The sequence below is a fragment of the Lissotriton helveticus genome, chromosome 11 (genome assembly GCF_964261635.1).
Source record: "Lissotriton helveticus chromosome 11, aLisHel1.1, whole genome shotgun sequence".
In the NCBI taxonomy this organism is placed as follows: Eukaryota; Metazoa; Chordata; class Amphibia; order Caudata; family Salamandridae; genus Lissotriton; species Lissotriton helveticus.
This window is the reverse complement of record NC_136072.1, coordinates 20,235,713-20,379,891: the sequence shown is the minus strand read 5'-3', so window position 1 is coordinate 20,379,891 and position 144,179 is coordinate 20,235,713.

Genomic DNA, 144,179 nt, shown 5'->3' with positions numbered 1-144,179 from the left:
CAATGTGGTCCTCGCCAGCCTTACGGACTCCGTCGTCACCACCATGAAGGCCATCTTCTGAGAGTGTGCATCTACTCTGCTGGTGTAGCCGCATCTCCTCCACTTTCAAGGAGATTTAGTGAATCCTCTTTCCGCCTCACCTCAACCTTCACCCCCGGCTGCACTGTTTTTGGGGCAGTGGAAATGAGCAAGTTGAGTCTGTCAACTACCACCATCACCCTGCAAAAAAGTGATAAGATGGCCGCCCAGCCCCTCCCCCCAGCATCCCTCCCCCCCCGGAATAAATCATCCGCGACCACCACCCCCGCTTTACCTGCTCCAGGCGGCAAACTTAGGGTCCGCCCCGGGTGGCAGCACGTCTAGCTACGCCACTGAGGTCGGGCCTATCAATCAATCAATCAATCATTTGTAAAGCGCAGCAAATCCCCCGTGAGGGTCTCAAGGCGCTGGAGTTGCTTGCTGCTTCGCGGTGCTCTGTTCATTCGAACAGCCAGGCCTTGAGTCTTTGTAAGGGCCCATGCTTGCAAGCTGCCTGGGTGGCGAACGCATGCAGGCCTTGACAACAGGAGTCACACGCCCCACACCCTAGCATCTCCTGCCCCACTGCCAGCGCCAATAGGGCCAGGGCAGTGATGCAGTGGTAGGCGAGTGCCTTAATTCTCGTGGCCCTGCCTGTGTTGCATCTTGTCTGGAAAAGCATCACCAGGGAAGCAGAGGGGAACAGCTCTTTAGTCAGCTTGAACCTCCCACGCTGCCTTCCGCAAGTGTGGCCGACTGCCACTTTATTTATAGCAGAGGAAGGAACTAAGCTAAGAGGAGTGCATTTTGGAGGGTTTCACTTTAGCACATTAGATTACATAACTGCACTGAGAGGCCTTTATTAGAATGAGTGATCTATGGGACAGATGAAGGAAGCTATTTAGGATTTCTTAACGGGCCAAATCGCTATTTCGGACTGATAAGAAATGCTAAATGGGCTTTTGGCATGTACAAAGGCCATTTGGGAATAGCAAAATACAATTTCTACCCAGCAGAAATCGCATTTTGTGACACCCAAATAGGAAATCGCAAATATAGATTTCCTATTTGCGATTTCCTATGCACATGTGCAAAGCATTTTCTAAATGTGAATTTGGCATTTAGGAAAGGCTATTAGCATCGACTCAAAGCCAATGGTAACCATGTGCAATTTAAAACATGCATTCGCAATGCAATAGATCTCGCATTACTTATAGTTTGAGGTATTGGTGTTCCAAATAATAATGCAACGCCAATAGCTCAAAATTTCAGTAAATCGAGACCTAGTGCATTGAAAATGATTGCGCAGTGAGCCAGGAACCAGCATTGTATATCTCAGTGCAGTACTGCAAGCTGCTCCTAGAGGTCCCTAGTGAGCAAGGCACCAGCACTGCATGTCTAGGTGCAGTACCGCAAGCTGCTCCTAGAGGTCCCTAGTGAGCAAGGCACCAGCACTGCATGTCTGGGTGCAGTACCGCAAGCTGCTCCTAGAGGTCCCTAGTGAGCAAGGCACCAGCACTGCATGTCTAGGTGCAGTACCGCAAGCTGCTCCTAGAGGTCCCTAGGGAGCAAGGCGCCAGCACTGCATGTCTAGGTGCAGTACCACAAGCTGCTCCTAGAGGTCCCTAAGGAGCAAGGCGCCAGCACTGCATGTCTTGGTGCAGTACCACAAGCTGCTCCTAGAGGTCCCTAAGGAGCAAGGCGCCAGCACTGCATGTCTAGGTGCAGTACCGCAAGCTCCTCCTAGAGGTCCCTAGTGAGCAAGGCACCGGCACTGCATGTCTAGGTGCAGTACCACAAGCTGCTCCTAGAGGTCCCTAGGGAGCAAGGCGCCAGCACTGCATGTCTAGGTGCAGTACCACAAGCTGCTCCTAGAGGTCCCTAGTGAGCAAGGCACCAGCACTGCATGTCTAGGTGCAGTACCACAAGCTGCTCCTAGAGGTCCCTAGGGAGCAAGGCGCCAGCACTGCATGTCTAGGTGCAGTACCACAAGCTGCTCCTAGAGGTCCCTAGGGAGCAAGGCGCCAGCACTGCATGTCTTGGTGTAGTACCGCAAGCTGCTCCTAGAGGTCCCTAGGGAGCAAGGCACCAGCACTGCATGTCTAGGTGCAGTATCGTAAGCTGGTCCTACAGGTCCCGAGTGAGCAAGGCGCCAGCACTGCATGTCTCGGTGCAGTACAGCACGCTGCTCCTAGAGGTCCCTAGGGAGCAAGGCGCCAGCACTGCATGTCTTGGTGTAGTACCACAAGCTGCTCCTAGAGGTCCCTAGTGAGCAAGGCACCAGCACTGCATGTCTAGGTGCAGTACCGCACGCTGCTCCTAGAGGTCCCTAGTGAGCAAGGCGCCAGCACTGCATGTCTCGGTGCAGTACAGCACGCTGCTCCTAGAGGTCCCTAGGGAGCAAGGCGCCAGCACTGCATGTCTTGGTGTAGTACCACAAGCTGCTCCTAGAGGTCCCTAGTGAGCAAGGCACCAGCACTGCATGTCTAGGTGCAGTACCGCACGCTGCTCCTAGAGGTCCCTAGTGAGCAAGGCGCCAGCACTGCATGTCTAGGTGCAGTATCGTAAGCTGGTCCTACAGGTCCCTAGTGAGCAAGGCACCAGCACTGCATGTCTAGGTGCAGTACCGCATGCTGCTCCTAGAGGTCCCTAGGGAGCAAGGCGCCAGCACTGCATGTCTAGGTGCAGTATCGTAAGCTGGTCCTACAGGTCCCTAGTGAGCAAGGCACCAGCACTGCATGTCTAGGTGCAGTATCGTAAGCTGGTCCTACAGGTCCCTAGTGAGCAAGGCACCAGCACTGCATGTCTAGGTGCAGTACCGCATGCTGCTCCTAGAGGTCCCTATTGAGCAAGGCGCCAGCACTGCATGTCTAGGTGCAGTACCACAAGCTGCTCATAGAGGTCCCTAGTGAGCAAGGCACCAGCACTGCATGTCTAGGTGCAGTATCGTAAGCTGGTCCTACAGGTCCCTAGTGAGCAAGGCACCAGCACTGCATGTCTAGGTGCAGTACCGCATGCTGCTCCTAGAGGTCCCTAGGGAGCAAGGCGCCAGCACTGCATGTCTTGGTGTAGTACCACAAGCTGCTCCTAGAGGTCCCTAGTGAGCAAGGCACCAGCACTGCATGTCTAGGTGCAGTACCACAAGCTGCTCATAGAGGTCCCTAGTGAGCAAGGCACCAGCACTGCATGTCTAGGTGCAGTACCGCAAGCTGCTCCTAGGGGTCCCTAGTGAGCAAGGCACCAGCACTGCATGTCTAGGTGCAGTACCACAAGCTGCTCCTAGAGGTCCCTAGTGAGCAAGGCACCAGCACTGCATGTCTTGGTGTAGTACCACAAGCTGCTCCTAGAGGTCCCTAGTGAGCAAGGCACCAGCACTGCATGTCTAGGTGCAGTACCGCATGCTGCTCCTAGAGGTCCCTAGGGAGCAAGGCGCCAGCACTGCATGTCTTGGTGTAGTACCACAAGCTGCTCCTAGAGGTCCCTAGTGAGCAAGGCACCAGCACTGCATGTCTAGGTGCAGTACCACAAGCTGCTCCTAGAGGTCTCTAGTGAGCAAAGCATCAGCACTGCATGTCCAGTGCAGTATAACAAACAGCTGCTAGAGGTCTCTAGTGAGCAAGGCATCAGCACTGCATGTCCAGTGCAGTATAACAAACAGCTGCTAGAGGTCCCTAGTGAGCAAGGCACCAGCACTGCATGTCCAGTGCAGTACCGCAAGCTGCTCCTAGAGGTCCCTAGGGAGCAAGGCACCAGCACTGCTTGTCTAGGTGCAGTACCGCAAGCTGCTCCTAGAGGTCCCTAGCGAGCAAGGCACCAGCACTGCATGTCTCAGTGCAGTACCACAAGCTGCTCCTAGAGGTCCCTCGTGAGCAAAGCACCAGCACTGCTTGTCTAGGTGCAGTACCGCAAGCTGCTCCTAGAGGTCCCAGTGAGCAAGGCACCAGCACTGCATGTCTAGGTGCAGTACCGCAAGCTGCTCCTAGAGGTCCCTAGTGAGCAAGGCACCAGCACTGCATGTCTAGGTGCAGTACCGCAAGCTGCTCCTAGAGGTCCCTCGTGAGCAAGGCACCAGCACTGCATGTCTCATTGCAGTACGGCAAGCTGCTCCTAGAGGTCCCTAGTGAGCAAGGCACCAGCACTGCATGTCTCTGTGCAGTACCGCAAGCTGCTCCTAGAGGTCCCTCGTGAGCAAGGCACCAGCACTGCATGTCTCATTGCAGTACGGCAAGCTGCTCCTAGAGGTCCCTAGTGAGCAAGGCACCAGCACTGCATGTCTAGGTGCAGTACCACAAGCTGCTCCTAGAGGTTCCAGTGAGCAAGGCACCAGCACTGCATGTCCAGGTGCAGTACCACAAGCTGCTCCTAGAGGTCCCTAGTGAGCAAGGCACCAGCACTGCATGTCTTGGTGCAGTACCGCAAGATGCTCCTAGAGGTCCCTAGTGAGCGAGGCACCAGCACTGGATGTCTCTGTGCAGTACCGCAAGCTGCTCCTAGAGGTCCCTAGTGAGCAAGGCACCAGCACTGCATGTCTCATTGCAGTACCGCAAGATGCTCCTAGAGGTCCCTAGTGAGCAAGGCACCAGCACTGCATGTCTAGGTGCAGTACCGCAAGCTGCTCCTAGAGGTCTCTAGTGAGCAAGGCACCAGCACTGCATGTCTCAGTGCAGTACCGCAAGCTGCTCCTAGAGGTCCCTCGTGAGCAAGGCACCAGCGCTGCTTGTCTGGGTGCAGTACCGCAAGCTGCACCTAGAGGTCCCTAGTGAGCAAGGCACCAGCACTGAATGTCTCGGTGCAGTACCGCAAGATGCTCCTAGAGGTCCCTAGTGAGCAAGGCACCAGCACTGCATGTCTCGGTGCAGTACCGCAAGATGCTCCTAGAGGTCCCTAGTGAGCAAGGCACCAGCACTGCATGTCTCGGTGCAGTACCACAAGCTGCTCCTAGAGGTCCCTCGTGAGCAAGGCACCAGCGCTGCTTGTCTGGGTGCAGTACCGCAAGCTGCACCTAGAGGTCCCTAGTGAGCAAGGCACCAGCACTGCATGTCTAGGTGCAGTACCGCAAGCTGCTCCTAGAGGTCCCTAGTGAGCAAGGCACCAGCGCTGCTTGTCTGGGTGCAGTACCGCAAGCTGCACCTAGAGGTCCCTAGTGAGCAAGGCACCAGCACTGCATGTCTAGGTGCAGTACCACAAGCTGCTCCTAGAGGTCCCTAGTGAGCAAGGCACCAGCACTGCATGTCTAGGTGCAGTACCACAAGCTGCTCCTAGAGGTCCCTAGTGAGCAAGGCACCAGCACTGCATGTCTAGGTGCAGTACCACAAGCTGCTCCTAGAGGTCCCTAGTGAGCAAGGCACCAGCGCTGCTTGTCTGGGTGCAGTACCGCAAGCTGCACCTAGAGGTCCCTAGTGAGCAAGGCACCAGCACTGCATGTCTCGGTGCAGTACCGCAAGATGCTCCTAGAGGTCCCTAGTGAGCAAGGCACCAGCACTGCATGTCTAGGTGCAGTACCGCAAGCTGCTCCTAGAGGTCTCTAGTGAGCAAGGCACCAGCACTGCATGGCTCGGTGCAGTACCGCAAGCTGCTCCTAGAGGTCCCTAGTGAGCAAGGCACCAGCACTGCATGGCTCGGTGCAGTAAAAAAAACTGCTCCTAGAGGTCCCTAGTGAGCAAGGCACCAGCACTGCATGTCTTGGGGCAGTCCCACAAGCTGCTCCTAGAGGTCCCCAGTGAGCAAGGCACCAGCGCTGCATGTCTGGGTGCAGTACCACAAGCTGCTCCTAGAGGTCCCTAGTGAGCAAGGCACCAGCACTGCATGTCTAGGTGCAGTACCGCAAGCTGCTCCTAGAGGTCCCTAGTGAGCAAGGCACCAGCACTGCTTGTCTCGGTGCAGTACCTCAAGCTGCTCCTAGAGGACCCTAGGGAGCAAGGCACCAGCACTGCATGTCTGGGTGCAGTACCGCAAGCTGCTCCTAGAGGTCCCTAGTGAGCAAGGCACCAGCACTGCTTGTCTCGGTGCAGTACCTCAAGCTGCTCCTAGAGGTCCCTAGTGAGCAAGGCACCAGCACTGCATGTCTAGGTGCAGTGCCGCAAGATGCTCCTAGAGGTCCCTAGTAAGCAAGGCACCAGCACTGCATGTCTCATTGCAGTACGGCAAGATGCTCCTAGAGGTCCCTAGTGAGCAAGGCACCAGCACTGCTTGTCTCGGTGCAGTACCACAAGCTGCTCCTAGAGGTCCCCAGTGAGCAAGGCACAGCACTGCATGTCTAGGTGCAGTCCCACAAGCTGCTCCTAGAGGTCCCTAGTGAGCAAGGCACCAGCACTGCATGTCTAGGTGCAGTACCGCAAGCTGCTCTTAGAGATCCCGAGTGAGCAAGGCACCAGCGCTGCATGTCTAGGTGCAGTACCGCAAGCTGCTCCTAGAGGTCCCTAGTGAGCAAGGCACCAGCACTGCATGGCTAGGTGCAGTACCGCAAGCTGCTCCTAGAGGTCCCTAGTGAGCAAGGCACCAGCACTGCATGGCTAGGTGCAGTACCGCAAGCTGCTCTTAGAGATCCCGAGTGAGCAAGGCACCAGCACTGCATGTCTAGGTGCAGTACCAGAAGCTGCTCCTAGAGGTCCCTCGTGAGCAAGGCACCGGCACTGCATGTCTAGGTGCAGTACCGCAAGCTGCTCCTAGAGGTCCCTAGTGAGCAAGGCACCAGCACTGCATGTCTAGGTGCAGTACCGCAAGCTGCTCCTAGAGGTCCCTAGTGAGCAAGGCACCAGCACTGCATGTCTAGGTGCAGTACCGCAATCTGCTCCTAGAGGTCCCTAGTGAGCAAGGCACCAGCACTGCATGTCTAGGTGCAGTACCGCAAGCTGCTCCTAGAGGTCCCTCGTGAGCAAGGCACCAACACTGCATGTCTAGGTGCAGTACCGCAAGCTGCTCCTTGAGGTCTCTAGTGAGCAAGGCACCAGCACTGCATGTCTAGGTGCAGTACCGCAAGCTGCTCCTAGAGGTCCCTAGTGAGCAAGGCACCAGCACTGCAGGTCTCGGTGCAGTACCGCAAGCTGCTCCTAAAGGTCCCTAGGGAGCAAGGCACCAGCACTGCATGTCTAGGTGCAGTACCACAAGCTGCTCCTAGAGGTCCCTAGTGAGCGAGGCACCAGCACTGCATGTCTAGGTGCAGTACCACAAGCTGCTCCTAGAGGTCCCTAGTGAGCAAGGCGCCAGCACTGCATGTCTAGGTGCAGCACCACAAGCTGCTCCTAGAGGTCCCTAGTGAGCAAGGCGCCAGCACTGCATGTCTAGGTGCAGTACCACAAGCTGCTCCTAGAGGTCCCTAGTGAGCGAGGCACCAGCACTGCATGTCCAGGTGCAGTACCGCAAGCTGCTCCTACAGGTCCCTAGTGAGCAAGGCACCAGCACCACTTGTCTAGGTGCAGTACCGCATGCTGCTCCTAGAGGTCCCTAGGGAGCAAGGCGCCAGCACTGCATGTCTCGGTGCAGTACCGCAAGCTGCTCCTAGAGGTCCCTATTGAGCAAGGCGCCAGCATTGCATGTCTCGGTGCAGTACCGCAAGCTGCTCCTAGAGGTCCCTAGTGAGCAAGGCACCAGCACTGCATGTCTAGGTGCAGTACCGCAAGCTGCTCCTAGAGGTCCCTCGTGAGCAAGGCACCAGCACTGCATGTCTAGGTGCAGTACCACAAGCTGCTCCTAGAGGTCCCTCGTGAGCAAGGCACCAGCACTGCATGTCTAGGTGCAGTACCGCAAGCTGCACCTAGAGGTCCCTCGTGAGCAAGGCACCAGCACTGCATGTCTCGGTGCAGTACCGCAAGCTGCTCCTTGAGGTCTCTAGTGAGCAAGGCACCAGCACTGCATGTCTAGGTGCAGTACAGCAAACTACTCCTAGAGGACCCTAGTGAGCAAGGAAACAACACTGCATGTCTAGGTGCAGTACCGCAAGCTGCTCCTAGAGGTCCCTAGTGAGCAAGACACCAGCACTGCATGTCTCAGTGCAGTACCGCAAGCTGCTCCTAGAGGTCACTATTGAGCAAGGCGCCAGCACTGCATGTCTAGGTGCAGTACCGTAAGCTGCTCCTAGAGGTCCCTAGTGAGCAAGGCACCAGCACTGCATGTCTAGGTGCAGTACCGCAAGCTGCTCCTAGAGGCCCCTGGTGAGCAAGGCACCAGCACTGCATGTCTCGGTGCAGTACCGCAAGCTGCTCCTAGAGGTCCCTAGTGAGCAAGGCACCAGCACTGCATGTCTCAGTGCAGTACCGCAAGCTGCTCCTAGAGGTCCCTATTGAGCAAGGCGCCAGCACTGCATGTCTCAGTGCAGTACCGCAAGCTGCTCCTAGAGGTCCCCAGTGAGCAAGGCACCAGCACTGCATGTCTCATTGCAGTACAACAAACTGCTCCTAGAGGTCCCTATTGAGCAAGGCACCAGCACTGCATGTCAAAGTGCAGTAACGCAAGCTGCACCTAGAGGTCCCTAGTGAGCAAGGCACCAGCACTGCATGTCTCAGTGCAGTACCGCAAGCTGCTCCTAGAGGTTACTAGTGAGCAAGGCACCAGCACTGCACGTCTCGGTGCAGTACCGCAAGCTGCTCCTAGAGGTCCCTCGTGAGCAAGGCGCCAGCACTGCATGTCTAGGTGCAGTACCACAAGCTGCTCCTAGAGGTCCCTCGTGAGCAAGGCACCAGCACTGCATGTCTAGGTGCAGTACCGCAAGCTGCTCCTTGAGGACCCTAGTGAGCAAGGAAACAACACTGCATGTCTAAGTGCAGTACCGCAAGCTGCTCCTAGAGGTCCCTAGTGAGCAAGGCACCAGCACTGCATGTCTAGGTGCAGTACCGCAAGCTGCTCCTAGAGGTCCCTAGTGAGCAAGGCACCAGCACTGCATGTCTAGGTGCAGTACCACAAGCTGCTCCTAGAGGTCCCTAGTGAGCAAGGCACCAGCACTGCATGTCTCAGTGCAGTACCGCAAGCTGCTCCTAGAGGTCTCTAGTGAGTAAGGCACCAGCACTGCATGTCTAGGTGCAGTACAGCAAACTACTCCTAGAGGACCCTAGTGAGCAAGGAAACAACACTGCATGTCTAAGTGCAGTACCGCAAGCTGCTCCTAGAGGTCCCTAGTGAGCAAGGCACCAGCACTGCATGTCTAGGTGCAGTACCGCACGCTGCTCCTAGAGGTCCCTATTGAGCAAGGCGCCAGCACTGCATGTCTCGGTGCAGTACCGCAAGCTGCTCCTAGAGGTCCCTAGTGAGCAAGGCACCAGCACTGCATGTCTAGGTGCAGTACCGCAAGCTGTTCCTAGAGGTCTCTAGTGAGCAAGACACCAGCACTGCATGTCTCGGTGAAGTACCGCAAACTGCTCCTAGAGCTCCCTAGTGAACAAGGCACCAGCATTGCATGTCTAGGTGCAGTACAGCAAGCTGCTCCTAGAGGTCCCTAGTGAGCAAGGCACCAGCACTACATGTCTAGGTGCAGTACCGCAAGCTGCTCCTAGAGGTCCCTAGTGAGCAAGGCACCAGCACTGCTTGTCTAGGTGCAGTACCACAAGCTGCTCCTAGAGGTCCCTATTGAGCAAGGCGCCAGCACTGCATGTCTCGGTGCAGTACCGCAAGCTGCTCCTAGAGGTCCCTAGTGAGCAAGGCACCAGCACTGCATGTCTAGGTGCAGTCCCACAAGCTGCTCCTAGAGGTCCCTAGTGAGCAAGGCACAGCACTGCATGTCTTGGTGTAGTACCGCAAGCTGCTCCTAGAGGTCCCTAGTGAGCAAGGCACCAGCACTGCATGTCTAGGTGCAGTACCGCAAGCTGCTCCTAGAGGTCCCTTGTGAGCAAGGCACCAGCACTGCAGGTCTAGGTGCAGTACCGCAAGCTGCTCCTAGAGGTCCCTAGTGAGCAAGGCGCCAGCACTGCATGTCTAGGTGCAGTCCCACAAGCTGCTCCTAGAGGTCCCTAGTGAGCAAGGCACAGCACTGCATGTCTTGGTGTAGTACCGCAAGCTGCTCCTAGAGGTCCCTAGGGAGCAAGGCGCCAGCACTGCATGTTTTGGTGTAGTCCCACAAGCTGCTCCTAGAGGTCCCTAGTGAGCAAGGCACCAGCACTGCATGTCTAGGTGCAGTACCGCAAGCTGTTCGTAGAGGTCCCTAGTGAGCAAGGCGCCAGCACTGCATGTCTCAGTGCAGTACCACAAGCTGCTCCTAGAGGTCTCTGGGGAGCAAGGCACCGGCACTGCATGTCTAGGTGCAGTATCGTAAGCTGGTCCTACAGGTCCCTAGTGAGCAAGGCACCAGCACTGCATGTCTCAGTGCAGTACCGCAAGCTGCTCCTAGAGGTCACTATTGAGCAAGGCGCCAGCACTGCATGTCTAGGTGCAGTACCGTAAGCTGCTCCTAGAGGTCCCTAGTGAGCAAGGCACCAGCACTGCATGTCTAGGTGCAGTACCGCAAGCTGCTCCTAGAGGCCCCTGGTGAGCAAGGCACCAGCACTGCATGTCTCGGTGCAGTACCGCAAGCTGCTCCTAGAGGTCCCTAGTGAGCAAGGCACCAGCACTGCATGTCTCAGTGCAGTACCGCAAGCTGCTCCTAGAGGTCCCTATTGAGCAAGGCGCCAGCACTGCATGTCTCAGTGCAGTACCGCAAGCTGCTCCTAGAGGACCCTAGTGAGCAAGGAAACAACACTGCATGTCTAGGTGCAGTACCGCAAGCTGCTCCTAGAGGTCCCTAGTGAGCAAGACACCAGCACTGCATGTCTCAGTGCAGTACCGCAAGCTGCTCCTAGAGGTCACTATTGAGCAAGGCGCCAGCACTGCATGTCTAGGTGCAGTACCGTAAGCTGCTCCTAGAGGTCCCTAGTGAGCAAGGCACCAGCACTGCATGTCTAGGTGCAGTACCGCAAGCTGCTCCTAGAGGCCCCTGGTGAGCAAGGCACCAGCACTGCATGTCTCGGTGCAGTACCGCAAGCTGCTCCTAGAGGTCCCTAGTGAGCAAGGCACCAGCACTGCATGTCTCAGTGCAGTACCGCAAGCTGCTCCTAGAGGTCCCTATTGAGCAAGGCGCCAGCACTGCATGTCTCAGTGCAGTACCGCAAGCTGCTCCTAGAGGTCCCCAGTGAGCAAGGCACCAGCACTGCTTGTCTCATTGCAGTACAACAAACTGCTCCTAGAGGTCCCTATTGAGCAAGGCACCAGCACTGCATGTCAAAGTGCAGTAACGCAAGCTGCACCTAGAGGTCCCTAGTGAGCAAGGCACCAGCACTGCATGTCTCAGTGCAGTACCGCAAGCTGCTCCTAGAGGTTACTAGTGAGCAAGGCACCAGCACTGCACGTCTCGGTGCAGTACCGCAAGCTGCTCCTAGAGGTCCCTCGTGAGCAAGGCGCCAGCACTGCATGTCTAGGTGCAGTACCACAAGCTGCTCCTAGAGGTCCCTCGTGAGCAAGGCACCAGCACTGCATGTCTAGGTGCAGTACCGCAAGCTGCTCCTTGAGGACCCTAGTGAGCAAGGAAACAACACTGCATGTCTAAGTGCAGTACCGCAAGCTGCTCCTAGAGGTCCCTAGTGAGCAAGGCACCAGCACTGCATGTCTAGGTGCAGTACCGCAAGCTGCTCCTAGAGGTCCCTAGTGAGCAAGGCACCAGCACTGCATGTCTAGGTGCAGTACCACAAGCTGCTCCTAGAGGTCCCTAGTGAGCAAGGCACCAGCACTGCATGTCTCAGTGCAGTACCGCAAGCTGCTCCTAGAGGTCTCTAGTGAGTAAGGCACCAGCACTGCATGTCTAGGTGCAGTACAGCAAACTACTCCTAGAGGACCCTAGTGAGCAAGGAAACAACACTGCATGTCTAAGTGCAGTACCGCAAGCTGCTCCTAGAGGTCCCTAGTGAGCAAGGCACCAGCACTGCATGTCTAGGTGCAGTACCGCACGCTGCTCCTAGAGGTCCCTATTGAGCAAGGCGCCAGCACTGCATGTCTCGGTGCAGTACCGCAAGCTGCTCCTAGAGGTCCCTAGTGAGCAAGGCACCAGCACTGCATGTCTAGGTGCAGTACCGCAAGCTGTTCCTAGAGGTCTCTAGTGAGCAAGACACCAGCACTGCATGTCTCGGTGAAGTACCGCAAACTGCTCCTAGAGCTCCCTAGTGAACAAGGCACCAGCATTGCATGTCTAGGTGCAGTACAGCAAGCTGCTCCTAGAGGTCCCTAGTGAGCAAGGCACCAGCACTACATGTCTAGGTGCAGTACCGCAAGCTGCTCCTAGAGGTCCCTAGTGAGCAAGGCACCAGCACTGCTTGTCTAGGTGCAGTACCACAAGCTGCTCCTAGAGGTCCCTATTGAGCAAGGCGCCAGCACTGCATGTCTCGGTGCAGTACCGCAAGCTGCTCCTAGAGGTCCCTAGTGAGCAAGGCACCAGCACTGCATGTCTAGGTGCAGTCCCACAAGCTGCTCCTAGAGGTCCCTAGTGAGCAAGGCACAGCACTGCATGTCTTGGTGTAGTACCGCAAGCTGCTCCTAGAGGTCCCTAGTGAGCAAGGCACCAGCACTGCATGTCTAGGTGCAGTACCGCAAGCTGCTCCTAGAGGTCCCTTGTGAGCAAGGCACCAGCACTGCAGGTCTAGGTGCAGTACCGCAAGCTGCTCCTAGAGGTCCCTAGTGAGCAAGGCGCCAGCACTGCATGTCTAGGTGCAGTACCACAAGCTGCTCCTAGAGGTCCCTAGTGAGCAAGGCACCAGCACTGCATGTCTAGGTGCAGTACCGCAAGCTGCTCCTAGAGGTCCCTTGTGAGCAAGGCACCAGCACTGCAGGTCTAGGTGCAGTACCGCAAGCTGCTCCTAGAGGTCCCTAGTGAGCAAGGCGCCAGCACTGCATGTCTAGGTGCAGTACCACAAGCTGCTCCTAGAGGTCCCTAGTGAGCAAGGCACCAGCACTGCATGTCTAGGTGCAGTACCACAAGCTGCTCCTAGAGGTCCCTAGTGAGCAAGGCACAGCACTGCATGTCTTGGTGTAGTACCGCAAGCTGCTCCTAGAGGTCCCTAGGGAGCAAGGCGCCAGCACTGCATGTTTTGGTGTAGTCCCACAAGCTGCTCCTAGAGGTCCCTAGTGAGCAAGGCACCAGCACTGCATGTCTAGGTGCAGTACCGCAAGCTGTTCCTAGAGGTCCCTAGTGAGCAAGGCGCCAGCACTGCATGTCTCAGTGCAGTACCACAAGCTGCTCCTAGAGGTCTCTGGGGAGCAAGGCACCGGCACTGCATGTCTAGGTGCAGTATCGTAAGCTGGTCCTACAGGTCCCTAGTGAGCAAGGCACCAGCACTGCATGTCTAGGTGCAGTACCGCAAGCTGTTCCTAGAGGTCCCTAGTGAGCAAGGCGCCAGCACTGCATGTCTCAGTGCAGTACCGCAAGCTGCTCCTAGAGGTCCCTAGTGAGCAAGGCACCAGCACTGCATGTCTAGGTGCAGTACCGCAAGCTGTTCCTAGAGGTCTCTAGTGAGCAAGACACCAGCACTGCATGTCTCGGTGAAGTACCGCAAACTGCTCCTAGAGCTCCCTAGTGAACAAGGCACCAGCATTGCATGTCTAGGTGCAGTACCACAAGCTACTCCTAGAGGTCACTAGTGAGCAAGGCGCCAGCACTGCATGTCTAGGTGCAGTACAGCAAGCTGCTCCTAGAGGTCCCTAGTGAGCAAGGCACCAGCACTACATGTCTAGGTGCAGTACCGCAAGCTGCTCCTAGAGGTCCCTAGTGAGCAAGGCACCAGCACTGCATGTCTCAGTGCAGTACCGCAAGCTGCTCCTAGAGGTCCCTAGTGAGCAAGGCGCCAGCACTGCATGTCTAGGTGCAGTACCGTAAGCTGCTCCCAGAGGTCCCTAGTGAGCAAGGCACCAGCACTGCATGTCTAGGTGCAGTACCACAAGCTGCTCCTAGAGGTCCCTAGTGAGCAAGGCACCAGCACTGCATGTCTAGGTGCAGTACCGCAAGCTGCTCCTAGAGGTCCCTAGTGAGCAAGGCACCAGCACTGCATGTCTAGGTGCAGTACCGCAAGCTGCTCCTAGAGGTCCCTAGTGAGCAAGGCACAAACACTGCATGTCTAGGTGCAGTGCCGCAAGCTGCTCCTAGGGGTCCCTAGGGAGCAAGGCACCAGCAGTGCATGTCTAGGTGCAGTACCGCAAGCTGCTCCTAGAGGTCCCTAGGGAGCAAGGCACCAGCAGTGCATGTCTAGGTGCAGTACCACAAGCTGCTCCTAGAGGTCCCTAGTGAGCAAGGCACCAGCACTGCATGTCTAGGTGCAGTACTACAAGCTGCTCCTAGAGGTCGCTAGTGAGCAAGGAACCAGCACTGCATGTCTAGGTGCAGTACCGCAAGCTGCTCCTAGAGGTCCCTAGTGAGCAAGGCACCAGCACTGCGTGTCTCAGTGCAGTACCGCAAGCTGCTCCTAGAGGTCCCTAGGGAGCAAGGCGCCAGCACTGCATGTCTAGGTGTAGTACCGCAAGCTGCTCCTAGAGCTCCCTAGTGAACAAGGCACCAGCATTGCATGTCTAGGTGCAGTACCACAAGCTACTCCTAGAGGTCACTAGTGAGCAAGGCGCCAGCACTGCATGTCTAGGTGCAGTACAGCAAGCTGCTCCTAGAGGTCCCTAGTGAGCAAGGCACCAGCACTACATGTCTAGGTGCAGTACCGCAAGCTGCTCCTAGAGGTCCCTAGTGAGCAAGGCACCAGCACTGCATGTCTCAGTGCAGTACCGCAAGCTGCTCCTAGAGGTCCCTAGTGAGCAAGGCGCCAGCACTGCATGTCTAGGTGCAGTACCGTAAGCTGCTCCCAGAGGTCCCTAGTGAGCAAGGCACCAGCACTGCATGTCTAGGTGCAGTACCACAAGCTGCTCCTAGAGGTCCCTAGTGAGCAAGGCACCAGCACTGCATGTCTAGGTGCAGTACCGCAAGCTGCTCCTAGAGGTCCCTAGTGAGCAAGGCACCAGCACTGCATGTCTAGGTGCAGTACCGCAAGCTGCTCCTAGAGGTCCCTAGTGAGCAAGGCACAAACACTGCATGTCTAGGTGCAGTGCCGCAAGCTGCTCCTAGGGGTCCCTAGGGAGCAAGGCACCAGCAGTGCATGTCTAGGTGCAGTACCGCAAGCTGCTCCTAGAGGTCCCTAGGGAGCAAGGCACCAGCAGTGCATGTCTAGGTGCAGTACCACAAGCTGCTCCTAGAGGTCCCTAGTGAGCAAGGCACCAGCACTGCATGTCTAGGTGCAGTACTACAAGCTGCTCCTAGAGGTCGCTAGTGAGCAAGGAACCAGCACTGCATGTCTAGGTGCAGTACCGCAAGCTGCTCCTAGAGGTCCCTAGTGCGCAAGGCACCAGCACTGCGTGTCTCAGTGCAGTACCGCAAGCTGCTCCTAGAGGTCCCTAGCGAGCAAGGCACCAGCACTGCATGTCTAGGTGCAGTACCACAAGCTGCTCCTAGAGGTCCCTAGTGAGCAAGGCGCCAGCATCGCATGTCTAGGTGCAGTACCGCAAGCTGCACCTAGAGGTCACTAGTAAGCAAGGCACCAGCACTGCATGTCTCGGTGCAGTACCGTAAGCTGCTCCTAGAGGTCCCTAGTGAGCAAGGCACCAGAACTGCGGACCTCTTTTGCCCATATCCTGAATACTGCATGTAAATGTAAATGTAAATGTAGGTGTACTTATATAGCGCAAACTTGTCACCCAAAGGGCATCCTGGCGCTTGCTTAGGGAACCCGTCCTGGTATTCCCCTGTGAGAAACCCCGACAGGGTGTCCACAGGGTGAAAGCCAGGCATCCCGCCACGAGGGGCCGTAGTGGAGATTAAGCAAGCTATTGCCCAGAGTCGCAGAGTGTGACCCCGTGAATCGAGTAGGCACCGGAGCGAGAATTGTCGAGACCGTGGAATTTATGAGCCCGAGACCCGCTGAGGCGGGGAACCGAACCCTGGTCCACGGTCGATCTCAGCTTCCGGGTCTGCCGCCTCTAACCACTGAGCCACGCTTCTCGGGGAGACAGTGCACGCGCTGCCTTGACGAGACCTAAATAGTATCCTAAAATGATTTTTTTTAAAGTGCAATAAAGCGCACACGTGCCCCTAGTGCATTTGTGTGCTTCACATGCGCACTACTTTTTTCAGAGTACAGCAAGGGGGGCCTTAGGCTGTATTTCACCCTTGCTTTAGCATTTCCTAATTTGTGATTTCCTATTAGGAAATCGCAAATTATGAAATGCAAAATATCTAACAGCGATTCCTATCTGTAGTAATCGCTATTAGATTCTGACTCTGTAGGAATCGCTATCAGGTGAATCTGTTTTTTTGTACATTCCATTTTGCATTTCTTAAATATCGATTTCTAAGGAGTTGCTCTTTAGGAAATGCAAAATAAGTATTTGTACATCTGGCCTTACGTTCCTTCTACTCTGATGGTTTTATTAATGACTCTAGAGGGACAAGCTTTCATTTCTGAAGATGGGAGAATAATATGGTCCATTAACCCATACGCAATATATATCATGTACAATGTACATCTTCAATGGAATTAATTCAAGGTGCTGTCACATGTCATGATCACAGAAAAGACGGAGCAGTGAAGGTCACGCAGTGCTGCCTGGCACCGGCTGGAGGGTGCCCCTGCAGTGGCGCTGTGCCCAGGGTGCCCGGGGTGCAGTGTGGCATCATCAGACCCCCGCCAGTGACGCGCCGCCCTGCAGTGACTCGTGCCGGGGTGACACATGCGTGCGTCAGGGCTGCGCCTTGGAATCACTAAGCATTGCTTCGGACCGGACCCTCTCGTCTCCGTTTTACTGTTTCCCGCATCTGCAAAATAAATGTTTACTGCAACCTCCCGATCGGAGCATCCATCCATCCATCACCCCCCGGCCGCCCCCGCCCGCGCCTCGGCTGTCGGATCGGTCACTCCTTCAATGTCTCGGCGTCCTCGAGTGACAATAAATCACCCAGGACAGTCACCGACTACAAGACATGTGGAGAGCCGCGAGGCGCGCCCTGAGGCGCTACAACCTCATTAGAACTTATTAACTTCAGATGGAAGTGTCTCCTGACACACAGAGGTGGGGCCAGGCCACGCCCACACAGACAGAGCCGGACCTCTGGAACCGGACCAGCTCAGCTGAGGACAGGGGAGGGGCCGCAGGGGCTGGGGGGCGATCCGTCACACAGTCCCATCTTGTCCACCTGTTCCTCCTGGCAGATTCGGCTCTCAGACGCTGGTATGTTGGGTCAGCACGAGAGCCCCTCAGCACTGGGCCATATTAGTGATTAAATGCCCTCTCCTTCCTTTCACACACGGGCTAGCAGCTAATGATGATCCTGGAGAGAGCTTTTAACAACTGGGGCATCCCCCGGCAGCGGCCATGATGCCATATTATACATGCGGTACAAAAGGGGGTGGTGATGGACGGAGCATCTGAATCAATCAAACACTCACACCCAGTCAACAGATCTGGGTTTGATCCATCACCGTTCTTTAGCCCACTCTGCCACCCCAGTTCAGACATGGCTATATGCAAATCAGTCTGACCCTGTGCCTCATGGGAACAGTCCAGCCCGAACTGCCAAGCCATGTAGACCGGAAACAAACTTCCTAGGACCGGTTTCTGGTGGTGACGGTGATGGATTAAACCCAGATCTGTTTACTGGGTGTAAGTGTTTGATTGGTTCAGATGCTCCGTCCATCACCACCCCCTTTTGTACCGCTTTGTTTGCCATAAATTGGCAGGGTATGCTCAGACGTCAGTCCCTTGCTCAATTTGCCACTGGATTCAAGCAAGCCTGGCTGATGACGGCTGAAATGCCATAAACCGGTCCTAGGAAGCTTGTTTCCGGTCCAGGGAAGGCATGGCTTGGCAGTTCGGGCAGGACTGCTCCCATGAGGCACATGGTCAGACTGATTTGCATATGGCCATGTCTGAACTGGGGTGGCAGAGTGGGCTAAAGAACGGTGATGGATTAAACCCAGATCTGTTGACTCAGTGTGAGTGTTTGATTGGTTCAGATGCTCCGTCCATCACCACCCCTTTTTGTACCGCTTTGTTTGCCATAAGTTGGCAGGATATGCTCAGACGTGAGTCCCTTGCTCAATTTGCCACTGGATTCAAGCAAGCCTGGCTGATGACGGCTGAAATGCCATAAACCGGTCCTAGGAAGCTTGTTTCCGGTCCAGGGAAGGCATGGCTTGGCAGTTCGGGCTGGACTGCTCCCATGAGGCACAGGTTCAGACTGATTTGCATATGGCCATGTCTGAACTGGGGTGGCAGAGTGGGCTAAAGAACGGTGATGGATTAAATCCAGTTCTGTTGACTGGGTGTGAGTGTTTGATTGGTTCAGATGCTCCGTCCATCACCACCCCCTTTTGTACCGCTTTGTTCGCCATAAATTGGCAGGGTATGCTCAGACGTGAGTCCCTTGCTCACTTTGCCACTGGATTCAAGCAAGCCTGGCTGATGATGGCTAAAATGCCAGAAACCCGTCCTGGGAAGCTTGTTTCCGGTCCAGGGAAGGCATAGCTTGGCAGTTCGGGCTGGACTGTTCCCATGAGGCACAGGTTCAGACTGATTTGCATATGGCCATGCCTGAACTGGGGTGGCAGAGTGGGCTAAAGAACGGTTATGGATCAAACCCAGATCTATTGACTGGGTGTGAGTGTTTGATTGGTTCAGATGCTCTGTCTATCACCACCCCCTTTTGTACCGCCATATTATACATGGGCCGTTGAAAAGAGTCAGGGGTGTAGCTTTCATTGGTGCAGCAGGTGCAGTGGAACCATGACCCAGAGGCCCACAAACCCCCACTAGCAGGGTTTTAAGTGGGTCGGGTGTCACCGGCAGTTTTTTAAAGGGGGCCTCGAAACGGGTCTCTATCGGGCTCTGTTTTGTGCCCTGGCACAGGCGGAGTGCAGTGACAGCAGGCACATTGATGTGCACTGCTCACACTGCTCACTTCTCACTAGTGGAGAAGTTACGCCATGACGTCATACCAGGTGAGCTTTGGGGAAAGGGAAATCTTTTAAAGAGTAATTTTCTCTGTGGATGTCCCTTCTCTTTTTGAAACTCAGGAGCAGCAACATTGTCCTGGTGTCTCCAGGACTTTAAGCCGCAGCTTTTTCAATGTTATATATAAGCCATAGTTGCTGCTTATTTATCTTATGCAACTAACAACCATTGACAAAGCCAATAGTCCTGACTTGTTGTAGGTATGATGTACTTGTTTTATCATATATCTGGATGCAATGACAGAGACAGCAAAATACAAGTCGGGCCCACACTATGCTAAGCACAGATTTTTAGCTTATGTGTTTTAAACCATGCCCTAAAATTCATTGGCCACACCACTTTGAGAGACCCCAACCAGTTTTTTCATCCCGCTTAAAGCCCTGCCCAGTAGAGCTGTCATTTGACATTTACACAGTGGCCGGGGGCATTTCCATCATTGCAGTAGGGTCAATGATATACTGGCTGCCTCACAGCCTACAGAGCGATAGGTCTGTCCCCCCTGCTCCTCATTTCAACGGTAAGGGTGGAGACCTTCATGGGCGTGCCGCCAACAAGAGAGGGAGGTGTTTCTGCACAAAAAAATGAGCACCGTCACTTCTTCCTCAGAAAACATATCATGGGACATATCATGGGACTTGACGAGACAGCACCAGAGCCAGCATTACCTTCACCGGTCCCGGCATCATTCATGCTGGACCGGTGATGCAAGAGGAAGGGGCAACATTAAAAGACGTGTCCTTCTCACTGAGTCCCTGAGCCCTAAAATGGCTGCAGCAACATCTTTGTTGATGTTGTGGCAGGCAATCAGATCTTAGACTCTGTTCTGTCTGATCCATCGATCCTCCGTGCCGTGAAAAATACATACATTTTAAACCTTAATTTTTCAAAAATGACTGAAGTGATTTTCACCAAATCACAAAAGGCACGCTTTCTAGGTAAAGATCTAGCTTTCTGCCAAATTTGGTATAATTTCTCTCAGCTGTTTTATCTGTCTCACTGTTCAATTTTCCTATTGAAAATTTCTTGGCGAAAACGCATTTTTGGGACCCCCCCTCTTTTCTCTGCCACCACTTGTCACTCCAAAACTTTGCAGGAAGGAGCTGAGGTGGATAAGACTTTTATTTGAAAAGTAAAAAAAATTATTAGTCAAATGGCAATAGAGTTATAAGCAAACCAAAAAATTCAATTTCCTATAGAAATGAGGTCCCAAACCACTGAGTGACGATTGCCACTGTACAGAATGTATAATATATGTGGGAGTGTGTGTGTGTTTTTTTTGTGTGTCTGTAATAATATTAAAATGCATGCTTGTGGGACTTGTGTTACAAAAAATTCTAAGTCTATTTTCTCGTAAAAAATGTACAATTTATTTTGCAAAATGTGTTCACATAAATATTAAAATGCTATGTATTATTAGCAAGAAGTAAATACAGCAGTAACATATTTATATTGTTTCACTTGTCATAATATATAAATGTTTTTTACTAAATAATATTTATTATAATTATTTTCCTACAAATAACCATCAAACAACACTGTCAGTGAAGAAACTTACGAGGAAATGGAAATAAGCTCCCAAGCTCAAGTACATGAGTCCAGTCCCCCCAACAATTTGGATAACCTACTCAGTCATGAATATGGACAGTTTGGAATCAGATGACATCACACCACCATCATCCCTTGCCGAACCAATCAAGATTTCAGCTACTGCCACTTCTTCTGCTACTGTTTCTGTGACACAAGAACATTCTATATTTGAACCTCAACCAACCAGGGCTGGGGATTGTGGGAGTAAAGAAGGACCTGAGAAGGAGGCTGAGTCCTAAGCTCAACTTTAAAAAAACTAGAGAGTGCTATGCTAAATGTCCAAATGAAGCAACATAAAGCAACATGTGATTTATCACATATGTATAGCAAAGTACAGAAAACCAATCAGGTAGGTTGGGCTCTCAGAATCTGGCAAACAGTATTCCTGACATCACAAATGCTGCCCAAGCCCTGTGCCAAACTATGACAGAAAATTGGAAAGTACACTCACATAGGCAATGCAATTGTGGCATTCGCTTTAAGTCATTTGCTTTGTCTTTTGAGAAATTAGCGACAAGTACTACATCTATGTGTTTTAAATCTTTACATATTGAAGCACAATAAAGTAAGCAAAAGTGTAACATAAATAGGGCATCGCAAATGATTAGTAATGTTTGAAAGGAAATATGAAGCCATACTTGATCTCTTGTGTCTGAAGTCAGACTACTCAAGAGTGAGGGAAGCTAGAGCATCAGTACAATTTCGATCTGGAGTGTACTTAAAACTCATGGAGAATGAGCAGAAGTTGGGAAGTGAACCCTACAGGAGGGGTGGGTGGTAGACTCCGCTCCGTTGGTGGAGTTTGCAGAGTTCTGCCTAGAGTGGGGAGTTCCGGAAATACTCCGCCAACCACTGCGTTGCAGAGTTTTTCTCACGCGTGACTTTCCGACTTTAAGTAGCAAGAGTCCTGGCATGATTTCTCAATGCGGGCGGTTGCAGCAGGTCACTACCGCTCGCATTGAGAAAGCTGCTGCTAGCGTTGAGAAAGCTGCTGCTCGCATTGAGAAAGTTGCAGCTCGTGTTGAGAAAGATGCTGCTCGCATTGAGAAAGTTGCAGCTTGTGTTGAGAAAGCTGCTGCTCGTGTTGAGAAAGATGCTGCTCACATTGAGAAAGCTACTGCTTGCATTGTGAAAGCTGCCGCTCACGTTGAGAAAGTTGCAGCTCGCGTTGAGAAAGCTACAGTTCGCATTGAGAAAGCTGCCGCTCATGTTCAGGAAGCTGCCGCTCGCGTTGAGAAAGCTTCAGGTCATGTTGAGAAAGATGCTGCTGGGATTGAGAAAGCTACTGCTTGCGTTGTGATAGCTGCCGCTCACGTTGAGAAAGTTGCAGCTCGCGTTGAGAAAGCTGCAGTTCGCATTGAGAAAGCTGCCGCTCATGTTCAGAAAGCTGCCGCTCGCGTTAAGAAAGCTTCAAGTCACGTTGAGAAAGATGCTGCTCGGATTGAGAAAGCTACTGCTTGCGTTGTGATAACTGCCGCTCACGTTGAGAAAGCTGCCACTCGCGTTGAGAAAGATACCGCTCACATTGAGAAAGCTCCTGCTTAAATCAGTGCAACGTACCAACAATGGTTAAAAACTACAGCGACTTGAAAGTGCGAACTAACTGCATTTACCAGGATGCAACGGGGTCAAACAGTGCTGAGATGACAAGCAGGGTGCTCCCGCCCCCATTTCCTGTTTCTTCAGCCTCGAGCTGACGAGCTGACGAGCTCTCCGGTGTAGCACCTGTGTGCCTTGGAAGGGTACTGTAACCTGCGACGACCTGGGCTCCTTCTCAGCAACCCCAAATACTTTTTTCATGTTCTAAAATAACTATATGCTCTCTACTGATGATGGGCTAAACCCTGAAACACTAGTGTCTAGAGATATTTGCACTGCCAGAACCAACAAATGGTTAAAAACTACAGCGACTTGAAAGTGCGAACTAACTGCATTTACCAGGATGCAACGGGGTCTAACCGCGCTGAGATGACAAGCAGGGTGCTCCCGCCCCCATTTCACCGTACCAACATTCCGCCACTCCCGTAACTCTGTGGAATCTCACAGAGATTTTAGGTAATGCCGTGGAATTATGCAGAGTGAAACTCCATGAGTTCCGCCCGCCCCTACCCTACAGGTGGGCTCCTGACCAGACAAACAAGGAGGGAAGGTAATAAAAAGGACCATTTGAAAATTATTTTGACATTAACGTGTTAAGAAATACTCCAATGTTAAATTTACATTTACTCGTTATTCATTTAATTTATTTAAAACATCTGTGATGTAACGGGAAATAAATATGGTTTCTGAAACCTATGCACAACTAGGCACTATGACTTGACGCCCTTGGGCTAAGTTAGCGCTTTATAAATGTAATATTCCTTCATTCATTCAACTCTGTTAATGTATGTATTGCAAACAATCCATTATATTAATGAAGCTATGTGTTATATTTCTTCCATGGTCTCGTCCCTCTGCCGAATGTAAATTATCTCAGGGAAATGTGTGGTGATGGAGAGAGGGACCCTCATTCCAACCAGGTCCCTGTTCAATAACGTCCTCTGGTAATAACTCGGTATTGCTATATGCTACAGAATTGCATACACAGCTATAGTTTTACAAGCAGTCTCTGGTGTGTACTCTAAAGCACCCCTGCTTTTATGAAGGAATTAAAATCTGCCCTTCACAATCCCAAATGTTCTTCCAGTTACAGTTCTGGTTGGTTTGTGGCCGGCATTACAGCCTCTCTCCCTTAGAGACCGCGGCTGTAAATACGGAGACGTGATCCAAAAATGAATGACATGAGCACTGCCCCCTGGAGGATAAAAGCAGGAGTGCAGGGTAAGTAATAAGTACTGTGCAGTGTGTGAAATAGGATGTCATGTTTGTTACTGCCCCTCATCAAGCAAACACCCCCCTCCCATGTCTCCGAAATATGAATGGGTCCGAGTACTCCCTGGATAACAGTGTCCTCCAGAATAACAATGTCTGTTACAATATATTATGAATTCCACACCACTTGAATGTCACGGGAATGATAATGATTTCTGTTTGAGTATAGATATTCAGTAGCAGAAGGCGGACATATAAGTATTTTTGTATCTTTCACTCATCCTATTATGTGAGGAAAATGATCTATTTAATACAGTTTTAATTTAGTTGACTGAAAATGGGCCGGTGTGTTTGTGTTGCTTCCAAAAATTGCTGTGGTCATATCAGCATAATCAACCCCAATGTAAAGTCTAGGTAAGTCAGGATTTTAGCAGACGTTAGTTTTTGCCGAAAACCGCTTTTAAAGCCAAAAAAGCGGAGATAAGGCCCTTGTTGATATGCCCCCTGAACACAGCATTCTCCAAAATGCCACCATCAAAAATCACAGAGGTTTGTTAACTTCCTGAGCAAGCAGACGTACAGAGCGTAAAACTTGAACGTACAGGGCTCCAAGTCATTAATTAAATCAAAAATGGCAGCCATGCTCCGTCTGTCTGCCCCATAACCTCCTCCTCTGTTTGGTTCAATAAAGTAACACTCTGTTTGAAAATGAACTATTGTCCTTAGTATAGAGCTCAGCACAAGCCTCCTGGCCCCCATCTCACAGAGTGCCGCAATTGTGGGTGTTTGGGCTGGACTTCAGATGGCTTTGACACCTTACGCCTGGTTAGCACCGGCTTCCACCTTGTAGTAACCCGCACATGCTGTTTGGCATTCCCGGACGCATTTGCAGTTGGTGAATGGTTTGTACAGAGAAATACCAATACGTAAATTACAAACCCTAAATCTCAAAAAGCGTTTTGTAATTTCCTACATATTCGGTTTCATCTGCAAAATTAAGCAATACGGAATTCCTATCTTCTGGTTTGCAAACTGGTTTCCTAAAGCTGTGTACATGAAACATGAGATCCTGTATCATGTTTCGGGAATAAACTTGAATTGTCTTAAGACAGTATCAGAGAGACCTCGAAGGAGAGTAAGCTATATGTCCATTGGATGTATGTCATCACAACGCATGCTTTTACTCTGCATGCCATTACAACGCAGTTTTTACAACGCAAGTCGTTACAACGCCTTGCGTTGGGGGGCGCTGGATAGTGAATAGTTTAATTTTCTATTCCAACTCCAGTCCCCGTGGATAGTAGGGAAGGTGTTGGACAGAAAATTAAACTATTCCCTATCCTACAGTGCCCTCCAGCGCAAGTCGTTGTAAAGACTTGCGTTGTAATAGCTGTGTTGTAATGGTAGTGCGGAGTAAAAGTTGCATTGTAATGGATGTTTCCGATGTCCATTGCGCCACCGGTGTGTCACTTTTTGACGCACCAATGGCACAGTCTGCCTGCCCATATTTACAAGGCCACATACAGTCTCCCTGCATGGCTTTTCATGGCCTTATAACTATGCACCCTTTCACTCATTACCCTGCCTGCAAGGGGCGTCCCATGATTGTTGCTGTGGGTTTCCCCGTGCAACATCCATGAAACCTGACGCATTCACAGATCTACAAAGTGTCATAAACCTGGGAATGCCTCAGAATCCCACGACTCCCCAGGGGAGGAGTAAGGAGGTTCCACAGGAAGAAATACTTTTATTTCTCCTTGTTTTTTGTCCTTTCGGTGCGTGCTGCATTCTGCAACATACTTTGAAAGAGAAAATCTCCTTTAATGATTATTTAGGTGCAGGAAGGGGCACCTTCCTGCACAGAAACAACCATCCCTGCAACGCATGCACCCTTTCACCATGTTGCAATGGTGTCTACGCTGGTGCAAAACTGCTGTTTGTGCACCGGCACAGGGGAGAAGGACAGGAATGTGCGTATCTTGTAGATACGGCACGTTCCTGAACTTTTATTTTGATGCACAGCAGAGCAGCAGGAAGGCCTGCGGCGCCGTCACGCATCAATATATAGTAAACGAGGCCTTAGATTCTAGGCTATGTGGGAACAGAAAGGGTCCTTATCACCTTTACAGACTGCTGATAGTGTCACTATGGGATTATTTTATTCAAGAGTAGTATACTACACTTAGGAAATTGAATCTTTGGAATGATTGGGTCCTCTACTATCCTGATGAATATTTGTTTATGTTAAAGCTGAAGAAACAACCTCAAATGCACTTCACATACAGAGAGGGTAGGCTCACAATAATAGAAGGTAGTTGTTTTTATCAGAGGAGGGAGCGAGGATATCCTAATTTATCAATGCATGGTGGGGGGCCACCAGCTGTGACTACACCTGGTGGCTCCTGCCCTCGGAAGCCCACCCACCGCAATGGACCATACGCACAACCTCGGCATTATACTGGACTCATTACTCACCATGAATCGACAGATTAATGCTGTGTCCTCCGCATGCTTCAACACCCTCCACATGCTATGCAAGACGTTCAAGTGGATCCCCCGACTCCAGGAAAACCGTCACTCACACACTTGCCACCAGCAGACTGGACTACGGCAACGCCCTCTATGCTGGAATCAACAAAAAACTCCTCCGCAGACTCCAGACCGTCCAGAACGCCGCAGCCAGACTAATCCTTAATATCCTACAGCACAACCACATCACCCAACACCTCCACAGCATCCACTGGCTCTCCGTCAAAAGAAGAATAACTTTCACGCTGCTCATGAACGCCTACCAGGTCCACCACAACACTGGACCTCAATACCTCAATGGCCGCATCTCCTTCCACGTCTTCAAGAGAAACCTCCGCTCAGCCAATCTCTCCCTAGCCACCGTCTCATACTTCTACAGGAACAGAGCGGGTGGAAGGTCCTTCTCCTACTTCGCAGCCAAGACCTGGAACGAACTCTGACAAAGCCGAACTTCACCAATTCAGGAAGGAGCTCAAGACCTGGCTCTTCGAATAACCCCAACGGAGTTGCTCACACCTATCCCTCAGCACATAGAGACCCTCACGGGTGAGTAGCGCACTCTACAAAACCACGATTGATTGATTGATTGAAAGCATAAGGGACTGTTGTATCCCCCTATTTTCTATGCCCAGTGTTGACTTTTTTAGATCCTAGTAGGTGTCTCCACAGTCTTATGCCAACTGCTGGTGCCCTAGAGTGAGATGACGAGCATCTGACATTCCTAAGTCCTTCAGCCTAATGCGCTACACGCCAACTACATGGACTGCCTCTACTTGTCGACTGTCCCCAGAAAGGCTGAGGAGGCGACCAAGAGGGTTCCAGCAAGGGAGATTGTAGGGGAGAGGGTCTCGGCATCTTCTCTCAGCTATAGAGGGTCACAATTCCAGCTAGGCAACAATGCACACCTAATGGTCTGGAGAGACAGCCTCGAGCAGTGCACGTAGGAGGGGTCGCCACCAGAAGGGCTGTGACCTCAGGAAGTGATGGGTGGATCGCCGCTACTGGTCCATGGTCAAGGACATGGGGAGGGTCAGCAACACCAAGCAAAGACCATCTCCGGGCTCACTCCTCTGCAGAGGGAATCCCTGGAAAAGACCCAGCAGGAGCAGAAACGTCATGGAGAGCACCTTTGCTTAGCAATGCCATGTGTACCACTGCACATGGCATCAGCTGGGACCTCTTCTCTAATTCTGTGCCATTTAAACGCTGTAAGGTCATTTAATGCATACTCTAGCATGGACATGAGGCACTCTTGTCTACAGACATTACTTGTTCTTTTCTCAGCCAATCATGTGGCTTTGACACATGACTTGTGTAGGTCAAGTCCTCACATTTTTTACTTTTGAGGTCCAGTGTCCCAGTGATGATGTTGGCAGCTGTCAGAACAGACCTCAGTGAGGTTTTCAGGGAAGGACAGGCTGTCCCTTAGACTTTATGGCCAGTGGGACAAGGGGGCATGCGTGGTACCCCCCTTTTTAGATGTGATCTGAAATGCACGTTTGAGTGTTTAGTCCTTCATTGAAGTGCTCATAATGCATACTCTTTCATTGGTATCATCACTCAGTGACATAAACAACTGAACATTTCCCCCCCCCCAATCTCCACTTGTACAGGTAAAAGCCAACAGGACTCCTGGCAGCGGCTTAGGACCCGGTACGCAGGGCGGGCACCGATCACCGGAGCATCAGTGGGGGGTGAGGAGTCCTCATGGACAGCACAGGGGATGCCCGGATCCCTGCTAAGATGTACAAGAGCAAGCGTAAAATATCTTGGGCGGTGGGCATCCAGGGATAGGTGGTGAACCTGGACGCCCCACGTGCAGGGCCGATACTGACGAAGGTGGTCCCCCCTGGTGAGGGAAAGAAAATGGTGTCCGAGGAAAAGGGTGCAATGACATCGCAGCCTAAGCCGACAAGATCATCGCCAAAATGTTGTAGTATGAAGTCCACAGGAAACAGTTAGTGATTCCAGAAGGTATCTTTTTGAGGATAAGGTTACAGACCATACAACACCCACCACTCCTATCACTCTGCCAGCCGCAGACCAGCCGTCGAGGACATGTTTTGCTCGGGCACTGATCAGCCCTTTGTATTCCTCCCACCCCAGACCAATCTAGCATCTCCCAGGAGCTGGTCAGAGAAGTGTTGAGGCAGCTGTGGCTGGGCAGGAAGGAATCCTGAGGACAGCTGAGAGGAGGGCTGCTGCCCTGAAGGATGGTCAGCCTACCCAGCACAAGGAGCTCCCATGCCTCCTCTCCTCTTGGATAACATCCATGTCTGCTCCCAGAATCCTCCTTTCTCTCCCCTTGTTATGTTTGTCAACATCACACATTCCACCACCCTTGTCCCTGCCCTGCTGGACTTGACCTTGACTGTGTGATTGGCCTAGTCACATTTGCAAAGGCTGATATATTTCGCTAGTGTGATGTGGTCTCACGCCCTGGCGGGCTCTGCTGCTGTCGTGGTTGCATGGTCTGAAGGAGACACTGCCCAATGGGGTCAGATGAAAACCTGATTGAGCCTCTGATGGGAACTCAGCTACCACTTGTGTGCCAACAAACATGTCCTTCGTTTGTTTCCTGTCACCTTTCCATTTTCCTAATCTCCTTCACGGTACTACCCCAAGTATATGGTGACCCGCCAAGTGGCCTTCTTCTCTGCTCCACTGAGGGACTATGGAATGATATCCCTCCACGTGGTCTTCTTCTCAGCTCCACAGAGGGAGGATGGTATGACGTCCCACCACGTGGTCTTCTTCTCAGCTCCACAGAGGGAGGATGGTATGACGTCCCACCACGTGGCCTTCTCCTCAGCTCCACTGAGGGAGGATGGTATGACGTCCCACCACGTGGTCTTCTTCTCAGCTCCACAGAGGGAGGATGGTATGACGCCCCACCACGTGGCCTTCTTCTCAGCTCCACTGAGGGAGGATGGTATGACGTCCCACCACGTGGCCTTCCTCTCAGCTCCACTGAGGGAGGATGGTATGACGTCCCACCACGTGGCCTTCTTCGGAGCTCCACTGAAGGAGGATGGTATTACGTCCCACCACGTGGCCTTCTTATGAGCTCCACTGAAGGAGGATGGTATGACGTCCCACCACGTGGCCTTCTTCTCAGCTCCACTGAGGGAGGATGGTATGACGTCCCACCACGTGGCCTTCTTCTGAGCTCCACTGAAGGAGGATGGTATGACGTCCCACCACGTGGCCTTCTTCTGAGCTCCACTGAAGGAGGATGGTATGACGTCCCACCATATGGTCTTCTTCTGAGCTCCACTGAGGGAGGACGGTATGACGTCCCACCACGTGGCCTTCTTCTGAGCTCCACTGAAGGAGGATGGTATGACGTCCCACCACGTGGCCTTCTTCTCAGCTCCACTGAGGGAGGATGGTATGACGTCCCACCACGTGGCCTTCTTCTGAGCTCCACTGAAGGAGGATGGTATGACGTCCCACCACGTGGCCTTCTTCTGAGCTCCACTGAAGGAGGATAGTATGACGTCCCACCACGTGGCCTTCTTCTCAGCTCCACTAAGGAAGGATGGTATGACGTCCCACCACGTGGCCTTCTTCTCAGGTCCACTGAGGTAGGATGGTATGACGTCCCGCCACGTGGTCTTCTTAGCTCCACTGAGGGATGGAGGATGGTATGACATCCCACCACGTGGTCTCCTCAGCTCCACTGAGGGAGGATGATATGAAGTCCCACCGCGTGGTCTTCTCAGCTCCACTGCGGGAGGATGGTATGACGTCCCACCACGTGGCCTTCTTCTCAGCTCCACTGAAGGAGGATGGTATGACGTCCCACCACATGACCTTCTTCTGAGCTCCACTGAAGGAGGATGGTATGACGTCCCACCACGTGGCCTTCTTCTTAGCTCCACTGAGGGAGGATGGTATGACGTCCCACCACGTGGTCTTCTTCTGAGCTCCACTGAAGGAGGATGGTATGACGTCCCACCACGTGGCCTTCTTCTCAGCTCCACTAAGGAAGGATGGTATGACGTCCCACCACGTGGCCTTCTTCTCAGGTCCACTGAGGGAGGATGGTATGACGTCCCGCCACGTGGTCTCCTCAGCTCCACTGAGGTAGGATGATATGAAGTCCCACCGCGTGGTCTTCTCAGCTCCACTGCGGGAGGATGGTATGACGTCCCACCACGTGGCCTTCTTCTCAGCTCCACTGAGGGAGGATGGTATGACGTCCCACCACGTGGCCTTCTTCTGAGCTCCACTGAAGGAGGATGGTATGACGTCCCACCACATGACCTTCTTCTGAGCTCCACTGAAGGAGAATGGTATGACGTCCCACCACGTGGCCTTCTTCTCAGCTCCACTGAGGGAGGATGGTATGACGTCCCACCACGTGGCCTTCTTCTTAGCTCCACTGAGGGAGGATGGTATGACGTCCCACCACGTGGTCTTCTTCTGAGCTCCACTGAAGGAGGATGGTATGACGTCCCACCACGTGGCCTTCTTCTCAGCTCCACTAAGGAAGGATGGTATGACGTCCCACCACGTGGCCTTCTTCTCAGGTCCACTGAGGGAGGATGGTATGACGTCCCGCCACGTGGTCTCCTCAGCTCCACTGAGGGAGGATGATATGAAGTCCCACCGCGTGGTCTTCTCAGCTCCACTGCGGGAGGATGGTATGACGTCCCACCACGTGGCCTTCTTCTCAGCTCCACTGAAGGAGGATGGTATGACGTCCCACCACGTGGCCTTCTTCTCAGCTCCACTGAGGGAGGATGGTATGACGTCCCACCACGTGGCCTTTTTCTGAGCTCCACTGAAGGAGGATGGTATGACGTCCCACCACGTGGCCTTCTTCTCAGCTCCACTGAGGGAGGATGGTATGACGTCCCACCACGGGGCCTTCTTCTCAGCTCCACTGAGGGAGGATGGTATGACATCCCACCACGTGGTCTTCTTCTCAGCTCCACTGAGAGAGGATGGTATGACACCCTGCCACGTGGTCTTCTCAGCTCCATTGAGCGAGATGGTATGATGTGCAACCACCTCGTCTTCTTCTCAGCTCCACTGAGGGAGGATGGTATGACGTCCCACCACATGGCCTTCTTCTTGTTGGATTCCACTTAGCCCAAGCACTGCAGGAACGAAGCATGCACCAGTCCCCTTCCCCTGCCCACTGGCCACTCACAAGATAACCACTATGAGTAAGCCAATGAACCTGAAAAGAGGGTGGTATTAGAGGACACACCAGGTCTTCCACCCTTAGATAACGATAGGACACAGCTCCCTCCTCCATGCTTCTGCACCTATATAAAACAGAAAAACAACACACCCCTCATAAGTAAAAGCTACACACTGCACTGTCCCAATACCAGTGACCATGTCCTGCCACAACATTCACAAGTTCTCTTACCAGTGGGCAGCGCAGGCTTTGCTTCATGAAGGCACTGGGCACAGAAGAACAGTAGGCAATTCAAGACAGCAACTCTTGAATCGACAGGCCAATCAGGAGCTCATTCATAATATGTCCTTCGTTTTTTCAAAATCGTTATACGTGTAAAAAGGGGAAAAAAGGACTGAGACAAACTATGTCTTATACCAAAAAAAAAAACTTCGGTTTTTGAAAAAGGGGAACAGGGACTGATGGCAGGGACTCGGGAACACCGAGAATCCCAGCGTTCAAGAAATGAGCCCTTCGCGGAATGACCCGAAACGTCACTTCCGCCAAAACGATGTGGAACGGTGTCTAAGCGAAGACGCGCTGGAGAAAACCCACACGCTAGGAAAACTCCTAGCGTTCCACACTAACACAAGGGCACATAACTAACAACAATACCTGGCGAACGGGAGCCCCCGAACACCAATAATGAACGCTGGGAAAAGGACAAGGGAGGGAAAGGAAACACGAAAAACGGGACGGGGAACTGACTAACTACGGAAGCAAACGGAGACACAAACAGGGGAGGCAATGGCAAGGACAAAAACTCTTCTCACGAGCCTGTGAGAAAGGAGGGGGAAAAAATATCCAGAACAACAGGAAAGCTTCCAGCCAGCAAACAGCAATCAGGAGAGCAGGATACCAGAATCCATACAATGGCAATATCAAGCAAGGAGACAAAGGTAGGACCAACCTTTATCCCACTGCCCACAGGTCATGTGATGTCAGTACATGGTCACAAAGAGAGGACTAGCCCCAGACCCTAACACTTCTCAGCTCCACTGAGGGAGGATGGTATGACATCCCACCACGTGGCCTTCTTCTCAGCTCCCCTGAGGGAGGATGGTATGACGTCCCACCACGTGGCCTTCTTCTCAGCTCCACTGAGGGAGGATGGTATGACGTCCCACCACGTGGCCTTCTTCTCAGCTCCACTGAGGGAGGATGGTATGACGTCCCACCACGTGGCCCTCTTCTCAGCTCCACTGAGGGAGGATGGTATGATGTCCCACCACGTGGCCTTCTTCTCAGCTCCACTGAAGGAGGATGGTATGACATCCCACCACGTGGCCTTCTTCTCAGCTCCACTGAGGGAGGATGGTATGACGTCCCACCACGTGGCATTCTTCTCAGCTCCACGGAGGGAGGATGGTATGACGTCCCACCACGTGGCCTTCTTCTCAGCTCCACTGAGGGAGGATGGTATGAAGTCCCACCAAGTGGCCTTTTCCCAGCTCCACTGAGGGAGGACGGTATGACATCCCACCACGTGCCTTCTTCTCAGCTCCACTGAGGGAGGATGGTATGAAGTCCCGCCACGTGGCCTTTTCTCAGCTCCACTGAGGGAGGACGGTATGACATCCCACCACGTGGCCTTCTTCTCAGCACCACTGAGGGAGCATGGTATGACATCCCACCACGTGGTCTTCTTCTCAGCTCCACTGAGGGAGGATGGTATGACGTCCCGCCACGTGGTCTTCTTAGCTCCACTGAGGGATGGAGGATGGTATGACGTCCCGCCACGTGGTCTTCTTCTCAGCTCCACTGAGGGAGGATGGTATGACGTCCCACCACGTGGCCTTCTTGTCAGCTCCACTGAGGGAGGATGGTATGACGTCCCACCACGTGGCCTTCTTGTCAGCTCCAATGAGGAAGGATGGTATGACGTCCCGCCACGTGGTCTTCTTAGCTCCACTGAGGGATGGAGGATGGTATGACGTACAGCCACGTGGTCTTCTCAGCTCCACTGAGAGAGGATGATATGACGTCCCACCACGTGGCCTTCTTCTCAGCTCCACTGAGGGAGGATGGTATGACGTCCCACCACGTGGCCTTCTTCTCAGCTCCACTGAGGGAGGATGGTATGATGTCCCACCACGTGGCCTTCTTCTCAGCTCCACTGAAGGAGGATGGTATGACATCCCAACACGTGGCCTTCTTCTCAGCTCCACTGAGGGAGGATGGTATGACGTCCCACCACGTGGCCTTCTTCTCAGCTCCACTGAGGGAGGATGGTATGACGTCCCACCACGTGGCCTTCTTCTCAGCTCCACTGAGGGAGGATGGTATGAAGTCCCACCAAGTGGCCTTTTCCCAGCTCCACTGAGGGAGGACGGTATGACATCCCACCACGTGCCTTCTTCTCAGCTCCACTGAGGGAGGATGGTATGAAGTCCCACAACGTGGCCTTTTCTCAGCTCCACTGAGGGAGGACGGTATGACATCCCACCACGTGGCCTTCTTCTCAGCACCACTGAGGGAGGATGGTATGACATCCCACCACGTGGTCTTCTTCTCAGCTCCACTGAGGGAGGATGGTATGACGTCCCGCCACGTGGTCTTCTTAGCTCCACTGAGGGATGGAGGATGGTATGACGTCCCGCCACGTGGTCTTCTTCTCAGCTCCACTGAGGGAGGATGGTATGACGTCCCACCACGTGGCCTTCTTGTCAGCTCCAATGAGGAAGGATGGTATGACGTCCCGCCACGTGGTCTTCTTAGCTCCACTGAGGGATGGAGGATGGTATGACGTACAGCCACGTGGTCTTCTCAGCTCCACTGAGGGAGGATGATATGACGTCCCACCGCGTGGTCTTCTCAGCTCCATTGCGGGAGGATGGTATGACGTCCCACCACGTGGCCTTCTTTTTCAGCTCCATTGAAGGAGGATGGTATGACGTCCCACCACATGGCCTTCTTCTGAGCTCCACTGAAGGAGGATGGTATGACGTCCCACCACGTGGCCTTCTTCTCAGCTCCACTGAGGGAGGATGGTATGACGTCCCACCACGTTGCCTTATTCAGAGCTCCACTGAAGGAGGATGGTATGACGTCCCACCACGTGGCCTTCTTTTCAGCTCCACTGAGGGAGGATGGTATGACGTCCCACCACATGGCCTTCCTCTCAGCTCCACTGAGGGAGGATGGTATGACATCCCACCACGTGGTCTTCTTCTCAGCTCCACTGAGAGAGGATGGTATGACATCCCGCCACGTGGTCTTCTCAGCTCCATTGAGCGAGGATGATATGATGTGCAACCACCTCGTCTTCTTCTCAGCTCCACTGAGGGAGGATGGTATGAAGTCCCACCAAGTGGCCTTTTCCCAGCTCCACTGAGGGAGGACGGTATGACATCCCACCACGTGCCTTCTTCTCAGCTCCACTGAGGGAGGATGGTATGAAGTCCCGCCACGTGGCCTTTTCTCAGCTCCACTGAGGGAGGACGGTATGACATCCCACCACGTGGCCTTCTTCTCAGCACCACTGAGGGAGCATGGTATGACATCCCACCACGTGGTCTTCTTCTCAGCTCCACTGAGGGAGGATGGTATGACGTCCCGCCACGTGGTCTTCTTAGCTCCACTGAGGGATGGAGGATGGTATGACGTCCCGCCACGTGGTCTTCTTCTCAGCTCCACTGAGGGAGGATGGTATGACGTCCCACCACGTGGCCTTCTTGTCAGCTCCACTGAGGGAGGATGGTATGACGTCCCACCACGTGGCCTTCTTGTCAGCTCCAATGAGGAAGGATGGTATGACGTCCCGCCACGTGGTCTTCTTAGCTCCACTGAGGGATGGAGGATGGTATGACGTACAGCCACGTGGTCTTCTCAGCTCCACTGAGAGAGGATGATATGACGTCCCACCACGTGGCCTTCTTCTCAGCTCCACTGAGGGAGGATGGTATGACGTCCCACCACGTGGCCTTCTTCTCAGCTCCACTGAGGGAGGATGGTATGATGTCCCACCACGTGGCCTTCTTCTCAGCTCCACTGAAGGAGGATGGTATGACATCCCAACACGTGGCCTTCTTCTCAGCTCCACTGAGGGAGGATGGTATGACGTCCCACCACGTGGCCTTCTTCTCAGCTCCACTGAGGGAGGATGGTATGACGTCCCACCACGTGGCCTTCTTCTCAGCTCCACTGAGGGAGGATGGTATGAAGTCCCACCAAGTGGCCTTTTCCCAGCTCCACTGAGGGAGGACGGTATGACATCCCACCACGTGCCTTCTTCTCAGCTCCACTGAGGGAGGATGGTATGAAGTCCCACAACGTGGCCTTTTCTCAGCTCCACTGAGGGAGGACGGTATGACATCCCACCACGTGGCCTTCTTCTCAGCACCACTGAGGGAGGATGGTATGACATCCCACCACGTGGTCTTCTTCTCAGCTCCACTGAGGGAGGATGATATGACGTCCCGCCACGTGGTCTTCTTAGCTCCACTGAGGGATGGAGGATGGTATGACGTCCCGCCACGTGGTCTTCTTCTCAGCTCCACTGAGGGAGGATGGTATGACGTCCCACCACGTGGCCTTCTTGTCAGCTCCAATGAGGAAGGATGGTATGACGTCCCGCCACGTGGTCTTCTTAGCTCCACTGAGGGATGGAGGATGGTATGACGTACAGCCACGTGGTCTTCTCAGCTCCACTGAGGGAGGATGATATGACGTCCCACCGCGTGGTCTTCTCAGCTCCATTGCGGGAGGATGGTATGACGTCCCACCACGTGGCCTTCTTTTTCAGCTCCATTGAAGGAGGATGGTATGACGTCCCACCACATGGCCTTCTTCTGAGCTCCACTGAAGGAGGATGGTATGACGTCCCACCACGTGGCCTTCTTCTCAGCTCCACTGAGGGAGGATGGTATGACGTCCCACCACGTTGCCTTATTCAGAGCTCCACTGAAGGAGGATGGTATGACGTCCCACCACGTGGCCTTCTTCTCAGCTCCACTGAGGGAGGACGGTATGACGTCCCACCACGTGGCCTTCCTCTCAGCTCCACTGAGGGAGGATGGTATGATGTGCAACCACCTCGTCTTCTTCTCAGCTCCACTGAGGGAGGATGGTATGACGTCCCACCACATGGCCTTCTTCTCAGCTCCTCTGAGGGAGGATGGTATGATGTCCCACCACGCGGCCTTCTTCTCAGCTCCTCTGAGGGAGGATGGTATGACGTCCCACCACATGGCCTTCATCTCAGCTCCACTGAGGGAGGATGGTATGATGTCCCACCACGTGGCCATCTTCTCAGCTCCACTGAAGGAGGATGGTATGACGTCCCACCACATGGCCTTCTTCTCAGCTCCACTGAGGGAGGATGGTATGACGTCCCACCACGCGGCCTTCTTCTCAGCTCCACTGAAGGAGGATGGTATGACGTCCCACCACGTGGCCTTCTTCTCAGCTCCACTGAGGGAGGATGGTATGACGTCCCACCACATGGCCTTCTTCTCAGCTCCACTGAGGGAGGATGGTATGACGTCCCACCACATGGCCTTCTTCTCAGCTCCTCTGAGGGAGGATGGTATGACATCCCACCATGTGGCCTTCTTCTCAGCTCCACTGAAGGAGGATGGTATGACGTCCCACCGCGTGGTCTTCTCAGCTCCATTGCGGGAGGATGGTATGACGTCCCACCACGTGGCCTTCTTTTTCAGCTCCATTGAAGGAGGATGGTATGACGTCCCACCACGTGGCCTTCTTCTGAGCTCCACTGAAGGAGGATGGTATGACGTCCCACCACGTGGCCTTCTTCTCAGCTCCACTGAGGGAGGATGGTATGACGTCCCACCACGTTGCCTTATTCAGAGCTCCACTGAAGGAGGATGGTATGACGTCCCACCACGTGGCCTTCTTTTCAGCTCCACTGAGGGAGGATGGTATGACGTCCCACCACATGGCCTTCCTCTCAGCTCCACTGAGGGAGGATGGTATGACGTCCCACCACGTGGCCTTCTTCTCAGCTCCTCTGAGGGAGGATGGTATGACATCCCACCACGTGGTCTTCTTCTCAGCTCCACTGAGAGAGGATGGTATGACATCCCGCCACGTGGTCTTCTCAGCTCCATTGAGCGAGGATGATATGATGTGCAACCACCTCGTCTTCTTCTCAGCTCCACTGAGGGAGGATGGTATGACGTCCCACCACATGGCCTTCTTCTCAGCTCCTCTGAGGGAGGATGGTATGATGTCCCACCACGTGGCCTTCTTCTCAGCTCCACTGAGGTAGGATGGTATGATGTCCCACCACGTGGCCTTCTTCTCAGCTCCACTGAGGGAGGATGGTATGACGTCCCACCACATGGCCTTCTTCTCAGCTCCTCTGAGGGAGGATGGTATGATGTCCCACCACGCGGCCTTCTTCTCAGCTCCTCTGAGGGAGGATGGTATGACGTCCCACCACATGGCCTTCTTCTCAGCTCCACTGAGGGAGGATGGTATGACGTCCCACCACATGGCCTTCTTCTCAGCTCCTCTGAGGGAGGATGGTATGACATCCCACCATGTGGCCTTCTTCTCAGCTCCACTGAAGGAGGATGGTATGACGTCCCACCGCGTGGTCTTCTCAGCTCCATTGCGGGAGGATGGTATGACGTCCCACCACGTGGCCTTCTTTTTCAGCTCCATTGAAGGAGGATGGTATGACGTCCCACCACATGGCCTTCTTCTGAGCTCCACTGAAGGAGGATGGTATGACGTCCCACCACGTGGCCTTCTTCTCAGCTCCACTGAGGGAGGATGGTATGACGTCCCACCACGTTGCCTTATTCAGAGCTCCACTGAAGGAGGATGGTATGACGTCCCACCACGTGGCCTTCTTTTCAGCTCCACTGAGGGAGGATGGTATGACGTCCCACCACATGGCCTTCTTCTCAGCTCCTCTGAGGGAGGATGGTATGACATCCCACCACGTGGTCTTCTTCTCAGCTCCACTGAGGGAGTATGGTATGACATCCCACCACGTGGCCTTCTTCTCAGCTCCACTGAGGGAGGATGGTATGATGTCCCACCACGTGGCCTTCTTCTCAGCTCCACTGAGGTAGGATGGTATGATGTCCCACCACGTGGCCTTCTTCTCAGCTCCACTGAGGGAGGATGGTATCACGTCCCACCACGTGGCCTTCTTCTCAGCTCCACTGAGGGAGGATGGTATGACGTCCCACCACGTTGCCTTATTCAGAGCTCCACTGAAGGAGGATGGTATGACGTCCCACCACGTGGCCTTCTTTTCAGCTCCACTGAGGGAGGATGGTATGACGTCCCACCACATGGCCTTCCTCTCAGCTCCACTGAGGGAGGATGGTATAAAGTCCCACCACGTGGCCTTCTTCTCAGCTCCTCTGAGGGAGGACGGTATGACATCCCACCACGTGGCCTTCTTCTCAGCTCCACTGAGGGAGGACGGTATGACATCCCACCACGTGGTCTTCTTCTCAGCTCCACTGAGAGAGGATGGTATGACATCCCGCCACGTGGTCTTCTCAGCTCCATTGAGCGAGGATGATATGATGTGCAACCACCTCGTCTTCTTCTCAGCTCCACTGAGGGAGGATGGTATGACGTCCCACCACATGGCCTTCCTCTCAGCTCCACTGAGGGAGGATGGTATGACGTCCCACCACATGGCCTTCTTCTCAGCTCCACTGAGGGAGGATGGTATGACGTCCCACCACGTGGCCTTCTTCTCAGCTCCACTGAAGGAGGATGGTATGATGTCCCACCACGTGGCCTTCTTCTCAGCTCCACTGAGGGAGGATGGTATGACGTCCCACCACATGGCCTTCTTCTCAGCTCCTCTGAGGGAGGATGGTATGACATCCCACCACGTGGTCTTCTTCTCAGCTCCACTGAGGGAGGATGGTATGACATCCCACCACGTGGCCTTCTTCTCAGCTCCACTGAGGGAGGATGGTATGATGTCCCACCACGTGGCCTTCTTCTCAGCTCCACTGAGGTAGGATGGTATGATGTCCCACCACGTGGCCTTCTTCTCAGCTCCACTGAGGGAGGATGGTATCACGTCCCACCACGTGGCCTTCTTCTCAGCTCCACTGAGGGAGGATGGTATGAAGTCCCACCACGTGGCCTTTTCCCAGCTCCACTGAGGGAGGACGGTATGACTTCCCACCACGTGGCCTTCTTCTCAGCTCCACTGAGGGAGGATGGTATGACGTCCCACCACGTGGTCTTCTTCTCAGCTCCACTGAGGGAGTATGGTATGACGTCCCACCACGTGGCCTTCTACTCAGCTCCACTGAGGGAGGATGGTATAAAGTCCCGCCATGTGGCCTTCTTCTCAGCTCCACTGAGGGAGGATGGTATGATGTCCCACCACGTGGTCTTCTTCTCAGCTCCACTGAGGGAGTGTGGTATGACATCCCACCACATGGCCTTTTCTCAGCTCCACTGAGGAAGGATGGTATGACGTCCCACCACGTGGCCTTTTCTCAGCTCCACTGAGGGAGGATGGTATGACGCCCCACCATGTGGTCTTCTTCTCAGCTCCACTGAGGGAGTATGGTATGACATCCCACCACGTGGCCTTTTCTCAGCTACAATGAGGGAGGATAGTATGAAGTCCCGCCACATGGCCTTTTCTCAGCTCCACTGAGGGAGGACGGTATGACATCCCACCATGTGGCCTTCTTCTCAGCTCCACTGAGGGAGGATTGTATGACGTCCCACCACGTGGCCTTCTTCTCAGCTCCACTGAGGGAGGATGGTATGAAGTCCCGCCACTTGGCCTTTTCTCAGCTCCACTGAGGGAGGACGGTATGGCATCCCACCACGTGGCCTTCTTCTCAGCTCCACTGAGGGAGTGTGGTATGACATCCCACCACGTGGCCTTTTCTCAGCTCCACTGAGGGAGGATGGTATGACGTCCCACCATGTGGTCTTCTTCTCAGCTCCACTGAGGGAGTATGGTATGACATCCCACCACGTGGCCTTTTCTCAGCTCTACTGAGGGAGGATGGTATGAAGTCCCGCCATGTGGCCTTCTTCTCAGCTCCACTGAGGGAGGATGGTATTACATCCCACCACGTGGCCTTCTTCTCAGCTCCACTGAGGGAGGACGCTATGACGTCTCACCACGTGGCCTTCTTCTCAGCTCCACTGAGGGAGGATGGTATGACGTCCCACCACGTGGCCTTCTTCTCAGCTCCACTGAGGGAGGATGGTATGAAGTCCCACCACGTGGCCTTCTTCTCAGCTCCACTGAGGGAGGATGGCATGACGTCCCACCATGTGGCCTTCTTCTCAGCGCCACTGAGGGAGGTTGGTATGAAGTCCCGCCACAAGGCCTTTTTTCAGCTCCACTGAGGGAGGACGGTATGACATCCCACCACGTGGCCTTCTTCTTTCAGCTCCACTGAGGGAGGATGGTATGACGTCCCACCACGTGGCCTTCTTCTCAGCTCCACTGAGGGAGTGTGGTATGACATCCCAGCACGTGGCCTTTTCTCAGTTCCACTGAGGGAGGATGGTATGACGTCCCACCATGTGGTCTTCTTCTCAGCTCCACTGAGGGAGGATGGTATGACATCCCACCACGTGGCCTTTTCTCAGCTCCACTGAGGGAGGATGGTATGAAGTCCCGCCATGTGGCCTTCTTCTCAGCTCCACTGAGGGAGGATGGTATGACATCCCACCACGTGGCCTTCTTCTCAGCTCCACTGAGGGAGGATGGTATGACATCCCACCACGTGGCCCTCTTCTCAGCTCCACTGAGGGAGGATGGTATGACGTCCCACTATGTGGCCTTCTTCTCAGCTCCACTGAGGGAGGATGGTATGAAGTCCCGCCACGTGGCCTTTTCTCAGCTCCACTGAGGGCGGACGGTATGACATCTCACCACGTGGCCTTCTTCTCAGCTCCACTGAGGGAGGATGGTATGACGTCCCACCATGTGGCCTTCTTCTCAGCTCCACTGAGGGAGGATGGTATGAAGTCCCTCCACGTGGCCTTTTCTCAGCTCCACTGAGGGAGGACGGTATGACATCTCACCACGTGGCCTTCTTCTCAGCTCCACTGAGGGAGGATGGTATGACGTCCCACCATGTGGCCTTCTTCTCAGCTCCACTGAGGGAGGATGGTATGAAGTCCTGCCACGTGGCCTTTTCTCAGCTCCACTGAGGGAGGACGGTATTACATCCCACCACGTGGCCTTCTTCTCAGCTCCACTGAGGGAGGATGGTATGACGTCCCACCACGTGGCCTTTTTCTCAGCTCCACTGAGGGAGTGTGGTATGACATCCCACCACGTGGCCTTTTCTCAGTTCCACTGAGTGAGGATGGTATGACGTCCCACCATGTGGTCTTCTTCTCAGCTCCACTGAGGGAGGATGGTATGACGTCCCACCATGTGGCCTTTTCTCAGCTCCACTGAGGGAGGATGGTAGGACGTCCCACCATGTGGCCTTTTCTCAGCTCCACTGAGGGAGGATGGTATGACATCCCACCACGTGGCCTTCTTCTCAGCTCCTCTGAGGGAGGATGGTATGACATCCCACCACGTGGTCTTCTTCTCAGCTCCACTGAGAGAGGATGGTATGACATCCCGCCACGTGGTCTTCTCAGCTCCATTGAGCGAGGATGATATGATGTGCAACCACCTCGTCTTCTTCTCAGCTCCACTGAGGGAGGATGGTATGACGTCCCACCACATGGCCTTCCTCTCAGCTCCACTGAGGGAGGATGGTATGACGTCCCACCACATGGCCTTCCTCTCAGCTCCACTGAGGGAGGATGGTATGACATCCCACCACGTGGCCATCTTCTCAGCTCCACTGAAGGAGGATGGTATGACGTCCCACCACGTGGCCATCTTCTCAGCTCCACTGAAGGAGGATGGTATGACGTCCCACCACATGGCCTTCTTCTCAGCTCCACTGAAGGAGGATGGTATGACGTCCCACCACGTGGCCTTCTTCTCAGCTCCACTGAGGGAGGATGGTATGACGTCCCACCACATGGCCTTCTTCTCAGCTCCTCTGAGGGAGGATGGTATGACATCCCACCACGTGGTCTTCTTCTCAGCTCCACTGAGGGAGGATGGTATGACATCCCACCACGTGGCCTTCTTCTCAGCTCCACTGAGGGAGGATGGTATGATGTCCCACCACGTGGCCTTCTTCTCAGCTCCACTGAGGTAGGATGGTATGACGTCCCACCACGTGGCCTTCTTCTCAGCTCCACTTAGGGAGGATGGTATCACGTCCCACCACGTGGCCTTCTTCTCAGCTCCACTGAGGGAGGATGGTATGAAGTCCCACCACGTGGCCTTTTCCCAGCTCCACTGAGGGAGGACGGTATGACATCCCACCACGTGGCCTTCTTCTCAGCTCCACTGAGGGAGGATGGTATGAAGTCCCACCACATGGCCTTTTCCCAGCTCCACTGAGGGAGGACGGTATGACATCCCACCATGTGGCCTTCTTCTCAGCTCCACTGAGGGAGGATGGTATGACGTCCCACCACGTGGTCTTCTTCTCAGCTCCACTGAGGGAGTATGGTATGACGTCCTACCACGTGGCCTTCTACTCAGCTCCACTGAGGGAGGATGGTATAAAGTCCCGCCATGTGGCCTTCTTCTCAGCTCCACTGAGGGAGGATGGTATGATGTCCCACCACGTGGTCTTCTTCTCAGCTCCACTGAGGGAGTGTGGTATGACATCCCACCACATGGCCTTTTCTCAGCTCCACTGAGGAAGGATGGTATGACGTCCCACCACGTGGCCTTTTCTCAGCTCCACTGAGGGAGGATGGTATGACGCCCCACCATGTGGTCTTCTTCTCAGCTCCACTGAGGGAGTATGGTATGACATCCCACCACGTGGCCTTTTCTCAGCTACAATGAGGGAGGATAGTATGAAGTCCCGCCACATGGCCTTTTCTCAGCTCCACTGAGGGAGGACGGTATGACATCCCACCACGTGGCCTTCTTCTCAGCTCCACTGAGGGAGGATGGTATGACGTCCCACCACGTGGCCTTCTTCTCAGCTCCACTGAGGGAGGATGGTATGAAGTCCCTCTACTTGGCCTTTTCTCAGCTCCACTGAGGGAGGACGGTATGGCATCCCACCACGTGGCCTTCTTCTCAGCTCCACTGAGGGAGTGTGGTATGACATCCCACCACGTGGCCTTTTCTCAGCTCCACTGAGGGAGGATGGTATGACGTCCCACCATGTGGTCTTCTTCTCAGCTCCACTGAGGGAGTATGGTATGACATCCCGCCACGTGGCCTTTTCTCAGCTCTACTGAGGGAGGATGGTATGAAGTCCCACCATGTGGCCTTCTTCTCAGCTCCACTGAGGGAGGATGGTATTACATCCCACCACGTGGCCTTCTTCTCAGCTCCACTGAGGGAGGACGCTATGACGTCTCACCACGTGGCCTTCTTCTCAGCTCCACTGAGGGAGGATGGTATGACGTCCCACCACGTGGCCTTCTTCTCAGCTCCACTGAGGGAGGATGGTATGAAGTCCCGCCACGTGGCCTTCTTCTCAGCTCCACTGAGGGAGGATGGCATGACGTCCCACCATGTGGCCTTCTTCTCAGCGCCACTGAGGGAGGTTGGTATGAAGTCCCGCCACAAGGCCTTTTTTCAGCTCCACTGAGGGAGGACGGTATGACATCCCACCACGTGGCCTTCTTCTTTCAGCTCCACTGAGGGAGGATGGTATGACGTCCCACCATGTGGCCTTCTTCTCAGCTCCACTGAGGGAGTTTGGTATGACATCCCAGCACGTGGCCTTTTCTCAGTTCCACTGAGGGAGGATGGTATGACGTCCCACCATGTGGTCTTCTTCTCAGCTCCACTGAGGGAGGATGGTATGACATCCCACCACGTGGCCTTCTTCTCAGCTCCACTGAGGGAGGATGGTATGACGTCCCACTACGTGGCCTTCTTCTCAGCTCCACTGAGGGAGGATGGTATGAAGTCCCGCCACGTGGCCTTTTCTCAGCTCCACTGAGGGCGGACGGTATGACATCTCACCACGTGGCCTTCTTCTCAGCTCCACTGAGGGAGGATGGTATGACGTCCCACCATGTGGCCTTCTTCTCAGCTCCACTGAGGGAGGATGGTATGAAGTCCCTCCACGTGGCCTTTTCTCAGCTCCACTGAGGGAGGACGGTAAGACATCTCACCACGTGTCCTTCTTCTCAGCTCCACTGAGGGAGGATGGTATGACGTCCCACCATGTGGCCTTCTTCTCAGCTCCACTGAGGGAGGATGGTATGAAGTCCTGCCACGTGGCCTTTTCTCAGCTCCACTGAGGGAGGACGGTATTACATCCCACCACGTGGCCTTCTTCTCAGCTCCACTGAGGGAGGATGGTATGACGTCCCACCACGTGGCCTTTTTCTCAGCTCCACTGAGGGAGTGTGGTATGACATCCCACCACGTGGCCTTTTCTCAGTTCCACTGAGTGAGGATGGTATGACGTCCCACCATGTGGTCTTCTTCTCAGCTCCACTGAGGGAGGATGGTATGACGTCCCACCATGTGGCCTTTTCTCAGCTCCACTGAGGGAGGATGGTAGGACGTCCCACCATGTGGCCTTTTCTCAGCTCCACTGAGGGAGGATGGTATGACATCCCACCATTTGGCCTTCTTCTCAGCTCCACTGAGGGAGGATGGTATGACATCCCACCATGTGGCCTTCTTCTCAGCTCCACTGAGGGAGGATGGTATGACATCCCACCATGTGTCCTTCTTCTCAGCTCCACTGAGGGAGGATGGTATGACATCCCACCACGTGGCCTTCTTCTCAGCTCCACTGAGGGAGGATGGTATGACGTCCCACCACGTGGCTTTCTTTTCAGCTCCACTGAGGGAGGACGGTATGACGTCCCGCCATGTGGTCTTCTTCTCAGCTCCACTGAGGGAGGACGGTATGACATCCCACCACGTGGTCATCTCAGCTCCACTGAGGGAGGACGGTATGACATCCCACCACGTGGTCATCTCAGCTCCACTGAGGGAGGACGGTATGACATCCCACCACATGGTCATCTCAGCTCCACTGAGGGAGGATGGTATGACGTCCCACCACGTGGTCTTCTTCTCAGCTCCACTGAGGGAGGATGGTAGGACGTCCCACCATGTGGCCTTTTCTCAGCTCCACTGAGGGAGGATGGTATGACATCCCACCATTTGGCCTTCTTCTCAGCTCCACTGAGGGAGGATGGTATGACATCCCACCATGTGGCCTTCTTCTCAGCTCCACTGAGGGAGGATGGTATGACATCCCACCATGTGTCCTTCTTCTCAGCTCCACTGAGGGAGGATGGTATGATATCCCACCACGTGGCCTTCTTCTCAGCTCCACTGAGGGAGGATGGTATGACGTCCCACCACGTGGCTTTCTTTTCAGCTCCACTGAGGGAGGATGGTATGACGTCCCACCACGTGGCCTTCTTCTCAGCTCCACTGAGGGAGGACGGTATGACGTCCCGCCATGTGGTCTTCTTCTCAGCTCCACTGAGGGAGGATGGTATGGCATCCCGCCACGTGGTCATCTCAGCTCCACTGAGGGAGGACGGTATGACATCCCACCACGTGGTCATCTCAGCTCCACTGAGGGAGGACGGTATGACATCCCACCACGTGGTCATCTCAGCTCTACTGAGGGAGGATGGTATGACGTCCCACCACGTGGTCTTCTTCTCAGCTCCACTGAGGGAGGATGGTAGGACGTCCCACCATGTGGCCTTTTCTCAGCTCCACTGAGGGAGGATGGTATGACATCCCACCATTTGGCCTTCTTCTCAGCTCCACTGAGGGAGGATGGTATGACATCCCACCATGTGGCCTTCTTTTCAGCTCCACTGAGGGAGGATGGTATGACATCCCACCATTTGTCCTTCTTCTCAGCTCCACTGAGGGAGGATGGTATGACATCCCACCACGTGGCCTTCTTCTCAGCTCCACTGATGGAGGATGGTATGACGTCCCACCACGTGGCTTTCTTTTCAGCTCCACTGAGGGAAGATGGTATGACGTCCCACCATGTGGCCTTCTTCTCAGCTCCACTGAGGGAGGACGGTATGAAGTCCCGCCATGTGGTCTTCTTCTCAGCTCCACAGAGGGAGGATGGTATGACATCTCACCACGTGGCCTTCTTCTCAGCTCCACTGAGGGAGGATGGTATGACGTCCCACCACGTGGCTTTCTTTTCAGCTCCACTGACGGAGGATGGTATGACGTCCCACCACGTGGCCTTCTTCTCAGCTCCACTGAGGGAGGAAGGTATGACATCCCGCCACGTGGTCATCTGAGCTCCACTGAGGGAGGACGGTATGACATCCCACCACGTGGTCATCTCAGCTCCACTGAGGGAGGACGGTATGACATCCCACCACGTGGTCATCTCAGCTCCACTGAGGGAGGACGGTATGACATCCCACCACGTGGTCATCTCAGTTCCACTGAGGGAGGATGGTATGACGTCCCACCACGTGGTCTTCTTCTCAGCTCCACTGAGGGAGGATGGTATGAAGTCCCACCACGTGGCCTTTTCTCAGCTCCACTGAGGAAGGATGGTATGACGTCCCACCAAGTGGCCTTCTTCTCAGTTCCACTGAGGGAATGTGGTATGACATCCCACCACGTGGCCTTTTCTCAGCTCCACTGAGGAAGGATGGTATGATGTCCCACCAAGTGGCCTTCTTCTCAGTTCCACTGAGGGAGTGTGGTATGACATCCCACCACGTGGCCTTTTCTCAGCTCCACTGAGGGAGGATGGTATGACGTCCCACCATGTGGTCTTCTTCTCAGCTCCACTGAGGGAGTATGGTATGACATCCCACCACGTGGCCTTTTCTCAGCTCCAATGAGGGAGGATGGTATGACGTCCCGCCACATGGCCTTTTCTCAGCTCCACTGAGGGAGGACGGTATGACATCCCACCACGTGGCCTTCTTCTCAGCTCCACTGAGGGAGGAAGGTATGACATCCCGCCACGTGGTCATTTCAGCTCCACTGAGGGAGGACGGTATGACATCCCACCACATGGTCATCTCAGCTCCACTGAGGGAGGATGGTATGACGTCCCACCACGTGGTCTTCTTCTCAGCTCCACTGAGGGAGGATGGTAGGACGTCCCACCATGTGGCCTTTTCTCAGCTCCACTGAGGGAGGATGGTATGACATCCCACCATTTGGCCTTCTTCTCAGCTCCACTGAGGGAGGATGGTATGACATCCCACCATGTGGCCTTCTTCTCAGCTCCACTGAGGGAGGATGGTATGACATCCCACCATGTGTCCTTCTTCTCAGCTCCACTGAGGGAGGATGGTATGACATCCCACCACGTGGCCTTCTTCTCAGCTCCACTGAGGGAGGATGGTATGACGTCCCACCACGTGGCTTTCTTTTCAGCTCCACTGAGGGAGGATGGTATGACGTCCCACCACGTGGCCTTCTTCTCAGCTCCACTGAGGGAGGACGGTATGACGTCCCGCCATGTGGTCTTCTTCTCAGCTCCACTGAGGGAGGATGGTATGACATCCCGCCACGTGGTCATCTCAGCTCCACTGAGGGAGGACGGTATGACATCCCACCACGTGGTCATCTCAGCTCCACTGAGGGAGGACGGTATGACATCCCACCACGTGGTCATCTCAGCTCCACTGAGGGAGGATGGTATGACGTCCCACCACGTGGTCTTCTTCTCAGCTCCACTGAGGGAGGATGGTAGGACGTCCCACCATGTGGCCTTTTCTCAGCTCCACTGAGGGAGGATGGTATGACATCCCACCATTTGGCCTTCTTCTCAGCTCCACTGAGGGAGGATGGTATGACATCCCACCACGTGGCTTTCTTTTCAGCTCCACTGAGGGAGGATGGTATGACGTCCCACCACGTGGCCTTCTTCTCAGCTCCACTGAGGGAGGACGGTATGACGTCCCGCCATGTGGTCTTCTTCTCAGCTCCACTGAGGGAGGATGGTATGACATCTCACCTTGTGGCCTTCTTCTCAGCTCCACTGAGGGAGGATGGTATGACGTCCCACCACGTGGCTTTCTTTTCAGCTCCACTGACGGAGGATGGTATGACGTCCCACCACGTGGCCTTCTTCTCAGCTCCACTGAGGGAGGAAGGTATGACATCCCGCCACGTGGTCATCTCAGCTCCACTGAGGGAGGACGGTATGACATCCCACCACGTGATCATCTCAGCTCCACTGAGGGAGGACGGTATGACATCCCACCACGTGGTCATCTCAGCTCCACTGAGGGAGGACGGTATGACATCCCACCACGTGGTCATCTCAGCTCCACTGAGGGAGGATGGTATGACGTCCCACCACGTGGTCTTCTTCTCAGCTCCACTGAGGGAGGATGGTATGACGTCCCACCACGTGGCCTTTTCTCAGCTCCACTGAGGAAGGATGGTATGACGTCCCACCAAGTGGCCTTCTTCTCAGTTCCACTGAGGGAGTGTGGTATGACATCCCACCACGTGGCCTTTTCTCAGCTCCACTGAGGAAGGATGGTATGACGTCCCACCAAGTGGCCTTCTTCTCAGTTCCACTGAGGGAGTGTGGTATGACATCCCACCACGTGGCCCTCTTCTCAGCTCCACTGAGGGAGGATGGTATGACGTCCCACCATGTGGTCTTCTTCTCAGCTCCACTGAGGGAGTATGGTATGACATCCCACCACGTGGCCTTTTCTCAGCTCCAATGAGGGAGGATGGTATGACGTCCCACCAGGTGGCCTTCTTCTCAGCTCCACTGAGGGAGGATGGTATGAAGTCCCGCCACTTGGCCTTTTCTCAGCTCCACTGAGGGAGGACGGTATGGCATCCCACCACGTGGCCTTCTTCTCAGCTCCACTGAGGGAGTGTGGTATGACATTCCACCACATGGCCTTTTCTCAGCTCCACTGAGGGAGGATGGTATGACGTCCCACCATGTGGTCTTCTTCTCAGCTCCACTGAGGGAGTATGGTATGAAGTCCCGCCATGTGGCCTTCTTCTCAGCTCCACTGAGGGAGGATGGTATTACATCCCACCACGTGGCCTTTTCTCAGCTCCACTGAGGGAGGATGGTATGAAGTCCCGCCATGTGGCCTTCTTCTCAGCTCCACTGAGGGAGGATGGTATTACATCCCACCACGTGGCCTTCTTCTCAGCTCCACTGAGGGAGGATGCTATGACGTCTCACCACGTGGCCTTCTTCTCAGCTCCACTGAGGGAGGATGGTATGACGTCCCACCACGTGGTCATCTCAGCTCCACTGAGGGAGGACGGTATGACATCCCACCACGTGGTCATCTCAGCTCCACTGAGGGAGGACGGTATGACATCCCACCACGTGGTCATCTCAGCTCCACTGAGGGAGGATGGTATGACGTCCCACCACGTGGTCTTCTTCTCAGCTCCACTAAGGGAGGATGGTAGGACGTCCCACCATGTGGCCTTTTCTCAGCTCCACTGAGGGAGGATGGTATGACATCCCACCATTTGGCCTTCTTCTCAGCTCCACTGAGGGAGGATGGTATGAAGTCCCGCCACTTGGCCTTTTCTCAGCTCCACTGAGGGAGGACGGTATGACATTCCACCACATGGCCTTTTCTCAGCTCCACTGAGGGAGGATGGTATGACGTCCCACCATGTGGTCTTCTTCTCAGCTCCACTGAGGGAGTATGGTATGAAGTCCCGCCATGTGGCCTTCTTCTCAGCTCCACTGAGGGAGGATGGTATTACATCCCACCACATGGCCTTTTCTCAGCTCCACTGAGGGAGGATGGTATAAAGTCCCGCCATGTGGCCTTCTTCTCAGCTCCACTGAGGGAGGATGGTATTACATCCCACCACGTGGACTTCTTCTCAGCTCCACTGAGGGAGGATGCTATGACGTCTCACCACGTGGCCTTCTTCTCAGCTCCACTGAGGGAGGATGGTATGACGTCCCACCACGTGGTCATCTCAGCTCCACTGAGGGAGGACGGTATGACATCCCACCACGTGGTCATCTCAGCTCCACTGAGGGAGGACGGTATGACATCCCACCACGTGGTCATCTCAGCTCCACTGAGGGAGGATGGTATGACGTCCCACCACGTGGTCTTCTTCTCAGCTCCACTGAGGGAGGATGGTAGGACGTCCCACCATGTGGCCTTTTCTCAGCTCCACTGAGGGAGGATGGTATGACATCCCACCATTTGGCCTTCTTCTCAGCTCCACTGAGGGAGGATGGTATGACATCCCACCATGTGGCCTTCTTCTCAGCTCCACTGAGGGAGGATGGTATGACATCCCACCACGTGGCCTTCTTCTCAGCTCCACTGAGGGAGGATGGTATGACGTCCCACCACGTGGCTTTCTTTTCAGCTCCACTGAGGGAGGATGGTATGACATCTCACCACGTGGCCTTCTTCTCAGCTCCACTGAGGGAGGATGGTATGACGTCCCACCACGTGGCTTTCTTTTCAGCTCCATTGACGGAGGATGGTATGACGTCCCACCACATGGCCTTCTTCTCAGCTCCACTGAGGGAGGAAGGTATGACATCCCGCCACGTGGTCATCTCAGCTCCACTGAGGGAGGACGGTATGACATCCCACCACGTGGTCATCTCAGCTCCACTGAGGGAGGACGGTATGACATCCCACCACGTGGTCATCTCAGCTCCACTGAGGGAGGACGGTATGACATCCCACCACGTGGTCATCTCAGCTCCACTGAGGGAGGATGGTATGACGTCCCACCACGTGGTCTTCTTCTCAGCTCCACTGAGGGAGGATGGTATGACATCCCACCACGTGGCCTTTTCTCAGCTCCACTGAGGGAGGATGGTATGAAGTCCCGCCATGTGGCCTTCTTCTCAGCTCCACTGAGGGAGGATGGTATGACGTCCCACCACGTGGCCTTTTTCTCAGCTCCACTGAGGGAGTGTGGTATGACATCCCACCACGTGGCCTTTTCTCAGTTCCACTGAGTGAGGATGGTATGACGTCCCACCATGTGGTCTTCTTCTCAGCTCCACTGAGGGAGGATGGTATGACGTCCCACCATGTGGCCTTTTCTCAGCTCCACTGAGGGAGGATGGTAGGACGTCCCACCATGTGGCCTTTTCTCAGCTCCACTGAGGGAGGATGGTATGACATCCCACCATTTGGCCTTCTTCTCAGCTCCACTGAGGGAGGATGGTATGACATCCCACCATGTGGCCTTCTTCTCAGCTCCACTGAGGGAGGATGGTATGACATCCCACCATGTGTCCTTCTTCTCAGCTCCACTGAGGGAGGATGGTATGACATCCCACCACGTGGCCTTCTTCCCAGCTCCACTGAGGGAGGATGGTATGACGTCCCACCACGTGGCTTTCTTTTCAGCTCCACTGAGGGAGGATGGTATGACGTCCCACCACGTGGCCTTCTTCTCAGCTCCACTGAGGGAGGACGGTATGACGTCCCGCCATGTGGTCTTCTTCTCAGCTCCACTGAGGGAGGATGGTATGACATCTCACCACGTGGCCTTCTTCTCAGCTCCACTGAGGGAGGATGGTATGACGTCCCACCACGTGGCTTTCTTTTCAGCTCCACTGACGGAGGATGGTATGACGTCCCACCACGTGGCCTTCTTCTCAGCTCCACTGAGGGAGGAAGGTATGACATCCCGCCACGTGGTCATCTCAGCTCCACTGAGGGAGGACGGTATGACATCCCACCACGTGGTCATCTCAGCTCCACTGAGGGAGGACGGTATGACATCCCACCACGTGGTCATCTCAGCTCCACTGAGGGAGGACAGTATGACATCCCACCACATGGTCATCTCAGCTCCACTGAGGGAGGATGGTATGACGTCCCACCACGTGGTCTTCTTCTCAGCTCCACTGAGGGAGGATGGTAGGACGTCCCACCATGTGGCCTTTTCTCAGCTCCACTGAGGGAGGATGGTATGACATCCCACCATTTGGCCTTCTTCTCAGCTCCACTGAGGGAGGATGGTATGACATCCCACCATGTGGCCTTCTTCTCAGCTCCACTGAGGGAGGATCGTATGACATCCCACCATGTGTCCTTCTTCTCAGCTCCACTAAGGGAGGATGGTATGACATCCCACCACGTGGCCTTCTTCTCAGCTCCACTGAGGGAGGATGGTATGACGTCCCACCACGTGGCTTTCTTTTCAGCTCCACTGAGGGAGGATGGTATGACGTCCCACCACGTGGCCTTCTTCTCAGCTCCACTGAGGGAGGACGGTATGACGTCCCGCCATGTGGTCTTCTTCTCAGCTCCACTGAGGGAGGATGGTATGACATCCCGCCACGTGGTCATCTCAGCTCCACTGAGGGAGGACGGTATGACATCCCACCACGTGGTCATCTCAGCTCCACTGAGGGAGGACGGTATGACATCCCACCACGTGGTCATCTCAGCTCCACTGAGGGAGGACGGTATGACATCCCACCACGTGGTCATCTCAGCTCCACTGAGGGAGGATGGTATGACGTCCCACCACGTGGTCTTCTTCTCAGCTCCACTGAGGGAGGATGGTAGGACGTCCCACCATGTGGCCTTTTCTCAGCTCCACTGAGGGAGGATGGTATGACATCCCACCATTTGGCCTTCTTCTCAGCTCCACTGAGGGAGGATGGTATGACATCCCACCATGTGGCCTTCTTCTCAGCTCCACTGAGGGAGGATGGTATGACATCCCACCATGTGTCCTTCTTCTCAGCTCCACTGAGGGAGGATGGTATGACATCCCACCACGTGGCCTTCTTCTCAGCTCCACTGATGGAGGATAGTATGACGTCCCACCACGTGGCTTTCTTTTCAGCTCCACTGAGGGAAGATGGTATGACGTCCCACCATGTGGCCTTCTTCTCAGCTCCACTGACGGAGGACGGTATGACGTCCCGCCATGTGGTCTTCTTCTCAGCTCCACTGAGGGAGGATGGTATGACATCTCACCACGTGGCCTTCTTCTCAGCTCCACTGAGGGAGGATGGTATGACGTCCCACCACGTGGCTTTCTTTTCAGCTCCACTGACGGAGGATGGTATGACGTCCCACCACGTGGCCTTCTTCTCAGCTCCACTGAGGGAGGAAGGTATGACATCCCGCCACGTGGTCATCTGAGCTCCACTGAGGGAGGACGGTATGACATCCCACCACGTGGTCATCTCAGCTCCACTGAGGGAGGACGGTATGACATCCCACCACGTGGTCATCTCAGCTCCACTGAGGGAGGACGGTATGACATCCCACCACGTGGTCATCTCAGCTCCACTGAGGGAGGATGGTATGACGTCCCACCACGTGGTCTTCTTCTCAGCTCCACTGAGGGAGGATGGTATGACGTCCCACCACGTGGCCTTTTCTCAGCTCCACTGAGGAAGGATGGTATGACGTCCCACCAAGTGGCCTTCTTCTCAGTTCCACTGAGGGAGTGTGGTATGACATCCCACCACGTGGCCTTTTCTCAGCTCCACTGAGGAAGGATGGTATGACGTCCCACCAAGTGGCCTTCTTCTCAGTTCCACTGAGGGAGTGTGGTATGACATCCCACCACGTGGCCTTTTCTCAGCTCCACTGAGGGAGGATGGTATGACGTCCCACCATGTGGTCTTCTTCTCAGCTCCACTGAGGGAGTATGGTATGACATCCCACCACGTGGCCTTTTCTCAGCTCCAATGAGGGAGGATGGTATGACGTCCCGCCACATGGCCTTTTCTCAGCTCCACTGAGGGAGGACGGTATGACATCCCACCACGTGGTCATCTCAGCTCCACTGAGGGAGGGCGGTATGACATCCCACCACATGGTCATCTCAGCTCCACTGAGGGAGGATGGTATGACGTCCCACCACGTGGTCTTCTTCTCAGCTCCACTGAGGGAGGATGGTAGGACGTCCCACCATGTGGCCTTTTCTCAGCTCCACTGAGGGAGGATGGTATGACATCCCACCATTTGGCCTTCTTCTCAGCTCCACTGAGGGAGGATGGTATGACATCCCACCATGTGGCCTTCTTCTCAGCTCCACTGAGGGAGGATGGTATGACATCCCACCATGTGGCCTTCTTCTCAGCTCCACTGAGGGAGGATGGTATGACGTCCCACCACGTGGCTTTCTTTTCAGCTCCACTGAGGGAGGATGGTATGACGTCCCACCACGTGGCTTTCTTCTCAGCTCCACTGAGGGAGGACGGTATGACGTCCCGCCATGTGGTCTTCTTCTCAGCTCCACTGAGGGAGGATGGTATGACATCCCACCATGTGGCCTTCTTCTCAGCTCCACTGAGGGAGGATGGTATGACATCCCACCATGTGGCCTTCTTCTCAGCTCCACTGAGGGAGGATGGTATGACGTCCCACCACGTGGCTTTCTTTTCAGCTCCACTGAGGGAGGATGGTATGACGTCCCACCACGTGGCTTTCTTCTCAGCTCCACTGAGGGAGGACGGTATGACGTCCCGCCATGTGGTCTTCTTCTCAGCTCCACTGAGGGAGGATGGTATGACATCCCGCCACGTGGCCTTCTTCTCAGCTCCACTGAGGGAGGATGGTATGACGTCCCACCACGTGGCTTTCTTTTCAGCTCCACTGACGGAGGATGGTATGACGTCCCACCACGTGGCCTTCTTCTCAGCTCCACTGAGGGAGGAAGGTATGACATCCCGCCACGTGGTCATCTCAGCTCCACTGAGGGAGGACGGTATGACATCCCACCACGTGGTCATCTCAGCTCCACTGAGGGAGGACGGTATGACATCCCACCACGTGGTCATCTCAGCTCCACTGAGGGAGGACAGTATGACATCCCACCACATGGTCATCTCAGCTCCACTGAGGGAGGATGGTATGACGTCCCACCACGTGGTCTTCTTCTCAGCTCCACTGAGGGAGGATGGTAGGACGTCCCACCATGTGGCCTTTTCTCAGCTCCACTGAGGGAGGATGGTATGACATCCCACCATTTGGCCTTCTTCTCAGCTCCACTGAGGGAGGATGGTATGACATCCCACCATGTGGCCTTCTTCTCAGCTCCACTGAGGGAGGATCGTATGACATCCCACCATGTGTCCTTCTTCTCAGCTCCACTAAGGGAGGATGGTATGACATCCCACCACGTGGCCTTCTTCTCAGCTCCACTGAGGGAGGATGGTATGACGTCCCACCACGTGGCTTTCTTTTCAGCTCCACTGAGGGAGGATGGTATGACGTCCCACCACGTGGCCTTCTTCTCAGCTCCACTGAGGGAGGACGGTATGACGTCCCGCCATGTGGTCTTCTTCTCAGCTCCACTGAGGGAGGATGGTATGACATCCCGCCACGTGGTCATCTCAGCTCCACTGAGGGAGGACGGTATGACATCCCACCACGTGGTCATCTCAGCTCCACTGAGGGAGGACGGTATGACATCCCACCACGTGGTCATCTCAGCTCCACTGAGGGAGGACGGTATGACATCCCACCACGTGGTCATCTCAGCTCCACTGAGGGAGGATGGTATGACGTCCCACCACGTGGTCTTCTTCTCAGCTCCACTGAGGGAGGATGGTAGGACGTCCCACCATGTGGCCTTTTCTCAGCTCCACTGAGGGAGGATGGTATGACATCCCACCATTTGGCCTTCTTCTCAGCTCCACTGAGGGAGGATGGTATGACATCCCACCATGTGGCCTTCTTCTCAGCTCCACTGAGGGAGGATGGTATGACATCCCACCATGTGTCCTTCTTCTCAGCTCCACTGAGGGAGGATGGTATGACATCCCACCACGTGGCCTTCTTCTCAGCTCCACTGATGGAGGATAGTATGACGTCCCACCACGTGGCTTTCTTTTCAGCTCCACTGAGGGAAGATGGTATGACGTCCCACCATGTGGCCTTCTTCTCAGCTCCACTGACGGAGGACGGTATGACGTCCCGCCATGTGGTCTTCTTCTCAGCTCCACTGAGGGAGGATGGTATGACATCTCACCACGTGGCCTTCTTCTCAGCTCCACTGAGGGAGGATGGTATGACGTCCCACCACGTGGCTTTCTTTTCAGCTCCACTGACGGAGGATGGTATGACGTCCCACCACGTGGCCTTCTTCTCAGCTCCACTGAGGGAGGAAGGTATGACATCCCGCCACGTGGTCATCTGAGCTCCACTGAGGGAGGACGGTATGACATCCCACCACGTGGTCATCTCAGCTCCACTGAGGGAGGACGGTATGACATCCCACCACGTGGTCATCTCAGCTCCACTGAGGGAGGACGGTATGACATCCCACCACGTGGTCATCTCAGCTCCACTGAGGGAGGATGGTATGACGTCCCACCACGTGGTCTTCTTCTCAGCTCCACTGAGGGAGGATGGTATGACGTCCCACCACGTGGCCTTTTCTCAGCTCCACTGAGGAAGGATGGTATGACGTCCCACCAAGTGGCCTTCTTCTCAGTTCCACTGAGGGAGTGTGGTATGACATCCCACCACGTGGCCTTTTCTCAGCTCCACTGAGGAAGGATGGTATGACGTCCCACCAAGTGGCCTTCTTCTCAGTTCCACTGAGGGAGTGTGGTATGACATCCCACCACGTGGCCTTTTCTCAGCTCCACTGAGGGAGGATGGTATGACGTCCCACCATGTGGTCTTCTTCTCAGCTCCACTGAGGGAGTATGGTATGACATCCCACCACGTGGCCTTTTCTCAGCTCCAATGAGGGAGGATGGTATGACGTCCCGCCACATGGCCTTTTCTCAGCTCCACTGAGGGAGGACGGTATGACATCCCACCACGTGGTCATCTCAGCTCCACTGAGGGAGGGCGGTATGACATCCCACCACATGGTCATCTCAGCTCCACTGAGGGAGGATGGTATGACGTCCCACCACGTGGTCTTCTTCTCAGCTCCACTGAGGGAGGATGGTAGGACGTCCCACCATGTGGCCTTTTCTCAGCTCCACTGAGGGAGGATGGTATGACATCCCACCATTTGGCCTTCTTCTCAGCTCCACTGAGGGAGGATGGTATGACATCCCACCATGTGGCCTTCTTCTCAGCTCCACTGAGGGAGGATGGTATGACATCCCACCATGTGGCCTTCTTCTCAGCTCCACTGAGGGAGGATGGTATGACGTCCCACCACGTGGCTTTCTTTTCAGCTCCACTGAGGGAGGATGGTATGACGTCCCACCACGTGGCTTTCTTCTCAGCTCCACTGAGGGAGGACGGTATGACGTCCCGCCATGTGGTCTTCTTCTCAGCTCCACTGAGGGAGGATGGTATGACATCCCACCATGTGGCCTTCTTCTCAGCTCCACTGAGGGAGGATGGTATGACATCCCACCATGTGGCCTTCTTCTCAGCTCCACTGAGGGAGGATGGTATGACGTCCCACCACGTGGCTTTCTTTTCAGCTCCACTGAGGGAGGATGGTATGACGTCCCACCACGTGGCTTTCTTCTCAGCTCCACTGAGGGAGGACGGTATGACGTCCCGCCATGTGGTCTTCTTCTCAGCTCCACTGAGGGAGGATGGTATGACATCCCGCCACGTGGTCATCTCAGCTCCACTGAGGGAGGACGGTATGACATCCCACCACGTGGTCATCTCAGCTCCACTGAGGGAGGACGGTATGACATCCCACCACGTGGTCATCTCAGCTCCACTGAGGGAGGACGGTATGACATCCCACCACGTGGTCATCTCAGCTCCACTGAGGGAGGATGGTATGACGTCCCACCACGTGGTCTTCTTCTCAGCTCCACTGAGGGAGGATGGTAGGACGTCCCACCATGTGGCCTTTTCTCAGCTCCACTGAGGGAGGATGGTATGACATCCCACCATTTGGCCTTCTTCTCAGCTCCACTGAGGGAGGATGGTATGACATCCCACCATGTGGCCTTCTTCTCAGCTCCACTGAGGGAGGATGGTATGACATCCCACCATGTGTCCTTCTTCTCAGCTCCACTGAGGGAGGATGGTATGACATCCCACCACGTGGCCTTCTTCTCAGCTCCACTGAGGGAGGATGGTATGACGTCCCACCACGTGGCTTTCTTTTCAGCTCCACTGAGGGAGGATGGTATGACGTCCCACCACGTGGCCTTCTTCTCAGCTCCACTGAGGGAGGACGGTATGACGTCCCGCCATGTGGTCTTCTTCTCAGCTCCACTGAGGGAGGATGGTATGACATCCCGCCACGTGGTCATCTCAGCTCCACTGAGGGAGGACGGTATGACATCCCACCACGTGGTCATCTCAGCTCCACTGAGGGAGGACGGTATGACATCCCACCACGTGGTCATCTCAGCTCCACTGAGGGAGGACGGTATGACATCCCACCACGTCGTCATCTCAGCTCCACTGAGGGAGGATGGTATGATGTCCCACCACGTGGTCTTCTTCTCAGCTCCACTGAGGGAGGATGGTAGGACGTCCCACCATGTGGCCTTTTCTCAGCTCCACTGAGGGAGGATGGTATGACATCCCACCATTTGGCCTTCTTCTCAGCTCCACTGAGGGAGGATGGTATGACATCCCACCACGTGGCTTTCTTTTCAGCTCCACTGAGGGAGGATGGTATGACGTCCCACCAAGTGGCCTTCTTCTCAGCTCCACTGAGGGAGGACGGTATGACGTCCCGCCATGTGGTCTTCTTCTCAGCTCCACTGAGGGAGGATGGTATGACATCTCACCACGTGGCCTTCTTCTCAGCTCCACTGAGGGAGGATGGTATGACGTCCCACCACGTGGCTTTCTTTTCAGCTCCACTGACGGAGGATGGTATGACGTACCACCACGTGGCCTTCTTCTCAGCTCCACTGAGGGAGGATGGTATGACGTCCCACCACGTGGCCTTTTCTCAGCTCCACTGAGGAAGGATGGTATGACGTCCCACCAAGTGGCCTTCTTCTCAGTTCCACTGAGGGAGTGTGGTATGACATCCCACCACGTGGCCTTTTCTCAGCTCCACTGAGGAAGGATGGTATGACGTCCCACCAAGTGGCCTTCTTCTCAGTTCCACTGAGGGAGTGTGGTATGACATCCCACCACGTGGCCTTTTCTCAGCTCCACTGAGGGAGGATGGTATGACGTCCCACCATGTGGTCTTCTTCTCAGCTCCACTGAGGGAGTATGGTATGACATCCCACCACGTGGCCTTTTCTCAGCTCCAATGAGGGAGGATGGTATGACGTCCCACCACGTGGCCTTTTCTCAGCTCCACTGAGGGAGGATGGTATGACATCCCACCATTTGGCCTTCTTCTCAGCTCCACTGAGGGAGGATGGTATGACATCCCACCATGTGGCCTTCTTCTCAGCTCCACTGAGGGAGGATGGTATGACATCCCACCATGTGTCCTTCTTCTCAGCTCCACTGAGGGAGGATGGTATGACATCCCACCACGTGGCCTTCTTCCCAGCTCCACTGAGGGAGGATGGTATGACGTCCCACCACGTGGCTTTCTTTTCAGCTCCACTGAGGGAGGATGGTATGACGTCCCACCACGTGGCCTTCTTCTCAGCTCCACTGAGGGAGGACGGTATGACGTCCCGCCATGTGGTCTTCTTCTCAGCTCCACTGAGGGAGGATGGTATGACATCTCACCACGTGGCCTTCTTCTCAGCTCCACTGAGGGAGGATGGTATGACGTCCCACCACGTGGCTTTCTTTTCAGCTCCACTGACGGAGGATGGTATGACGTCCCACCACGTGGCCTTCTTCTCAGCTCCACTGAGGGAGGAAGGTATGACATCCCGCCACGTGGTCATCTCAGCTCCACTGAGGGAGGACGGTATGACATCCCACCACGTGGTCATCTCAGCTCCACTGAGGGAGGACGGTATGACATCCCACCACGTGGTCATCTCAGCTCCACTGAGGGAGGACAGTATGACATCCCACCACATGGTCATCTCAGCTCCACTGAGGGAGGATGGTATGACGTCCCACCACGTGGTCTTCTTCTCAGCTCCACTGAGGGAGGATGGTAGGACGTCCCACCATGTGGCCTTTTCTCAGCTCCACTGAGGGAGGATGGTATGACATCCCACCATTTGGCCTTCTTCTCAGCTCCACTGAGGGAGGATGGCATGACATCCCACCATGTGGCCTTCTTCTCAGCTCCACTGAGGGAGGATGGTATGACATCCCACCACGTGGCCTTCTTCTCAGCTCCACTGAGGGAGGATGGTATGACGTCCCACCACGTGGCTTTCTTTTCAGCTCCACTGAGGGAGGATGGTATGACGTCCCACCACGTGGCCTTCTTCTCAGCTCCACTGAGGGAGGACGGTATGACGTCCCGCCATGTGGTCTTCTTCTCAGCTCCACTGAGGGAGGATGGTATGACATCCCGCCACGTGGTCATCTCAGCTCCACTGAGGGAGGACGGTATGACATCCCACCACGTGGTCATCTCAGCTCCACTGAGGGAGGACGGTATGACATCCCACCACGTGGTCATCTCAGCTCCACTGAGGGAGGATGGTATGACGTCCCACCACGTGGTCTTCTTCTCAGCTCCACTGAGGGAGGATGGTAGGACGTCCCACCATGTGGCCTTTTCTCAGCTCCACTGAGGGAGGATGGTATGACATCCCACCATTTGGCCTTCTTCTCAGCTCCACTGAGGGAGGATGGTATGACATCCCACCATGTGGCCTTCTTCTCAGCTCCACTGAGGGAGGATGGTATGACATCCCACCATGTGTCCTTCTTCTCAGCTCCACTGAGGGAGGATGGTATGACATCCCACCACGTGGCCTTCTTCTCAGCTCCACTGATGGAGGATAGTATGACGTCCCACCACGTGGCTTTCTTTTCAGCTCCACTGAGGGAAGATGGTATGACGTCCCACCATGTGGCCTTCTTCTCAGCTCCACTGACGGAGGACGGTATGACGTCCCGCCATGTGGTCTTCTTCTCAGCTCCACTGAGGGAGGATGGTATGACATCTCACCACGTGGCCTTCTTCTCAGCTCCACTGAGGGAGGATGGTATGACGTCCCACCACGTGGCTTTCTTTTCAGCTCCACTGACGGAGGATGGTATGACGTCCCACCACGTGGCCTTCTTCTCAGCTCCACTGAGGGAGGAAGGTATGACATCCCGCCACGTGGTCATCTGAGCTCCACTGAGGGAGGACGGTATGACATCCCACCACGTGGTCATCTCAGCTCCACTGAGGGAGGACGGTATGACATCCCACCACGTGGTCATCTCAGCTCCACTGAGGGAGGACGGTATGACATCCCACCACGTGGTCATCTCAGCTCCACTGAGGGAGGATGGTATGACGTCCCACCACGTGGTCTTCTTCTCAGCTCCACTGAGGGAGGATGGTATGACGTCCCACCACGTGGCCTTTTCTCAGCTCCACTGAGGAAGGATGGTATGACGTCCCACCAAGTGGCCTTCTTCTCAGTTCCACTGAGGGAGTGTGGTATGACATCCCACCACGTGGCCTTTTCTCAGCTCCACTGAGGAAGGATGGTATGACGTCCCACCAAGTGGCCTTCTTCTCAGTTCCACTGAGGGAGTGTGGTATGACATCCCACCACGTGGCCTTTTCTCAGCTCCACTGAGGGAGGATGGTATGACGTCCCACCATGTGGTCTTCTTCTCAGCTCCACTGAGGGAGTATGGTATGACATCCCACCACGTGGCCTTTTCTCAGCTCCAATGAGGGAGGATGGTATGACGTCCCGCCACATGGCCTTTTCTCAGCTCCACTGAGGGAGGACGGTATGACATCCCACCACGTGGTCATCTCAGCTCCACTGAGGGAGGGCGGTATGACATCCCACCACATGGTCATCTCAGCTCCACTGAGGGAGGATGGTATGACGTCCCACCACGTGGTCTTCTTCTCAGCTCCACTGAGGGAGGATGGTAGGACGTCCCACCATGTGGCCTTTTCTCAGCTCCACTGAGGGAGGATGGTATGACATCCCACCATTTGGCCTTCTTCTCAGCTCCACTGAGGGAGGATGGTATGACATCCCACCATGTGGCCTTCTTCTCAGCTCCACTGAGGGAGGATGGTATGACATCCCACCATGTGGCCTTCTTCTCAGCTCCACTGAGGGAGGATGGTATGACGTCCCACCACGTGGCTTTCTTTTCAGCTCCACTGAGGGAGGATGGTATGACGTCCCACCACGTGGCTTTCTTCTCAGCTCCACTGAGGGAGGACGGTATGACGTCCCGCCATGTGGTCTTCTTCTCAGCTCCACTGAGGGAGGATGGTATGACATCCCACCATGTGGCCTTCTTCTCAGCTCCACTGAGGGAGGATGGTATGACATCCCACCATGTGGCCTTCTTCTCAGCTCCACTGAGGGAGGATGGTATGACGTCCCACCACGTGGCTTTCTTTTCAGCTCCACTGAGGGAGGATGGTATGACGTCCCACCACGTGGCTTTCTTCTCAGCTCCACTGAGGGAGGACGGTATGATGTCCCGCCATGTGGTCTTCTTCTCAGCTCCACTGAGGGAGGATGGTATGACATCCCGCCACGTGGTCATCTCAGCTCCACTGAGGGAGGACGGTATGACATCCCACCACGTGGTCATCTCAGCTCCACTGAGGGAGGACGGTATGACATCCCACCACGTGGTCATCTCAGCTCCACTGAGGGAGGACGGTATGACATCCCACCACGTGGTCATCTCAGCTCCACTGAGGGAGGATGGTATGACGTCCCACCACGTGGTCTTCTTCTCAGCTCCACTGAGGGAGGATGGTAGGACGTCCCACCATGTGGCCTTTTCTCAGCTCCACTGAGGGAGGATGGTATGACATCCCACCATTTGGCCTTCTTCTCAGCTCCACTGAGGGAGGATGGTATGACATCCCACCATGTGGCCTTCTTCTCAGCTCCACTGAGGGAGGATGGTATGACATCCCACCATGTGTCCTTCTTCTCAGCTCCACTGAGGGAGGATGGTATGACATCCCACCACGTGGCCTTCTTCTCAGCTCCACTGAGGGAGGATGGTATGACGTCCCACCACGTGGCTTTCTTTTCAGCTCCACTGAGGGAGGATGGTATGACGTCCCACCACGTGGCCTTCTTCTCAGCTCCACTGAGGGAGGACGGTATGACGTCCCGCCATGTGGTCTTCTTCTCAGCTCCACTGAGGGAGGATGGTATGACATCCCGCCACGTGGTCATCTCAGCTCCACTGAGGGAGGACGGTATGACATCCCACCACGTGGTCATCTCAGCTCCACTGAGGGAGGACGGTATGACATCCCACCACGTGGTCATCTCAGCTCCACTGAGGGAGGACGGTATGACATCCCACCACGTCGTCATCTCAGCTCCACTGAGGGAGGATGGTATGACGTCCCACCACGTGGTCTTCTTCTCAGCTCCACTGAGGGAGGATGGTAGGACGTCCCACCATGTGGCCTTTTCTCTGCTCCACTGAGGGAGGATGGTATGACATTCCACCATTTGGCCTTCTTCTCAGCTCCACTGAGGGAGGATGGTATGACATCCCACCACGTGGCTTTCTTTTCAGCTCCACTGAGGGAGGATGGTATGACGTCCCACCAAGTGGCCTTCTTCTCAGCTCCACTGAGGGAGGACGGTATGACGTCCCGCCATGTGGTCTTCTTCTCAGCTCCACTGAGGGAGGATGGTATGACATCTCACCACGTGGCCTTCTTCTCAGCTCCACTGAGGGAGGATGGTATGACGTCCCACCACGTGGCTTTCTTTTCAGCTCCACTGACGGAGGATGGTATGACGTCCCACCACGTGGCCTTCTTCTCAGCTCCACTGAGGGAGGATGGTATGACGTCCCACCACGTGGCCTTTTCTCAGCTCCACTGAGGAAGGATGGTATGACGTCCCACCAAGTGGCCTTCTTCTCAGTTCCACTGAGGGAGTGTGGTATGACATCCCACCACGTGGCCTTTTCTCAGCTCCACTGAGGAAGGATGGTATGACGTCCCACCAAGTGGCCTTCTTCTCAGTTCCACTGAGGGAGTGTGGTATGACATCCCACCACGTGGCCTTTTCTCAGCTCCACTGAGGGAGGATGGTATGACGTCCCACCATGTGGTCTTCTTCTCAGCTCCACTGAGGGAGTATGGTATGACATCCCACCACGTGGCCTTTTCTCAGCTCCAATGAGGGAGGATGGTATGACGTCCCACCACGTGGCCTTCTTCTCAGCTCCACTGAGGGAGGATGGTATGAAGTCCCGCCACTTGGCCTTTTCTCAGCTCCACTGAGGGAGGACGGTATGGCATCCCACCACGTGGCCTTCTTCTCAGCTCCACTGAGGGAGTGTGGTATGACATTCCACCACATGGCCTTTTCTCAGCTCCACTGAGGGAGGATGGTATGACGTCCCACCATGTGGTCTTCTTCTCAGCTCCACTGAGGGAGTATGGTATGAAGTCCCGCCATGTGGCCTTCTTCTCAGCTCCACTGAGGGAGGATGGTATTACATCCCACCACGTGGCCTTTTCTCAGCTCCACTGAGGGAGGATGGTATGAAGTCCCGCCATGTGGCCTTCTTCTCAGCTCCACTGAGGGAGGATGGTATTACATCCCACCACGTGGCCTTCTTCTCAGCTCCACTGAGGGAGGATGCTATGACGTCTCACCACGTGGCCTTCTTCTCAGCTCCACTGAGGGAGGATGGTATGACGTCCCACCACGTGGTCATCTCAGCTCCACTGAGGGAGGACGGTATGACATCCCACCACGTGGTCATCTCAGCTCCACTGAGGGAGGACGGTATGACATCCCACCACGTGGTCATCTCAGCTCCACTGAGGGAGGATGGTAGGACGTCCCACCATGTGGCCTTTTCTCAGCTCCACTGAGGGAGGATGGTATGACATCCCACCATTTGGCCTTCTTCTCAGCTCCACTGAGGGAGGATGGTATGAAGTCCCGCCACTTGGCCTTTTCTCAGCTCCACTGAGGGAGGACGGTATGACATTCCACCACATGGCCTTTTCTCAGCTCCACTGAGGGAGGATGGTATGACGTCCCACCATGTGGTCTTCTTCTCAGCTCCACTGAGGGAGTATGGTATGAAGTCGCACCATGTGGCCTTCTTCTCAGCTCCACTGAGGGAGGATGGTATTACATCCCACCGCGTGGCCTTTTCTCAGCTCCACTGAGGGAGGATGGTATGAAGTCCCGCCATGTGGCCTTCTTCTCAGCTCCACTGAGGGAGGATGGTATTACATCCCACCACGTGGCCTTCTTCTCAGCTCCACTGAGGGAGGATGCTATGACGTCTCACCACGTGGCCTTCTTCTCAGCTCCACTGAGGGAGGATGGTATGACGTCCCACCACGTGGTCATCTCAGCTCCACTGAGGGAGGACGGTATGACATCCCACCACGTGGTCATCTCAGCTCCACTGAGGGAGGACGGTATGACATCCCACCACGTGGTCATCTCAGCTCCACTGAGGGAGGATGTTATGACGTCCCACCACGTGGTCTTCTTCTCAGCTCCACTGAGGGAGGATGGTAGGACGTCCCACCATGTGGCCTTTTCTCAGCTCCACTGAGGGAGGATGGTATGACATCCCACCATTTGGCCTTCTTCTCAGCTCCACTGAGGGAGGATGGTATGACATCCCACCATGTGGCCTTCTTCTCAGCTCCACTGAGGGAGGATGGTATGACATCCCACCACGTGGCCTTCTTCTCAGCTCCACTGAGGGAGGATGGTATGACGTCCCACCACGTGGCTTTCTTTTCAGCTCCACTGAGGGAGGATGGTATGACGTCCCACCACGTGGCCTTCTTCTCAGCTCCACTGAGGGAGGACGGTATGACGTCCCGCCATGTGGTCTTCTTCTCAGCTCCACTGAGGGAGGATGGTATGACATCTCACCACGTGGCCTTCTTCTCAGCTCCACTGAGGGAGGATGGTATGACGTCCCACCACGTGGCTTTCTTTTCAGCTCCACTGACGGAGGATGGTATGACGTCCCACCACGTGGCCTTCTTCTCAGCTCCACTGAGGGAGGAAGGTATGACATCCCGCCACGTGGTCATCTCAGCTCCACTGAGGGAGGACGGTATGACATCCCACCACGTGGTCATCTCAGCTCCACTGAGGGAGGACGGTATGACATCCCACCACGTGGTCATCTCAGCTCCACTGAGGGAGGACGGTATGACATCCCACCACGTGGTCATCTCAGCTCCACTGAAGGAGGATGGTATGACGTCCCACCACGTGGTCTTCTTCTCAGCTCCACTGAGGGAGGATGGTATGACGTCCCACCACGTGGCCTTTTCTCAGCTCCACTGAGGAAGGATGGTATGACGTCCCACCAAGTGGCCTTCTTCTCAGTTCCACTGAGGGAGTGTGGTACGACATCCCACCACGTGGCCTTTTCTCAGCTCCACTGAGGAAGGATGGTATGACGTCCCACCAAGTGGCCTTCTTCTCAGTTCCACTGAGGGAGTGTGGTATGACATCCCACCACGTAGCCTTTTCTCAGCTCCACTGAGGGAGGATGGTATGACGTCCCACCATGTGGTCTTCTTCTCAGCTCCACTGAGAGAGTATGGTATGACATCCCACCACGTGGCCTTTTCTCAGCTCCAATGAGGGAGGATGGTATGAAGTCCCGCCACATGGCCTTTTCTCAGCTCCACTGAGGGAGGACGGTATGACATCCCACCACGTGGCCTTTTTCTCAGCTCCACTGAGGGAGGATGGTATGACGTCCCACCACGTGGCCTTCTTCTCAGCTCCACTGGGGGAGGATGGTATGAAGTCCCGCCACTTGGCCTTTTCTCAGCTCCACTGAGGGAGGACGGTATGGCATCCCACCACGTGGCCTTCTTCTCAGCTCCACTGAGGGAGTGTGGTATAACATTCCACCACATGGCCTTTTCTCAGCTCCACTGAGGGAGGATGGTATGACGTCCCACCATGTGGTCTTCTTCTCAGCTCCACTGAGGGAGTATGGTATGACATCCCACCACGTGGCCTTTTCTCAGCTCCACTGAGGGAGGATGGTATGAAGTCCCGCCATGTGGCTTTCTTCTCAGCTCCACTGAGGGAGGATGGTATTACATCCCACCACGTGGCCTTCTTCTCAGCTCCACTGAGGGAGGATGCTATGACGTCTCACCACGTGGCCTTCTTCTCAGCTCCACTGAGGGAGGATGGTATGACGTCCCACCATGTGGTCTTCTTCTCAGCGCCACTGAGGGAGGATGGTATGAAGTCCCGCCACAAGGCCTTTTCTCAGCTCCACTGAGGGAGGACGGTATGACATCCCACCACGTGGCCTTCTTCTCAGCTCCACTGAGGGAGGATGGTATGACGTCCCACCACGTGGCCTTCTTCTCAGCTCCACTGAGGGAGTGTGGTATGACATCCCAGCACGTGGCCTTCTTCTCAGCTCCACTGAGGGAGGATGCTATGACGTCTCACCACGTGGCCTTCTTCTCAGCTCCACTGAGGGAGGATGGTATGACGTCCCACCACGTGGCCTTCTTCTCAGCTCCACTGAGGGAGGATGGTATGACATCCCACACGTGGCCTTTTCTCAGCTCCACTGAGGGAGGATGGTATGAAATCCCGCCATGTGGCCTTCTTCTCAGCTCCACTGAGGGAGGATGGTATGTCATCCCACCACGTGGCCTTCTTCTCAGCTCCACTGAGGGAGGATGGTATGACATCCCACCACGTGGCCCTCTTCGCAGCTCCTCTGAGGGAGGATGGTATGACGTCCCACTACGTGGCCTTCTTCTCAGCTCCACTGAGGGAGGATGGTATGACGTCCCACCATGTGGCCTTCTTCTCAGCTCCACTGAGGGAGGATGGTATGAAGTCCCTCCACGTGGCCTTTTCTCAGCTCCACTGAGGGAGGACGGTATGACATCTCACCACGTGGCCTTCTTCTCAGTTCCACTAAGGGAGGATGGTATGACGTCCCACCATGTGGCCTTCTTCTCAGCTCCACTGAGGGAGGATGGTATGAAGTCCTGCCACGTGGCCTTTTCTCAGCTCCACTGAGGGAGGACGGTATTACATCCCACCACGTGGCCTTCTTCTCAGCTCCACTGAGGGAGGATGGTATGACGTCCCACCACGTGGCCTTCTTCTCAGCTCCACTGAGGGAGTGTGGTATGACATCCTACCACGTGGCCTTTTCTCAGCTCCACTGAGTGAGGATGGTATGACGTCCCACCATGTGGTCTTCTTCTCAGCTCCACTGAGGGAGGATGGTATGACGTCCCACCATGTGGCCTTTTCTCAGCTCCACTGAGGGAGGATGGTAGGACGTCCCACCACGTGGCCTTCTTCTCAGATCCACTGAGGGAGGATGGTATGACATCCCACCATTTGGCCTTCTTCTCAGCTCCACTGAGGGAGGATGGTATGACATCCCACCATGTGGCCTTCTTCTCAGCTCCACTGAGGGAGGATGGTATGACATCCCACCATGTGGCCTTCTTCTCAGCTCCACTGAGGGAGGATGATATGACATCCCACCACGTGGCCTTCTTCTCAGCTCCACTGAGGGAGGATGGTATGAAGTCCCGCCACTTGGCCTTTTCTCAGCTCCACTGAGGGAGGACGGTATGACATTCCACCACATGGCCTTTTCTCAGCTCCACTGAGGGAGGATGGTATGACGTCCCACCATGTGGTCTTCTTCTCAGCTCCACTGAGGGAGTATGGTATGAAGTCCCGCCATGTGGCCTTCTTCTCAGCTCCACTGAGGGAGGATGGTATTACATCCCACCACGTGGCCTTTTCTCAGCTCCACTGAGGGAGGATGGTATGAAGTCCCGCCATGTGGCCTTCTTCTCAGCTCCACTGAGGGAGGATGGTATGACATCCCACCACGTGGCCTTCTTCTCAGCTCCACTGAGGGAGGATGGTATGACGTCCCACCACGTGGCTTTCTTTTCAGCTCCACTGAGGGAGGATGGTATGACGTCCCACCACGTGGCCTTCTTCTCAGCTCCACTGAGGGAGGACGGTATGACGTCCCGCCATGTGGTCTTCTTCTCAGCTCCACTGAGGGAGGATGGTATGACATCCCGCCACGTGGTCATCTCAGCTCCACTGAGGGAGGACGGTATGACATCCCACCACGTGGTCATCTCAGCTCCACTGAGGGAGGACGGTATGACATCCCACCACGTGGTCATCTCAGCTCCACTGAGGGAGGACGGTATGACATCCCACCACGTGGTCATCTCAGCTCCACTGAGGGAGGATGGTATGACGTCCCACCACGTGGTCTTCTTCTCAGCTCCACTGAGGGAGGATGGTAGGACGTCCCACCATGTGGCCTTTTCTCAGCTCCACTGAGGGAGGATGGTATGACATCCCACCATTTGGCCTTCTTCTCAGCTCCACTGAGGGAGGATGGTATGACATCCCACCATGTGGCCTTCTTCTCAGCTCCACTGAGGGAGGATGGTATGACATCCCACCATGTGTCCTTCTTCTCAGCTCCACTGAGGGAGGATGGTATGACATCCCACCACGTGGCCTTCTTCTCAGCTCCACTGATGGAGGATGGTATGACGTCCCACCACGTGGCTTTCTTTTCAGCTCCACTGAGGGAAGATGGTATGACGTCCCACCATGTGGCCTTCTTCTCAGCTCCACTGAGGGAGGACGGTATGACGTCCCGCCATGTGGTCTTCTTCTCAGCTCCACTGAGGGAGGATGGTATGACATCTCACCACGTGGCCTTCTTCTCAGCTCCACTGAGGGAGGATGGTATGACGTCCCACCACGTGGCTTTCTTTTCAGCTCCACTGACGGAGGATGGTATGACGTCCCACCACGTGGCCTTCTTCTCAGCTCCACTGAGGGAGGAAGGTATGACATCCCGCCACGTGGTCATCTGAGCTCCACTGAGGGAGGACGGTATGACATCCCACCACGTGGTCATCTCAGCTCCACTGAGGAAGGACGGTATGACATCCCACCACGTGGTCATCTCAGCTCCACTGAGGGAGGACGGTATGACATCCCACCACGTGGTCATCTCAGCTCCACTGAGGGAGGATGGTATGACGTCCCACCACGTGGTCTTCTTCTCAGCTCCACTGAGGGAGGATGGTATGACGTCCCACCACGTGGCCTTTTCTCAGCTCCACTGAGGAAGGATGGTATGACGTCCCACCAAGTGGCCTTCTTCTCAGTTCCACTGAGGGAGTGTGGTATGACATCCCACCACGTGGCCTTTTCTCAGCTCCACTGAGGAAGGATGGTATGACGTCCCACCAAGTGGCCTTCTTCTCAGTTCCACTGAGGGAGTGTGGTATGACATCCCACCATGTGGCCTTCTTCTCACCTCCACTGAGGGAGGATGGTATGACATCCCACCATGTGTCCTTCTTCTCAGCTCCACTGAGGGAGGATGGTATGACATCCCACCACGTGGCCTTCTTCTCAGCTCCACTGAGGGAGGATGGTATGACGTCCCACCACGTGGCTTTCTTTTCAGCTCCACTGAGGGAGGATGGTATGACGTCCCACCACGTGGCCTTCTTCTCAGCTCCACTGAGGGAGGACGGTATGACGTCCCGCCATGTGGTCTTCTTCTCAGCTCCACTGAGGGAGGATGGTATGACATCCCGCCACCTGGTCATCTCAGCTCCACTGAGGGAGGACGGTATGACATCCCACCACGTGGTCATCTCAGCTCCACTGAGGGAGGACGGTATGACATCCCACCACGTGGTCATCTCAGCTCCACTGAGGGAGGATCGTAGGACGTCCCACCATGTGGCCTTTTCTCAGCTCCACTGAGGGAGGATGGTAGGACGTCCCACCATGTGGCCTTTTCTCAGCTCCACTGAGGGAGGATGGTATGACATCCCACCATTTGGCCTTCTTCTCAGCTCCACTGAGGGAGGATGGTATGACATCCCACCATGTGGCCTTCTTCTCAGCTCCACTGAGGGAGGATCGTAGGACGTCCCACCATGTGGCCTTTTCTCAGCTCCACTGAGGGAGGATGGTATGACATCCCACCATTTGGCCTTCTTCTCAGCTCCACTGAGGGAGGAAGGTATGACATCCCGCCACGTGGTCATCTGAGCTCCACTGAGGGAGGACGGTATGACATCCCACCACGTGGTCATCTCAGCTCCACTGAGGAAGGACGGTATGACATCCCACCACGTGGTCATCTCAGCTCCACTGAGGGAGGACGGTATGACATCCCACCACGTGGTCATCTCAGCTCCACTGAGGGAGGATGGTATGACGTCCCACCACGTGGTCTTCTTCTCAGCTCCACTGAGGGAGGATGGTATGACGTCCCACCACGTGGCCTTTTCTCAGCTCCACTGAGGAAGGATGGTATGACGTCCCACCAAGTGGCCTTCTTCTCAGTTCCACTGAGGGAGTGTGGTATGACATCCCACCACGTGGCCTTTTCTCAGCTCCACTGAGGAAGGATGGTATGACGTCCCACCAAGTGGCCTTCTTCTCAGTTCCACTGAGGGAGTGTGGTATGACATCCCACCATGTGGCCTTCTTCTCACCTCCACTGAGGGAGGATGGTATGACATCCCACCATGTGTCCTTCTTCTCAGCTCCACTGAGGGAGGATGGTATGACATCCCACCACGTGGCCTTCTTCTCAGCTCCACTGAGGGAGGATGGTATGACGTCCCACCACGTGGCTTTCTTTTCAGCTCCACTGAGGGAGGATGGTATGACGTCCCACCACGTGGCCTTCTTCTCAGCTCCACTGAGGGAGGACGGTATGACGTCCCGCCATGTGGTCTTCTTCTCAGCTCCACTGAGGGAGGATGGTATGACATCCCGCCACCTGGTCATCTCAGCTCCACTGAGGGAGGACGGTATGACATCCCACCACGTGGTCATCTCAGCTCCACTGAGGGAGGACGGTATGACATCCCACCACGTGGTCATCTCAGCTCCACTGAGGGAGGATCGTAGGACGTCCCACCATGTGGCCTTTTCTCAGCTCCACTGAGGGAGGATGGTAGGACGTCCCACCATGTGGCCTTTTCTCAGCTCCACTGAGGGAGGATGGTATGACATCCCACCATTTGGCCTTCTTCTCAGCTCCACTGAGGGAGGATCGTAGGACGTCCCACCATGTGGCCTTTTCTCAGCTCCACTGAGGGAGGATGGTATGACATCCCACCATGTGGCCTTTTCTCAGCTCCACTGAGGGAGGATGGTATGACATCCCACCATTTGGCCTTCTTCTCAGCTCCACTGAGGGAGGATGGTATGACATCCCACCATGTGGCCTTCTTCTCAGCTCCACTGAGGGAGGATCGTAGGACGTCCCACCATGTGGCCTTTTCTCAGCTCCACTGAGGGAGGATGGTATGACATCCCACCATTTGGCCTTCTTCTCAGCTCCACTGAGGGAGGATGGTATGACATCCCACCACGTGGCTTTCTTTTCAGCTCCACTGAGGGAGGATGGTATGACGTCCCACCACGTGGCCTTCTTCTCAGCTCCACTGAGGGAGGACGGTATGACGTCCCGCCATGTGGTCTTCTTCTCAACTCCACTGAGGGAGGATGGTATGACATCTCACCACGTGGCCTTCTTCTCAGCTCCACTGAGGGAGGATGGTATGACGTCCCACCACGTGGCTTTCTTTTCAGCTCCACTGACGGAGGATGGTATGACGTCCCACCACGTGGCCTTCTTCTCAGCTCCACTGAGGGAGGAAGGTATGACATCCCGCCACGTGGTCATCTCAGCTCCACTGAGGGAGGACGGTATGACATCCCACCACGTGGTCATCTCAGCTCCACTGAGGGAGGACGGTATGACATCCCACCACGTGGTCATCTCAGCTCCACTGAGGGAGGACGGTATGACATCCCACCACGTGGTCATCTCAGCTCCACTGAGGGAGGATGGTATGACGTCCCACCACGTGGTCTTCTTCTCAGCTCCACTGAGGGAGGATGGTATGACGTCCCACCACATGGCCTTTTCTCAGCTCCACTGAGGAAGGATGGTATGACGTCCCACCAAGTGGCCTTCTTCTCAGTTCCACTGAGGGAGTGTGGTATGACATCCCACCACGTGGCCTTTTCTCAGCTCCACTGAGGAAGGATGGTATGACGTCCCACCAAGTGGCCTTCTTCTCAGTTCCACTGAGGGAGTGTGGTATGACATCCCACCACGTGGCCTTTTCTCAGCTCCACTGAGGGAGGATGGTATGACGTCCCACCATGTGGTCTTCTTCTCAGCTCCACTGAGGGAGTATGGTATGACATCCCACCACGTGGCCTTTTCTCAGCTCCAATGAGGGAGGATGGTATGACGTCCCACCACGTGGCCTTCTTCTCAGCTCCACTGAGGGAGGATGGTATGAAGTCCCGCCACTTGGCCTTTTCTCAGCTCCACTGAGGGAGGACGGTATGGCATCCCACCACGTGGCCTTCTTCTCAGCTCCACTGAGGGAGTGTGGTATGACATTCCCCCACATGGCCTTTTCTCAGCTCCACTGAGGGAGGATGGTATGACGTCCCACCATGTGGTCTTCTTCTCAGCTCCACTGAGGGAGTATGGTATGAAGTCCCGCCATGTGGCCTTCTTCTCAGCTCCACTGAGGGAGGATGGTATTACATCCCACCACGTGGCCTTTTCTCAGCTCCACTGAGGGAGGATGGTATGAAGTCCCGCCATGTGGCCTTCTTCTCAGCTCCACTGAGGGAGGATGGTATTACATCCCACCACGTGGCCTTCTTCTCAGCTCCACTGAGGGAGGATGCTATGACGTCTCACCAGGTGGCCTTCTTCTCAGCTCCACTGAGGGAGGATGGTATGACGTCCCACCACGTGGTCATCTCAGCTCCACTGAGGGAGGACGGTATGACATCCCACCACGTGGTCATCTCAGCTCCACTGAGGGAGGACGGTATGACATCCCACCACGTGGTCATCTCAGCTCCACTGAGGGAGGATGGTATGACGTCCCACCACGTGGTCTTCTTCTCAGCTCCACTGAGGGAGGATGGTAGGACGTCCCACCATGTGGCCTTTTCTCAGCTCCACTGAGGGAGGATGGTATGACATCCCACCATTTGGCCTTCTTCTCAGCTCCACTGAGGGAGAATGGTATGAAGTCCCGCCACTTGGCCTTTTCTAAGCTCCACTGAGGGAGGACGGTATGACATTCCACCACATGGCCTTTTCTCAGCTCCACTGAGGGAGGATGGTATGACGTCCCACCATGTGGTCTTCTTCTGAGCTCCACTGAGGGAGTATGGTATGAAGTCCCGCCATGTGGCCTTCTTCTCAGCTCCACTGAGGGAGGATGGTATTACATCCCACCACGTGGCCTTTTCTCAGCTCCACTGAGGGAGGATGGTATGAAGTCCCGCCATGTGGCCTTCTTCTCAGCTCCACTGAGGGAGGATGGTATTACATCCCACCACGTGGCCTTCTTCTCAGCTCCACTGAGGGAGGATGCTATGACGTCTCACCACGTGGCCTTCTTCTCAGCTCCACTGAGGGAGGATGGTATGATGTCCCACCACGTGGTCATCTCAGCTCCACTGAGGGAGGACGGTATGACATCCCACCACGTGGTCATCTCAGCTCCACTGAGGGAGGACGGTATGACATCCCACCACGTGGTCATCTCAGCTCCACTGAGGGAGGATGGTATGACGTCCCACCACGTGGTCTTCTTCTCAGCTCCACTGAGGGAGGATGGCAGGACGTCCCACCATGTGGCCTTTTCTCAGCTCCACTGAGGGAGGATGGTATGACATCCCACCATTTGGCCTTCTTCTCAGCTCCACTGAGGGAGGATGGTATGACATCCCACCATGTGGCCTTCTTCTCAGCTCCACTGAGGGAGGATGGTATGACATCCCACCACGTGGCCTTCTTCTCAGCTCCACTGAGGGAGGATGGTATGACGTCCCACCACATGGCTTTCTTTTCAGCTCCACTGAGGGAGGATGGTATGACGTCCCACCACGTGGCCTTCTTCTCAGCTCCACTGAGGGAGGACGGTATGACGTCCCACCACGTGGTCATCTCAGCTCCACTGAGGGAGGACGGTATGACATCCCACCACATGGCCTTTTCTCAGCTCCACTGAGGGAGGATGGTAGGACGTCCCACCATGTGGCCTTTTCTCAGCTCCACTGAGGGAGGATGGTATGACGTCCCACCACGTGGCCTTCTTCTCAGCTCCACTGAGGGAGGATGGTATGACATCCCACCATTTGGCCTTCTTCTCAGCTCCACTGAGGGAGGATGGTATGACATCCCACCACGTGGCCTTCTTCTCAGCTCCACTGAGGGAGGATGGTATGACATCCCACCACGTGGCCTTCTTCTCAGCTCCACTGAGGGAGGATGGTATGACGTCCCACCACGTGGCTTTCTTTTCAGCTCCACTGAGGGAGGATGGTATGACGTCCCACCACGTGGCCTTCTTCTCAGCTCCACTGAGGGAGGACGGTATGACGTTCCGCCATGTGGTCTTCTTCTCAGCTCCACTGAGGGAGGATGGTATGACATCTCACCACGTGGCCTTCTTCTCAGCTCCACTGAGGGAGGATGGTATGACGTCCCACCACGTGGCTTTCTTTTCAGCTCCACTGACGGAGGATGGTTTGACGTCCCACCACGTGGCCTTCTTCTCAGCTCCACTGAGGGAGGAAGGTATGACATCCCGCCACGTGGTCATCTCAGCTCCACTGAGGGAGGACGGTATGACATCCCACCACGTGGTCATCTCAGCTCCACTGAGGGAGGACGGTATGACATCCCACCACGTGGTCATCTCAGCTCCACTGAGGGAGGACGGTATGACATCCCACCACGTGGTCATCTCAGCTCCACTGAGGGAGGATGGTATGACGTCCCACCACGTGGTCTTCTTCTCAGCTCCACTGAGGGAGGATGGTATGACGTCCCACCACGTGGCCTTTTCTCAGCTCCACTGAGGAAGGATGGTATGACGTCCCACCAAGTGGCCTTCTTCTCAGTTCCACTGAGGGAGTGTGGTACGACATCCCACCACGTGGCCTTTTCTCAGCTCCACTGAGGAAGGATGGTATGACGTCCCACCAAGTGGCCTTCTTCTCAGTTCCACTGAGGGAGTGTGGTATGACATCCCACCACGTGGCCTTTTCTCAGCTCCACTGAGGGAGGATGGTATGACGTCCCACCATGTGGTCTTCTTCTCAGCTCCACTGAGAGAGTATGGTATGACATCCCACCACGTGGCCTTTTCTCAGCTCCAATGAGGGAGGATGGTATGAAGTCCCGCCACATGGCCTTTTCTCAGCTCCACTGAGGGAGGACGGTATGACATCCCACCACGTGGCCTTCTTCTCAGCTCCACTGAGGGAGGATGGTATGACGTCCCACCACGTGGCCTTCTTCTCAGCTCCACTGAGGGAGGATGGTATGAAGTCCCGCCACTTGGCCTTTTCTCAGCTCCACTGAGGGAGGACGGTATGGCATCCCACCACGTGGCCTTCTTCTCAGCTCCACTGAGGGAGTGTGGTATAACATTCCACCACATGGCCTTTTCTCAGCTCCACTGAGGGAGGATGGTATGACGTCCCACCATGTGGTCTTCTTCTCAGCTCCACTGAGGGAGTATGGTATGACATCCCACCACGTGGCCTTTTCTCAGCTCCACTGAGGGAGGATGGTATGAAGTCCCGCCATGTGGCTTTCTTCTCAGCTCCACTGAGGGAGGATGGTATTACATCCCACCACGTGGCCTTCTTCTCAGCTCCACTGAGGGAGGATGCTATGACGTCTCACCACGTGGCCTTCTTCTCAGCTCCACTGAGGGAGGATGGTATGACGTCCCACCATGTGGTCTTCTTCTCAGCGCCACTGAGGGAGGATGGTATGAAGTCCCGCCACAAGGCCTTTTCTCAGCTCCACTGAGGGAGGACGGTATGACATCCCACCACGTGGCCTTCTTCTCAGCTCCACTGAGGGAGGATGGTATGATGTCCCACCACGTGGCCTTCTTCTCAGCTCCACTGAGGGAGTGTGGTATGACATCCCAGCACGTGGCCTTCTTCTCAGCTCCACTGAGGGAGGATGCTATGACGTCTCACCACGTGGCCTTCTTCTCAGCTCCACTGAGGGAGGATGGTATGACGTCCCACCACGTGGCCTTCTTCTCAGCTCCACTGAGGGAGGATGGTATGACATCCCACACGTGGCCTTTTCTCAGCTCCACTGAGGGAGGATGGTATGAAATCCCGCCATGTGGCCTTCTTCTCAGCTCCACTGAGGGAGGATGGTATGACATCCCACCACGTGGCCTTCTTCTCAGCTCCACTGAGGGAGGATGGTATGACATCCCACCACGTGGCCCTCTTCTCAGCTCCACTGAGGGAGGATGGTATGACGTCCCACTACGTGGCCTTCTTCTCAGCTCCACTGAGGGAGGATGGTATGACGTCCCACCATGTGGCCTTCTTCTCAGCTCCACTGAGGGAGGATGGTATGAAGTCCCTCCACGTGGCCTTTTCTCAGCTCCACTGAGGGAGGACGGTATGACATCTCACCACGTGGCCTTCTTCTCAGCTCCACTGAGGGAGGATGGTATGACGTCCCACCATGTGGCCTTCTTCTCAGCTCCACTGAGGGAGGATGGTATGAAGTCCTGCCACGTGGCCTTTTCTCAGCTCCACTGAGGGAGGACGGTATTACATCCCACCACGTGGCCTTCTTCTCAGCTCCACTGAGGGAGGATGGTATGACGTCCCACCACGTGGCCTTCTTCTCAGCTCCACTGAGGGAGTGTGGTATGACATCCTACCACGTGGCCTTTTCTCAGCTCCACTGAGTGAGGATGGTATGACGTCCCACCATGTGGTCTTCTTCTCAGCTCCACTGAGGGAGGATGGTATGACGTCCCACCATGTGGCCTTTTCTCAGCTCCACTGAGGGAGGATGGTAGGACGTCCCACCACGTGGCCTTCTTCTCAGCTCCACTGAGGGAGGATGGTATGACATCCCACCATTTGGCCTTCTTCTCAGCTCCACTGAGGGAGGATGGTGTGACATCCCACCATGTGGCCTTCTTCTCAGCTCCACTGATGGAGGATGGTATGACATCCCACCATGTGGCCTTCTTCTCAGCTCCACTGAGGGAGGATGATATGACATCCCACCACGTGGCCTTCTTCTCAGCTCCACTGAGGGAGGATGGTATGACGTCCCGCCATGTGGTCTTCTTCTCAGCTCCACTGAGGGAGGATGGTATGACATCTCACCACGTGGCCTTCTTCTCAGCTCCACTGAGGGAGGATGGTATGACGTCCCACCATGTGGCCTTCTTCTCAGCTCCACTGAGGGAGGATGATATGACATCCCACCACGTGGCTTTCTTTTCAGCTCCACTGAGGGAGGATGGTAGGACGTCCCACCACGTGGCCTTCTTCTCAGCTCCACTGAGGGAGGATGGTATGACATCCCACCATTTGGCCTTCTTCTCAGCTCCACTGAGGGAGGGTGGTATGACGTCCCGCCATGTGGTCTTCTTCTCAGCTCCACTGAGGGAGGATGGTATGACATCTCACCACGTGGCCTTCTTCTCAGCTCCACTGAGGGAGGATGGTATGACGTCCCACCACGTGGCTTTCTTTTCAGCTCCACTGAGGGAGGATGGCATGACGTCCCACCACGTGGCCTTCTTCTCAGCTCCACTGAGGGAGGACGGTATGACATCCTGCCACGTGGTCATCTCAGCTCCACTGAGGGAGGACGGTATGACATCCCACCACATCTCAGCTCCACTGAGGGAGGACGGTATGACGTCCCACAATGTGGTCTTCTCAGCTCCACTGAGGGAGTGTGGTATGACGTCCCGCCACATGGTCATCTTCTCAGCTCCACCGAGGGAGGATGGGATGACGTCCCACCACGTGGCCTTCTTCTCAGCTCCACTGAGGGAAGATGGTATGACGTCCCGCCACGTGATCTTCTTCTGAGCACCACTGAGGGAGGATGGGATGACATCCCACCACGTGGCCTTCTCCTCAGCTCCACTGAGCGAGGATGGTATGACGTCTCACCACGTGGCCTTCTCCTCAGCTCCACTGAGTGAGGATGGTATGACGTCCCACCACGTGGCCTTCTCCTCAGCTCCACTGAGGGAGGATGGTATAACGTCCCACCACGTGGTTTTGTTCCCAGCTCCACTGTGGTAGGATGGTATAACGTCCCACCACGTGGCCTTCTCAGCTCCACTGAGGGAGGACGATATGACGTCCCACCACGTGGCCTTCTTCTCAACTCCACAGAGTGAGGACGGTATGACGTCCCACCACGTGGCCTTCTCAGCTCCACTGAGGGAGGACGATATGACGTCCCACCACGTGGCCTTCTTCTCAACTCCACAGAGTGAGGACGGTATGTTGTCCCACCATGTGGCCTTCTTCTCAGCTCTACTGAGGGAGTATGGAGGCAGCTGACCACTATGTCCACCTCCACCTCATGTCTTACGTTGAGGCACTTTGGCTCCTCTGAAGAAGGGCATGGCTTGTGTGCTTTAGCTTGTTATAGCACCCCTTGTCTTATGCAAATCAGGGGAGCACAGGCGGGAGTGTACAGCCTTGCACAGTATGTTGCTGCGCCTGCTGTACTCCTGTTTCCCGTGCTCACGTCTACTCACATCGTGTCGTAGGATGGTACTCACCGCATAGACGTGCTGCTTATCACCCTGATGGGGAAAATAGCCACCGCTGACGACAGTCACACACTACACACAGCTATGTATGTGTCTTGTAAAGCGCAAAGCTGCCCTGAGGTGTCGTGGTGCTGTGGAGTGGAGTGGTGTGGCTCACTGGTTAGAGGCGGCAGACCCGGAAGCAGAAAACGGCCCGGGACCAGGGTTCAATTCCCGACGCGGCAGGGTCGTGGATCAGGGTCAGCGGACTCGACAATTCTCGCCTCGGTGCCTACTCTAACCAGGGATCACACTCGGCAACTCTGGGCATTAGCTTGCCTCATCTCCACAACGGCCCCCCACAGACGCCGGGGATGCCTGGTTTCACCCTGGAAATACCCAGTAAGGGACCATCTCACAGGGAAAGCCAGGACGGGTTCCCCAGCGGTATACAGCGCCACGACGCCTCAGGGCAGCTTTGCGCTTTACAAGACACATACATAGCTGTGTGTGGTGTGTGACTGTCGTCAGCGGTGGCTATTTTCCCCATCAGGGTGATAAGCAGCACGTCTATGCGGTGAGTACCATCCTACGACACGATGTGAGTAGACGTGAGCACGGGAAACAGGAGCACAGCAGGCGCAGCAACATACTGTGCAAGGCTGTACACTCCCGCCTGTGCTCCCCTGATTTGCATAAGACAAGGGGTGCTTTGTTCACTCTTTCTCTCTCCCTCCGAGGGGCCCCTGTGGGACTGAACACGGGGGCCCTGACGTGCCACCTGCCTGCGACTATCTCAACATATGTGGAGCTTCGGAAAACTGCAAAGAAATGAAAAAAAATCTAATTTCGCAAAGCTGTCACTTATTGAAACTCCTGCAGTATGTCACTCTGCTTAATTCAATTTACTGGATGAAGGGGAGGCATAAAAGGAAATAGGACAGTAAAAGCCGAGCCTGAAATGTGTCTCTAAGTCATTTAACCCCCTCGGTGCCTGCCCTGGGCGCCTGTTCAGATGTATTCCACTCCCTGGCAGCAGGGCGTGGTACACTCACCCCTCGCCAGCCTTCTTCGAGGTGGATTTTTAGTGAAGCCTCAGAGTGGGCCCTTACTGTGCCCCTGTGAGCGGTGCTGCCCCCACTCACAGACGTGTTAAGGTATGGGCAAAGTGGCCTGTGGCCCCGGGCCCCAGACTTTCAGGGGCCCCTCTGTTCTGCAGAGAGTCTTGCCCTGATGACCTTGAATAATGCTTAATTAGTTTGTTTTAAATATTGTTTTCCTTTAATTTATTTCAAATGTGGGTGATGTGTGAAAATCTATTATAGACATTTTGCAGAGAAATAATGTGTTTATGTTTCATGCATCATGCATAAAAAAGTTTCTTTCAGATCAACGCAGGGCCTCACATATGAGAAATGGGAGGGTGTCAGAGAGATATGGCCAGATATTGCCGTGTCCCCCCCCCCCAGGCTGATGTCTCTGACCCATCAAGGGACCCCCGGCTACTCCAACCCATCTCCCTCTTTCCCCGAGCCATAGATACAATTAAAACACACATGTCTTGGAACAGGGATCGTGTAACCTTGTCCGTATTTTATTAAAAAATTCAAAATCATATTTAAGATTCAATATTTTCAATACACAGAAAACCCACAAATATTCATACTTCAATTAATTTTCCTATGCAACGTATTTACAATTATTTTGATGACTAACCTTAACATGTTATCTAATACATAGCCATACCTAACCTAAAACTGAAATAGGTACAATCTTGTTTTCTGCGTATCCCAAATGAGCCTACGTGCAAGGCCATGACTGGCCGAACTACGTGCTCGGTCCCCCCCTCTAACCGGGGTGACCTTGTGCAGGAGGCCCAGTTGCCCATCAGATTACTTCCCTCTGGCACCCCCTATGCCCTCCAATACGACCTCCAAGGGACTGACTGTTATGCCAACTTGGCAACCATGCGCCTGTGCAGGGATTGGCCCAAAGGCCTGCCGGAAGCGGAACTTCCTACCCCGCACCCTCCAGCCTACCGGCCGTAAACGCCTCCTGGAGTTGGATGAGAGACCTCTGTCCCCCACCAGGTGTCCCCATTAATAATGGTGATGCCTACTAAAGATGATAAAATGCCCGATCAATCATGACCTTACCACCACAGGCCAGGATAGTTGACCAACTATCTGCCCCCCCCCTTAGTCTCCTGAAAAAAGGCCAAAGGTCATGCCCTGTCCTTGCCCTTACCAACCAGGCTAGCAAGTTCTCCATGAAAATTGTGTTGCCTAGATTTGAGAGGTGAATACCATCTTGTAGAAAAAACTTCTCCCCCTGTACGCATCCATGCACAATTATTTGAAGTTTGAGGGACCAAAACAACTTATCAATCCTGTTATTGATTCTGTTAACTGAGTGGTTCAAAGCCCATACAGACTCACCCCACCATTGATACCTACGGATCATGCGTGACCACACCAAAACTGCCTGCGGGCACTTCTTAGCCAACCAACCCATCTCTGTGATCAGTGCCTCGACCACTCTCTTCCTGCCCAAGTGTACCAGGTCATTACACCCCAGATGTACAATTGCCACAGCAGGGCGTGGGAGTCTTAGGTAACAGAACACCCAAGAAACTCCACAACTGCCCCAGTCGCAAGCCTCCTTGCTCATGCAGTGACACACTGAAACCTGCCCGAAGAGCCCTGTCCACGTAGTTGCCTGTGAAAAAATACAGTTTCAACCTGTTCACGTACAAATGACCTACTATCCATGCTTCTGTTCGACCAGGACCCCAGGTGGAGACCTGGATTGGGCAAGGCTCCAACGACCGGCACACAACGGTGAGCTTCCTTCCTGCGGCACAGGACGCGGAAACTGCATGGAAATCAAAAACAAAGGAAAACAGTTGTTAGACATAACAAACCTTAACCCCTTCCAGGCTGATGACGAGCTCAGCTCGTCATGAGCGTAACCTGCCGTGCGCTCATGACGAGCTAAGCTCGTCATGTAACGCGGTAATTTTAAAATTGCCACGTACAGCGGGAAAAGCCGCCGCAGCGATGCGGTTAAAGCATGTGTAAACGCACATATTGTTTGTGACAATCAGAAGACCAACGCCCAATCCTCTGTACCTCACGTCACGGCAGTGGCTGCCCCAATCCTGAAGGATTGGGTACCAAATTTTGATGGATCCAAGCCTGCTGCCCTAAGCACCAATGTCAATATCCTGCCAAGCTGAAGTTTTGTAAGTGGGGACCCCTCCTCGTGAATCAAGAGTGGACCTCCTGCACCTCGTGGCTTGTAGGCCACAAAAGACTCTAAGTTGCCCACTGGACAGCATGAGCTTCCTTGGACTTAGTGCAGAATAACATGGTCGCCCCTTCCGTTTTGGTCTGTTTTGGATCTAGGAATTGATAAGGATAGAGAGCCCCCCTGTATTTTAACATGCCCAAATTGGAGCTCCGGTGCCCATCTTGTTTGCTACGCACCACTAATTCTCCAACCATGAAGGCGCCATAGAAGGCGAGGAAAAAAAGCAGCCCTGAAAAGATGAACCTCCCCGGTGGATCTACATACATTGCCCGATGCCTCTAGAACAGATGGCAATGTCTCAATGCTAATCGGGCGCCGGACATCAGGCCGGGAACCTTACAGACGCTGCCACCCTTTCAGTGCCCTTTGCACTATGAAAGTGCTGGTGGGATCCTTATGACTCTGCATATTTGCGAAAAAGGCGTTCGCCGCCATGTGGTGTCTAGCACGCCACAAAAGGACCCCCCTTTCACAATCCCATCATGAAAGATATCACAGCAGATGACTCGAGCCATGCCCCCTCCCAGCTGTCCCCAAGAAAATGACAGGCGCTAAAAGCCTCTTCACAGGCCCGCCCGGTCCTGGGTGCTAGGCTAGCTGCCATGAGGTCCGATAGGTTGGGGCACTAAGTTGCCATAGTTGGTGTGGGTAGGCTTTGAACTTTCCTGCTGCTCCTGGGTGGTATGACCTGAAAACCTGCATCGTAAAATGAGACAGTGCATCAGCAGCGTGATTCAGCACTCCTGGAACATGTTTGGCCCTAAACAGTACGTTTAATCTCACGCAGTGGAGTACTATTTCCTTTAACAGGCGAAGCACCATTTTACAATTAGCCGACTGCTGATTAATGCACCCCACTACCAACATGTTATCGGACCAAAAAACAATAGATTGATTGTGGAACTGTTTTGGCCAGATGGTTAAGGCCACCAGAATGGGAAACGATTCTAAAAATGTGATGTTACCCATCAGGCCAGCCTCCACCTACCAAACTGGTCAAAGTTGTGCCGCCCACTCAGGGCCCAGAATGGCACCAAACCCCTCACTTCCTGCAGCGTCTGTCATCAAGACAAGCTCTGGGCTGGACCTAGCGGGACTGGGCCACACCACAGCACCATTGAAGTCACACAGGAATGCCATCCAGATCCACATATCTTGCTGAACCTCACTGGACAACCGAGCGTGGTAGTTTTTATCTTTTAAACCTGACATTGCCTGTGCATTGGAACGCGGGAATGGGCGGGCCTTGGGTATGATTTTTAGCACAAAGTTAAGCTGTCCTACTGCCTTCTGTAGCCTGTGTAAGGTGACCGTTTCTTTGCTCAGGCAGTCCTGCAATGCTAGGGTGAAAGCCATCACTTACCCTTGTGGGAGTCGCGATACCCCGTTCATCGAATCCAGTTTTATGCTGCGAAACTCCATTTGTGTGGCCGGCCCTAATGTCTTTCCTGGCGCCAGAGGGGCCCCGAATTTGAGCATGAGTTCATAAAATGCTTCCAGAGCTCTGTCTCACTCCTGAGACCACAGAGCCCCCGCAAACAGGAAACCGTCTAAGTAATGCAGCACCCGCTGGTGCCCTGTCACTTGCCTGAAACCGCATTCAAGGAAAGAGCTGAATTTCTCAAAATAGGAGCAGGAGACAGAGCACCCCATGGGCATGCATTTGTCCATGGTTTACGTCTCCTCTAGTTGAAACCCAACAGATGGAAACCCTGCGGATGAACTGGCAGTAAACAGAAAGCGGATTCTATGTCAGACATTGCTAGCAATGTGCCTGGTCCCAGCCCCTGCAGCATGGCTATCGATTAGCCCAGAGACGGGTATCTCACAGTGCACAGGGCCCCATCGATAGCATCATCCAGTGATTGGCCCCTGGGAGCGGACAAGTTGTGGATTATTTGGAACTCCCCTGGGTTATTTTTGGGTAAGGTGAGCAAACAAATTCTTCTACCGGTACAGTGTCGAATGGGCCAGCTAATCTCCCCAACCACAGCTCCTTCAGAACCGTGGCTACCACCACTGACTTGTTGTTCCTAACGGATTGCTGATTGCGGCAGTAAGAGACCCCGAGGTACCCAGGTGCAGGAATTCTAAAACCATCCCTAAAACATCCTAGAAGGGTCTGGGCTGTATTTGGGCAACAGTACTTATTCAACCAGGGTATCAATGCATTGTTTTTATCGGGGTTGTGCCCCTTGGCGAGCAATAAGTCCTCATTCCTGCTTGGTGCAAGGGTGCCTGCGCTGCAGGGATGTGCCTCCCTTACGCCTCCCCTGGGGAGGCGTAAGTTTTTGGCACTGACTCAGAGTTGCGGTTTCTCGTAAATCTAGGGCATTGTCAAAAAGCCACAGATGATACTAGGAACACCCCCTGCAACACCTATTCCACGCCACTGTAACGCAGAAAACTGCAGTAAAGGGAACAATATTTACAAGGCAGCGTTCAGCCAAAAAAAGTGGCTTAGAGCTGCCAGGTAAATACGGAGCCGGCTCCCGTGCCACTGGAGCGTCACAGAGACAGAGACAGGCTCTTACGCCATTTAAGGTGGAGGCGATTCATGCGTTTCCTGGATGCGGCCAGGATAGGGAACGGGCAGTAAGTCTGTATAAGGTTTTAAAGCAGATTTATATTTGAAATAAAGAAGACACAGATTCGCGATTTGATGTCAGCCAGAGAGCCGCTTAAAGATGTGAGGAGGACACTGGAGACGGAACTAGCCGATGAAAAGCAGCGGCAAATCTACAGACTTCTCTACAGAAAGCGTCATTGTTTCACCCTGTGAGTGTGTGTGTGGGGGGGGGGGGACATGATTCACCGTTTCCCTTGAATGTAATGCCAGTCTATGAAAGCACCTGCGTCACTTAAAAAGCCACCAGACCAGCCCCCGGCTTATACTGCAGACAAACTCCCATCTCTGGTGGATCCCTCCACACTCTCAGAATTATGCTTAGCGCTGTGAAGACTGTCTGATGGGAATCATATATATATATTTTATTTTTTTCCACAGAGTTTTATATAGCGCAAACTTGACCCGAATCAAGTATCAGAGCGCTTTACATAGCACCAGTTGTATTACATGAGGACACATTCATTTTGTTGTTAGGTGATTTGCCCAGAATCACAGGATATTCAGTGTCATTGCCGAGACTCGAACCTGGTTCCCCAGGTGCTGAGAATGTATAGCAAGCAGGCTGAGCATCCTTCCGAAAGCCGCCCCCTCCCCCACCTCGGCTGTTGAAAACTTCACATGGAAAATACATTTTAATGTGATAAATAAACTGAAAGTAAATAATGTAAAGTTAGACAGTCAGCACACACCTGTAAATTTCTGAATACTGACTGGCACTGTTTATTTGATTGTAGCCATCTTTAGCCAAGTAAAACCACCTGTGTGCCAGCCTCGTAAAATAAAGATTTGGACTAAGTTAGTGCTTTTCCCCAGCACCTCAGAAGACTCCAGACCATACAGAACGCTGCAGACAGACCCAACCTGGACCGCCCCGAATGAACCCACATCGCCTCCCACCTGAGAGACCTCCACTGTCTCCCCATCCAGAAGAGATGCCAGATCAAGATCCTTACACACACCTCCAGATCCCTCCGCAACCTAGGACCCGCCTACCTCAACCATCGACTGAGCTTCCATCCACCCTCTAGACACCTGCGCTCTGCTTCACTCGTCCTCGCCAGCCCCCTTCACATCCGTCTCAGCCCCATCGGTGGCCTTTTCTCTCTTACATCGCTGCAAAGACCTGGAACGACCTTCCCCTCGAGCTCCGTACAGCTCCGTCGTTAGCAGATTTCAGAAAGAGACTCCAGACCTGGCTCTTCGACGGAGACACAGTGCCCAGATACCCCTAGGGGGTGACAGTGTTGCGCTTTACAAATACTGTTCGTTCGAGTGATTGAACACTGTTTGAAGGTGAAATTGTGTCATATGTAACAGTAACGGCCAGAGCTGCCGACTGTGGAACTGTGTAACTACATTCTACTCTTGGGGCCTCATTTATGAGAAGTGACGCATCGCTGCATGAAAGCAGCGATGCGTCACTTCTCAGTGCGCCCTCCTTGCGACATGATTGATGTGTCATATTTGTAATATGACGCATCATGTCGCAAGGAGTTACAGATACGTCAGTGTTTCTGACGTATCTGTATTGCGCAAAAGTGACGCATTGCTGGAGTGTGTCACAAAAGTGACGCAACTCCAGCAATGTGTCCTTTAACATGGAGGAAGCCCCATGTGAAAGGGTCTGCGTCAGTCTTACGCCTGCTGTGAGGCAGGCGTAAGAAATTGACGCATTTGCGTCCTAGAAGTGGCGCAGTGAAATCTCATAGATTTCACTGCGTCACTTCTATGACCCTTTCTTGCGTCAATACGCCCCCCTTGAATACATTATACCTGACGCAGGTATAATGCGGGGCAAGGGGTTACAAAGTGACTAATCTACCTAGATGTGTCACTTTGTAAATATGGTGCAACAAGGCACATTTTTTACGCTGCTGGTGCATCACAAAAAGTGACGCACCGGCGGCATAAAAATGCGCATTTTGGTTTGGCTGTAGCAAAGTAGCTGGCGAAACCAACATGCGCAATTCATACTGAAAGGCCACTCATCATTGCTGCAATGATGTACTGGCCCCACCTTCCCCTCTCCGTTTCGGTGGAAAGCCAGAAAAATTAGACCGTATTAAAATCCTTTTGTTGACATTTTATTTTTCCTGCTTTCTGGAAACAGTGTGAGGGTGGCGCTCCTCCTCTCCCATGGTGGGACTGCTGCAGGGCAGCTGGATTAATAAACTCTGGGGCATATTACCAACAACTAGCGATAATTATCGCTATGTTGGCTTAGCGGCAATATTTTTATCGCTGAGCTGCGGTGATTTTCATTGCTTAGGAACCTTGCTATTATCAAGGTTTATCTCCTAAGCAATAAAAATCGGCCGAAATGCATGAATATCACTGAAAAGTCAGCGATATTCATGCATTGCCGAGCTAATGCTCTTAGCCATGTTATCCACCTTCCATTGGATAACATGGCTAAGAACTGCTCAGGGCAGGTGGAGCTTTTGGAGATATTCGCGCTTAGCGCGAATATCTCCAAAAGTTGGTAATAGGAGATAGCGATGTTTCCAGTCGCTAACATCTTGGCACGCCCACTTTGCATGTCATTAGTGATAAATATCACTGACATGCAAAGCGGGGCCCAAGATGGTCGCTATCTCCTACTAGCTGTCGCTAAATGGTGTTAGCGACAGCTAGGTAATAGGGAGATCATTTTATCTCCGCTTTCTTGGCTTTTAAAGCCAAAAAAGCGGAGATAAACCCCCTTGATAATATGCCCCAAAATTATCACAGCTACTGCAGGGCAAGTACTTTTTTGGTGGAAGCACACAACTTCTGTCCAATCAAAACATGTACCCCAGACTCCCAACATGTGGATGAAGTCAAAGCCCCTTTAGTGATGCTCACATCATTGTTTAGCAACACCTGCGCTGCCAAGCCAGACCATAAAAAGGAATGCGTCATTGTGTAATGTAACTGGTGCTCGTGTAAAGTGGTGGACACAGTCAGAAGCATGTCAGCACCTATTTGGTGTTAGCACCTAGATACCACCGGTTGAGGCTCTGCAGACCAACTTCGGGTGGAATTCGCGCTATATACACCTGGAAAAAAAAAACACTGAACGCTTCGGGCAAGAATGAACGTAACACCACGTGCCGCGGGCTCGATATTGCCTTCTGAAAAGCAAACACATGATTAATCCCCCCTGCTCGCGGTACCGAGCTAATTAAAGTTCATTTTCATGAAATCCCTTTTAAAAGACGGGCTATCGATCTGATAAGCAGCTCCTTCCTGTGGCGGACACGCAGCTAAATGAGCGCGCAATCAAAGATGATTACGTCGTTTCATCAATAATCTGCTGACTGCTCAATTTGCAGACCCCTCTTAGCTCCAATTAAGCCACTGGATGTAAAGTTGCGGGGGTTCTCAAACCCCTTCCTCTCCGGCGCCTCGCCACACCGCTTCACTCGTAGGTTCTCATTTTATAAGGCTGGACCTCCAACCTTTTCTGTAGTGAGAGCTACTTCTGATCAGTGAAAATCATTGTGAGCCGCTGAAGGCCGAGCCCCTCGTGCAATGTTACCAGACACCCCCACACCCAGTTTAATTGAATTTAATCCTAATGTCCATAGAGCCAGGGACTATGGTTTGAACAAAATACTTTGACTACAGGCTCTATGACAGGGTTGCTATGTGTGTGAGAGCATGGTCTTTGGGAATGCATGCATAAACATAAAACTTGAGGGAGGCCCCCTGCAAAGTACATGTAGGGGGCCCCAACTCTCCCGACCGAGTCAGGATCTCTCAGGCCAGAGGCCAACTGCCTGTGCACAGTGTCGGAGAGGGGCCCTGTGTGGCTCAGGGGTCCCATACCGCGGGGGTTGCAGGGACTTTTGTTATGTCGATGGATGTATGAGCATGTGTGCATATGAATGGGATATACGTGTACAGGTGAATGCGAGCCTATGTCGTATGCACTTGTGGCACAGGACATACCTTTCACCATATGTGGCGGCGTTACATGTATAACATAAACATACAAGCATTTGTTTTTAACAGGAGAAATTTAAAGTCCAGAAATATGTTCTGCAAACAATTTTAATAATATGGAACATTTTTTGCACATTAAATTTCTCCTACTTAAAAAATGGCTGTATTTTTCAGATATAAATACAGAACAGTGTCTACCAGCCACTGGGAGCAAGACGCAACACTAAGAAATGGGAGAACATTAAACTGAAGAGTTAACTTTATGTTTATATGGGTTCCATAAAACTCATCATTAAAATGATTAAAATTTCACCAGACCACCTGAGCATGTGTGATGTGAGACTGACATAGCAAACGCAATAAGATGATGACGGGAGTGCTGAAACATTTCAGACACTCACCTCCATTCACACGAGTACTGAGGAAAACATCAAAAAGAATGCTGCAGTTTAAGACAAACAAAAAATTATTTCTTTCTATGTACTATACACATATATGAGACAAAGAATTTCATGTCTCAGGATTCAGTGCACCTTTGAAATGTAAAACAGTTTCTCAATGTTGTCAGTGCAAGCACTCATTAAGAGGTGGACTAACTAAACACCCAGGATACTAACACTTCTTTTTGTAGCGCCAAAACTTTATTGCATTTTTAGAGTTTTAGTAACAGTAGTTATTGCAGACTGATGCCTTGCCAAGCCAGACCTACTGGACTGGGCTCTTCTGTTCCACAGTCAAAATATCAGACATTTTCCACGAAGGGCAGTGCGTTTGAAATTATAATATTTGAAAGGAGAGCACATAATTATGAATAAATAAACAAAGAGGTGCATACTTCAGCAATAACCTACTGCAAGGTGACCAGTCAACCTTTGGGGAGGGCCGTCCACTGTGCAGCTGCCCATGTTATGCATTTGTTTAGTACATTTTGATCTATTTGCGTGAGAAGCTTTTTTTTATAAAAACTGCAAAATATGCAGCAGCTGATTACGTGGCATGTGTCTCAAATCCATAATTGTGCAAAAAAACTCTGCAGAATCGCATAATCTCACCTGTCCTTTTGTCTCCTCACCTACTCTCCTTTCTCGATAACCTGTTGTTCTTTAGGTCTCCTGTCTTTCTGCCTCTAACCGCTAACCTTCTGCCTCTATTCCCTGCCCATCTCTCTTCTCTCTTCTCTTCCTGCTCCCTTCCTTGAGCTCTACACTCTCTCGTCCCACTTGCATTTTCTCTCCCTTCGCGCTCTCACTTCTATATATCCGCACTGCTCTTCTCGTCTACCCTTACTTTTTCATTCTCTCTTTTTCCTCGCTTCCCTCTCCCTACCTCCTTTCTGCACTTTCCTTTTTCTCTTCACTACTCCTGTTCTTGCTCTTCGCCTTCTATATTTTGTCTACATTGTCACTGTATACTCATACCTTTGTCCTGGGAACAGTTGTTATGCTTTCATTCCCTGACCATTTTAATGCTTACTATGTATAGTTTTGGTTGTTTGTTCAGTGCCAACATCTCAGGACAAGGCGTTGCTCTGGCCTCGTTCACTTAGTCCTTGCAGCGCGCATGTGACATCACCCCCTCCACTTATGTGTGTGGCAACCCCAGCTGCGGACCTGGGCGTTCCTGGCTCCATTATCATCATCAACGCGTTTGGACCTGAGCATACTTTGGTGTTAAAAAACAAGCATTAGAAATGCAATAGGTCTCGCATTTTTTTGAGTTAGAGCTATTGGCAAAGCTCAACAGCTACCAGACAGAAATTGCCACTTTGCAGGTGACGAACAGAGCATTGCTCCGTGACACGACCTGAAAGCCTAAAACAATGTTGATAGCCTACAAAATGAAAAGGCAGATCAGGATGACCAGGAGGAACCGTGGGCGTATTGGGATGCCAACGCAAGCAAACACTGAGTGAAATTGCCTGGGCGTGACCCAAGCACGCAAAGGCAGAGAATCAGACCCAATGCACCAATAAAAAAACAGCATTTCTAAATGGCACAACAACGAACAAATGGCAATTCATGGGCATGCTAATAGCCGATAGAGGAGATAACAACAGGTCTTGCAGACAGCGCATACCCGCTGCCTAGGCTCGACCTAAAAATGCAGTATCTCACCTAGACAATAATGTCTTATTGGTTACATATAAGGTAGCAAAAATGACTATAACACTTTTTTATTAGAACTTTTCAACATACTGCACAGCACCCACACTGCTCTACAACATAGCTCATTTTTCCATAGCTCTAGAGTCTTTTGCGCTGAATTAAAAGTTGTTACAGTTGCAGATTGCTCCGCTAAGCAGTCTGCCCCGGCCCGCAAACTTTTTTAGATGCTTCTTAAACAAGCACAATTATGCGGCATCGTGCAAACTTTAAAAAAAAAACTATTTTTCGTTCTTAAGTGGCAATCAGCCATCTTGGAAATATAAATAAAAGTTTTCAAATAATATGCCAAAACAGCAACCACTATATAACAATATAGGTGCACACAAAGGCACACATCATCAGGTACATAGAAAATATCTTTAGCTTAAATTGTTGACTGTGGGACCAGTAGACTTTGTTTTTTAGTAGTGACTCTCTCACTTGACTACATTGTGTAATCTTGGGCAAATCTGGTAAACTTCATTAATTTGAATCCTATCTGAATAGTCTGAAGAAGATGCAAAATAAACAGAATCGCTACACTCACCTGGGTACCATGGATGTTTAGTTGAAACACAAAACCACACAATTCCTCACCATACAAATCACCGTCACACAATTCAACACCACTCAACATAAATACACTTCACTTAATATCCCTTAATGAAACATGATTCAACTCCACACAATTACACTCCACTCAATACCAGATGTGTACAGCCCTCATAAAAGCTCCCTATGCCACATAGCAACAAACCACATAAATACACTCTGCACCATGCCACATAATTCCAATCAGCATAATTTCGCTCAATGCCACACAGTTCCACGCCACACAATTCAGCTCCCGACAGCCACATAATTCCACAACGAACATCATTCAACTCAACAACACAATTACACAACACCCCACATACATCCAAACCACACCATAGAAATCCACATCATGCCACACAATTGAACAGCACACCACATACTTAACATCCAGTACATACCGCTCCACAACACAAAATACCAATCCACACAATTCCACTCCACACTCAATACCACATAATGACTATCCACATAATTCCACTGCACACCATGTCACTAAATTCCACTACACAAATCCAGTCCACAACACACTATTCCACGCCACACAATTCCACAACTCACAATTCCAATTCAACCCACATAATTCCACTCCTTAACACATGGGTAAAAGACATTGCCATTTACAACACCAATGTTTAGTTTTAGGCAGAGACAGCCCACATCCCACCCAGCTCCTCTGTTGTTCCCCTAACTCCCTGTTGCTGCTGCAGCTCTCAACTTTGTCTTATTAATTATTCTTTACATCCCCCACCAAGCTCTTCCTTTGCCCCCCAAACCCTCTGACCGGTGCCGGGAAACCCTTTTTGGGTAGCTGTTGCGCCTTACAAATGCAATAATAATAATAATAGCCCTCACTTGCATTGGTGCAGAAAACATACTTGTTTGGCAACAGACTGCTGGAAACAAAGGCAACGTTACAACTTCAGAAAAAATGCATTGTTGCTTGTTTTACATATAATAGGTATCCAGAAGTATTAAATCTCTATAGAGGGCTCATGACGAGTCCATCCTACGAAGCGCTATATCTTTTTTCACAGGTAGGCTCTTTTTGGTTTAGATGTTTATCCTTCAGATGGAAATCCACAGTTTGAATACATCTCCTAGGTGCTTCTCTGATTTGCGTATTTCTCAATTCCACCACCTTTCAGTTAGACAACTAACTTATCTACCTTTCAAGTTCATGCCTCTCATATATCTTTAGTTTTGATATTTCTCTGGGTCATACCTTTTGCTGCCTACACTTCTTTACCTATCACTTTCACAATCCTCATTTCAATAACACCCGCTCTTTTCTTATCTTTAATTTACGTTCTGCTTAGCTGTATATCTCTCACTTGCATTCATTTCCTTTGCATGCCCTTGTTTGGTAAATACCTCCCTTGTTTGCCATCAAGGTTACGCATCTTTTCTTAGATTTGTTTCACTTACGAAACTTGGACATCGTTAGCTTCCGCACTAAGGGGCATATAAACAAGGCGGTGATATAAAATTATCACCGTGTTGGCAGCCGTTTTCGGGTGAAAAGCGGCGATAATTTTATCGCCTTATCAGCAAAGACACGCTATCGCGTGTTTTGCTGATTTTGCTCCCGTTTCCAGCACGCCTAACTTCGCATCGCTAATGAGATGCAAAGTAGGTGTGTCTGTGGAAACAACATGAGCAAATATCGCGAAGGCAGCTTCGCGATATTTACAACGCGGGGAAGCGATTATTTTAATCACGTTAAGTATGCCTTAACGCAGAAATGTAACGTCTGTTAAATTCCTGACTAAGACATACTTAACATGGTGGGTGGATTCATGTGATACGACCACAGGGTCATATTATCAAGCATATCGCCGTTTTACATGGAACATCACTGAAAAACCAGCGATGTTCCATGGGAAAAGGCGCTATCAGTGGAATATTCATCGCAATGGCGCTAAACGTTGTTAATACAACGGTAGCCCGGCGAAATATTCGAGCGATAGAAAATAATGCGGCATACAAGTTCAGCGATAATTATCGCTGCCTGTCGCAAATATGCCCCCAATTACTTTCATACCTCTCACAATTGCATACAGCCTAGGCTGCTAGCCGTTTTCTCGTACACCTTTGTGTGTGTTTATCTAATGCTCTCAGATTTCCATTTTATAATGATTACAATTCACAGCTGATGTCAGGTCACATGACATGGGTCAGATTTTAGCAGCTAAGCATAATTCTCATCTGTATTTTCACTTGCATTGCGGTCCCAGTATACCTCGCAATTATATGCCTTCTACAGGTTTCGTTTTTTTCTCCCCCTTCGTTAGATCAGATCATCCAGGTGGTGAAAAATACTAACAGCCAGATTCATCAAGGGAAATTGCGCTCGCAAAGGGCCAGATTCTGAGAATCTGGCCCTTTGCGAGCGCAATTTTTGCATTTGGGATTCATCATCCCAAATGCAAAAAACGCTAATAAAGAATTCGCAATTGTGCGAGGAATTGCATTTAAGGAATCTCTAATTGAGATTCCTTAAATGCAATTCATGAAACATTTAAAAATTGCGAATTCGCACTTTTGGGCTGCTATTTACCGTGAAGTCAAACCTCGTGGTAAATAGCGGAAACCTAGAAAAAGGCACTTAAGTGCATTTTTCTAAGTTGTATGTCACACACACACGTCCTTGGGACATGTGTGTGCGTAACACCAGCGTCCAATATCATTTCAGGGGTGCAACAGGGTGTCCTTTGGACACCCCTGCACCCTTGAAATCGCAAACTCAACATGCAATTCGCTAATAGCGATTCGCACATTGATATGTGTTCCCATTCATTCCTACGGGCCTTTAGGCCCATAGGAATGAATGAGGAGTTATTCCTTATTTGCGATTAGCAATTTGCTAATCGCAAATAAGGAAGCTGTAGGAATCGCAATAAATATTGCGATTTCTACTTGAATCCTGTTTGGCGAGTCTGTAATAGCGATTCCTTAATAATCGCTATTACAGACTCGCAAAACATGCCGATGATGAATCTAGGTGTAAGTCAGGAGCCCCTTCAGTGTCATGTATTCCTATAGGTTCTGAATCGATCCCCCTATTCCTGACCCTATTCTAGTTAAACAAACCAACAGGTTAACTAGCAGTCAGCCCATGAGGCAGAAAACCCCCATGATGCAGATACCGTTATCTGACGCAGTCACACTACGGCACAGGAACGTGTTATCTGATTAGGTCATAACGCTTGCGATCTAATTAGACAAGCGATATTCCTCCAGCCCCTGATAAGGCATACGGAGTTCTCATAACAAATCAAACCTATGACAACCTGGGCAAAACCCTGCGGCCATTGTTTTGATTTCACAGAGAACTTCAGTAAAAGAATGTGCTAACGAGCAAGTCGTATGACATCCTTATTGACGTATCTATGTCCATCCTTACGTCAATCTCGGCACCTTAAAGGTATAAATATTACCGATCTTGCCCTATGCAAACACACGCGTGGTGACGAGACGGAGCAGCCATACTTGCCGAAGCCAAGAGCAGAGCAGACCCCGCTGGCAGCAGCCCCGCCTTCCTGACGCGCTGAGAGACGCGCTGCTTTCTCCTGCCGAGAATCCAGCACCGGCGTTTCCGGGTAGCCCTCGCAGGCAGCCTGGAATATCGAGACCAGAGAGAGAGATACCATTCCTCATTCATCCTAACTTCCAGGTACAGAACTGAATAACCCCTCACAGAGAATTCTTTAGTTATTCACTTGGCAAAAACAAACTTAACTTAAACTGTAACTTTCTATTCCCGCCCACGTATTAGACTTAGGTCAGGTACACGGGGTAGGCGTATCTAGAAACACCAGTTGAGTACGTTTAGTCAAATGTATATGTGTATGTAATATATTTTATTCATTTTAAAACACCTTATGGCTTAGAAACCATATCAATGTTTTTACAGTATTATTTTATACTATTGCTTTTAATGTATGCATTTTACTTAGCTATAAGTATTGCAATAATATCGATCCATTTCTCTTGTATGAGAAAAGAGACTGATCAATAAATAACACCTTTTTATTGAACACGCCCGTCTTTTCCTTTTCTCTACATTCTGATGAGACTAAGAATGCACGTACTGACTGAGTAAAATAAATTGCCTTTTGTTCACACGACTCTCGAGATTTACTCTTGATTAGGGGAGAGCAAAGTTGTCATGTTCTATGGTTGTCAGAAACTAAATCCCTTCTTGTCTAATCAGGGAAGTTAAGTCCTCCTTGAACATTCGAGAAAGTTTCTAGTGAACTCTGAGCTAAGCTGGCAAACCCAAAACTTTAAGTCTAGTATCGACAGTAGTAGACCTAGTTAACGTCTGGCCTAGGCCTTTACTGCTGTAGGTATTATTCCAAAGCGCAGAGCCTATTGGGATGATAGGAACTACACTACATGGCGCCCAACGCGTTTGGAAAGGGCGATAAAACTAACGTAAGACATTTAGAGTAACTCAGTCGTGCTTTCTCACTCAGACCCCTTTTCCCAAATACTCCAAAGACGTCTGGAGTGGGTGAAAGGTTATATCCGCCAGACCTCGCAGGAGGGAACTCCTATGTATGGTTCTTGGTATAGTCAACGTTGAAGGATAAACAGTTCCAAAATATTGTGCATCTAATCTTTGTTTCCATAAGAAACCTGATCTGCAAACAAAAGAAATAACCTTCAGGACAGTAAAATGTCAGACAATGAAGAAGAAAGAGAGGCAGTTAGATTAGCAGCTGAACTCGCAGCGGCTGATGCTGCAGCACTAGATGCGGACGGGGATATAATACTCATCCCAGTCATCAAAAGGAGATCTATAACCCTTAAACTTATAGAAAATGGACTGACACCTAGAGGTGGCACAGTCATATTCGTAATTGAGGCACACGAATATCGGCAGACAGAGGTATACTATTCATGGATACATTTTCCAGCAGCAAATGCTGTAACAAAGTACTTCCACTATTACAAAATAGAGGAACCTCCTAATGAGTACACTCCTTTCGAGGAGGTGGAAGTACCACTCAAATTCCAAGAGCATTTGCTCTTATTTGATGGCGCCCTAAAACATAACAATCACATCACCAGGCTCGGTCCTTTAGGTAGACCAGGAGCAACGTGGCCGGTCCTAGCCGGATACACACCACATCCAGACATCAATGGGATGTCTGTAGCAGAGCTGTTAACACAGCTAAAACAATTAATAAAAATTCATAGACAATTAGTTCAGTATGTGATGCGGACTTCAACAATTCAGCCAGCGATTAAACTTCCACAGCTGACCCCTCACCAGGGGAACACAAATAAAATTACACCACAGAACATCCAATCCTGCCTAGGTAAAGTACCGGCTAAACGGGAACAAATACCATTCTGGTTGGCACAGAAAATTACCCAAATAGAGGCGGTGTTTCCTGACACCACCCCGCTAGAAAAGCACAGGATTCTGACTATCTGTCTCCCAATGGGAATCGCACCACACATAGAGGACTGTGACACTTGGGGTACAGTCTTTGCTTCCATCTACACAAAAACGCACGGTGTTCCATCCATTTCGGTAATACCAGATGTGCTAAAACAAATTCAAGATGAATATGGTCCTGAACCCGCTTTAACTCTTGGTATGAAATTACTAAAAGACTTCAAGCAGGTCTCGGCTATATTATTAGCCAACATAAAGGGAGAAGCAGCAAACGTGGCGATCCGCCAGAGGTTAAAAGAGACAGATATAGCAGACCAACCAGCTGAAATTGCCAGAATCATAGAAAAATCCTATGAGGAACTAGGTAGAGATAGTTTAGGTGGAATACCAGTAAAACCGCAACTGACTAAAAGTCCAGAAAAAATATTTTTTAATAATAATTCACCAAAAAAGAACTGGGATGGAAACAAACAATCCAATCCTAAAGAAAAGAAATTCCAGTCCAGAGGAAGGTCTCCTAGGCGAAGAGAGAAATCTCCGAACTAAAGACACAGGTCACCTCAGAGTGACCCCTCTGGGAAAAGATATAACCTTAGAAATAGGGATAATATAAAAAAGCCTGATAGATATCAAGACATTGATACACGTCCCTCTCAATCTTTTCAGACTTCCTCGCAGAAATCGGAAAGAAGAGGACGATCAGAACAAAGAGAAGAGCACACCAAGTCCAAAGACAAGGAACCTGCTCAGCTAAAAAAGAAATTACAATTTCCAAAAAAGAAGGTAGCCAGTATCAAGGTAGTTAACAATGCCGAGAATACTGAGGACACAACTGAAAAACGGAGAGTGGGCTCAGACAATGCTAGACAGTGCAGCAGAAGTGAGCATAGCTCGCAAAGTCCTTATGAATCATCTGGAGACAGTGGACACGAATGAATATCTTCAAGTGGAAACTGCGGACACCAGAGTTAGCAAACCTCACAAAATATACGAAATAACATTGCGTATAGAGGGGGATAAGACTAGGAAAATAAGGGGACTATTTTGGGATAATCTCTCCAAGGGCTATTATATCCTTCTAGCTGAAAAAGACTGGCCACCAGAGTTTGTCAGGGAGTGCCCTCATGGCGAAGAAGTAATTATGCCTGCCTTCTCAAATCAAATTCCAATTCATAAAAAATACACACTTGCTAGAAAGTGGGCAGTGGCTTTAGCTCCTGCTTTATATAAAAATCACGTGGGATGGGATGAGGATTCTCCTCCTCACAAAATCCAGTTAAAATCACAACCAACTGCACAAAGGCAGTACCCAATTAAGCAAGAAGCTAAAAAACAGGTAAATGAAATACTAGATCAGCTAGAATACCAGGGGGTGATTGAAACTTGCACCTCACAAATGAACAACCCTTTGTTTCCGGTCTCCAAACCAGACAATTCATATCGTCTAGTTTTGGATTACCGACACCTTAACACATGTTGCAAAACTTTTGCAGTGCAAAAGTCACATAGTGCTGCACTAATGAATAACATAGTGCGCAAAAAATACAAAACAACATTAGACATCTCTAATGGATTCTTTTGTCAAAACATAGCACCAGAGAGCAGATATTTAACTGCATTCTCAATAAATGGCACTCAAAAACAATTCTGTCGGTTAGCCCAGGGGTACAACAACAGCCCGGGGGTATTCTCAGCGAGAGTAACAGAATTACTACAAGTATATGATGATGAAGCATTATCTTATGTCGATGACATTTACTTAACAGATGATGACTTGGAGACTCACTTGAAAAGAGTGAACACCATAATACTTGGGTTCGCAGCAGAGGGTTACAAATTCAACTTTAAAAAATCCAGAATTGCCCATCTGAAAGTCCTGTTCTTAGGATATGAATTATCAAGTGAAGGCAAAAGCCTGGCCGACAATTTCCTAGAGAAATGTGCCGTAATCCAAGCACCTAGAACACTAAAAAACCTACAGTCGATTCTAGGCTTCCTAAATTTCGGAAGAACATACATTGCAAATTACGCAGAAAGGGTCAAACCCCTTTATGATCTGATAAAACCAGATTTTAAAAGATCCAATTGGACTCAAATACACACAGAAATTTTGAGATCCCTACAAACAGACATGCTAATTAAAACAAAATTAGAAACACGTGATAACACACGCAATCTTGTGATTCGAGTCATCCCAGGGAGATGCGGATTCACATACCTGACCTCTAATGAGGGAGAAAAGGTACCAATTGCATTCAAATCACACTTGTACACAGAAGCTGAACAGAAATTCAGCAACAAAGAAAAAATTGTTCATGCAGTTCAAACCGCAATAGCTAGAGAAAAAGATCAAGCTGACGGTAGACATATCACAGTCAGAACAGCAGAATCAGCCTTCGAGGCACTAACAACACCGTGTAATTTACCAACAACAACATTAAATCCAGAATGGATACAATGGGTGAATTCAATCACAACGGACAAAGTATACTACTACTTTGATCCAGAACTAGAAGAATTAAAAAAATCTAGAATATGAAGAAACATATCCTCTGCCAATCGACATTCTGCCTTTACGACATTACGCCTGTGTAATCTATACAGACGGACATGCTCAACCTCCCGTTTGGGGAGAACAGGCATACAACCCCACATGTGAGATTACAAAAGAAGTGTGGCGCGGAGGTAAACTAAAACCTCTATTAACAAAGACACACTCAGTAGAAACTAATTCAGAACAACAAACTGAAATATTAGCATTGAAAATGGCGCTAGATAATGCGGATCGCGAATTCCCGACACTTATAGTGTCAGATTCATATTACTGCGTCAAATCATATAACAAGGATTTGCAGACATGGATTCGAAACGGTTACAAAGATGACACAGATGCACCAATGAAGCAAAAACTGCTCTGGGAACAAATAGCTCTTTTACAAAAAGAACTACCAAAGACTCACGTGACACACTCACTGAGTCATCAGCGTGATGGCGTTCACGTTGCAGGGAATTCATTGGCTGAAACAGCCACAGCGGCAGCCACTAAAGCGGCTCCCGTAGTTCGAAAAAAGCGTACATTAAAATACATTGACGGTGAAACAGTGCTGGCGGGGAAAACGTCATCAAAAGGCGACTGCTCAGCGTTACCGATCAACTATCCACTCAATTATACATACATAATCGATGCAAACTCCGTCCCTTTTGCTCGAATCCCTGGAGTGGGGGATAGAGTGATTCCAAACATGGACAGGAGAAACTCGTTAATCGCAGACGCACATATGGGCGAGGGTCTCAGACACCTTAAACTAAAAGATTCTCTGGAAGAATTACAATCACGGTACTGGTGGCCAGGCATGAGTCTGCGTCACACCATGTTTGTAAAAAACTGCCCAAACTGCAACAGAGATCGCAGTGGGGAGAGAAACAGTTTAATACCTCGTCGTTCTACTCCAGAAAAAATCAGGAGTAAAAAGGAAGGGTTGCGATTAACTTATACAGGCTAGTTCCACTTATAATGTAGATCACCAGCACTCGGCTGACGTCCGGACTGTTATACAAAGATTTGCGAGTCTAAATGGCATATACGCTAAGAGCATGCTATGTTTGACCATTGTCTCCACTCTAGCCCTCAAGCCTGGGGGGAAACATGGCCAAATGAGCATAGTCCAGCGGGAATCTTCTCACTTCCTTCCTGAGGGTACAGGATGGTGTAAAGAAAAAACCAAGGCATAAAGCAATCTATAATGGAAAGGATATTAGGTTCGGGAGCTGGGTGGGTCAAACATCTAATAAGTGTCCAACGTAGTCTCAATAACTTGCCAAGAAATTCTCTGAAGGGATTCAGTGCGTACGAATTATTATTTGGAACTAGGATGATGATCTCTGACATTGATAGTCAGACTTCAGTGGTGAAAGAAAAAAGCTTTGATATCAAAGAACGTTTGGCTATTTTGCAGGACTTAAACAAAACAAGAAAAGACCTGAGCAACATAAAGTTGAAACAACAGCCAACAACCACTGAAGAACCACCACCTGTCCCAGCAAGACCTGTCTGGATTCCAAAAGTCGGGGATCTAGTCAGGGAAAAGATCGCGGTAAAGAAGGAATTTGGGCCTTCTTACAGAAAAGCAGTTCCTGTCTTGTCTGTCAACGGGACAAGATCAGTTGTACTACCGCCACTTGCTGGTAAAAAGGAGAACCGAGTTGTATCCATCGACCTGGTAAAACCACAACATGTGGCCGATAACAAACAGTAGGCCAAGTGGACTCCCAATAAGTAGCAGAACACCAAGGTTTGCTATCAGTACAGAGGTCCTAACGAAGAGGCTCATCACATTCGAAACGCCTACAGAAGAACAACAAGGACTATGCAGCAATGCAATAGAACTCAGACCTCTGAAAACCCAAATAAAAACATTTAGCAGAGACACACCAATCTATAATGAAGTACCAAGTGAAAATGCAAGAAACAGAAATCCTGAACCAATTGGAACAATTGACAGAACTGCATCCGGCTACTTCATAAAATTCGATGATTCCTCTGAAGGCTTCAGTGAATCAAAGACACAGCCATCATCAAAAACCTTTAAAGATAAGGCTAAGGAACTTTTGAAACAACTGAAAGAAACATATCTGATTTCTCCATGGATTGAATTTTGGGTGGGCTTTGGTGCATTTATCCTCATACTTTGGCTCATCATGATACTAACTTTGGGACGTTTCATTGAGGGAAAATATGCAAAAATGGACACAGCAAGTCAGAAAATCAACTTGATCCTCAAACCACACACATCTTCACACGTCGAGAAAAGAGAACTTTCTTCAGCCAACTTCACAGCCAATCCGATACCTGGTGGGGTAGCCTGGGACAACACTGACTATGAAATTTATGGTCCGGTCGAAATCCTGAAATATCCACACCAAATTAAGATCTCATTGAGTGACTTTGCAAAACCAAACTCATTTGCTGATGATTGGGACTTCGAAAGCATTAATAATATGATGTCTGACTTAGTAATGTCTGCTAAATTTACCAAACATGATTATTTGCAGGGTTCTACAAATTATGATAGTATGTATTGCTATAACCACTATGGTAACCAGTTTTTACATAGATCTGCACAACCTAGAAATGTTTTAAATTATAATCAATGGGAACATTGTGCAACACCTCCAAAAGGGAGCTCAAGAACCGTTTACGACAAATATTCATATTTTTCAGGTTTTAACACAAGTAATGCTGAAACATTTTATTTTAAATTGTCAAACAAAACAGGGACCAAGACCATGATAACCAACACAAAATTGTTATATTCAGACTCATTCTTTGAAAAAATTAATACTTTTGGATTTGATTATTGGGACAAAAATGTTGAATTGAAAAGTGTTTGGGGTACAAAAGAATGGCAAGTACAGGGTATAGAAGCTTTGTTTAGAGCCTGCATGATCCCAGAACAAATGATATTTTTAAATGACACTGTTCAACAAACCACCTGTCTTGGCCTAGCCAAAATCAAAGATTTAAATAAACCGTCTATTCCAAAGCCAACAATGTTTAGCAATAACTCTGATACAGATGAAGAGATAGACGTAAACCATATATTAAACCAAAACAGAACACATCCTGATTGGAAACAGTGGTTGATCTGGCCCACAGATACTAATAACTGTCAAGACAGATTCCTGAACAAAACACAGGGGTTCAAAATGACCAGGCCAGACCCTAGATATCCTCAAAGACATCACCCAGAGATAATAACAACCTACAGTGTGGGCAAATTATGCCTTCAGTGGCTACAAACTTCCACACTGGCAGAAATTAAGCAACACCTAACTTTACTTACTGATGGTGCTGACTTGCGTGATTTCACTTTGGGACCACGCAAACAGCGTCAAAAGCGTTTCATAGCAGCCTCTGTATATGCAGCATACAATGAGGCCTGGAAGGTTACTCAAATTGAAACAGCAGAGAGAATACGGGAAATTGACCGTATTAATTTGGAAAAATCACTTTCTGTAGTGGACAATGGGTTAATGACTCTGTCCTCCAGAATTTTTTCTTTGGACAGCATTGTGTCTTCAGCAATCGATATATTATCGCAAGACTTACTGTTATTACAACACGGTCAGTCACAATTGCGCTCTATTGTACAGCTTGGCTGGACGTTACAAAATCTACGTTCAGGCTATGTGCCTTGGCGTCTAATCAACACAACGTCATTATTCCAAATCTTTAACCTTACTGATAGACAAATCAGTATGGCACAAAAGGGTGCTGATTATACAATCTTGAGCATTGAAAAACTCGAAAGATTACCAGTGACAATGTCAGAACGACCTGTCAGTGAATGGATAATACATGGGATAATAAATATTCCAATCTCAACCTTCAGGTTTCAATACTGCCAAAAATATATACAGGCTGGCATGTACGAGAAATTGGGAAAGGGGTACCTTAAAACAACATGGAACCTGCCCTATTCACATGCATGTGTCAGTAATAAAGGACAGAAAGTGTTTCTTAGTGGCAACAATTGTGCGATGTCACTAAGTGGCACGCTTCTGTGTAACGGAATTAGTTTGCATGGAGCCTGTGAAGGGAATTCATACAACCTTTCATGTCACCAGCAAGGCGCACCTGCAACAGAAATAGAACCATTCTTTCAAAGACTCTATAATGGGAGTTACATCCTTATTGTAGACCGCAGATGTTGTAGTCTTATGCCCGGGACTCCTTATCTAGTAACTACGACTGCGAAGGTCAAGTGCTGTGGACGCTCATTGTTCCCCAGCTCCTTCCCAGACAGGGAGGCAAGGGCATGGCCCGATTTGAAAATTACTTCTATTCGAATAGATACTTTAAGCAGAATGAAAACAGTGCTTCTTCAGGCGCCTACCAGGCTCTCGTCATCAAAAGAAACGTATGATCTACAAGTCGCAAGGACGACTGCAGAGATACATACATTATTATCAACTAATTCCCCCGTACATTTCGCGGAAATCCTGAATGAAATCTTAAATATTTCTGATACCAATGGGGTCTCAAAGGTATTTAAGACAGTATTTTCGATGGCATTAACACCATTCAAAGCCATACTGGGTATTTTTCCAGATTTCGTCCATTCGATTTTTGGCGGACTTCCCCTGATCTTGGGACTAATTGCGGGAATCCTATTCCTAGTCCTTATTTTTCGTTATGGCAACCCATGTCACAGACAAAACTCTTGCGACAAGGGAAGAAACAATCCTAGCCATTGGATACCGGGACTGGATATCAAAAATCCTGGGACTCTCCCGGCTTAGAGACCTGAACATGACTTGGTTTCTATCATTTCGACCAATGTGGCAAAGATGTGTTTTACCTGTATTGAGGTGTCTGCTATGCGGAGAAGAATGCGTGTTAGACACCTGTCTGACGCTACAATCGGATGCGCCAATGGATGCAGAAACATTGTTGAGCCCGATCAAGGTTCATGCTTTGAGCTGCCCTCAAAGGCTACCAATCCTGATGACGGCATTCGTGGAAGCTTCACCACTACGATTGATGGGTAGTGAAGTTCAAGATGAAAGCAGCATCGAACAGGTATGACCTTCTGTCAGCAATGCGAATCAGAATGTCAATGGAGACAATCATGCGCACGAATGCATGATTACACCTATTTCCGAGTTAGTGGAACTTTCCCAGGAAGCTGTTGACAGTTTTTTCGAAAGCCTAAATGATATGATGTTCTCACCCGAACAGAAATAGAGACTTTTGAGCAAGCTCGCACACGGCGTTCCCTGAATTCGGCCTTCAACTTTAAATAATAAAGTCACATGAACTATTTTTCACTCCAGTTCACGGACAGCAACTCTTTCAGAAGCCCCAATTTATTTTTTCGGTTTTTCAGGACACTTATCTTCTGCTTAAAGTAAGAAACTATTCCTAAAGAACTAAGATTTCTATTTTTAGATACTTTATAGACTTTAGCTGCCCGCTGGTATGTTCACAAATATTTTATTCTGTGATGGAATGGTCTTGAAACTTTTTTCTGTATTTAAGAAACCATTTCATGTGTAATTCTCATATACCAAATAAGCAATAATGTATACAAATGCGTGATTACTTTAGCATTATTCCATAGCTTGAGTGCATACAGTATATATGTCTGCAAATTTTACGTATATTTGAAGAATTTCAAAATGCATTTATGTATTTTGGGGTGGTAAGGTATACACACTACTCTATAGTATGTTGTACTATGTTATACTATGCCTAGATTAGTAAATATGTCCATAGTTAGCGTGGAGTGGGTGTCATGTATTCCTATAGGTTCTGAATCGATCCCCCTATTCCTGACCCTATTCTAGTTAAACAAACCAACAGGTTAACTAGCAGTCAGCCCATGAGGCAGAAAACCCCCATGATGCAGATACCGTTATCTGACGCAGTCACACTACGGCACAGGAACGTGTTATCTGATTAGGTCATAACGCTTGCGATCTAATTAGACAAGCGATATTCCTCCAGCCCCTGATAAGGCATACGGAGTTCTCATAACAAATCAAACCTATGACAACCTGGGCAAAACCCTGCGGCCATTGTTTTGATTTCACAGAGAACTTCAGTAAAAGAATGTGCTAACGAGCAAGTCGTATGACATCCTTATTGACGTATCTATGTCCATCCTTACGTCAATCTCGGCACCTTAAAGGTATAAATATTACCGATCTTGCCCTATGCAAACACACGCGTGGTGACGAGACGGAGCAGCCATACTTGCCGAAGCCAAGAGCAGAGCAGACCCCGCTGGCAGCAGTCCCGCCTTCCTGACGCGCTGGGAGACGCGCTGCTTTCTCCTGCCGAGAATCCAGCACCGGCGTTTCCGGGTAGCCCTCGCAGGCAGCCTGGAATATCGAGACCAGAGAGAGAGATACCATTCCTCATTCATCCTAACTTCCAGGTACAGAACTGAATAACCCCTCACAGAGAATTCTTTAGTTATTCACTTGGCAAAAACAAACTTAACTTAAACTGTAACTTTCTATTCCCGCCCACGTATTAGACTTAGGTCAGGTACACGGGGTAGGCGTATCTAGAAACACCAGTTGAGTACGTTTAGTCAAATGTATATGTGTATGTAATATATTTTATTCATTTTAAAACACCTTATGGCTTAGAAACCATATCAATGTTTTTACAGTATTATTTTATACTATTGCTTTTAATGTATGCACTTTACTTAGCTATAAGTATTGCAATAATATCGATCCATTTCTCTTGTATGAGAAAAGAGACTGATCAATAAATAACACCTTTTTATTAAACACGCCCGTCTCTTCCTTTTCTCTACATTCTGATGAGACTAAGAATGCACGTACTGACTGAGTAAAATAAATTGCCTTTTGTTCACACGACTCTCGAGATTTACTCTTGATTAGGGGAGAGCAAAGTTGTCATGTTCTATGGTTGTCAGAAACTAAATCCCTTCTTGTCTAATCAGGGAAGTTAAGTCCTCCTTGAACATTCGAGAAAGTTTCTAGCGAACTCTGAGCTACGCTGGCAAACCCAAAACTTTAAGTCTAGTATCGACAGTAGTAGACCTAGTTAACGTCTGGCCTAGGCCTTTACTGCTGTAGGTATTATTCCAATGCGCAGAGCCTATTGGGATGATAGGAACTACACTATGGAATTTTACCATATGTGTCAGGAACTTGTTAGCGAGTAACTAAATTTATTATTCACCAAGATAATTCCATCGGGCATCTTCCCAGGCACTTGGAAAATAGCCTCAGTACTGCCACTGCTGAAGAAACCTAATCTAGGCCCAGAAGAGCCTAGTAGCTATCGCCCAATTTCAAGGATTCCCTTTCCATCTAAGGTGTTAGAGAAGCTGCTTAGTACCCAGCTACCAGAATATATCACCAAAGAGAACCTTTTGGACCATGGACAACACGGCTTCAGGGTGGGTCATGGAACAGAGACGGCGCTGGTCATGGCAGCAGAGGAACTCAGGATAATCCTTGATGCAGGGGGGAAGGCCTACTTGATCCTGTTAGATCTTTTGGCGGCCTTCACCACCGTTAATTATGAGATTTTAGCCAGTAAACTAGCAGAGATGGGGCTCAATGATTCCTCATTAACCCCTTGCATGCTGATGACGGCCCCGTCCATCATGCACCGCGGTGCTCGTGTGCTGATGACGGCTGGGGGCCGTCATGAACCCACCCACTTGCGATTTTGCCGCACAGGTGCAGAATCGCGGCCGCATACAAGGGGTTAAACCTTCAGTTGTCATATTTAGCAGACAGAACCTTCTCGGTGGAACTGGGAGACGCTGCTTCTAAAGTATTCAAACTGCCAAGTGGGGTACCACAGGGGTCTTCACTTAGCCCCACCCTTTTCTATTTATATGTGGCGCCACTGGCCTCTATCATTAGACAGTGTGGATTTTCAGCTATCTCGTATGCAGACGACACACAGGTGGTGGTGGTGTCGGTCTCACATAATGTAAAAGAGACAGCTGACTGTTTCAATCACTGCATGACGCAGGTGAATGAATGGATGCAGGCCAACTGCTTAAAGCTAAACGGTGAAAAAACAGAAGTTATGCTGTTAGGACCCAAACCTTCCATCTGGTCGCCAAGTTGGTGGCCTGACAGTCTGGGCAACTGTCCAACTCCAGTCTCTAAGGTTAGGAACCTGGGGTTTGTCTCGGACGATAAGCTTGCATTTAATGCTCAAATTAATAAGCTAACATCTACCTTTTGGCTCATCATAAAAATGATTATGAAATTTCGCCATTTCATCCCTCGCGAGGCACTGAAGACACTGGTCACAGCTCTAGCCCTTTCCAGGCTGGACTATGGCAATGCCCTTTATGTTGGGATGCAATCTCAACTGCTGCTGAAACTGCAGAGACTGCAGAATGCAGCAGCAATATTGATACTTGACATCCCCATGTATGAGCCCGTTGCCCACAGATTGGAAGCTCTGCATTGGCTCCCAGTGGCCAAAAGGATTATTTTTAAATCTCAATGTTTGGCCTTTAAAGCATTAGAAGGCATTGACCCACAGTTTTTGAAGACGCATTTGAAATGGTATACACCAGGCAGGAGCCTAAGATCGGCTCACGCTAAACTGCTACAAACACCCAAGTTCAAGCAGGTCCGATGGGGAGGAAGAAGTTTCCTAGGTGGAACAATTAAAATCTGGAACCTCCTCCCAATCTCTATCAAGACCAGCACCTCGCTTATGTCGTTTAGAAGAGCATTGAAGATCTGGCTCCTCACAAACAGACTTGGCACATAATCTGCATTAAAACAATCCTGTCCTACTGTCCCTAGCGCCAAGATGCCCCTGAGCATTTGTGCGCTGTATAAATTATAAAATCAAATCAAATTCTGATTACATGCTACTTTATGAAAACTGATGCAATGGGTGATTTGTAAAAACATGACAACTAACCTGATTGCTGTCAATGTGAATTGTTGGGACTTGTTATTTGCCCATTTGCATGAGGTTCCTGGTAAACCAAAACTTATCCCGACATATTCACTGCACAGACCAAGACCATGCACTTTGAAGAAGCACAGAGGCCCTGTTGTTTTATCAGTGTCATACACACACACACACACACACACTCACTCACTCACTCACACACTCACTCAGTTACACACTCACTCACTCACTGACTCACACACTCACTCACACACTCACTCACTCACACACACACACACACACTCACTCACTCACTCACACACTCACTCACTCACTCACTCCCCGGGTCCATCGCTTGCTATTTTACTTACATCAGTAATTCTCCCCCCTTCTTCTCTGCCCCCACCCCCGCCCCGTGGGCGCTACCAGAGATGATCAACATGTTTCAGCCTAGTGTGACTTCGCAAAACAGACTCTTCTGTTTTGCTATTTACATGTTGTGGTCTGTGTGACATGCATTTCCAGTAGGAGTGTCGGCATCTTAGGTGATACGCCACATTACTGCTACCATCAGATTTAGCAGAGTGTAAACCTGTGGCAAATTTATTGGCCTAATCCTGCACAATTGGTATCATGTGCTCACCGCATACACAAAACACACTCTGTAAATAGTGTATCATGAGCTCAGGGCAGCCAGACGCAGATGTAAACAATGCTGCAATACCAGTCTCAATGAGAAGATAACTATGCCATGTCACTTCATCTTTTCATTAAAGATTGTGTACTCTTTCTTCGAAAAGTGTGTGTGGCTGTGTTTCATCTAGGCGCTATGCTCATCTCTCCCTTACACTCCCATCAACCCAGTCACCTTTCCCTCACACTCTATTGGTCTCCTCTTATCTCTCCCTCGCACTCCCATCGACCCTGTCATCTCTCACTCACAATATCACTGCCCCTCGTCTCTAACTCGCAGTTCCACCAACCCTCTCATCTCTCCCTCACACCCCACTGCCCCTCATCTCTCCCTCACACCCCACTGCCCCTCATCTCTCCCTCACACCCCACTGCCCCTCATCTCTCCCTCACACCCCACTGCCCCTCATCTCTCCCTCACACCCCACTGCCCCTCATCTCTCCCTCACACCCCACTGCCCCTCATCTCTCCCTCACACCCCCACTGCCCCTCATCTCTCCCTCACACCCCCACTGCCCCTCATCTCTCCCTCACACCCCCACTGCCCCCTCTCATCCCTCCCTCATACTCCTGTCAACCCTCTCATCTCTCCCTCACACCCCACTGCCCCTCATCTCTCCCTCACACCCCACTGCCCCTCATCTCTCCCTCACACCCCACTGCCCCTCATCTCTCCCTCACACCCCCACTGCCCCTCATCTCTCCCTCACACCCCCACTGCCCCCTCTCATCCCTCCCTCATACTCCTGTCAACCCTCTCATCTCTCCCTCACACCCCACTGCCCCTCATCTCTCCCTCACACCCCACTGCCCCTCATCTCTCCCTCACACCCCACTGCCCCTCATCTCTCCCTCACACCCCCACTGCCCCCTCTCATCCCTCCCTCATACTCCTGTCAACCCTGTCATCTCTCACTCGCAACCCCACTGCCCCTCATCTCTCCCTCACACCCCACATCTCTCCCTCACACCCCACTGCCCCTCATCTCTCCCTCACACCCCCACTAACCCCTCTCATCTCACACTCCCACTGCCCCCTCTCCTCTTGCACTCCACTGCCCCCTCATCCCTCTCTCACACTCCCTGTCTCCTCTCTGTACTGCCTACTCACACATGCTGCCTCCTGTACCTCCTTGGGCAGCACACTCATCCACCTCGTGCCGCCCCCTCCTTTCGCTGGGTGCCCCTCAACTTGTCTTGGTGCAGCTCTCACTTCAACTTGGAAACTGGAAGATGTGCAGAACCCATCTCTTTCCTTGGTCACTCTGTCGGTTCATAGGCCTCTCTCTGTCCACTGCCCATTCTCGGTGCCCCGCCGTCCGCTGGTGGGTGGTCTTTGCCTCTCTGAACTCCTGCCTTACTTTAAGGTTAATAAGGTTTCTTTGGAAAGTGGAACCAGTCCCTCTCTCAAGCACTCTTCCTGCCTCTCTCATGTGGTTGACTTCAGGTCTTCGAGCACAGTATCTTTTCCTGTTCCTTTTTAAGGTTTTGAGGTTTCCGTCCCTCAATCCCATGCTCTCTTCCTCTTCTTAAGTGTGTCTTCTGCACACATAGGGGCTCCCTCTTTGTGCGCATGTCACCTGCTCTCCTCTTTGTTTCTCTTTTTCCCTCACACTCTTTCTGCTCCTCTGTCTGGAGTTCATTCACAACTTTGTGCACAAACCACCTATCCTTCTCTATCTTCCTGTCTCTTCTCTGCAGCTTGCACCCCTATCTACCCACCATGCCTCATAATTCCACCACACAAATACACTCCACTCCACACAATCCCACCTCACACAATTCCAATCCAACACAGATAATTCCACTCCAAACCAAAACACATGGTTAAAAGACATTATATGTAACTCTAGCAAATGGGAGACCTGCTGGCATTGCCCATGTGTGCTATTACTTATAAGCCACCCCCAAGGTAAGGCCTAAACACTCATAGGGCAGGGTGCATGGTTTTTAAAAAGTAGGACATGTGTGTTTACGTTTTAGGGGGCACATGCATCAAGCTAATTACCAGTCGCAAACGGGCCGATTCACAGAATCGGCCCCTGTGCGACCGGTAATTAGCCTTTTGGGACACATCAACTGCAAAGTCATTTGCAAAATAGGTAATCGCAAGATTTGTGATTACCTATTTTGCGAATGCAATGCAAGAAGCATTCTCAGAATGCAACTTTGCATTAAAGAATCACAAATTACCATCAACTTCAAGTTGATGGTAATTTGCAATTTCTTGAAAAAATTCACAAAATTGCATTTTCCTAATTGCCATGTGACGCACACACATGCCTTTAGGGCATGTGTGTTCACCACATCTGCACACATGTCAATTTTGGGGGTGCATCAGGGTGGCCTTTTGGACCCCCAGCACCCTTGAAATTGCATGCGCAATTTGTGATTACCTTTTTGGTAATCGCAAATTGCAAATGGTTCCCCATTCATTCCTATGGGAGTCTAGGCCCATAGGAATGAATGGGAAGGCATTCTCTATTAGTGAATTGCAATTTCGATTCGCTAATAGGGAATGTGTAGGAATCGCAATACATTTGGCGATTCCTACATGTATAAGGATTTGCGATTCCTAAATAATCACTATTAAGGAATCGCAATTCCTTATGTTGATGCTTGAGCCCCTACATGTCATTAGAGTGCATAATTCATACAGACGTTTTTCACTGTGGTCTGCCCTATCTCTACCATAGACTAACACTGGGTTACCTTATTACCTTTAATAAATTCTAACTTCAGATTGAGAATAAATTCAACAATGGTTCTATGGGTCTTATTTCAAATAACATCGATACATTTACTGGATTCATACATATACTTTGCATAATAGCATACACAAAAGCCTTTCTTCATGCAGATTATAAAATCCTTTATATTTTCACAATAGATGTTACATAATTTACAGCGGTGCAGAGAGTGCAGTGATGAGAACAATGAAATATGACAGATATATCCATATAAGGGACGTCTCCCAATGTTTGAGCTTACAAAGTCTAGTACTACTCTAGTTCTCTGCATTTAAATGAATCCGCATTGGACAATCCATGGTCAGTGCTGACGTTTCGACCCGTACTCAACTTCTGGTGGGCCTCCTCAGGACAAAACATGCCGCCTGACACAAAGGCTAAAGGACAAAGCAAAGAAAGGCTTGTCACCCCATTTGTTGAATTATAGACTCTATCAGTGTGTGCTGAGCATCCTTCACATACCTCTACGGTGTGATATCTTCCACACACTGAGGTTATTTAGTAAAAAAATCCAACACAGCGGGTCCTCGTACACTTGTACTGCAACAACTCCAAATATTAGCACTTATCAAATAATGATTTCATCCATTCTTTAATTATTCGTACCCTATTAGTGGAGTGCAGAAACTATATGCAACGTATTCCTGGTGAAAATCCCAGAAGGGTCCCTAAAATCCCATATTTATATGGGCCATTGTTATTATTTGATATTTAGTTAATCCTTAATTTCATGCACCAGGGGTCACCATGTTTTAGGCTGAAAGGCTGGCCAATGCTTATTATACAATGTGTCAGTTTCACAACAAGAACAGTCCATGAAACACAATGGGGCAGATCTACAAGAAAGTGCCCCAGCGCGGCACCGCAAGCCTTTGGCTGCGCCACGCTGCGGCACTTTCAGAGCACAGGAATCGGACATATCTACAATGATATGTTACATTCCTGTGCTCTCCCCAGCGCTGGCGCAGAAACAGCTGCCATGCTCTGGCGCAGGCACCCTCGCACCGTGGTGCAAGGATGCCTGCGTCATGGGGAGATTGCTTTTGTGAAGCAAGGGGCCCCTTCCTGCACAAAAGCCATCACCGCAGGCATTTTCCTCTTTCAATGCGCGCTGTAGAATGCAGCACGCATTGAAAGAGGAAAAAGCGAGGAGAAATGAAAACATTTCTCCTCGTTTCGCTGGGCTACGCCACCCCTGTTGTGGCTCAGCAAACTGACGCTTTTCCAGGTTTACGATATCTCGTATATCTGAAAATGCATCAGTGGACATGAGTGTTGCGTGGGAACCCCCACAGCAACACCCATGTCCCGCCCCTAACACGCGAAGTGCTGCGTGAAGAGGGGTGATATTTACAAGCACAGGTTAAGTCATGCAGGGTGACTTTGCCTGTGCTTGTAAATATCCCTTAGCAGGCTGCGCCACCGGTGCGTCACGCAACGTGAGGCACCAGCGGCGCATGGGGCTTGTAAATCTGCCACCACGAATCCAATGTGTCTGTGCAACCAATTCTTGCTACAAAATGCGTCTGATTCATTGCCAGAACCAACCCACAGCCCAACTGCATCCACTGCCGTGCGTGAGTGATTATCGACACGTGGCTGTGTATAATGAGCGTCAGCATATTCATATATATGCATATTTGCATATTTTACTAAGAGGTCTTACTATCATTACAGGGGTGTCAAGAGCTTGGGCCTGATTCACAGAACTAACTTAAGACAAAATCCTAAACTTACTACTTTTGGTATTCACAGAAGTTAGGATTTTGTCTTAAGTTTGTCTTAAGACAGACTTAAGACAGACTTAAGAAAAACTCAAGACAAAATCCTAACTTAAGTCTGTCTTAAGACAAACTTAAGACAAAATCCTAACTTCTGTGAATACCAAAAGTAGTAAGTTTAGGATTTTGTCTTAAGTTAGTTCTATGAATCGGGCCCCTTGACATGGTCTGATCCAGGGACCACCATCCCATGCACTTGCCCACCCACATCCTTCTATAGCGTGAAGGCTTCTAGGCCTCATTCTGTAAAGGACGGTCAGCGGCCTATAACACAAGGGGTCACTTCATGTTTATTGACTTAATGGGTGTGGATTATCGCTAAACGTATGTGCATTAGATTTACAATAATGACCGCCAACATTGGAACACGTGCGATGGAAGAAGGATCGCAATCGTCTTCAGTGGAACCTTCTTTAGGGTTACGCATGATCGGAAACATCCGGAGCTCCAGAAACTCATTAGTTTGCACTCTTATATCACGTCTGCCTTTATTGGTAGGCGCAGTGTTCAACTCTCACTTGGTCTCCTGGCGCTTCGAGCAAATGCCATTGTGGGTCATATGATGGGGATTTCATTCTTAACCCATTCGATGCTTATGATGAGCTCAGCTCGTCATAACTGCCGTGGAACGCCCTCGCGGGGCTAATTCCCCTCCTGCACGGGTGTTCCGTGGGAGTGGGTGGAGTCGTGACGAGCTCAGCTCCACTGTGCAGCATGACGAGCTTGGCTTGTCGTCACTAGCACCGCGGCACCACGCGCAGCCCCTCCTGCCCCCACAACATGGGGGAATTGGCCCAGAGTGAAAGGGATTAAACCACGGTGGCCTGTATGGGCCGATTGGATGGTGTGTGGAAACTTCAAGTAGGTCTTACAGATGGAGGAGTGAGTCTTTTGGATTTCCAGCTAAAGCCCTGTGAAGGTTGAGTGTGTGATGGGACATCTCTGCATTGTGGTCTGCAGAGGATTTCGGGCTTCAGACCCTCATCTTAACCTGCGTCAGCGATTGGCCGGTGTGTGGTGTCTTCAGGTAGGTCTTTCACACAGAGGAGTGAGTCTTCTGACCTTCAAGCCAAAGCCCTGTGAATGTTGAGTGCATAGCGGGACATCCCTGCGTGGTGGTCTGCAGAGGAGTTCAGGCCTTGACACCCTCAGGTTAACCTGTGGCAGCGATTGGATGGTGTGTGGTGTCTTCAGGTAGGTCTTCCACACAGAGGAGTGAGTCTTCTGGGTTCCATCCAATGCCCTGTGAACGTTGAGTGTGTAGAAGGACGCCTCTGCGTGGTGGTCTGCAGAGGAGTTCGGGAATCAGCCCCTCAGGTTCATCTGTGTCGGCGATTGGATGGTGTGTGGTATCTTGAGGTACGTCTTCCAGATAGAGGAAAAGGTCTTCTCGACTACCAACCGACATCGAATTAATGTCAAGTGTGTAGCTGGACATCTCTGCGTGGTGGTCTGCAGAGGAGTTTGGGATTCAGACCCTCAGGTTAACCTGTGTCGGCGATTGGATGGTGTGTGGTATCTTCAGGTACGTCTTCCAGATAGGGGAAAAGGTCTTCTCGACTACCAACCTACATCGAATTAATGTCAAGTGTGTAGCTGGACATCTCTGCGTGGTGGTCTGCAGAGGAGTTTGGGATTCAGACCCTCAGGTTAACCTGTGTCGGCGATTGGATGGTGTGTGGTATCTTCAGGTACGTCTTCCAGATAGGGGAAAAGGTCTTCTCGACTACCAACCTACATCGTATTAATGTCAAGTGTGTAGAAGGACGCCTCTGCGTGGTGGTCTGCAGAGGAGTTTGGGATTCAGACCCTCAGGTTAACCTGTGTCGGCGATTGGATGGTGTGTGGTATCTTGAGGTACGTCTTCCAGATAGGGGAAAAGGTCCTCTCGACTACCAACCGACATCGTATTAATGTCAAGTGTGTAGCTGGACATCTCTGCGTGGTGGTCTGCAGAGGAGTTTGGGATTCAGACCCTCAGGTTAACCTGTGTCGGCGATTGGATGGTGTGTGGTATCTTCAGGTACGTCTTCCAGATAGGGGAAAAGGTCCTCTCGACTACCAACCGACATCGTATTAATGTCAAGTGTGTAGCTGGACATCTCTGCGTGGTGGTCTGCAGAGGAGTTTGGGATTCAGACCCTCAGGTTCACCTGTGTCGGCGATTGGATGGTGTGTAGTATCTTCAGGTAGGTCTTCAAGATGGAGGAGTGAGTCTTCTGGACTTGCAGCCGACCTCCTATAAATGTCGAGTGTGCAGCGGGACATCCCTGCGTGGTGGTCTGCAGAGGAGTTTGGGATTCAGACCCTCAGGTTAACCTGTGTCGGCGATTGGATGGTGTGTAGTATCTTCAGGTAGGTCTTCCAGATGGAGGCGTGAGTCTTCTGGACTTGCAGCCGACCTCCTATAAATGTCGAGTGTGCAGCGGGACATCCTTGCGTGGTGGTCTGCAGAGGCGTTCGGGCCTCAGGTTAACCTGTGTCGGCTCTGGTTGTATTGCTGCACAGAAGCAATGGGCTCGGTGCCATTCCCAAAAATCATGGTTGCGGCATGTCAGAGTCTTTCTAGCACAACATTGTGATTCTTGTGTTTCTTTCCTGTAATGTTTAGCTCCTGATCAAGGTTCTAATGGAAACACCAAATCTGGGTACTTGTTTCTCTGCATCATGGTGGCTGTTGCTACCTTGCACTTTGTTGTATTCACGAGTACATCCTACCTTGTTGTTGTGTCTGATGTGGCCCAGGCTCATGTTATGTCTTGTGAGTCCCCTCTTCATGTGTCCCCTCTACTGTTGTCTCTCAGCCCCGTCTCTTGACTGTCACACCACAGCCCTCTCTGAGGTTCTCTTTACCTTGGGACTCGTGTTCCCTGGGTCCGGTCCCCTTGGCACCTGGTACCTGATGTCCTAGTGCCTGTATACCCTCACGGGTGACAAGAAGCGCTCTACAAATCTACTGATTGAGAGAATCATAAAAAGCAGCCAGGGTAAGAGAGATACTCAGACAGGGATGCCTCTCTCCTGAGGTAGCTCAGTGGTTTGAGCGATAGCTCTGCTGTCTGTCACCAGTTCTGGACGGCTCCTCTGTCTGTGGCTGGTGACAGGAAACTTCGCCTTCTTACCTTTGCTGTCTGCACCGAGTGAGGTATCGGCCAGCAGTAAGGAGGGATGAATGAGTCAAAATGAGGATAGCTCAGCTGTCTCCGGTGCACGTGAGACAAATGGTGACAAGTCTGGAATATTCACTTTTCTATGGACAATGGTGAGTGATGCCACTGCGGGACAGGATGTAGGAGATCGGATGTAACCTTACAGCTAGAGCTGCCGACTTTGGATCTGGGGAACCTGGTTCGAGCCTCGCCGTCAGGTTAGCATCCTGTGATTCTGGACAAACCACTTTGGGGCAGATTTACAAGAAACGGACGCATCTCTGCATTATAGCAGAGATGCGTCATTTAACTTGCATCACCCCAAAAAAACCTTGCGCCACCATGGATGCATCGCATTTACAATGCGGATAAGCATGGAGCAAGGATTGACGGATGCGTCACGCATCTGTTGGCGCAAAGGTCACACCTTGCTGGAGTCGTGTCGCAAGCACAACGCAAGTCCATCAATGCTCAGGAAGGTCTACACCTATTTTACTGCGTCACTCCTTACGCCTGCTTAAGCAGCCATAAGGTTTTGCCGCAGTGGCGTCCTAGAAGTGGCGCAGGGAAATTTTATAGATTTCCCTGCGTCACTTTTACAAGGCTTTCTTGCGTCGGAACGCCCACCCTGCATACATTATACCTGCCGCAGGTATAATGTGTAGGTATCAGTATACAAGGGAACCCGTAAAATTGGCCAAGGACCACGGGTGGAACTAGTTATTTTTGTTTAACAGAGGTCCTAGGTTTTATGAATAATATTTAGAAAAATAATTTACACAGGCTCGTGATGAAGGCTGTGTTTATCTTCTTCAGTGTCCAGCCGGACCGAGAAGCATTTATTTTGAAAGTAATTTTTCATAGGCAGAATAAAGCGAAACTGGTCGCACAATGGTAACTGGGCACAAGCCTGTACCTAGTCAGAAGAAAACAATACAGGGGGAAAGACAAGGGAGTTTACAGGCAAACAAGGAGAACAGGGTGGCTTATAATACAATACAAACAATTTTTGAATAAGCACAAACCCACAGTAACTGCCGTAAAAAATGAGAATCATAAAACAGGCAGTACTGCAAAACAGTCGACGAACGTTTCGATCCCTATCTCCTAAGGTATAGTGGGATCATCTTCAGGACTATAATTGACTTTGCCTGATTAGTCGAGTGGGCCACAAACGAGGCAATGTTGGCCGGGAGTGGCTGGAGGCACTTCGAATATGCAATAATTTCCGATATAGCTGATGCCTTGTCCGCTGCGTGGTCGAGCGGCGTCAGGGAAAATGCGCATCTAGACCCGGTAGGGTCGATTCAGTTCAGACCCTTGGAGCCTAGCATCTGGCGTGGGCTCGACGGGGAACTTCAAATGAAAAGTTTCAACCGTACTAGGCGGTTTGTAATCTCCGCAAGGCGCTCAATAGCGTGGGCCTTATCCGTGCGAGCCGTGATGTGCTCGTAGTGGGGCCGCAATGGGTTCCCGTCTGGAGGCTCGATGGCCTGGTATTTGTGCTTATTCAAAAATTGTTTGTATTGTATTATAAGCCACCCTGTTCTCCTTGTTTGCCTGTAAACTCCCTTTTCTTTCCCCCTGTATTGTTTTCTTCTGACTAGGTACAGGCTTGTGCCCAGTTACCATTGTGCGACCAGTTTTGCTTTATTCTGCCTATGAAAAATTACTTTCAAAATAAATGCTTCTCGGTCCGGCTGGACACTGAAGAAGATAAACACAGCCTTCATCACGAGCCTGTGTAAATTATTTTTCTAAATATTATTCATAAAACCTAGGACCTCTGTTAAACAAAAATAGCAGGTATAATGTGTGACAGTGCTTAGATGCGTCACGTTGTAAATGTGTCGCAACGTGTTGCATTGTTTAGGTTGCAGCTGCATCACAAAAGTGACGCAACGGCGGTGCAAAAGTGTTGCAGGGGGCTTGCAAAACTGCTCCTTCACCTCCCGGTGCCTACCAAAAAATTATTGTGTCCTTCTGTAATGTAACTGGTGCTCATGTAAAGCGCTCCAATACCTTTGGGTCAACTTCGCGCTAGATAAAACCGCAAAAAAATAATCAACAAGGGAACCAGCATTTCTTATATACCCCCCCCCCCTCCCCACCCCCCCAGGAAAACAGGAATTGCTCACAGAGGCTGCCGTCCAGCCACCACCGCTGTGAACATAAGAACCTCCTGACATTTGCAGACACTTTTAGCTTTTAGCCTGTCATAATTCCTGAGTTCATAATGTGCCTTAAATCCCCGGACTAGATGCTTTTGGCGATGTAAAGTGCCACGTGAGAGGCAGGTTCATGTGCCCCACGCCAAGGCGTGGACACGGAAGTCTCAGAACTGCTGACGGGCTCGATAAAAATAAGCTCCCCGGTTGACTCTGCTCTGCAAGGTTAATGTGAAAAGGAATTTATGAAGTGCAAATGAGCTGGCGTCTGCGGGCAGAGGGCAGGGTTCTGCCGCCTCGCCGTCCTCCGGAGACATCCCTGGAGCAGCTCCTCTGCGTCACTCAAGCGCCCTGAAGAGATAACAGGCGCTTTGAAAGCACTGCGTCATTATGGCTTTCTTCCAGGAGAGGAGGCTGTCTGTTTGCCCTGGGTTGGCTTTGAGGGGCCTCTCTTAAAGAGTTACATATTAATGGTATCACGTGGACTTCCTACAGGAACCTCTTTGTACAGCTTCAGAGTTCATTCAGCTGGTGGAGGCCAGAATGGATTTATTTTGCAACCTGTTCAAACCTAGGGCCAGATGTACGACCCTCAGTGTTTGCAAATCACAATTTGCATTTTTTTGCACGGTTTGCGATTCCCGAATGGGTCGCAAAGGTCCTGCCTCGTTAACCCTTTCACTGCTGGCCCGATTCCCCCGCTGTGCTGGGGGCGGGGGGACGCGCACAGCGCCCCGGTGCTCATGACGAGCTGAGCTCGTCACGGCCACACCCGTTTCTGTGGAATGCTCAGCACAGCAGGGGAATTATGCCTGCGTGTGAGCGTCATGAGTACACGAGAACTGTGGCTCATGACGAGCTGATCTCGTCATGAGCGTGAGAGGGGTGAATATTCATGAGGCCGGTCACATTGTGTGACCCATTGGGAATGGCCGGCACTCACAGGGATGGTGGCCTGCTAGGGTCAGCAGACCGCGAAGTCTGTGACTGCTTTTTCAATAATATTAATAAAGGACAAGGGAACCCTCTAGGTAAGCAAGGACCTGGGGTATCAATTAAGCAAAAGACAGTGGTCCTTGACAAGGAGAAATAGCACTTATAGTAATTATAGGCCACAATATGCACTAAAATGAACAAATATTGACAGGAAAGAAGGGGAGGGAACATATATCAAAACATGCCACGATAGTAATATGTTGCGTGTTTTCCACGTCACATATTACTATCGTGGCATGTTTTGATCACTAATGCGCCGTGTATGCTTGGCACAGGTTGCCTGACACCTTTCATATGGATGACCAACAGCACCCTAAGCATGGTATGTGAATGCATTGGAACTGTTCTATGAGTATTACAGTTGACTAATTTTTTTATTATATGTTCCCTCCCCTTCTTTCCTGTCAATACAGGCCTTAAATTCAGGCAATTAATGAATGTCCTGATGATGATCCATTATTAAGAATTGGATCGAAACGCCGTCGACATAATATGTGTTTAAACACTAGCTCACTATGATGTGCCAAAAATCGTGTTTTCCACATATGTGAAGCAAATATATTGTAAAGTTCCTTTTTTTGCTCCTTTTTCTGTAAATGCCTGAAATACCCTAGTTAAATGTACTGTGTACTGTTTGTGTAGCACTGTGGATACAGGACTGTGTCCCACTGCTTTATTGTTGGTTGTTGGATTTAACTTATTTAACTATCGAATAAATTCTATAGTCCGGCTGGACTATTTGTTCATTATAGTGCATATTGTGGCCTATAATTACTATAAGTGCTATTTCTCCTTGTCAAGGACCACTGTCTTTTGCTTTTTCAATAAAGCAGTTCTTTTTTTTTATAAATGCAGACAGTTTCCTTAAACAATGGTTTTCATAATGGAGGATTCTCCTGTATAATGAGGTCATGTTGAGAAGCCACCAATCAAGAGTGTACAGCCCACCTTCACATCTGGAGTTCATTATAGAGAGAAGAGCGGGGAACACATCTGGCCTGAGAAGAACTGGCCGGAGAAGACAACAAATATGAGGCGTGACAGGAGGTACAACGAGCCCAGGGTTACTCGTGTATATTACACTCTATGGTTGATGGGACAGTCTGGTAATGGAAAGGTCTCACTGGCTGAGGGTTCTGGGCTGGAGGTTCTCGAATGATGCTGCCTGAGGTTGTACCGTTGTGCTGGTACTAATCGCTGCTCTTAAGTAAACTTTATCTTCAGTTATAATTCCCGACTCCTGGCTCTCAAAAGCTACCTGTGGGTCTATCACCGAGGTGGACAGTAGAAGGCAGGAGAGGTGCCCTGGTGTGGCCGGTAAAGCAGAGTGAGCCGGTGCAGCTCTCAGTCTTCAACGGGTTTAGCATCGAGAGCAGTCGGTAAGCCCTGCTGAGTACAAGGCTGCTGAAAGGCAGACGCCAAAAGTGTCGTTTCAACCGTGGAAGCCGAACACTTTCCTGATGGACACATGATTTAGGGGCTCGATTAGCTCTTGGCAGAAGCTCCAGAACCCCTGCAAAGGGACAGGTGTCCAAACTCCCAGTTCCCTCATCTTATTTAGATGTTTGGGATCTGCCTGGTTTCTGACACTGGCAGGACCTCAGCTGGCTCCATACGCAGAAGCCTTTACCCAGCAGCCCATTAGCCATGACGCAACGGCCATTGTGGTGCTGACCTACATAGGGAGGGTAAACACACATTACAACGCATTTTTTACAACGCACTACCATTACAACGGAACTTTTACAACGCAAATACCATTACCACGCATTTATTTACAACGCATGTTTTTACAACGCAGGTACTTTTACAACGCATACCATTACAACGTAAGTATTGGTAAGTATATAATTATATTTAAAATGTTATATGTTAGGTTTTTTTTAAAGGGGTATTTTTAGGGTTTAGGGTCAGTTTTGGGTTTTTGGGTAAAGGGGTATTTTTAGGGTTTAGGGTCAGTTTTGGGTTTTTGGGTAAAGGGGTATTTTTAGGGTTCAGGGTCAGTTTTAGGTTTTTGGGTAAAGGGGTATTTTTAGGGTTCAGGGTCAGTTATGGGTTTTTGGGTAATGGGGTATTTTTAGGGTTCAGGGTCAGTTTTGGGTTTTTGGGTAAAGGGGTATTTTTAGGGTTCAGGGTCAGTTTTCAGTTTTTGGGTAAAGGGGTATTTTTAGGGTTCAGGGTCAGTTTTCAGTTTTTGGGTAAAGGGGTATTTTTAGGGTTCAGGGTCAGTTTTCAGTTTTTTGGTAAAGGGGTATTTTTAGGGTTCAGGGTCAGTTTTCAGTTTTTGGGTAAAGGGGTATTTTTAGGGTTCAGGGTCAGTTTTCAGTTTTTGGGTAAAGGGGTATTTTTAGGGTTCAGGGTCAGTTTTCAGTTTTTGGGTAAAGGGGTATTTTTAGGGTTTAGGGTCAGTTTTCAGTTTTTGGGTAAAGGGGTATTTTTAGGGTTTAGGGTCAGTTTTGGGTTTTTGGGTAAAGGGGTATTTTTAGGGTTTAGGGTCAGTTTTGGGTTTTTGGGTAAAGGGGTATTTTTAGGGTTCAGGGTCAGTTTTGGGTTTTTGGGTAAAGGGGTATTTTTAGGGTTCAGGGTCAGTTTTGGGTTTTTGGATAAAGGGGTACAGGGTAAAAATAAAATAAAATTAAATTTAAATTAAATTAATTAAATGAAATTAAATTAAATTAAATTAAATTAAATACAATTACATTACATTATATTAATTTTAAATAATATACAATTAAAAAAAATATATATACTTACCAATACTTACGTTGTAATGGTATGCGTTGTAAAGGTACCTGCGTTGTAAAAAAATGCGTTGTAAATACATGCGTGGTAATAGTATTGGCGTTGTAAAAGTCCCGTTGTAACGGTATGCGTTGTAAAAACATGCGTTTTAACGTCATATATCCCATAGGGAGCACCTTCTGACACAGATATTGCCAGCCGGAGCCCGCTACGCAAGCCATGGTGGACTTAGGCAGGAAAATATCAACACTACACACAGGAAGTAGACTCTATGCATTGCAGGCCTATTTTTATTTTGGACTTCAGAAACAACCCACCACTTTGGGTGTTTATTTCTCAAACACAAGAAATGCACAGTGGGCCTCACTGTGGCATGGCAGCAAGATTGGAAGCATTGTCTGCAAAGATATACCTGCTATGTTGGTGAGAGCACACACTCTGAACACTTTCAACAAATACAGGTGAAAACTGGAACTATGGTGGATTCTCTGCTGGCCAACTTGAACCAGAGCCTGCTTGAGTGGAAATGACCGCTCTAGAATTTGGGGCTACCTAAATATTCTGCAAACTCCAACTCCTTGATTCTCTTTTTCACAGGGAATTCATTGCAAAGGAAATTAAGCCCCTACTGTTTTTTCCCTGAGATTTCCTCCAGAATTGTAAGCATTTTCTGTTACCACCAAACTCCAAATCAGACCCATAGTTAGTCTTGAATTTTACAAGAGTAAATTTGTGATTACTTCCAGAGTGAGAAACTACATGACAAATGTTTGTGAACACCAATAAACAACTGCGGGCCGTATTATCAAGCCTGGGCGATAAAATTATCGCCACTTTATCGGCAGGAACATGCCGCTAAAGTGGCGATAATGGGCTTGATAATATGCTCTATGGAATTCCAATCGAAGCTCATGTTAGATGTGAAAATTCTATGGGAATTCACAAGGGCATATTATCAAGCCCATTATCGCCGCTTTAGCGGCAGTTTCCTGCCGATAAAGTGGCAATAATTTTATCGGCCAGGCTTGATAATATACCCCTGAGTTTGAGGATGGTCACTGCATTTTGTCGATAATCATTGGAATGCTCCGTTTCCCAATCTCCACCCTTGTAAGGTTTGGGGAAAGGTTCCTTCATCTACATCGCCCTTCGGTTTGGATCAACCTCAAAGCACATCTGAGATTTCAAGGCTGGTTCCCCCAGATCTGCAAGGGCAGCTCTTGAGACTGCCTGTGGCACCAGACGGCACTCTAATGCTCTCTCCCTCTCATTGGTGTTCTTTGCTGCCCAATCAGATGCCCAAGACCTTCAGCAAGCCCAGGGCTGAGGTCTAATATTTATTCCATCTCCATGGAAGCTTTACCACCTTGGTATCCTCTGGCGGGCGACATTTAGAATGAATTCTGGATGCCATCTTTGACTAGCTGGGCCTGGCTGACAGCTCGGTTCACTCTGATACCCAGACTCAGGGAATCATCGAACCATTGGATGTCGCTGTGATGGCGGCTGTATCCCCGAGTCACTACTAGTGGCGTTGCAAGCATGTCATGGCCCCTAATCCATTCTCGCAAGAAATGCGCATGTGAGGACGCTTGCATGCACAGTTTTCGTAGAGATGGCAAGGAAGAGGAGGAGGGCAGCCCGAGGATGCCGCAGTCCAGGTAAGTTGTTTTCTTTACTTCTATGTAATTTATAATTAATTGTTAATAGGGGGGTTGAGGCCGGGGCTGGCCAACTCCGCTCCGCAGCGGAGTGTTTGGAGATTTGCCTTCTCTGCGTAACGCGGAGGAGGCAAATTTCCGCACATTCCGTGGGTGGAGCTGAGGTCTCCGCCCGAGCTTAATAAATACAGAATTCAGAGTTACAAGTCAGGCTCCTGGTAAAAAGTGAATTTCTGCGAGGTGCCAGATATCATAAATGCACTTGTGTCCGTGCAGGATTTGCACGACTTGCAGTTCCTGCATGTCACAAACCCCGCTCTCTGAATCCTCCCTCTGGGTTCCCATTGGCTGATCATCATATTTCTGCAGAGCATATCCTTCAGGGATTTGCTGCATCGATAGGTAACCTGGGGCTGAGTCATCACATACTTGGAGATGCTGTCAACAGTGTGAAGCACATGCCAGTGCTTACTGAGCACTTTCTTAACTTCAGTAGCTCATTTGTTAAATATGATAATGTGCCTAATGGGTTGTGTCACCACTAGCACAGTATCTTTCTTAGATATCAAGAGAGCTTCCCTTTTGCAACTGTTGATTTTGGTTACCGCGTTCTTAAGTGTATCATTGCTGTGGCCCCTAAAATGAAATCTTTCCAACAAAATACTTTACTCACACTCAAAATCAGCATTGCAGCTGCAATTTCACAGTGTGGATCAGCTCACCACAGGGTAAATGTAAATGTAAATGTAAATGAATTTATATAGCGCAAATCACCAAGCGGTTTCTAAGCGCTTGCTTAGGGAACCCGTCCTGGTATTCCCCTGTGAGATAACCCCGGCAGGGTATCCGCAAGGTGAAAGCCAGGCATCCCGCCGCGAGGGGCCGTTGTGGAGATTAAGCAAGCTATTGCCCAGAGTCGCAGAGTGTGAACCCGTGAATCGAGTAGGCACCGGAGCGAGAATTGTCGAGTCCATGGACATTTTAGGACTCAAGACCCCACCGAGCCGGGAATTGAACCCTAGTCCCGGGCTGACCTCTGCTTCCAGGTCTGCCTCCTCTAACCAGTGAGCCACACTTCTCCCAGGGTATACTGCTGATTATAATTTAAGGGTGGCAGCTAGACGCATGCAAACCACTGTAGACAGCTGTCTCCTTTCTTTATAAAGTAGTTTCAATCCTTGAATTTTGGATGGTCAGTTTCAGATCTAGAAATTCAAGTCTACTTCTGCTGATTTTACTCGTGAGTTTGAGGTCCAACGTGTTAGAGTTCAATTCATTCACAAACTATAATGCAAGCTCAGTCGACCCTCGCCATATGACAAAAGAGTAATCAATGTATCGGACCCAGAGCACTATGTGTTCATCTTAAAGGTGGATGTCATTCACGGTTTTCTCTTCCCACCAGCCCATGTAAAAATATGCGTAGCTGGGAGCGAAGCAACTCCCCATCGCAGTGCCCTGAGACTGGCGGTAATGGTTTTTGTAAAAAATAAAACATTTGTTCACTTATTGTTCATCACGTTCTTCCGCCTCTCGATACTACTGTTGTCTCTGGGTTAGGCTTATTGTAGTTGGAAATTCCACAGGATCTACTTCAGATGTCCTTGCTTGGCTGTTGGCTCTTAACTGATGTCAGGGAGAGTTTGGGGATTAGCTAATAACTTCTATATCAATCTTCATCATCAATCAAGAGATACAAGATTGTCAAGGAAGGTTTTTTTTTACCTATTGTGTTTTTTGTTTTCTAACTGGGGTCCTCTCATGGAGATGCCTGACACCTTTCACGGGTACTGGTAAATGCAGGATACACTGTGGCTACAGGTCCTCGTCTAGACGTAGGCCGAGCAAACCTTCTCAGGGTACAGTCTGTAACAGAGCTGCTTGCGTGCAAATAGTGGACGAATCCATCAGCATTGATCAGTTGTACCCAAGATCATTTTGAAATGAAGTACCTCTTGTTTTTGATAAAGAAGAAGGACCGAGCGGTGGGTGGTCACCAGGAGAGGACTAGAGGTGGTTTATTAAAGACTAGTAGATCAGATTAATATGTGTTGTCCAATGGACCTGGGAACAGGATATAGAAAAGTGGGACAAAAATAAGGGCCTCAGGGTAGTTAAAAAAAATTTACAGGTTAAGAAGGTTGGGGAACGGAGTAGAGATTAGACGTGTGAGGCAAAGCTGTTGGAAGACATGGGCATAGAAAACTGTGGCTCGCAGGTAAAGGTAAATTGTGCGTAGCAAACAGATTTTTTTATTTGACAAATAGACATCCTCATCTGCTCATCCTTAACCCTCTCACTTCTGTCAATTGAATTAGGATAGGATAAAATTTGTAAAGCGCACTTATACCCAGGCGTGTCAAGGCACCGAGCAGGCGAAGTAGAGGAAGGAGGCATGAATCAACAAACTATGATGAGAACAGCCATGCTTTCAGCAATTTTCTGAAAACTGTGAGACATTCCATGTTGGAAATGGAAGGTGGGAGGGAGTCCAGAGTTTGACGGCCGCCACCGAAAAGGAGCGGCCGTCCCATCTGGCCCTGTGATATCTTGGAGAGATCAGTTTTTTCTGGGAGGAGGTTCTCAGAGTCTTTCTTGTATTTACCATTTTCCATGGTTCATACTTGCGACACTGTCCGCCATGGAAGAGAAGGAATAAATGGATTTTAACCGTAAGTAATTGTGTGCCTACTATGAATTCTAAAATGTCTTACTCGGAATAAATTTGTAGAATCCTTGAGTTTCCCTAAAAATGCGGGATGCCTTTTTGCATGCCCAATAGCCCACAGATAATCTTCCATGCTTTTGAAACAGTTGTCACATTGGGAAGTTTTCTTTAACATCTTATTAACTTCCCTGTAACATCAGGGACTCTCTTTGTTGCATTTCATTCAATTATGGTTATGTACACTTACTGAGGATTCGAGTGTGCTTGGTCATGTGTTGAGCCATAGTGTCATTTTGAAATATGTTTATGATCACTGTAAATAGAGATGGTTTTCTTCTTTCTCTTTTTGAGGTTAACTATGGTGACAGTATCTTTCACTGTATATTTTAGGTCCCCTGTACACGTGGGCTTGACTGCCTGAAAGAGGTCCTGAGGAAGGTGGCCTTGTGCCGCCGAAACGCGCGTCGACCAAGTGCGGGATCTCACACTGAGTTTTGAGACCTACTAGTTGATGGGAGTTTCCTGCCAATTAGAAATCAGTTCTCTTTTTCAGATGTTATGGGTTTGAATGGAGTGAGGGCACGAATGTGTTAGTATGATGTGATTGATTGTGTGATAACAGGGGTACATGAATTTGTATAAATTGTTTTTTTTGTGTATATAGTTATTGCCATCTTATATATTTTTTTCATTATATGAACCATGATACTATTTATGAATTGGAATATATGTGATAAAATGTCTTTCATGAATTGAAATGTTATGTAAAAAATATAAAAACTTGAAAGCAATGCTTAATAGAAAATAAAAAGTTGCATATATTTTTGAAGAAAATAAAAAAGTTTGTTGTGTGTCTGTCACCTAGGTTATATCAAGAGTGGGATGTATACCTATATTGAAATTGTGGCCATTGAGGGAACACTTTTCTCATTATTGGGTTCTCAGAGTCCTTCCTGGGGTGTAAATTAAAAAAATATCTTCTGATTTTTCTCTGTCTCTCTCTGTGTTTCTTCCCCCATTCCTCCCTCCCTCTCTCTTTCTCTCTGTCTTTCCTTAGCTCAACTCACACACATCACTCCCTCTTTGCATCTGTCTATCTAGCTCCGCATGTCTATGTGCCCACGCCTCTCTCTTCACCTCTTCCTCACACTAGGTATCGTGAGCTTTCAGCTTCTTCAGTGCCCCATTTCTGAAATTAAGGTATCATTCCCTTTACTTTGTTATTGGGAGGACTTACATTATCTTTTAAGGGGGCATCATGTCAACATTGCTCTTAAAAGCTGATCAGGGGTTGGAAAAGCATCAAACATGGTTGCTCTGCTAATGAGTGTGACTGCTTTGAGTTATGTGTGCCTATGCCTAATCCGTGCCTCCTGCATATTGAGTTTGGTACTGTAGATACAAAAACTCCAGTACAGTGGGGTGGAAAGGCATAATATGGGGAAGGGGGCGGGGTGCTTCATGGCTAGATGCAACTGTTTAGAGCCCTCTATTTTGCTGTATATTGTGTAGGGTTTTGTTTTGCTGTGTGATTACAGTACTTTTTTTCTCCATAAAACATAATCCCTGGGCTGGACCTTACTTTGTTGTATCTGTTGTTTTTTTTTAAATTTAGTTCTTAGTTCTTGCCCCCCCCCCACCCTACCCTCCTCAGAAGCCTGTGACTTCTTGCCTTCACTACCCTGAGAGTCAATATCAGAAAGATTTGTAGGTGCCTCAGTGTGTGGAAACATTGTAGGGAGGACCGCAGGACTAGGGGTGGGTGGAATTTGCATAGTCGCGCTACGCAAAGCTCCGTGAAACGGTAAAAAATCTCCACGAGCACGCAAAATCTCTACGAACACGCGGGACTGCTTGTTCCGCCTGTTCGCGATGCTTTTTTCCTGTTCGCAAATGCTGTTTGCGTGCTCGGAGGAAATATCTCGTGAACACGCATTTTGAAAGTGCGAACCAGCAAAAAATTCCACGAAGCCGCGGATCGTGGAATTTTTGGCAATTCCGCATTCTCCTCGGAACGTGAAATTACCCAAATTCCGCGAGAGGAACAGAATTTACCACCCAGGCCTACCCAGGACACCAGTGGCAAACAACCTCAACCACCAGTTGGGACTCAGTAGTTACTGTCTGATCCCCCCTCCCCCACTCAAACGGGGTCTAACAGATATTCATCAGAACAGTGTCCCGGTCGCATAACGTTCATGATGCTCTCCCCGTACCAAACTCCACTCCGTTCTGTCCAGTGCAGCCGTTCAATCAATGGCCGCCGCTGAATCCTGCGCACGAAACCCCCCACCAGGGTTTGAGGATCTAGCGTGAAGAACAATCGATGGAAAGCTTGGCGAGCCCTGCCGCGCTCACGTGTTTAGGGAATAGGATGGTCCTTGGAAGCAATTAATTAGCACAAAAAGATGAATACCAGCGACTCCGGCATCGTCCTGTGCCTTGTCAGATCTACAAAGATGGCAGGATGGGTGATATTCTTGAGCAGTCCCACCTCATAAAAAAACAATCACCCTGGGTACCAGGAACCAGCCACTCCGACCTTTTGAAATTACTTTAATGGTGGAAATAATAAACTTTGAAGATTTTAATTTGGAGTTAAAATACAGCATATCCTCAATTCGATGAAAAAAAAAGACCGATCAAATATATTGATTTCCCAAAAGACACATCAGAAGCAGCTTTCTTGGAATAGCTAAGGAAGAAGAAACCACCCAGGAAATCCCAGCTGTGTTGCTGGAGTGCTCAGAGCTCCAACGAGGGGGTTTGTTCCATTATATCTCTTTACATCTGTGGTGCCTCATCCATGGTCTGTGTTTATTATAAGTCAGTACGATGGATTAAACCCAGATGTGTGATTGGGGGTGAATATTTTGCCATTGTGCGACAATCTGTCCATCATCTTGTTTGTTTTGCTGTTCACCCTATGTGGGAAGGGTATTCCCAGACGTGGGTCCCGTGCTCACTGCGCCACTGGAGTCAAGCTATCCTGGCTGAAGACGGCTGATAGCCAGAAACCGGTCCTGGGATGCTTGTTTCCGGTCCAGGAAAGGCATGGCTTGGCAGTTCGGGCTGGACTGTTCCCATGAGGCACAGGGTCAAGACTGATTTGCATATGGCCATGTCTGAACTGGGGTGGCTTGGTGAGAAAAATAACGATGGATTAAACCCAGATCTGTGACTGGGGGGTGAATGTTTTGCCAATGTGCAACATTCCGTCCATCATCTTGTTTGTTTTGCTATTATAAGTCAGTATGCAGGCAGAGATGACAGAGGCAGGTACACAAAGAGAAGAGTTTGTTATGAAGTAGTTGAGCACACAAGTTAGGGGTCCTGGCCCATGAGGCATCCACCTCCAAGAGCTTGGTGTTGGCAGCCCAGCCCCTGGGCATCCCTGAACAGCTAATCTTCCCAAAAAGAAAATAGTCTATGTTTTTTAAATAAGTGAAAAGTTTAACAAACCTTTTTTAACCCCTTCGGTGCTGATGACGGCTCCCGGTCGTCATCAGTTACGGTGGGTATGTGCTGATGACGGCCGGGAGCCGTCATGACCACGCCCGCGATCGGAATGTGCCGCACAGGCGCAGAATCGCGGCCGCAGCCAGGGGGTTAAAGCTAGACAGTAGTCCGTGAGATCACTGCCTGCACCTTAAACGTGTTTTATTCAACATTCACAAAGGGGAATGGGTCTCTTAGGGATCCCTTCCCAGTTGTGAATGGGTGTCCACCTCTTTTGCGGTGAGGGGGACTTGTAACTGAATTGTGATTCAGTATGTTCTCGAAAACCTTTTTTGTGATTCAGTAAAATGTTACTGAACTGCACTTTGGGTTTTGCACATATCCAAAAGGTATTTTGTGGTATCAAAGGCTCTGACTTTGCAAATTGGAGCCTTTGTGACTTCAAAATACCTTGTACAACAGGTCCCGAATCCCTTAAGAGAGGCTTCTATCTGATTTTCTAAGTGTTTTACATTGATTGTACTTTCTCCTTTTCCGTACTCTTTTAAGACTATTATCCTTCCCTTATTTTTCTCTTTCTATAACCCCCTTTGTTTCTACAACCGACTTTGTGTTACTTAGAATTACTTATTCAAATAAAACAGGCGGCTAAATGCCAAGATGATCTGTGGCTGTTCACACTCCAGGGCTCTCAGCAACATCCTCTTCCTGGGTCAGATCACAAAACATCTTCGACTGGAGGCATTTCATGTCCATAGTTGTCAGGTAAGACCATGCTTGGTGCAAAGACCTATACCATAGTGTTATGAAAACAGGACTACTGAAGTTATGAAGCAGGGGAAGAAGCAGATATGTGTCAGTGGTAGCTAGATTATGCAGCAAGAGAAGAAGAAAATATGTGGCAGTGTTCACTAAATTATGCAGCAGGAGAAGGCGAAAATATGTGGCAGTGTTCACTAAATTATGCAGCAGGAGAAGGCGAAAATATGTGGCAGTGTTCACTAAATTCTGCAGCAGGAGGAGGCGAAAATATGTGGCAGTGTTCACTAAATTATGCAGCAGGAGAAGGCGAAAATATGTGGCAGTGTTCACTAAATTATGCAGCAGGAGAAGGCGAAAATATGTGGCAGTGTTCACTAAATTCTGCAGCAGGAGAAGGCTAAAATATGTGGCAGTATTCACTAAATTCTGCAGCAGGAGAAGGCGAAAATATGTGGCAGTGTTCACTAAATTATGCAGCAGGAGAAGGCGAAAATATGTGGCAGTGTTCACTAAATTATGCAGCAAGAAGAGGCAAATTATGCAGCTTAATAAGGACCCTTATCTGGTATTATTCCTTCATTATTTAAACATGTTAACAGTTTCTAGGCCAAGGTTAAACCTCTTTAATGTGAGTGTAACACTTAAATGCAGCTTTCAGCAGCTGAAAGGTGACCAGTAAACCTTTGCAAAGAGACTTTTGAACTGATTGAGCTAACCATGTAGCTGATGATGCATAAGTGGCAGGGGCAGAAAATCCATAATTATGCAGAAAACATTGCAGAGCCGCATAATTCCTGATTACGCGTTACTGTATTGTCTTGTCACATTTCTATAGCTCGGTCATACAACTAGAGTGCCCATGTGAAGTTGGCCATATCCCCTTAGATTGGTGCCCTCTGCCTCATATGGATCTGTGGTTGGAAGAGTGTATGGTTTATTTTGCAAGCGGTAGGTGTCGTGCCGAAGGGTTGGTGGTGGGTTCCAGCCAATGCCGGACAAACGGCGCTTCAGCATGAAACGTACCTGGCATCTTCAGCCAGCGGCTTTCTGTGCTCTATCCAAACACCAACAGCTACTGTCTTCTCTCTGAGTATGTATGCATTCTTTTTTTTCAGTGGACTTTAATAATTCAGAGGCAGCAGAGCGCTTGGAGCACTAATTGGCACGTCGGAGCTGCCCCTGCTTTCTTTGCTGTCGTTTTTCTGGCACAAACCAATGTTTTGCACTTACAATTTATCAAATCACATCAAACTCAGAAAGGAGGCAGGCAGGGCTCCCTGAGGGGGGGACTTTGTTTATAAACTCTAGCCCACGCCTTCCAAATTAACATCCGAGTTGTTTGCTGTTTCTTCCAGAAAGCGCATAACACATCAATACAATCCGCTGACTGATGGCTTAACTGAACGAGCAAATGTGTCTCACAAATTGAATGAAGGGGGCGTAATCAGGCCAGATGCTAAAGTCTCTTGTGAGCCTCCTGGAAGCAAACCATGTAAATGATGTAATTAGAAATTGTCAGTTATGAATTAGGGGAAGCGGTATGGCCTCTGTTACACAATACGTAATTTGCGAGCACAGGCATGCCACGCATGTTATTAGCTTTCAAGCAGTCATGGGAAAAAAACAGGCTATCAATGTCAGTAATTGGTGCAGGTAATTGCATTTCTTAAGCGAGTGCACGCCTTCAAGCAGTTTCCTGGAACCTTCCCACACAGCCGTAGGCACCTGAGTAGCATCTCAAGAAGGCAAGATAATGAAAACGAATCATTCTGACGTTAAGGTGGCCACCTGAAGTGCTATGCAAGGGCTGGGCACTTCCAGGGCCCTTTGTCCACTTACGGATGGTCATCTTATTACATACTTTTGTGAACTTTTTGGGGGCCACATAGACGAGACACAGCTTACAGCCTTCAGTTTGTTCAGTGAGGCAAACATTTTGAGAAGAGAGGTAGAAACATGTTATTAATTATTTTGCGTCCCTGTTTTATAGGGTTATAGGTGATATTTATAATTGTTTTCTTTTTTTGTTCTGTTTAGGATAACCTGGCCCTCTTATTTTTCGTTCGAACAAGAGGGGAGACACTGAGATTTCACATCAGGTGCAGTGGACGGCTCACCTTTCCAGCAATACTTTGCTCATGGACTTCTACTGGGAAACTCACAGGGTGTGTGTGTGGTTGTATGACAGTACAACGCGGGCTATTACCACGCGTGCCATTACAATGCTGTTTTTACAACGCAAGTCGTTACGACGACTTGCGCTGTAAGCGCTGGATAGTGGAATAGTTTAATTTTCTATTCCAACTCCAGCCCACGTTACAGTAGGGAAGGTGTTGGAATAGAAAATGAAACTATTCCTTGTCCAATAGCGCCCTCCAGCGCAAGTTGTTGAAACCACTTGCGTTGTAAAAGCAGCGTAGTAATGGCAGCGCGTGGTAATGCCCGCGTTGTAAGGGCTGTTCCCCGTGTGTGTTCATGTCCTCAAGACAGCTGGTCTATAAAAGCTGTTTGCCTGAGGATTTTGTAGTGAATACTGTCCTATGCTACTGTGTCGTTAGTTGTTACTACTTTCATAATTCCATACTATATTCTATTTATAAGTCCCTGTATGTTTTTAAACAATCCAGACAGGGCCGCATTTCACGCATGTTTATAGCTCACAGCAGGGCGCTTCCTAATATAGCGCCTATCCCTTCTTGCGAAGAAGGATGAAAAGAGCCTGGCTCTAGGGTAAGTGATTACAGGTATAAACCCCCAGAACAGTACAACCTCTCCGCCATGGCAGCTTCTCCCCAGGAGCGCGTGAAGGAGAAAGACAACGAAGCAACAACGTAAGACCAACTGGGCACAAACTTTTTAATGAGCCCTCCTCAGCCGCCAGAGTCTTCACAACCCCCCTCCATATCTAGCACAGAAATCATTGCCACAGCCCCAAATATACCCCCCAGGAGCAATCGCCGCACTTCCCACCAAACGCCCAAGGTGCATCTTTGGAAACAAAGACTTCCATCTTTGATACCATTGACGCTGTCCTCCCTCGTTGTCCACTCCTTTCTCCCACCCGCCTCGGATCAGGGAACTAGAGCCGTCTCTTCTCTCCCCAGCTCACCACTGTCTTCAGCACAACTACTCTCAAAGTCCAAACTTCAGCTCTGCAGAGCTAACCACCATCAACCCCACACCCCCAACACATGATCTGCACTTTCGCCACATGCCCCAACCTCAGTCCATCTGCACACCAGGAAGGCCCTCAACTTCAACCACCGCTGGAACCACAGTCCTGAAATAAAATAGTGTATGTAATAAAGTGCGCAGCTACTCAGACTAGAGTGTCCTGGTGTGTGACAGCGGGAGGAAGACGTGCGTAAAAGACCCATTAGTTATGAAAAAATAGGTTTTTAGGTTCTTCCTGAAGGAGAGTAGGTCTGTGGTTAGTCTCAGAGACTCAGGGAGGCTATTCCACAATTTAGCACCTAGAAAGCCACAATGGCCAGGTTGGAATTGGAAGATCTTAGGTGTTTAGATGTTGTGTAGCGATTAACTCGCTTATTTAGGTAGCCGGCTCGTAAGCCATAGAAAGCTTTAAAGACGATGGTCATCGCTTTGAAGTCGATCCGTTCTTTTATGCGGAGCCAGTGTAGAGACTTAAGAATGGGGGTCATACTAAGTCAGGGTTTAGGTCTCAGGATGGCTCTGGCCATAGTGTTTTGTACCACTTGTAGGTGCTGGATAAGGGATTTGGGAAGACTAAGGTACAAGCCTTTGACATAATCAAGCTTTGATCTTACCAGAGCCTGCTCCACGATCTTTCTGCTCTCGAGCGGTAACAGTGGTAGGAATTTTTTTAGCATCCGGAGTGTGCCAGAGAAAGCGCCAATTAGATTTTGGATTTGAAAGCGCACGGAGAGTGTCATGTCCATGACAATTCCTAAATTTTTTACTTTCTCCTTTTCCACGGGCGGGGGCGGCAAATCTTTTGGCCACCATGAGCTCCAGTCAGGCGTTTCTGGATTACCAAAGAAAACGACTTCAGTTTTGTCAGGGTTGCCCTTCAGCTGATTGATCTTAAGCCAGTTAAAAACCTTTGTGGGGTAAGACCTAATCATTGCTCTGTCAAAGTCGGTTTCTTTATTGCTTGTAAAAATCAGCTGAGTGTCATCTGCGTAGGAAACAATTGTGGCGCCCTCTTCCTCTACCTGAAATGCAAGGGGAGATAGATACATATTAAAAAGGGTAGGACTGAGAATGGAGCCCTGAGGGACACCTACATTCATGGCCGGAACAGGGGATGAGAATGGGGGGAGCTAGATGTCAACCAATCAATCAATCAATCAATCATTTGTCAAGCGCACTACATACCCGCAAGGGTCCCAGGGCGCTGGGGGGGTGGGGTGGGGCTACTGATCGAACAGCCAGGTCTTGAGTATCCTCCTGAAGGTCAGCAGGTCTTGGGTCTGTCGTAGGCTCAGTGAGAGGGTGTTCCATGTCTTGGTGGCGAGGTGGGAGAAGGATCTCCCGCTGGTGGTTGTTCTCCGTATGCGCGGGACAGTGGTGAGTGAGAGGTCGGTGGAGCAGAGCTGGCGGTTGGGGATGTAGAAGGAGAGCCGTCTGTTGAGGTAGGCTGGGCCGGTCTTGTGGAGTGCCTTGTGTGCGTGGGTGAGGAGTTTGAAGGTTATCCTCTTTTTGACGGGGAGCCAGTGCAGGTTTCTCAGGTGGGGGTGATGTGGCCATGGTGTGGTATGTCGAGGATCAGTTGTGCCGATGCGTTTTGGATGCGTTGTAGTCGTTTGATGAGCTTGGTCGGGGCTCCCGCGTAGGTTGTGCTTCCGTAGTCGAGTCTGCTGCTGACGAGGGCCTGGGTGACTGTCTTTCTTGTATCTGTCGGGATCCATCTGTAGATCTTGCGGAGCATGCGGAGGGTGTTCAAGCAGGAGGAGGAGACGGCATTGACTTGCTTGGTCATTAAGAGCGTTGACTCGAGGATGATTCCCAGGTTGTGTGCATGGTCGGTGGGTGTCGGGGCTGCCCCCAGTGCCGTCGGACACCAGGAGTCGTCCCAGGCTGAAGGGTTGGAGCCGAGGATGAGGACCTCCGTCTTGTCCGAGTTCAGCTTCAGATGGCTGGTCTTCATCCAGTCGGCGACGGCCTTCATTCCTTCGTGGAGGTTGGCTTTGGCTGTAATGGGGTCCTTGGTGATGGAGAAGAACAGCTGAGTGTCGTCAGTGTAGGAGATTGAGTTGAGGTCGTGCTGTCGGGCTACGTGTGTGAGCGTGCTATGTAACTGTTGAACATCGTCGGGCTGAGGGAGGATCCCTGGGGTACGCCGCACATGATCTCGGAGGCTTTGGAATGGAATGGGGAGGCAGACGTTCTGGGTTCTACCAGAGAGGAAGGAGGTGGTCCAATCCAGAGCCTTGTCTCGGATCCCTGCGGCGTGGAGGCGTGCACGTAGTGTGCAATGGCAGACGGTGTGGTAGGTGGCACAGAGGTCTAGGAGGATGAGTGCTGCGGTCTCGCTGTTGTCCAGCAGGGTCCTGATGTCGTCGGTGGTGGCGATAAGGGCAGTCTCGGTGCTGTGGTTGTCCTGGTCCTGAGTTCTATTTGCCAAGAAGGAGAACATCCATGTTAAGGCGGTCCCCCCAGGCCGATGTTAGCAAGTCTCTCCAGGTGCCTCTCGTGTGGGACCGTATCAAAGGCCGCTGATAGATCGAGCAGTATCAGAACAGCCTTGCCTCCCTGGTCCAGCTTACCCTTCATAATTTCAGTCACTTCCAGCACAGCGGACTCCGTACTGTAGTTAGCCCTAACACCGTATTGGGACTCATGAAGTAGCTTCCCATCTTCAATGTGTTTTTGGAGGGCCTTGTTTACATGCTTCTCTAATACTTTGGAGAGAGCCGGAAGAAGGGAGATTGGCCTGTAGTTGGCAGGGGTTCTTGGCTTGGCGTTAGCCTTTTTTATAAGTGGAAGAATCTTTGCGTGCTTCCATAATTTCGGCATGCTGCCTGAGGAGAGGAACGCATTAAAGAGCTGGTTTACTGCGGGCCTGAGGGCCTCTTTTGCAGATCATACACTGTCACACAAGTCTCCACAGCTTCAGACTCACATGATTTCACCTCAGCGAGAACCTAACTTGTCACCACCGCCTTTTACCTTCTGTTGTGCTGTACGTACCATGCTGCTAAGACCTCAAACGTATTCTCCAAATCTCTCACACCACTTTAATGATTTACTCCTAAGGTAAATAGACTTCCCAGGGGATGCACCACTGACTCAGGTGGCATCACACATAAGTGATTCATAGCTTCTTTCAGGCCTGGAATATTGTGTGGTGGGCCTCAGGCTAAACCCTGCCACGTGCCACGCACGCTTCGTGGGTTAGCCTGCACATTCTAATGCCTGTCTCTGCATAACCGCACTAACATGCGGTGTCACACATTATTAGTCATCTGTCAGCTCTAGGCGCTAGCTCTCATCTCGACGGTACTGCGAGCGCAGCGGGTCTGCTGTGCACCCCAGGCCCAGTGTTAGCTGGGCCCAGAGTCGAGGAGAGGGGACTGGTTACTATGGATACCCGCCTTTTCAGCCTGCACCCATCGTCCTTACTTTGACTCAGTCTTGCCACTTGGCATCCTGCCTGGCCCGTGCCCTGCTCTGTTCTGTGATTGGGTGGTGGGGCACCATGCTGTAGAAAGTCATGGGTAACCAGTCTTCCTGCCACCCAGACAGAGCGGACCTGCGGTGCCTGGATTCAGTGGTACAGGCGGTGGCCATATTGGCACCTGGCCATGGGTGGCACCAGTGTGTGAGACCAGCAGGGCGCCTCTGAGTGGCACTGCGTCACTTGGAGACAGTGCTTAACTTGTAAACAAATAGGTGCTGGAGCCCAAGAGAATTCCCAAGATGCCACAGCAGCTTCGCCACCCAGTGTCTCTGCCAGCGCAGCCTCACACCTGTGCCAGCTCTACCTATTAACCATTAGACCCCTATCTGTGTGCCAACTGGACTACTCCAGGTCACACTGCAAATACTATTTTAGAAAGTAAACTTGCATTGTTAATGCTCTGCTGGTGTGCTTTGTTGGAAAGAAGGCAGACAGCGCCACCATGTGCTGAACTATGATAATTACGTGCCAGAGTTACGACATACGTTCCTGTACCGAGCACCTGCAAACAGCGGCACAAATTAACCACTGCAGATCAGACAGCTGCTTTGGAGGAACACTAGATCGCACTAGGAGCAAGTAGCACCCGACAGCTTACATGACCCTTCACTGTTTGCACAGGCTGGTGATGGAGCGAGATAGAAAACAAAATTTTGTTTAAACTCGCAAAGTCACATTTCCATAACATGAATAAAATTATTAATGATTTGTGATATGTCGTGCTAATACAACCTAGATTAAACTTTACACGTGGGGGGACTAACATGTGTGCTCATAAACGTGCATAAATGTTGCATCTTTTTGTTCGTGCAAAATAATAAAATAATTTATTGTTTTCGTTTTTGTCATTACTAACTGCTGCATACTTAAAATAAGCATGTGCTTGTTTTGCTTTTTCTTGTCTGTGTGATGTCATTTCTACTATTCTAGGTGCATATGGGTCTCATAGAAAAACGGAGACTGGTAAATATAAACGCTGCTTTATTTGTTTGCAATGGCTAGGTAACATTTTGATTAATCGGGTGGGTTAATTATTTAGTAAACCATGGGGTGGATACAGAATATACTTTATTTCTTACATTAATACTTTTCTTGTGTTTGTTTTATACTAGAAATCATAAGTTGCCTGCTTTTGAGGCCTAACTATTTGAGCCGCACAAAAAGAGCTAATCCATATTTCTGCAGAAAGTCACGAGACGCCCATTCTGAATTAAAACGTTTATTGAAGCTGCATTCACAAAGCAAAAACTGATGAGCTGACATCATTCTGTCGGACATGGCCAAGGTCGAAAGTGAACTTTTTGTCAGTCCTTAACTTGGCATCCGCGGAAGTTGCTCTGTAAAGCTATGGAAGCTGCGAGGATGATCTGTTACAAAGTTGCAATAGCAGGAAGCCTCTGGCTTCACGTGGAAGAGACAATGGTCTTTGTAAGACATGATTTTGTGGAACTTTTTAAGAATCGGGTGACATGTCACTTGTCACTCTCAGCCAATGGGACGTCGAGTATTTCTGAAAACTTTCCTTTGCTAGTTTAGTTAGCGTAGAAAGGTATAAAAAGTCATGCCCTTAGGGTTGGGCTGGCTGCTGCTTTCTGACTTTCCGATGAGGGTGATGTGCTGCTGGACTTTGCGTGGAGCACGTAAGAATCCTCAAAGAACTTTACTTTAATTTCTGTCTATTTAGCTCAGTTAGGGAAATAGGTTTTAGAAATGCTAAACTTTATATATTTTCTTTAAACTGATTCAATTGCTTAAATTGTATTTTTCTCAATTTCCTTACCATCATGCTTGCTTTATTGCAAATAAATTTCATTTATAAAACTTACAATTTATATACCATAATTTAGAAAATAAAATCTTACTTTTGACAAACAAGCTGGTCTTGGTTATTTAGAAGTATAGGTTACCTTTAGCTAGATCACGTCGCCTATGGTGGTCGTTTAAATGGTTGGGTTTTATTCTAATGACAATATTCTTTCTGCAAATGTATAAAATTGTTTATAGTTTGTAAATAATGTGTATATAGATTTATTTGACCACCTGATTCAGTAGGCCCAAAATATATCAGGTTCATAAATGGGTCTATGTATAGTTCAGAATTTTGTTTATAGGTTATGAAATTGGGTAGCATAGTTTATGATATATTTCCTATAGCCCGCTGGATCAATTATCTGGTAGCAGAAATTGATGGTTGCTAAGGGGTAACCAAGGTAACATGTTGGTTACTAAGGATTACGTTATGGTATGCAAATAGGATTAATGTTTTAACACTTGTTAAGTTCGTTTTTCGTGCCTATCTGTAAGCTATACCGGTATAGATTGTGTGGCGAGAAATTAGTCACGCAAGCCATCTGTTCGTTTGTAGTGATATCGCCGAGTATCACAAGAGGTATCGCCGTGTACCATAGTGTTGTCGCCGAGCAGCACAGTTTTAGGGCTAGGTCTGAATCTTGTATAGTGAGGATTTTCTAAGAAATCAAAGCAGCATGAGAATAGGGACAAAGCGCCTTCCATAAAACTCACTGTGATGAGAGTATTAGTTATATCCGAGCTTGAGTGAAGGGTAAAATTTAACGTCGGTGCATGATTATCTATAAACAGGTTAGAGTCCTGTACGGGTACATGTTTCATATCTATAAACAGGTGAGAGCCCTGTACGGATAACGTCGTTATTTTGCTAACGGTGCATGATTTCTATAAACAGGTGAGAGTCCTGTACGGATTTCGTGTGTGTTTGAATTTAGGGAATTTTCCGTGTAAAAGTGCGAGTTTGAGTTGTATTTTATGTTCAAGTGGAACTCTTAGAACTTTCACTTCGCGGTGGGTTCAGAGCAAAGCGAGTTCATAATTATACGTGTTAGAAGGGTGGGGTAAGGTTACTCTACTGACAATTGAAAATTATCCTTAGTGTGAATAGCGCCGTCTATTCCGAAGTGTGGATACTTGAATGTATGTAAACTATCCTAATTAGTGAAACGAACAGATGTTGTCTTTATAAGTCATTGTTAAGAATTAATTTACACTGAAAAGTGTTCTTAAAATGGCGCTGTGAAAAGATTTTGTGAAGGAGGGGTAAGCGCCAGGAGTGAGAAGCGAGAAACCGCAGCTGCTGTGTACGTCACAGAGCCGCGCTGGGATTGGGTGACCTACGTCACAAGCTGTATTCTGATTGGCTCCTGAGTCTCTGACGGCCAGTAAGCTGATTGGTAGTTCAGAAAAACTCTAAATTTATTGGTCGAGCTGAAAAGTGACTCAGCTCAACCGCCATTGGCTTGTTGGTGTGTTTCGCGCACGGATTGGTTGTTTTGCGGAACATCCCGGAAATATTTTACGAACGATTTTGTGAATTAAATTTAACTTTTAAAAATGAGTTATCATTTTAAACATGTTGAGAAAAAGACAACATTATTTCAGAAATTTAAGAATTTATTTTCACCTGACAAGAAAATCGAAACGCGAGGTGGTAAATTACTTCATAAGTATAAAACACCTGCAGCATACATGGAAGGTGAATACGGATATCATACTGTCTTATGGTTCGACAGTTGGAAACGTTATACTAAAAACGATGGTGTTTTGGCTTGGCCTGATGATGGTTCATTTAATGTAAGAGTTTTAAGAAACTTACGAGAGAAAATGAATGCTCTTGTTCCAAAACCGAGACCAACTCAATTTGAAGCTTTAGTTGAGTGGGAAGATGAGATGTATCAGTTACAAAGAGAAGCTAGTGGAATTAAAAGACCTTCTAAAAATCCATCATGGAAAAGAGAAACTCATGAAGATAGATTACGAATGTGGAGACAGGGAAACATGAGTGAAGGATTGTATTTAATTCATGAAATGGTAATGGGTTCTCCTACAGGGAAATCTATGGAAAGTGAATCTGAGGATGCAATTATGGAAGAAATATATACAACTGCTAGAAATAAACAGCCGAATCAGCCTTTGAGACCTCCTAGATCATGGTCTACTCCGGTGGTTTCTACTGAAACTTCACCGAGTGCACCTCCAATTAGTGAAGCTCCTAAACTTTATCCAAATAATTGTGAAATCACTGAAACTCCTAGAAGACCAGAATTTGAGAATGCTCGAAATGAGGGTAGACATTTTTCAATGACTCCAAGAGCAAGGGAACCTCCAAAAGATTATACAAGAGAGACAAGAAATGTTGAGGATGATGATTATAATGAATACTTAAGGTCTAAAGAAGAATTAATCAAAAGAATGACAAAAGGCATGGAAGCTGTTACAGTTCCAGTAACAATAGGTCCTGTTCAGCCTGTATTTGATCAAAGAAATACAAACAAAACTGGATTAACTATTCCTTTAAATACAGAAATTCAAAAGCCTGCTGAAAAATTTTATTCAGACTTGACAGAATTAAACACTTCTAGATCGAGAATGCCTGATTTAACTTTTAATGAGGATTTATCTCCAAAAACACCAATGGGTGCTATGTCAGATGTAGGAAGTCCTGAAGTCAGGGTAACTACACCAAAGCTTGATGTGGCCAAATTAAAAGCAAATATAGAAGAATTAATAATTGGAACAATTGGCCCAGATAGTTTAAATTACTATCGGGATGATGAACTATTATTCATTTGCAAAAGTATTCAATGGAAAACGAAAAATAAATATGATCAATTAGAGGATCTAGCTGCAGAACTTGAAATCGATGTGAGTAAACAAAAGAATTTTGCAAAACATTACAGATTAGATTTCTCAGAAAGCGACATTGAGAGTTTGAACTCAATGGGAAGAATAGTTCACATTAAAGATTTAATTGTCTATATCAAAAAGCTAGGAGAACTGAACAAATGGAGAGTGAAATGGACTAAAAGGAAGGAAGATGAAAGATTAGAAAGAATGTCAAAACAATTTCCAATGAGAGAAGTAGCAGGTGGAGGATATGTTCATGTCCCATGGTCAAGACAGGACATTCTGTTATTCACAAATGACTTTCCAAAATTAAGAGAGAAACCTGTTGAGTGGTACAGGCAAGTCGATAGATTTATCAAAGTGTCAAAAGTTCTGTGGATTGATTTGGATGGATTTTTTGACATTGTTGTTCCATCTGATCTTTGGACAGAATGTAAAATATCTATTAGTTGGCCAAAAACAGAACCTGAGCGAATTAAAGAAACAGGTGCCCCAAATCCACTCGTAATGGATTTTTATGAGAAAGTAATTGTTTGGATGAAAAACAAAATTCCACCCAAAGAAGTTGATTGGGTTAAAATAGAAAGAACAGAGCAGGAAACAAAAGAATCAGTTCATTCTTTTTATGAAAGACTACTGTTAATCTTTAAACAATACAGTGGTTATGAAAAATTAGATGAAAAAGACATGAGTCATTTTATCTATAGATTTGTTTATGGACTAAAACCTGAAATTGGAGAAATGATCAGAACTAGTATTGTCGGATGGCAAGCACTATCTATTGATGATATTCTGAGAAAGGCAAAATATTGTAGCGATGAATTAGAAGTGAAACAGAAGAAGCTAAAGGAGAAAGCC